Here is a 113,240-nt window from a genome sequence, read left to right as displayed (position 1 = left end):
AATATCCAATCTAAACCTCCCCTGGCACAACTTGAGGCCATTTCCTCCTGTCCTATCCCTTATTACTTGGGAGAAGAGACCAACACCCACCTTGCTACAATCTCCTTTCAGGTAGTTGTAGAGAGCAATAAGGTCTCCCCTGAGCCTCCACTTCTCCAGGCTAAACAACCTCAGTTCCCTCAGCTGTTCCTCATAAGGTTTGTTCTCCAGACCCTTCACCAGCTTCGTTGATCTTCTTTGGAAGCACTCCAGCACTTTAATGTATGTCTTGTAGTGAGAGGCCCAAAACTGAACACAGTTTTCAAGGTGCAACCTCACCAGCACTGAGTACAGGGGGACGATCACTTCCCTAGTCCTGCTGGCCACGCTGGTTCTGATACAAGCCAGGATGCTACCAGCCTTTTTGGCCACCTGAGCACACTGCCAGCTCATATTCAGCTGGTTGTCAACCAACACCCCCAGGTCCTTTTCCTCCGGGCAGCTTTCCAGCCACTCTTCCCCAAGCCTGTAGCGTTGCATATACATCCTGCATATACATTGCACACATAGATTTATTCTTAGTCAAATTTGCATTAGTCAGCAAAACAAAAATGTCTTAGATGTTTTTACCTCTTCTTGGCGTTTCTCTTAATTCCCAGTCTCTGCAAGCCTCAGACTCCCTGGGCAACTGTATGCTGAAGGCAGACGCCTTCAGCTTCAGTCAAAACTATGTTTAAAATCCAGCACTTAGCCTTTTCCATCTGAAAGCCAGCTTTAGACCAAGCAGCATTGATTTAGATGATTTATCAAGGTATGCTGCAACTTAAGAGGGCTTTTGGTGCTCCTGAGGCTAAAATTAGACATTCATTGATTGGTGGCACATGGTGTCCTCCTCTGCTCCAGCTGGCCCTGCCGGCTGTCACACTAGGGAGAGATGCTCGGCAGCGGGGTGACTCCTGGAGCCCGGTGGTGCCTTCCTGACCCAAGGGGGTCTGCCCTGCAGATCACCTGGAAAGGTGCAAAACTGACCTTCAGTGGGACATCATCAGTGCAGAGGCCTCATGCCATCTCCGGGCATGGGGCAGGATATTTAGCTGTGTTTGCAAAGGAGGTTAAAAATAAAATAAACAAAAAGCTATCGATCCATGAGTAGAAAGTGCATCCAAACGTGGCTCCAAGGCTGGCCCTGGGTGCAGACTGTGGCAGGCGATTCGGAGGTGCTGCCTCTCTTTCAGCATGAGCACAGGTGAGGTGCCAGGTCTACCTTCCCTTGGAGGCACAACAAGCTGCTGCTTTCCCAGAGAAGGATTTTGGGGCAGCAGCCACCTGCCAGAAGCATAGAAATATCAGGGAGAGAAGGTCCCTGTTACTGGCCTTGCTGAGAGCTGGGAAGCCCTCCCCTAGGAAGGGCGACCATGTACACCCAGCCGGGATGCGTCCTGTCCCTATTGATCCCGTTCCCACTATTCATGAGTGTCTTGAAACACCCGTGGGCCACAGAAAGCTCCTTTTCAGGTGTGTCTGGAAACTGAGAAGGCCCTTTCTGTTCGTTAGTGTATTTTGAATTTAAGTTTCCCCATAAACTGTACTGAGAATGGCTTGGTCGAACAAACACTTGCTTTTATGACATACTAGTGGGTGCCACCTCTGCAGGACACCTCAATGTGGGAAACGCTTTTGGGTTGCTGGTGGTAAACTGGTCAGCTGCAAATTCATAACACAGCAGCGTCCCTGTGCAGGTCCCAGTATGAAGCCTATCAAAGTGTGGGGACATTTACTCCACCACTAGCTAGCCCATGCCTTTGGCTGGTGTCCACAAAGGGATCTTTGCCACCATCCCAGGTGACTTACAAAGCTCTACTTCTTGCACTTCCCACCGTGAGGTTGCTTCCAAGTGACTTCAGCTGATGCTTTTTGCAGCTTTTCAGGAGGTTAAAACGATGCTTTGAGCTGCGTGCTGGCATTCAGCTGGAGGTGAGTGTTGCCATTTGACACCCAGATGAGAGCCTTCTGCTTTCACTGGAAATCTTGGAGCAGGAGTCTCGATGTACTTTCCATTATCAAGAGAATATCCAAAGGATTTCAGTGCAGAAAAACTCTTTGGAATAACTTCAATGCTGGAATGAAATGATGTCATATAATAACAAATTTTGCAAGCTCATTCATTGGGCTACAGCTGATACAGTCAACTGGGAAAGGGGTGTCCTCTTTGGCTCTTCACAGCAAAGAACTGTGAGCTGTGAGTACTTTGGGAAGCGAAACACTGCCATCAGTAGTCCCACTGAGGCTGAGATGGGCCATGAGGGGCAAGAGCACATGGTCTTTACCATGGTTATTAGCGACCGCTTTTGCCAGGAAGTTTTTATATTCTATTTCTATTTTTATTTTCTATCTCGTATGTAAAAAACTAATTCACAGGCCCCATGGTCTTCATCTAGCTGGTCCTCAAAAGATGACAACAAATGTCAACGCTACTGTCCTTAGGCTCGTATGTGCTCTACACACGCACGACCAGCATCCTTGCAGGACAACCTGTAAGGGCACCTCGAGGGGAAGCGAGTGATCTGCGGTCACACCAAGTTTGCAGTCAAAGACTTGAGCGGAGGCATCCTGCAGCAATGCCTCGATCGCTGCAGCTCAGCCCTCCGTGGCTCCCATCCCAGGTCACCCCTTCGGCACCGGAGCAGGAGGAGGCTCTTCGGGGTGGAAGCTCACCCTTGCTACTAAAAGGGACAGCAAGGAGCCGGGCTGTATCGCAATCTGCTCTGGAAACAATGTGACAGATGGAGCTGGCCTTGCTCTCAGAGTTTGGCTTAAAGGGGGAACGCTGGCAGGCTTTCAGTGTTTCCGTTGCTGTTATCAAAAGTGAGTATTTCTAAGCCTCGATTTCTGGAATTTAAAAATATATGTACATATTTGTTTGCATCCCACTGACACTTGGTGCCCTTCAGGACGGTGAATGCCACTTCCCTCCACCCACCACGGATTCTGAGTCCAGCTATCTCCTGCAACGACTGGGCATGGCAGGAAAACACGTGTTGCACAAAAATGCATCAGTTGTAGGTAAGGGCTTTTGAACTGAGCACATTTTGCAGGTAGCTGGTTGCAGGCACTGAGGCTGTTGAACTCAAAAGTGATTTTAAACATGCCAGAAATAACTTGAAGCCTATGAATTTTTAAACAGCGGAGCTCTGGATCAGTTAAAAATCTTTCAGTGCACCTCTCCAGTAACAACTTGTTTATGTGCCACATGCTTTTCCTCTCTCTTTAATTGGGTTGTAATCACTGTTTACAATGCTGTGTGTGGCGAGTGCACCTGCATGTCTTGCTTACTCTTCCCAAGTCAATCTGGCAGCTCGGATCTGCTTCTCCCCATCTCAGGAAGCTCATTGCTTTGCAGCCACCCAGCCCTGCACAGGTGGCTCAGCTGCATCAGCGGGGCAGGCAACTCAGTCGCATCACCTGCGTACCAGGAGGATGCTGGAGCTCCTGGGTTCTACCTTGCTTTTGCCGCTTTTGTTTTTAATTTAAACTGTGAAATACCTGGGCCTCATCTTGAGGCAGTGGGAAGCTCTGAAATGCTGGATTTTCCCCTTTTGTAGGGTGGAAGCCTGGTTCTCTCCCCCACGGGTCGCAGTACCCGACCCTCGTCTCGCCAGGGTGGGTGAGGACGTGGGGTGGGTATGGTGCTGGCCTGGAGGCAGAGGCACCACGGGTGCTGCCAATCACCTCTCCCAGTCTCACGGGATCTACTGGCAAAGGCAGCTCCCCCGGATACCGTACATTTCAGCTGGGTGCTGGTCAGGCTGGGCTGCGTGTCCTAGGAGTACCCGGGGAGCCAGAGATCTGGTCCATCATGGTCTGCAGGTCTGGTGGTGTTACAGAGGGAGGGAGAAGCTGCAGAGAGGACGGGAGGAATGGGTGCTGCTGGCTGTGCGTGGCAGCACAACCAAACGGCCGCTCCAGACCCTCCCTGTGACCGACGCAGAAGGGAGAGCGCTTCTGAAACGCTGGGTGCAACATGTCCTACAAAAACAGTTTTTTTAATTGGAAGTTTAATAATCTCTTCCCTAAGTATTTCTACTGCCTGGCCGAAAGTGTCATCTAAAATTAGCTTCCGCAGATAAAGACATTTTTGTCATATTTGATACATTCCTATCCAAACACTGAAAGCCAGCTGTTTGGGCTGGGTTACAGAGACAAATCTGTTTGTAACTGTACTGATCTGGCATTGTTAGTTCTGGAATTAATAGCTTTTTTATCTGTCTACAGCCTATGCTCATTTTTTCCATACTAAGAGAGTGCCAGAGGAAGCATTATAAGGGCTATATAATTAAAACCAGAAGTGCCTCCCAGTGAACTTAACAGTAAATGCTAATGGCGTTTCTAGCAAAAGTAATGCCCGAGGGGGACTCATTGCAAATGAACTGAGAAGGACTCAGCGCTGTTGCTTTTATGGACTTTAACTGAATCTGTACAGTTGAAAGGAATCAGGGTTGGGATTTTTTTCACATCAGTTGAAGTCATCTGTAACTGTGATCACCGACAGTTACACTGTCACCTGTAACTGTGGTAAGACCTGTGAGACCAGATTCGGAAGCCGCCCCTGATTCTGTTGTTTATCATTCTGTAACTTCCCTTACCAGGACATTACCATCATGACCCATTTTTTCTCTTTACTCTTCTGGCTCTACACTGGTGAAAGTCGTTTGACTTCAGGGAGCAATGCCGGAGTGGGAAAAGAGCTGGGCTGTGATGTGAGGAAGGGGCAGTGGGAGGCTAGTGACCTTGTGGTCCCCAATGCCCACCTCTAGGCTGATGCCTGCAAAGGGACTGAGGGCTGGCTCTGCACATCTCAGGGCTCTGCCTCCTTTAAGGCAGAAAAAAAGATGTTAAGAGAGACGAAAATAGCATATTTAAAGAATGCCCACAAAAATCCAGCGGTCTCCTAATGGCCATGCTTTGCAAATACTTCTGCGCTTGATTTTCCAGGCGTGCGTGAGAAGTTTGCACGGAGAGTTTTACACTGAGCATTTTAGGAGACTTTGCTGTAGCTGGTGAAGCCTCCCTGTGGCTGGCCCACCGAGGCGCTTGCTGCAAGGGAGGGGGCTTTGGCAGGAAGGCAAAAAAACGGGGAGCCAATAACAGCTCAAGATGAAATTCTTTTCTGCACTGAGGGTGATGAGGATGGCACCGGTGGGCTGCAGACGGGCTCTGGTGCCCGACTCACACGCTGCTGACAGCTAAGAGCCTCGAAGGGAAAGTGTCCCATCCTGGCACAGGGCCTTTCGCTGAGCTGCTTCGGCAATAACAAACTGTGCTGCTGGGGAGTGAGCTGGCCCAGGAGGTGAAACCTTCCTTTAAAAGGGCAAAGCCAGTGCTGGAGCCGGCTGGGCTGGAGGCGAGTAAGCTAATCCCCAGCTTGCCAGCTCCCAGGTCCTGCTCCATCCATCAACATCAACCCTGCCTAGAGCCCTGGAGAGCCCAGATAACCCAAAATGGACAGCTGCCTGCTAGAAGTAACCTAGACCAGTGATTGTCTGGGCAGGGAGACGTCTCAGTCACTGGAACGTGGCTGTAGGCCTGAGGGACTTGGCTTGGTGCTTGGGCAAGCTCCTGCGATGCTGAGAACTGGGGGGAGCAAACGTCGTTCCTGGCAGAGAGGTGCTGGACATCTCAGTGATGAGAGACCATGTGGGGCTACAGGGCAGAAGCTGATTCATCTAAGTCATAAGCAAGCTTTACTTGCTTCCAGCCAACACTGGTTTTGAACCAGCTGGTGGGAAGACCATACAGGAGCTTACCTCACTCTTTGCTAAGCTTCTCCTTGGTCATCTGTGCTCCTGTAGCATCACTAGTGAAACCTTAGTGACGAGGAGCTTCCCTGGGGCTGTTGTGGGATTTCCACACAGTCAGTTGAGTTGATACCACAATTCATGAGTCAACCTACAGCTTGGGTCAAGGCTGGTGGCAGAGATATTGGTACAACTTGACCAAAGATTGGGCACTCAAAATGGTTTGATGTGGAGTTTTTTCCCCCCTTCCTCAACTCCTTTCAGTGGTTTCTGAAGGAAATGCAGCCAAAAGCTGCATGAAATCCAATACACCAGATGTGCCTCAGTAAAAGCAAGCACCTGACACCTAGCTATGTTATTAAAATGTCTTGCAACCTTACATCTTCTGGCTAAGATGACAGTGTATGACTTCAGTGACAGCAAGATCATTCTCTCAGTGAGATTATAGCCAGAGAGGACAAAGCAGAGGACAAGCAATAAGCAGTACTCCATCGCTGGCAGGGCAGTGGGCCAAGAAAATCTCATCTATTGGTACTTTCGGAGTGACTTTGGCCAGGCTGTTTCTGGAGCCAGCTCAGTGTGTCTCAGACTGCCGGTCATTGGATTTGCTGAAGGGCTGAGAGGCAGTGGCACAGCCCTGGGCAGCGGCTACCGGCAGCTCAGTCTCTCCAGCAGCCTCTGGTCGCTGCCGGCACTGCTGCCAGCCTGGTGGGAGCTCCTAGGTGCCCTGAATCACCAGCAGCAGCTCGGTTTCTTCAGGATGGAGAAGTGATAAAAAAAAAGCTGTAATTACTGGCCACGAGCATTTGCAGTATTCTGTGCTCCCGAGGAAGTGAGCTGCAGCCAAACAGGGGTACAAGGCACGGGCCAGAGCAGGGTTTCTTAAACACAAGCTTATAGGCACACACCAGAAGTTTCCTTCTTGGCAGAGGTAAGCTCTGAAAAATGTGGCGAGGAGAGCAGGACAGTCAGTCAACCTGTTAATAACAAACAGCTGTAACAAAGTCCGGGCTTCGTACAAGTCAAAATAAATTTTGTCACCAAGCTAACTGGAGCCAGTGCCTCAGCTCACATAGCTGGGAAATGTCAGGGTGGAGAGGACCCACATGGTGAATTTTCTCCTCCCATTTGGATGTTGTTCCTTCTTCCATCACCTTTGTTTCTTCTCCCATCTCCGTTGCGATGCTGGATGCCTCTGTATCTTTTCATAGCAGCTGGCATTTCGCAGCAACAAAACAATCCTTCTAACGTACACATACTCTGTATCTAGCTGCAAGCAGGAAATTGAATTTCAAAGGCTGCCTTCACTCTGGTTACTGGACTTTGGAGAACAAGCCCAGGAGATGAACAGCCAGCTGAACTTCAGGGTCACCGGCACCCTTACCGCTTTTGGTAAGAAGGGAAGCTAAGGCTGAGGTCAGGACCTTGTATAAACCCCCATTTGGTCACTGAAATTGTTGAACCATCCAAGAAACACAGGACACTCTCTCTCTCCCCCATCCATTTTTCTCTTCATTCCCTGTTCGTTTTGGAGACAAGCATTATAGGAAAAGTGCAGTAAGCTATTTTCAGGGCAGCTACATGTTTTTTGACTTGTTGGCATCCCAGTAAAATCCTGACCTGCCAAGGGCATTCAGCCCTGTGTCTTGGTCCTGTACGAGGTCCAAGTTTCACAGCCATGAGGCAGGAGAGCTGATAAATGCTGTGATTAGAGGTTGCCTAATGGAATCTTTTGCCTCAGAAGATATAGAGAGTGAAATCCACAGTGATGCTTTCAGGAAAATGGTAAGCTTTAAAGGTAACATGTTGGGCTGAAGGTGAGTAGACACAGCTGCCAGGCTTCAGCCAAGCTTGGCTAAGGAGTGCCGGGTGCTTTTCCACCCCAGCAGCTGCCCTAAAAGAAGGCACCCTTACTGTGCTGAACACATGAACTCGTCCTGGCAAGAAAATCAGGCTGATGGTGAGGAGCAAGATGAGCTGTTGCCTGTCCATTGGCATCTTCATCTTGAACAGCAGGGAGGAGAACAGGAAGAAGCAATGATCCTGGAAAGAGGATCTTAGGGGACAGAGGGTCCATTGAAGGAAAGGGATGAGCTAATGGTGAGACTTCCTTCTCTGCTCCATTAGGATGGAATAAATTTGGTCTCAGCTCAGCATCCTTTGGATGCAGTTGAGTACCACTGGGGAACTGCCGGATTAGGGATGCAAACAGATCTTGTGATCATCTCCCACCTCACATTCATTGACTCTGGAGGGTGCTGTCAAAGTTCCCCAGACAGTGGGAGGTCAGATGGAGATGTAAACCCTCATTGTGAACTACTTGGTTACATTATGTTTTGAGGCATAAAGCCCACTTTTGAAAAGGGGACAATAACAGAGATTTTCAATAGAAACATAGAAAGAGTCCTCTTGAGAAGAATGAGGTGTGCCTGGCTTACCTGCTCTGAAAGGCTTTCACTGGCATTAACTCACCAACTCACAAATGTAGGACAGCCACATTATGGGTTTGTCCCCACAGTAAGAACATACTGGTTCAAGTGGGTCACCAGCAAACTTGGACAGCAAAGCCCAGGGGCCTGTCTGTGAACAATGCCTACGAAGTCGGGTTTGTATCTCAGGGACGTGACTTGTGAGCTCTTTGGGAGATGCTGTTGCTGAGCGACCAACAGGACTCTGCCTACAGGGTGCTGCTCCAGCACTCACAGCTGTGACCTCAACCTCAGCAACTATGACTGAAGTCACCAATAAATAAATTGATCGTTACCCTTCAGCAGGCAGCCCCAGCATGTTTTCTACTCTGCCTTTACAAATCTTCATTCAGTCATGAGACCTGCTGACACCACATGCCAAGACAGTGCCCAGATGCTGGGCCTTTAAAAAGTTAAGACAGAGCTTAAACAGGACTGAAGCAAACTATGTGTAGACCAGATCCTAAATATAGTAGGAATACCACCCCTTAATTGGAGTCCCTCCAAACCAAATTCTTCTTCAAATGCCTTTTTAGTTGTTGGTAGAAATTCAGCTCAAGCATAAACCAAATTGAGTTGTTTTTCAAAATACATATCTGGAAGAAGTGGATGTGAGCACGCAGAAGAAAAACTACCCTTGTAGCTGCGCCTTTGATTTTCTTACACTTTGAGAACTTGCTGCATGAGACAAAAGGCAGAAAGTGAGACTACCCAGTGGCCTCTGCTAGCATCTTTTTTTTTGTGACATGCTTTTAAAAGCCGTACGTAACCATCAGCTGACAGGAAAACTGCCTGAAAGTTTGTCACTGCCAGTTCTGGTCATCTGCACCAAACGGGGAGCTGTGAATAAGTTCCTTGTTATGCTTTGCTTGTGTGTGCAGCTTTTGCTTTACCTAATAATCTGTCTTTATCTCAACCCATGAGTTTTCTCACTTTTACCCTTCTGATTCTCTCCCTCATCCTGCCTGGGGGAAGGGAGTGAGTGGCTGCGTGGTGCTTAGTACCCAGCTGGGGTTAAGCCACAACATACAGTTTTCAAATTGCTCCTGCAGGATTGATCCAGATACTGCTTTGGATTACCTGCAGGTATTGGGGGGGGTGCGGCCAGTGTTAGGTTTAAGTCTATTACAGTGAAGTACAAATAGATTTTAGTCTTTATAAAATAAAGTCCCAAATCTCATCCTGTCCCCAGCTGTCAGACAAAATAATAAAGCAAAGACACTTCCCCAAACAGCCTCACTTAAAAGCCTGAGAAACAGCTTCAGCATATTGATTTATTTTATTTTATGATCTGCAAAATCAAGTTTCTAAATTCTAGACCAGATCATTCTTAGCTGCCTCAGGCAGATTCAAGATGCCCCAAACAACTCCAATGGCACAGAGAAAAGCAGAGTATAAAGGACAACACACAAAGCAGCACAGAAGCCTTGAATGTTCTATTTAAAGTGACTTTATTAAAACATTGTTAATATAAAATGTGACCAAGTACAATTTTTTCGTAAGAATGTTTAATAAAAACATATTTAAGAAAGAAGGAGCATCAACTCTTGTCAAAGCACAGGAAAAATCTACCAGGATAAGTAAAAAGTTCTGCAGCATGTTCTACCAGCTGGTCCCAATGTGTATTAGGGTCGAGTTAGCCGATGGAAGAGACAGGCAGACCAGGCTCTTCCCTAAGAAGCTTTAAGGTATTTAGCAGAGGTTTAAAATAACACTCCTCAACAGTAGGAGACTGCTTTCATATCTCCCCGTATCAAAGTAAGATTAGGACGTGCATCTTCACGTTGGATTTATAACTCTTCAGCAGCTGAAGGTACGGAAAATTAGATCCACTGGTAACTGTAAACCCCAGGGTTAACATTTGTCAGCTTCGAAAAGAAGGTACAAGTCAATGCTAATTACACGTGTAAAGAATTTGTGCTAGAGTTTTTCTAAGCTATATTAATGCTGGATGCTTGAAGCAAATGCTAAAAAAGGTCAGCTAAAAAAAAAAACAAAACAAAACAAAACCCAACAAGGTAAAGTCCAGGCTGTAAAGTCCAGGCTGGTAGGAACAAGTATTTTCTGAACTGCTGAATGCAGAGACAATACCCACGAATGACAGGAGTTTGTACAACTCAGGAAGCATGTAAAGAAGCTTTCAGAAGTCTACAAATAAGGCTACGCAATGACTTATACTCTGTGGCAATCTTCCCTTTAGCTAAGAAGCCTTTTAAGAAAACACTAGAAAAACTGGAGTTTTTGGGGTTGGTGGTTTTTTTTTTGCAGGGGCTGGGGAGGAAGGGAGTAGCTTACAGCATTTACCTTGATCAACAAGTAAGTTTTAATGCTCTATCAGCATCCTCTGCTTGTTCAGAGCAAGCTGCACATCAATTAGAGGCAAGGATTCTTCCAGGACATCTCCAACTCTTCCTGTAACAGGCAGAAGAAAATCCTGCAGCATCCAATTCTGCACATTAAACTGCCCCTGGCAGTGAACCAAATGTCAAGTGCTAATCCATGAGAAGCCTAGCACAATTATGGTCTAGGAGATGGTGACCTTCTTATAGCCTTGGCTGGAAACCATTAGACCCATTAGAGCCCTGCGTTTTGCCTTCTACCCCAAACAAACGCTATGGGACTATTGCTGAGGTAAAGCGAAAGGTCAAACCTTTGGCATTGGAGCAGACCAGTCACTGGCTGTGTGTAGGGGGAATTAAGGCTTCAAGGTGAGGTAAACACAGTGAGAGTCAGTGTGTAAATCATGCTGCATTTCAGAGACGACAGATTCAAACGACAGCTAGTCTTGTTCTCTACACTTTAAACACCAAACAAAGATCATTCGAAAGCAGAACTGGAGGCGAGTCTGCTGCGGGCCCCCTTGAGATGCCTCTCCGCACCTCGGGAACAAACGTAACCCAGATGTTGAATGCTGAAGAGAAAGTACTCACAAGGAGGAAAAAGCACCAAAGTTGATGAGTCCTTGAGACAATAAGCTGCTTAAAAAACAAAGAAGCCTTATACTGCTTTGACCTCCCATAAACAGTGGTTTCCTGACACACAGGTAATCTACACTCCAGCAATTCCCAGTGCTGTATTTCTAGCACTAATACGAAGAGTTATGCTCTAGTAGGGAGGCAGTGAAATCCTTAAGCTTGGGTTCCCCAAAGACAGTTTCTCTCATTCATTAGGTGTTGTCCCGTTCCCCTCCACCCACCCCCAAGTCTTTAAGCCAAAGACCAGAAACATCTGTCATTTCCCTGGGTCATACTTCTTGTGGCTCATACTTCTTTCTAGGTCATACTCTTGTGTTATTTTAGCAGATTTGTAGGGTACAAACGCAGTGCTTCTTTGGATCCATTATTTTGACGATGCTTTTGCCCTCTTCAAAGGAAAGGCGTTTTCAAATAAGTGGTACAAAAGTTACTTTCAAACTAAGTGAAATATAGAATTCAATGCAATTCTTTTGTATGCTTATTTTTCATACCGTTTTTCCCTAGTTATCTGAAGTATGGAATTATTTGCTTATTTGGAACCACTGCTATTTCCTACAAGCCATGCTAGCAAGGTTTTGTTTGAAAACAGCAATCTGGTCCTGTAGGTTCCATTTCCAGGATACGGAGACTCTCATTTGTTTTTCTGTAACATGTGTATGTTAACTTCTCCCATCCTCTCAATACAGTAGCTACTAAAAATTTTAACAGATATTAAAAAAATATCCAAACGAAACCACACTTCTATCACTGTTTAAAAAACAAAAACGCATATGGTATTACAAAAGTTTATACAAAGGCAACATTTAAGAATTTGAAAGTTACTTCTAGAAAAAGACACAAATGCTAGTAAATTAATATACAAGGAGAAAGATATTCCACTCCTTCCCCGAAATTGTTTTGATCTATTTTGAAGCATCTTTTACCAGTTGTCTAGAAAATCAAAGCCAGTCTTCAAGATAACATTGCTTGTACTAGTCTGCAAGGAAAAAAAAGAAATAAGATCTGGTTGTTAATTATGGTATTACAAGCTCAGTACTTGACTGCCTATCTACAAAAGAAAGTTTAAAATGTTGCCTGCCAATATTCCAAGTTCCTCACCTTGCTCTAGGATACCTAAGAATCTACACCAGAAAATGCCAGACATGGGCAAATACTCATAATGACCAAAAAGGCAATTCCAGATAAAAATAAAATTCTTGTAGTGGTCTGCAGGCAAAATGTTATTGTTTCCCCACGGTAAAATTCATAAAGGTCAATTTTTAGACTAGAGTAGGAATTGCAGAGAATGGAACAAACGCCGAATGTAAGCATCACTAATTCAATGGATTGCCTGTTGCAGTGACAGCCCAAAAACTAAACAGTTTAAACTTTGTTGACAAGTTATTTACTAGGCTATCACGACCATTCTGCTCCTGCAGAGCTGCACTTTTAGCCAAGACGTTTAAGGTGATTTTAGTTTGGTGTTCAGGAAAACTATTCAAGGGTCACAGCTGAGTCTCTGGACTCTCTTCCTAGAGCATGGCTCTGTCCCAGAACAGGAAAGACAATCCAGAAGAGAGGAAATGAAGAAAATTCATACTATCATACTATTTTCTCTGCTACCCTGTTCACATTTTTGATGTGTGAGGATTGTTCCTCCACAGAGAGAAAACCCAGGCTTTTCAAACTATCTCAGTTAGCTAGAAAACATTCACAAAGGAATTAAAAGTGTAACAAACCATTAATTTGTAGGAAAACATGATAAAGCCTTAAACTAAAATTAAAGGACTACTGCGGTCAAAATTTGTAGCAAAACAGCTCAAGAAGCATTATGTCTTAGCTTCAGAAAAAAGTAACTCAACAAAGGGCTCCAAATACTGAAGTAGCTTAAGTATTGTTCTCTCTGAAGTGCTGCCACTTACTTCTCTTGCAAGTATTTACCTCATACTGCATCTTTCTGACCTTATGTCATCTTGTCTGGAATTTAAACAATCACTGTTGGGAAAATATGGCAGAGAAAAAGCTATGCGACCTACTTAAGGTGCACAGTAATATGTCAAAGCTTATGCCAGAGCGATGCTACAGATCCCAAGCAGAACTGCACAGCTCTGTTTGAAGAATCACTCCTCTTCTCTATTTCAGTTTTCAGGCTTCAGATCTCTTCCTTTTCTTTCCCTCACCATGTCATAGCCTGTTGTTCCGTTTCTTTTCTCACAGACCAGCTTCAGCTTTTTAAATAGCTTCAACTGGCTGTTGAGCTGCTTAAGGTTATTTTTTATTGTTGGGTTGTTTGGGTTTTTTTATTAAAAAAAAAACATTGAGAAGGCTAATTCTGGAAGCTCATTCCATTTCCATTTTGGACTTTAAGAGAAAACACATTTGAAAGCAGCCTGGCTGCCTGGGACAAAGCAGTGGGAAGTAGCTGCTGGGCTACTGCTTAAAGCAGCTGAGAAACCAGTTTGCCATTCACTGTGATGCTGTGTGTACCAATAAAGTACCCTAGGCTCTAGTTTATCTACTTTTCGAGTTAAAAAACTTCTTTTTTACATTAAGCGTTTTGCTTTTTCAAGGGAAAAAACCAAACAAACCTATTTTACTTGATACAGCAAGCTCTTTACCCCCAACTGTTAGGTAGCTTGCTGTCAGCCACTGGATGACATGTCAGCATTTCTGGTATTATACTTAAACGATGCCCTTATCCTATGCAGTTTACAACATTAAAAAATACTTTGATTGAAACAAACAATAGCAGTTAACATGTTAGTTAAACAGACTTCTTCAAATTTTCAGGATAAAAAAAAACAGCAAGCTTAGCTATGGGGTAATGCTTTATGGAGTCCCTAATCTTCCAGAGCGGCCTTGTCAGATTTTGATGTGGTATACGGTTTTTAAATCTAAGGACAGTGAATATGGCAGTCCTTACCTGTCCAGGCATTTGTGGATCTGTAAGTATAGTACCATCAGTATCTTCCTTGTTCATCCTAGAAGATGCCAGGTCCTGTGGTGGGTCAGGAAGAAAGAAGTCATCTAGAGAACTAGCAGGGAGTTGAGTGGGTCGAGGTTTCTCCCATTCAAGAGATACAGAAGGTAGGCTGGGGGCAACAGACTTCTCTGGTTTAGTTATGCCGGGCTTCTCAGCTTTTGCCATCTCCTTTGGAGCAGACTCTTGTCTGTAAAAAGAGGGGAGGGGTTTCTCCCCTTTCTCCATGGACTTGATCTGGCTAGGGGTCAGGGACTGGAAATCAGACTTGTCTCCTTCAAACTTTGAGCGCTCTGCATTTATCTTCCAGAAAGATGACTCTTCTTCCTTTCTTGATGCTATCAACCCATCAGAGCCAGAGGTCTTATTGGCCTGAGAAGATTTAGAGACTTGGACACCAGGTGCTGCTTTAACGGGCTGCCTCTGTTCATTTTGCAACTGGGCACCACCTTGTTCTTGTATGGACAGAGATGCAACACTGAACTCCATCTGACTCTGTTCAAGGTTTAAGAAAAAAAAGCATTTCAAAGCCCTTCACAAAGACAGTTTTGAACTTCTGATCTTGATGCACACAGATAACGCCTTTGCCCACAGCTAGGCAACTCCCAGAGAGTAGATAACCACAGCAAAACTAACTTATTTTCTCTACAAACATCTTTGTAGCTACGTAAAAATAATAATTTTTAAAAGTTTGAACTGCAAGCACATAAGTCCTAGACCTGCTGCAGAGAAGCCAGAGAAAGCAACCATATTTGAGTTACTCAGTGCCATCCAAGACAGCAGTGTATATAGCAGGCACAGCACTAAAACATTGGAACAGTTGTGGATGCATTTTGAAAGCCATAGATGTTTTACATGAAAATATAAAGCAAAAAAAGCTTTACAGCATAGTTTAAAAGGCAATCTTCCATTATAGATGTAATGGGTATGCATAGATAAGTGTTTTTTACAATTCCAATGCCCCTCTGAAGGAAGAGAAACAACTCCAGCAGGACCAATTCTTCACTTATTCCAGAGTCTTGTTTTGCTTTTACTTGCAGGGCAGATAGCTGTACTTATTTCTGAGGGGTAACACTGGGTCAAGGAAACAAGTGACTACACTTAAAGCACGATCCAGATCTTGCAAAAGCCACCCAAAAGCAAAGAGTACTTCAAAATGTGCATTTTACTTACCACCACTTCAGTAATCTTGATCGACAACTAGCTGGGCACTCTTCAGGCTAACAAAAGCTAAGCTTTATTTCATTCTGAGGAACATGTAAGCTGAGCTGTATCTGGGAGCACAGCACCAAGGCAAGTGCCACAAAAGAACAAGCTAAGGACTAGACTTTCATTTGTAAAATGGAACAAACAATGCAAATATTTACTGATAGAGCTACACTGTTGTCATTATGGGCCTGATTAGTTTTGAAAAAATTCAGAGGACATTTCAAATAGTAGCTTTTGCTACAAGCCATTAATAGATACTTTTGAAGTTCGTTACAGATTTGTGATGTTTTCCCCGTTCTGCTTCATCACCTGGCCTTTTACAAATAAAACCACAATAGCATCTATGGGCCTGAGTCTAAACCAAGTCCCAGTTGCATATCATTTTCACTGGAAGTGTTTGATCTCACGTTCTACATTATTGTGCATGTTAAGTTCAAAGGGACTCTAGATCTAGCAGGTCTCACACGCCTAGTACTTAATATCCAGAAACTCCTCATCAAAGTGCAAATGTTAACTCAGCACCTGATTATTTATAATTTTTTTTTTTTTTCAAACGGTCAGCAGCTGTCTACACATAATTTGATTCATAGACTAACATCTGACCTTTCTAAAGAATTAAATTTATTAGATATTTTTCCAAGGTTATAGGCAAGGAAGCACCAAGTTCCGTGTTTTCATTCAGAATATATTGTGTTATCAAAAGATGCAGAACATAAACAAGCTGTAAGTAATTACAGCTCAGACAGAATAAGGTGAGTGCAAGGATACATGCAACTCCACCCAAACAGCTCAACACCCCACTCTGCCTGTAAAATACTAAGAGAAAAAAACCTTCATGCTCCAATTACTATTTTTTTAAGCAAAAGTTATGATGTAAAGTTAAGAGCAGGAGATTTTTCCTTAGATAAATTCTGCATAAACAAACTGTGGATGCAATGGTGTTGAGGATTATCTACAGTGACTGCCATTGCCTATATTAAAATACAGGGATTTATTTCCCTAAGCTCATTTGGCAATACTACTGAATAGAGATTTACCACCCTGAAGTTAAGATGCTTTAAGACTTCAGAAATGATAAAATCCCAGCTTAAAAAAAAAAACGTAACACAATATAAAATAGACCTGCATTTCCCCAATATCCAAGGGGGGAAAAAAAAATTGCATCTTGGAAGACTTAAGTACCTTGCCATGTAGGAATTAAAACAATGCTACTTTTTATCCTTCAACAGTCTTCCTTCTTCAGTGGCCTGTCCCAGGGCTCCCACTAGAGATGACAGTAGCTGAAGGCCACCACAGCAGCAGTCAGTTTCAGTAAAATGATTCCTTCACCCCCCAGCCCAAGAGAGGGGGAAGGTCAGTGCTAGAGGGCAGAGGGGCCATCACAGCCCCAGATCCACCAGAATACTGCTGGAAACAAAATCTAGGAAAAATACTTATGGAAGGGAAGCAGAGGTCTGTTAGAACAAAAATTAGAAAAAGGAAAACCAGTAAGATGGCTTTGCCTTTCAACAGCAGCAAGACAGACAAGCAAAGCCAGGCCTCCTGGGAAGTCCTTATGCTGTGGAGCAAAAGCCACTGCCTGTGGTTGTGTTTTATATTCTTTTGCATGGGTCCAAATATCAGCTCAGAGGTCTGTTTTGGAAGCTGCAGACTGTTTCTAGTGTAGAGAAGAGCGTGGCACTGCAGCACAACTCCAGGCAGTCACACCCTTTCCAACCCGCTCGTGGATGCATGTTCTGGACAGGATGCCCTCTTCGTCCTTTTCAAACAGAGACGGTGGGGTGTACCTTTCCAATTCAGAACACAGGACCACCCGACATTTAAGACTGCGTATTTATGTCACAGTATGCTTTGAAGATCAAACAGTTCATATCCTGACACAGAATAATCTGAATGAAAATACTTCTTAAGGAGCTTGCTTTCTCCCCCAAGGAAGGCAAAGAAGACAAGACTACCCCAACAGGTTCTGAAAGCACTGCATCTCAGCATGATGTAAATGCAGCCCCAAGAGGTCAGATGTATAATTCTGCTTCTAGCATTTAGCTCAAGAAGCCAAGAACTTCTGTGGAACAGTCACAAGTTATTCCATTTTCCTTGAAATATGTAACGCTTCTATTTGACTTTCAAGGTTACTTGAGACATCTAAACCCCTACGAAATGTCGCTGATGAAAGAAAATTAATATGCAATATCTTTCAAGTCACAAAATTGGCAATAAAGTACCATAAACACCCTCCTCCCAAAAAAACCCCAACAACAGAGCAGCAGTATAAGTAGGGAGATAATTTCACGTAGAGATGGAGAAGATCCATGTGTGAAACACCCCATGCTGACACCTAAGTCACGAGTAGTACTGTACGTTCCAACGAATCACTAGACACTAGAAACGTGAGTTGAATCAGTGTCCTGCTCCAAATTTCTTACATCAGATTGCAAATTGGCAATTGACTGGGTCAGTAGGAGAGGGAAGGAAACGACATTTTAAAAAGACAGTTACCCCTAAAAAAAACCCCATTTCCTTTTCCTTTAGGTTTGTCAGCCGTGAGAATATCTTGATGCACATCTCTCCTGGCCCCAGTCAGACTACCCCCAGGTAGCAGCTAGACCGAAAAGGGCCACGCCGCGTGTTCACTCTCCTCGGGCTGAGGCAGAGCTGCTGTGAGCTGCAGTTGCACCCTGGAGCATCCAGCAGCAGAGCTGCGATTGTGGCACTCTACCAGCTGCCACCTCAGGGAAGCAAACGCTGAACGCTGCCATAGGATTTGAGGGTCAAAAGTGAACTGTCACTTAGGCACAGTTCGGGGTTCTAGAGACAGGGATTCAGTCCCCAGCTGCTGTCATAGATTTTGTATGACTTTGAATGAGCTGCAGTTTCCGTACTTTAATTCCCCATCTAAGGAATAAAATAAAAATACTTTCTTTTTCCTACCATTTGTCCAAACTGTATTTCTGGGAACTGTTCAACCCAGAAAGTCTCAAGAGTTTACGGGCAGGCTAGTAGAGTCCCAGCCGCAATTTCTAGAAGTTGTCAGAATTCAAATAAAAGCTATTAAAACCAGTAATATTTTCAAGATAACGCAAAAGCAAGTCATTCTCAACACAATAAGAGAGAGAGGGAGAGACAGAGTGCATGCAAAAGCACACACAAAGTAGTATCTTGAGGCAGAGCAAACCGAGAAGTCCGTGTTCTTTTCAGTCTTCATCTTCTGGTCCCAAGCTACTGCACGGGTTAAAGTAACGGATGCCTAGGTCTTGGATCATCTTTCTGTCTAATAAAGACAAGTAATTCAAAAAATTGCAGTTTTCAGGAAGCTGCATGTCCATCTTACCTTAAAAAGACCATATTAAGGTATTTAGGAATTTTCTTTATTGGATTAAAAAATTTAGACCCAACTTCAGTCTCAAGGCAGGGATAATCCACCAAATCATAACACTCACTGTATATACTCATGGGAAATACACTATGAATGTAATGTATAAAATCAGGTTCGTAAGTCTATATTAAAAAGAAGATGACCACAAAGAACCCAGGAGCTTTTTTTTTTTTCCAAGCAACTTATTCACTCATCAGGAATGTGTAGTATTTTACTAAACAGTCAGGCAAACACAGCCAAAACAAATTGTTTTGCTTGGCAGCCTGAAAAATCCAAATTGTTGAGACAAAGACTGCAGAAACACTGTCAAAAGCAACTTGTTCTAAGCACAGCCTGATATATGCAGAGGTAAGAAAGCCAAGTTTAAAATAATTTAGAAGATTAATTTGCTTTGCTGAATGGACAAAACCAAAATAAACATAAGACTCAAAGTAGCTGCAGTTTTTCCTTTGTTTCCTGTGCACATCGTGGGTGTTTCAGGATCTTTTCAGAGTTAGAAAGAAATCCTTAGGTCAGCAGAGACCAATTGCAAGGGCAAAGATAGAGCAAAGCACTAAGTAATTTTAGTTCAGACGGAAGGACACCACCAAAGATATATAGCATAGAGCTTCAGATGAAATTTCACGGTCTACTCTTTGGTGATCTGAACAGCATTCTAGTCTGCCACTGTTACTGATTAGCCTGAGCAAACTCTTACTGACAGTATCTGGTATGTGCATGGTTTTAGGATCAAAACCAACTGTCTAAAGATTGATGCAGGTAATTGAACCCTTAGCTGAGAACATCTTGCCATGCAGATTAAAATAAACTTTGAATACAGCTACTACTACCACAAGTTGTTTTTTTCCTCAAGAACTAATAGTCAACAGTAGTCTTACAGCATTGTGTTTTAAACGTCTGTAGTCTAGATCCAAAAGGGAAGGGAAAACTCAAAATCTCAGACATCACTCTTCTTTCCTTCCAAGGAAACATTTATGCCAGCTTGATAAATATAATTACACCGAAGTATAGTTTGTAACAATTCTAATATCAGGCTGCTAAGGAAGTAGGGGGGGAAAAGAAAAGTATTTTCTGTCACTTTCTTCCTATGTAAAAAAACAAATCAAAACACAAAACCAACTAGGACTTGTACAAGGAAGGATATCGAAGCCTGTCTTTTAGTTTTAGATAAAGGAAACAGTTTGCAAACCACGTTTTTCAGAAGCACAACAATTTTTTTCTTTCTAAATCATCACTGGGATTAGACCACTTCTGCAGCCACGTAATTAGGGAATTCAGACAGGGAGGAAGCAACCAGATTATTGAAAGGACTGAAGTTTGACACTATCTTTTTGCTTTTTTGGTTTGTTTGTTTTTAAACACACCTTGAAGGCTTCTCTTTTCAACAAATATCTGAGGGCCTGTTGAAAGTAGAAGAGAGCTGAAGGAGGAAAATGCCAGGAGTTGAAAAGAAAAAAGTAGAAAAAGGACTCTCTAAAGCTACTGTTGGAACTATTCTACCTCTAACAAGTTTTTAGATGTGCGTGTGTCAATTTTAAGCATTTGGAATAAAACCTATTTTAGTTAAGAGCATGAATTAAAAATAGATTCCAACTTATTCCCGTGCTACTCTGTACATTCAACGTGTTAGCTGAGGTGGCAGACTGAAATCATATTTTCTGCCCACTACTAAATTAATTGAAAAAACCCAAACCAACCCACACACACCACAACCAGAAGGTTCTGAGTTCAGGAAAAGTTGCAGAGAAACTCTACTTCCAAACCCAGGCATGACTCTTGTTTTCCATTTATATCTTGGAGTCTGTGCTGAGTTTCACTGAATTTTTACTTCAAACAAACCAAGAAACCTCAAAGGCTAAACTCAGCCAAAATGTCAGCTTTCATCTCACTTAAACCTGAAGCCATAAATAGAATGCCCTAAATTCATAAACCTGGCTTTAGCTCCAGTTAAAAATGTAACCCACATTTCAAGATGTTATGTTCATGAGGACTCCACCCATGAACCAAATCACTCCCTCCAATTCAATCCCTAGTTTTAAAATGTCTGCTTATTTGCAGTGCCATGAGAACTTGTTGCTTCCTCAGTAGCTTTGCTTCTGAGAAGTGCTACAGTTTTCCACTAAAAAAAAAATAGTATTTTAAATGTTAACAGCTAACAGCAATTTACATTGTAATTCTGCTTTGTTTGCCTTGTTTGAAGGTTTAAAAATAAACAGTTCTTGTCTTGCTTAAGACAAGAACTTTAGACACCAAACAGGTGGGAATATTCATTGAAGTGTTTGCTGTGATAGGAACGACTTAAGCCATATTTCACATTTGTGTCAAAAAGTTTACTTTTGACGGAAGTGAAGTTATCAAGCCCTTCAACAATGTTCTGCCCAAAATGGCAGCAATTTAGTACACTGTTCTCCGGGTAAGTTTGACAGCCATGGAATTAGGGAATCCATTGAGCTAGCTACCGGGAGAAAAAATTGTCCATATCTAATCAACTGGAATCACCACTGGCATCATTGTAACACCTGAGAGAGGCTCCCATCTTGCAGAAAACACGTCCTCTCCTCTTCTTTAGTCTCCTCACTATCTTCTCAGTTTTCCTGAAGTTAGTACAGAAAAATATCAATTTTGCTGCTTTATTTTTCTTAGTGTCAATGTTAAAAAAAAAAAAAAAGGCTATTGGTTTTTACAGATTTACATCTCTACTTTCTCCTTCTCTGCAAAAGCTGAAAGTGAACACCACCTTCCCTTCCTTGGGTAAGCCAGGGCACACTCATGCAAAGCTGCGAAAGAAAGAAGACATTTCGTCATCACGGCAGTAACATGCCAAAAACCAAATGAAACCAAAAACTCTGCATTAAAGGGAGAGCAGGGAAAAGAATATAATGGAAAGAATGATCCATCATGGAGTAGAGCTCGTGGAATGGAAAGAGCCTGACAGCCTGAAATAACAGTGGGAACAGATCTGGCTCACAAGGCACCAAATGTGCATTACAACATGTCAACCTTATTAAACAGCTCATGCAGGTTTCTTCCCTGTTTCCCCATGCTAGATCAATTGGGCAACAATACTTCTTCAGCTGGTACCTCATGGAGAAATTGCCTTCCAGTATTATCTTATTAAAGTACTGGTTAAGGAAGAGATCAAAGAGAAAGCGCAAAGCAAGATCTCCACCTTTAGAAATGGAAGACTCAGCAGTTGAAGGATTTGGCTGAAAGACTGACAACACCACCAGGCACTGGGGAAAACCCAGAAGGGAGAACCCACACAAACCAACCAACCCACACCTCGTAAAGCTGGACAAAAGGGATTCTCTAGAGTTCTGCTAAAGGAAAAGGTGATACAACTTTTCAACCTACAGCTGAGGCGCATCTTTTATCTCTGGTCAGCAAGGGGCAGGAAAGAAGTAAGCACAGCTTGATGACCTGAGACAATTATTTCTCAAACAACCTTCTCCCCAGCTCACTTTTCTTCAGCAGTCATACATGAGTGTTCCCATATCATTCTGTGATCCTCCATTCTTTACAGAAAAGCATGAAACTTGATCATCCATCTATTGTGATCCCTCATTTTGAGACACCAGGAAGAGAGTAAAAATAGTCTTAATCATCAAGGGAAAAATCACAGGCCAGGTCAAAAAAACACTTCACTAGATACAGAGGCATTTAAAAGAAAAGACAACTATCAACTAAGGAGAAAATCCATTGAAGTGCAGATGCATCTCATCATGGGACACTAGTCTGTGCGTTACACAAAGCACTATCTCCTGGAAGTTCAAGTATTCAGAACTTACAAAATCCTATCAAGACAGAGCTTAGAAACACGATTACAGCTACCACGTTCCCAAAACGGAGTTTTAGGGTTGCAAAAAGCACCAACATGTGATTTATTTCATCTTACTGTCAATGTTCATCCTCTCTCACTACTTTTCTTTTCTTGACAGCTTCACCCCAGTACACCCATGCTAAAAAGCCTCTTTATTATTACACTAAAACCGAGTGACTGCCTCTTCTTAGGGTCCTGAAAGACAGGAGGGCTTGCCTGAGCAACCAGGCTTCCACTGCAGGAAATCCTCTGCTGGCTCCTGAACCACCACAGCTTGTAAGGGAGTTTTAAGGCAAGTGAGGACTGGCACTGGTTTCTCTTAAACTGCAGTGCTGCAGGGGCCCAGGAGTCACATCAAGTTATGGGTTAATCAGCATCTGCAAAGCACAGACAGGGTGCTAGCTACAGGCAGTGACCTTGAGCAGGGAAGGCTGACAAGTCGTATAGGGTCAACCAGATTAATTTAGTATTCACTGGCATTTCCAAATAATTACTCTGCATTAGGCTAAGATTATATTCGTAAGCTCATACATGATTATCTCCATAGTTCAAGGGCAAAAAATGGAATACCTAGGGGAGCAGCAGCTTTCTCTGGCAGACAAAGCCAGAAAACACAAAGTCTAAATTATGTGATTAAATTAACATGCCCACCATAACCAGTTGAGAAAGGCAATGTGCTGTGGTTTTGCTCCCAGATTTTCTTCAACAAGTAGAATTTAACTTGATTTCTCACCACAAATATGGCGTAACTATATTTCCTCACACTGCACGTTCAAAAAGACAAAAAACTCTGGCTCTGTGTTAGCCTTACGAAAATCTCATTGTAAATAACACTTTAACAAAATACCAGAGGTAAAGCAAGGGAAGAAAAAAACCCCAAACCCAAATCCAACCCCCCACAGAAAAATGCATTATTTTTTGAAGGAGCTGCCTTTTGGAGAGGAAATAACACCATCCTTCTAGCATAGCTCCACGTTAATAAGTTTTATGACATTCTAGTACATAAAAAAAAAAAAAGATGAAGCGTAAAACAGGCTTTAAGAAAGAATCCAGTGAAGTTATCAGATATCTGTACCTTTCTCACCCCATTTTCTAGCTACTTTACTCCTGACTTCAAAAGTGAAATGCAGTTATGTTTATACGGGATCTAAGGCACTTGCTAGGTCTTGCTAAAGATGGAAAGTTGTTTAAAAAGCTTACAATGAAAAAAACAAATAATTTGTACTGAATCAGTTTTACACCTGCACTTGATGCCAGAACATTAGTTCATGAAGTACATTTTGTGTTTCTGTTGATGTAAATCAAAGCACAGCAGTCCCGTTTCATTTGCAGGACGGTCACTTTATACAGCTCTCATAGAATAAAGACGACAATAGTCTATCACGCCTCAAAATGAAGAAAATATAAATGCACAAGGAACAGTATAAAATGACAAACCAATTCTTGTTTGGTTAAAATAAAATTGTTGCATATTTACCTTTGTTTCCCAGGAGAATGGAGCTGAATGTTCATCTTGCCAAGTTATGTCCTGAAACAAAATTCAAGAATAACTAAAAATCAGAAGAGCAGCTTTACCTGCTCAGGAGCATCATACAGATGACATTATGTTGACATATACAAAGTATAACAACCACTACCACAGAACTTGCTAAAAAGTGAGAGCACTTCTTGGAGATGACACTGATTGCATTTTAAGACTGAAATCAAGTTCTCTGAGAGGAAGATTATCAATTAATACACCAATTTAACTTACAAAATATGCTAAGTTTTAACCTGGTCTAAACCTCTGGAAATGGTTTCTCTACAAATAGCTTTAAAAGGCATTATATTTCCAGTTTTCTACCAGCCATTTTCTTTGGTAGCCACCAGCAACACACAGGGACAGAAATAACAAGAGGAGCAGAGGTCTTAGGGAAACAAAGTCCCGTTTCCTCCCCTCCGCAGACCAAAGAGCACACGTGCAACCAGGCAGTCACGTGGCAGTGAAACAGCTGTGTGCCCATCAGGCCAAGCCACAGCTGGATCCAGGCCTGACAAGACCCATCACTACGCCACTTCAGTGACAGTCAGTCTGAAATAAGTACTCAGTGCTGTTGAAAGAACCACGATGTCCAGAGTAAAATTCCAATCTGAAATCTTATTTTTCTGAAAATAAGCCAAATTTGAGAAATTTAAATCATCTCTTCACACACATATGCCCTCCAGAAATACATTCAAGACTTGCAAACAAATGATCACACTTCTATTCCTAATAGCGGAGGACGTTCACACTGGCAAATATGAGTTGCACCCTCCATACTGAGTGTACCACTGCATGGCCACCCCAGTACATCGGGGAGGAACAGGAGTCGGAACAGCGGATGGAAGGAGGGAGGCTAGGAGTAACCATGCACAGGGAAGGAGAGGACTGGACAAGACCTGAAGCACTTGTTTCACACTGCTGCTGTTCGAAGAGTAACAGAACCAGACCATGTTTTAAGCTAACATGGGAACCCCACATTTTACCATGACTGCCCTTTTCTTCTTATTTCTGACCTCTGCCTTTATAGAAATAAATTTCTCAGACATCTGATAGCATTCTCCTGATGTGCCATCTCTTATTTCACCCTAGGCAGATTTTACTGTCAAAGGGCTATTAAATCACAATTAGAATTGTGTGAAACCATCTCTGAAACATGAAAATGTGTCGTTCTCCAACTATTACTCATCTGTGAAACACTGGGTTTCCAGCAGCCAAGTATTTGTTGTATATATGAGGGTGATCCCATGCTCTTAAAAATAACTGAGCTGAGAGACCATCTGAAAGGAAAGGCCTGGGCTCTGCTGGACCACACATTCTGGCCAGAAAGCAAATTTGGTACAGGAAATTTTTGCCAAGAACACAAGCATAATACCAGGCTCTCTCATTCCAGGAAATGGATACTCATATTTGTTACATTTAAGGGAAACAAAGGGAGTAAAAGTCTGCCTTTTAGTATCTGTTCTAACTTCTGTCAGTATTTGCACTGTGGAGAGCTGCTGACTACACGTGAACACCCCACCACTTAGGTGGGGTGTCTCACAGCAGGCGAGTGTCAAATTATTTAAAAATCATTTTGGGACCGTATCCTTTGCCTCTGAAACTGGTGGAGTTGGTGCATCATTTCTGAAGCATGCATGGCAGGAATCATGGTCCGAGAGGGAAGAGAGATAGGAGAGCCCAGCCACTGGATTGAGTTTCACACACAAGGTAAGACCATAACCCTTCTGTCCGCATGGGGTCTGGACAAATCAGTACTCCACTTCAACCACAGCAGTAAAGGACAGAAATTAAGTCCAGCAAACAGCATAACACTCCTACATACTGTCACAGCACCTTAAAGCTCCAGACATGTAGGCACGGCTGTCAGTGGGTTTTACCTAAGGAGTTTAAAGGAAGCTCTGACTTCTTGCCATTTACAGGACATGCGAACCAGCCCTGGACCAGTTTTATATTTGGGAGCACACCAAGACCATCCCTGTCCTGGATCTGAGACAGCCAGTTCTTCATTTTCTTGTATTTGAGGCAAGTGTAGACAGCACTGGGAAGGACAACTCTTCACCCAACACTCCCTGCACATCCTCAACTCAGCGACGACACTGCTGCTGCGAGTGAGCCCTGCTGACAAAAGGCTGCCTGCAGAGGGATAGAAAAGCAGCAGGGGAAAGTACGAGGTTGTCGTGCACCAGGATATGTCATTCCCTACAGGCCAGAGCAAGTCAGCTTCCCACTTCATAGAATTTGATGTCTTCTCTACTGCTGTTGCACTTGTTGGCACCTCAACTTGCAACATCAACCTCCAGCTTAGGCAGACAAAAAGCTCCTGAAATGAATTAACGGTATTTTGGTACTAGTTGTTAAAAAGTTCTTGTCAGAGACAAAATCTAAGACTTTTATAGATTACTTCAAAAGACGAAAGTAGTAGTTCTTAGGCAGGAGCAGTTCCTGAAAGAAAAGGACCATAGATTTTTCTTCTTAAAAAAGGATGGCTTGTTATATCTCAGTCTGCATGGCCCAGCACACCTCAGAGCCAGTAAGTTTGAGGAGCTTTGCCCACGTTCAAGAAATCTTCTGTGGGATCTAGGAAAGGATAAAATAGGATAAGACATGGTTTGAGGATACAAAGCTTCAAGGAGGTGATGTCTGTGGTTATTTGAAGTGTACTTGAAGCTAGGATGAAGGAGACAGTTGCCACGTTCTGTCCATTGTCAGGGAAGGGAAGGCAGTTTGTGGCCTCCACCTCTTGTGCCCTCACACAGAGGATATGCAGAGGATCAAGTGAGAAGCAGCAGAACAACACAATTCAACAATTTCCTGTCTGATGAGCCTGATTCATGTTTATCACCACCAAAATCTGAGGAATAACTTTGCTTTCTGTAGAAGAAACAAGTTCTCACATGCTTGAAGAAAATGGGAGCAAAAGCATCAACTATTTCAATATTCACAAAAGTAAATTACAAGTGGAAATTCTAGACAAAAAAGCTTCAAGGCTATTTATCATCAACACAGATTAGAAGAGATTCATATCTGATCAGCTTTTGTTTTCAGCACACAACAAAGCCTTCTTCCAGAAAGAAGGCAAATAAATAAACTTTTGTTCACCAGCGTTGAAGAATCTATTTGTAAGAAATGGGGCCTCATGCAACATATTTCATAGCTAAAAAAAAAAGGAAAAAGGAGAGAGAAAAAGAGAAGCAAATATCCAGTCCTACTCTTGACTTCGACAACCAGCTGCAGAATATACATAAAAAAGAATCACAAACTATGTTTGCTGTATGTAGGCAGCTTGTTGCAAAACAGCATCTGAATTTCAAAATGGAAGACACTGGTAGGAATGTGCCAAAGTATCTGACACGAGCATTGCTCAGAGCAGCTGACAGTAACAAGGCAGTCATGAACCCACCAACAAATGCATCTTAGAAGCATTATCAGAACAGGACTTGCTGGTTGTTAGGGTTTAACTGCACTCAAAAGCTGCCCTGCATTTTTGTTTTTTAAAAGCACAAATCTGTAACAGGCCCAACATAAAAGTTATTGTTCTATTGAATATTTGTTCCTTTAAAGCATTTTTAAGTAGGAGACAAAAGGGTCGATCCTTTGGCTTGGTGTCAAAGTTCTTAAGGCTAAGCAAAATAAATATCATACCTGTCTTCAGCTGGATAAGTCAAGCTTCTCTATTAAAAGATGATGAATGAAGCTAACTGAACTCTTTTACCTGCCTTTCCGCCACATAAAATGTTTATCACTTCCTAAAGCACATGGCATTCTCTTTGATGAAAAGTTTAGTTATTTCAAGTCTAATTCTTTGAGCTGCTGAGTACTGCTAAAATACTCAATATCCCTTTAAAAAAAAAAAATCAGATCTTAAATCCGTGTGTGTCACACACTTGTGGATAAAGAGGGACAGTTTAAGAGAAGAGTGAGAACTAGAGAGTTGTGAACTGAGTATCTAAACTACCTTTCACTGAACTAAACGGGGAGTATCCAGTGGCATCAACTCACATCAAATCAGATGCTTAACAAAAGCTGACCACTACAGCGGTCAAAGGGTGGTAGCTTCTCACACACTGCTGTTTTTTCCACTTTTTTCCCTCATGACGGCTCATAATAAACAGCGTATTTTGACGTAGCCCATTTATATTACTTTTCTGTTCAATTCTGGATTCTATCTCCAGATTTTCTTCTGCTCAGGTAACCTTAATTTCTATCACTTTGAGTATTAGACACCAATGGCGAAACGCCAGCAATTGGAGGCTTGTTGGGAAAGACGAAGTTCTGCTTGAAGGCTGCAGCCTCCAAAAGCCCTCAGCCAGAAGGCCTAGGCTGTCTAGAGACAGAAAATGATGGTGAAGCAACAAATAGTCTCCTGGTGCTGGGCCCATGTGCGATGACAGTAAGTCAATCTTCAGCAAACAGGACAAAACTTCTCTCATACGTGTGTGTTAAATGACCCTACTAGACTGGAAGAGATCAAAAACATATGCATGACCCAGACCACAGAACTCCGGAAAACAGAACAAGATAGAGAAGCAAGAGATGTCAGGTTTCGCTAGGAGGAGGTGTTGGAAAATACCAAGGCCTGCAATCCCATCAAGGTTACTGAGCTGGTGTATTCTGAGGTCTGTTTCAACTAGGAAGTCTTGCCTTGACACCATGAGGTCGACGGTGGACATGTAACGGTTGGTGTTAGCAGTTGCACACATCCTCACCACGACAGCATGGTGCACACAGGTGGACGCCAAGTGAAGTGGGTGCCACCCAACCCAACTCTGTGCTTGAGAGAAAAACACTGTTTGGGGAATCAGGAAGCCCAGTTCTCTTACTTCAGCTTCTTTCATCAAGCTTTTTAAGACTTTTTTAAATACCTTTGGTTCTTTGACAGCAAGATGGAAGATTAAAAAAGCAGCTCTGGTGTACTGGCACAGATCCTCTTTGAGAACTGCATTCACAATGCACATACAGCTTCAGTTATTAACTACATGAGTGGCAATGCTGCCATGAGGATAAGATAATGGAGGAGAAGGAGCAGTGGCACTCATCTGACTCAAGGCATTTGCTAAGAGTCACACATGGTGCCGCAGTGCTCTAGCACTACGAAATGACTGGATCACGGCTACAGGACGCCACGGTCCTGTTACTGCACATCTATTTTCTGTCACAGCCTTCCCACACAGCCAGCATACTGAAAGATGTTTTGAAAATGTAAGAGATGCTTATACTTTGAGAACTGCCAGTCCTGGGCTACAAGTTCAGGAGATGAGTTTGGTGTCACAAAAGACATATGGGAAACACTGGGGGTGAGAAAGAGGGAACCAATTATCCAGAGATACAAGACCACTACATATATCCTCTGGACCTCCTAATCAAAGCAGTCACATGCATGGAAGTGGGACTGAAATGGTAAGAGTCCTGGATGAGTAAATCAGTATCTTCAGCATCCATCCTTGTTTTGCTTTCTCCCGAGTCCTCCAAAGAACATGAGGTGAAAGAGATCAACTTTCCATGCTTAAGGAAGCACAAGTAGATCACTACAGATTTCAACATCAGTTAACAGGGAAGATGAGCTGGGGCTGGAAACATGAAGCTCTTGGAGCAGGTGTCAGCAAGAACATCATCAGACCAGAACATTCACAATGAAAGCGCTGCAACACCAACAAGTGATTCTGAGGTACGCAGACTACTCTCCATTTCCTTACCGTACACCATGAGACAGGAACAGCAGCCAGGACCAATCTAATTGCCCTGAGTGAGTGCTAGGTGACCACGGCATGTGCAGCATTCACATCTCGCAAAGACGGCAGCAGTACAGCTCAGTAAGCTGTCAGACCAGAAGACAGCAAGACAATAAAGCTCTGCAGGCAAAGCATGTGCAAGCCTGGAAAGTTGAACCGAAATGGCAAGAGACTGGCCGCAGTGGCTCAGTAACAGCAGGACAAGAAGGAACAATTATCGAGCCAGGGCAAACGTCCAAGACTCAGGTCGAATACCAGCAAGGGAGCAGGAGGAGAGGAAGCTATCAGATGAGGAGCCAGGAAAGGCTCCAAGGCTCAATAGTGCAGTCGGAAGAACTAAATGGAAATGGAGGGTGCCAAAATGAGTGGAATCTCTTTTCTTCAGAAATACAATTTATACTAACTTCAGCTTGGAAGTCAAGGAGGACGGACGTCAGCAGAGGCAGATGCTTCCAAAGTTGAACACTTTGCATCAAGTATTTTGATGAACCATGCTTTCTTTAGTTAATGGCTACACAAACATTAACAACAATATTATTGTATCATAGCTGTACTTTGGAGGAAGAAGGGAAAGAAAACAACTTTCCAAATTTTACATGGACTCTGTAGCAGTTTTGTCAAGCAGGAAATGATTATTTCCATACAATGCAGCACAACCTACAACACGCTTGCTTCCCTTCCGGATCCACATAATTCAAAGCAGAAAGCACAGCAGAGCTGTCTGAGATTGAGAAAGCTGAACATATTTACTTCCCACAGTCACTAACCTAAATCCCTTCGCAACTAACTTCAAGTTTAGGTTTCCTTTCAAAGATTGCTTGCACAATCAAATCTGCTGTCTTGCATCCATTCTTCTGTACTTCTTTTTCACCAAGAGTTATGGTCTACTACTAGCAAATATTTACCCAGAATTTCTGGTATCACAGCCTAAACAAAACTGAGCTCGACCATATGTTCTCTAACTCTAGATACGACATGTGTGCAGCACATTGTCACACCTTCCTGGCAGGTGAAACACAGGCAGCAATCTTCCAGCACAAAGCTGGTTGGGAACCATGACACTGAGCATCTTATGTGCTTCAAACGCTTCTTACACATCCCATTGCAAGGAATATCGGTGAGGAGGCTAAAAGCAGCACTGTTCTCTTTAAATTAGACTGATGACTGCAAATGCAGAAGTAGATTTTTTTTTTTCTGGTAGAAGCCACAAAAATTAATTAACAATAGGTCACTTCAAGATATTATACAAACACAGTGAAAGATATCAGCTCTGTAATCATACCAAAACGTAAAAGAAAACAGAACAAAGGAAATCTCATATGCAGAATAAGAGAGATACGGTATCTGAAGAGCACCGCCAGGTCTTTGTGAGCATTGTTAGACCTTCCTCTTCAAGGGATCACACTTGGTAACATGACCCACTGCTCCGGACCAGGTACCCTTATACCTATGGATTTCTAAAAGGGCTGCCATGCTTCCCCATTAGATAACTGGCTCTCAGAAGCTTCAAAATCCATACTTTTTTTTGCCATCTATCCTTCCACACCCTTGTTTTTCCTGGCATGTGACATGGAACAGGCTGTGTTTTTTTAAGGTGTCAAAAATACCAAGAGCTGGAATGTTTTCAGTGTTGTATTTTTAACCGTGTCTAAAATTAGAAGCAAAAAGGAAGAGATTTAATTCAGTGTAAACATTCCCTACAGCGCGTTTTCAGCGAGGGACTATTTCCAGAGCTGGCCACGGCCGTGCCCCGCTGCACGGGGGGAGCCGGTACCGGCCTCTTCTGTAGGTGGACTTTGCGAAACGGGGACTTGGGAGTCATTTCTCCTTATTTCAGCCAAGCTCCGGTTTGGTGGGGCCTTTCCTGCCTGGACGCCCCGACCATGTCTCCTCGCTTACAGCGCTGACATCCCGCATGGTCACGGAGTGGGGGGGGGAAAGACCTCCATCTCATCACCAGGGCAACTCCCCCCTCCCCCGTCGCCAACGACCGGGAGCGCCCGCTCCCTCACCACAGCCGAGCGCCGGCACACGCGGGCAGCGGTAGCCGAGGAGCTGGGGCACGGCTACGGCCGCCCCGCCCGTGCGGCGGCGCTCGGCTGTGGAGAGGAGCGAGGAGCGCTCCCCAGCCCCCGCCATGGCGGACCCCCCTCAGGCAGCCGAGCCGCCGCCCTCCGGCGGTGCCAACGGCCCCAGCCCGGGCGCTGAGGCGGGCGGGGCGGGCCCCGCCGGCGCCCCTTCCCTTCCCTTCCTTTCCCTGCCCTTCCCTCCGCCCCGGCGGTACCTCGTCGCCGAAGCGCACCACCTTCTGTCCGGTGCTGAGGCGCAGGCTCGGGTAGGAGGCGGGCGGCGCGGCGGCCCGGGCGGCGCCGCGGTGCGCGGCGTAGCGGGCCTGGACGTGCGGCTCCACCAGGCACTTGTCGATGATCTCGTCCTGCTGGCGGGGCGGCAGCCGCTCCCACTCGGGCCCGTAGCGCTCGCGGATCCGCTCCTTCTCCGCCATGATCTTGCGCGCCATGGGGCTCAGCGAGGAGAAGTAGCTGAACCGCTTGCGCTCCCGCTCGTCCAGCGGCCGGTTGCCGTTCATCACGGCCGTGCGGGAGGCGGCGATCGCCGCCGCCATGGAGGCCATGGCCACCCCGCCACCGCCAGCCCCGCACGCACCGAGCCGGCCGCACTCGCACGGCGGGAATGGAAATGGGAATGGGAACCGCCTCCTCCACCCGCCTCCTCTCTTCCCTGCTCCGCTCCCTTCCCGCAAACACCGCCTCCCCTCGCTCCCTATAAAAGCCGGCCACCACCCTCCTCACCCCGCCTCTCGCACGCCCAGCGCCCGCGGCAGCCCTCGGCGGCCTCCCCCGCGGCGCCGGCCGACCGGCGCTCCCGGGAGCGGGGAGGCGGCCGTTCTCCCTCTGCCTGGCAGCTGGCGAGGGAGGGAGGCCGCCTCCCGAGGTGGCTTCGCTGTCGGTGCCGTCGATGGCTCCGACCCTACCGGCCGGGTCGGAGCCGAGGCCCAGGCTGCGGCCACGCCCGCCCAGGCCCCGCGGCCCTGTGCCCTGCCCGCAGCGATCGTCTCCCACACCCCTTCCCTTCCTTTCCAGAGGAGGCAAGCCGTAGTTTTCCCACGCTGTCGGGGCCGGGAGCACCGGGAAACGACTTGCCTCAGCTGGCAGAGCTGCCTTCCCCTACCTCTAAATAAGTCTTAATTGTTTCTTGGCGCGATAGGAAGTCCAGGGTCTCCTGCCAGAAGAGCCGTCGTGCCTAGGATGGGCCGTTTCATCCAACTCAACATGTTCAGCAGCAAGTCAGTCTAAAGCCTCTGTGTTATTGTGGCAAAGTAAAAATTCGCAGTGCAAGTATAATAAGTCCATACAGTATGCATCAGTTATACCGGTAAAATAGATTTCCTATAGGCTGAAACAACTAGTTTTTTTGGTCTTAGGTGTGCTGCAAGAGGAAAAATACATTCTTCCAAATGTTCAATAAATTAGGAGAACGGGGTAGAAAGTAATTGGTAAAGAATAATTGTGGCACAACACCAACATCTTAAAAGAATGGTTCGTTGTCAAATGGTTCCAACTTTCTCAATCAAGTTGCCAGGCATTATGACCAGCTTGTGTCAAGAGTAGGGTTCTGTTTAGCCTTAACTCTTTTTTCCAAGTCTATTTTTCTGAGTAAGGTACTTACAGGGAGATCCTGTGTTAAATCAATCTTCACTCCAATGTCCTGCTCATTCTATTGGTCCTTCTCTGTGCTTGGTGCTGTCTGAAGTCATCTTTATTGACCGCAGTGGCCAGAGTTGTCCACCAGAATTCTGTAATACACCAGTATGGCAAAGGACAGCCCAACAGTGCTGTGTAACATCTTTAAAAAAAATTCTTGACCAAGAATATATTTCCTGGCATATGCGAGGGTTTCTAGATGCCTTTTCCACAGCCACCTGATTGTAGTAAATGTTATCAGTTGCAACTTGTATTATCCGCACTTGGAACTCAGTATTTGGAAATTACAAAATACTTGGAACTAAATTGTATTCAATAAAATAATTTCAGGTAATCTCAAATATTGAGTTCTCCCTGCTTGCTATTCTGTGCCTTATTTTATCAACACACCCAAACCTTCCGTAACCTGCAAATTTCCTTGGCAAACTACACTACTAGCCTTAGCTTGCCTGGCAGCCCACCTTGCTCCTCCTTCACTGTACAAACGCTCTTTTCCCGTATCGAGTCCTAACTTTGTGCATGGGACCTCAGCAAACGCTTCACCAAACTCCCAAAAGATCCCCAAAGTCTCTGGGGAGGAAGAGCATAGTTCCTTTCCACAAAAACAAAGCATACTTATCAAAGACAGGTAAGTATGTCAGAAGATTTATCTGAGGCTAAATTTATTTTGCCTTTTGTCCTAGGCAGTTACATGGGAATTTTTATCATCTTCAAAATGTAGTACAAAGTCGCACAAATATTGAGGTTCTGATTAGTGCGCTTTCATTGCTTAGCCTATTTCCCTCCCCCTCATTCAGCTTTAATATTTTTTTTTAATAGCTAAATGGTTTGGGCTGCATACGTTTATGTTCCCATTTAAGAGTTCAAATGATATCGCCAGACCAGCTGTCTCAGATGACACAGAAGAGGATCATAGAACGATTAGGGTTGGAAGGGTCCTTAAAGATCATCTAGTTCCAACCCCCCTGCCATGGGCAGGGAAACCCTCCACTACACCAGGTTGCCCAAAGCCTCATCCAACCTGGCCTTGAACACTTCCAGGGATGGGGCATCTACAACTTCTCTGGGCAACCTAAGATGGAGAATGGAGATGGAGGATGGAGAATGATAATTAGATTTCTCCACATATCTGGTTCTGGGGAGGTAATTACAGCTCTCCAAGTCATCACATACCAGCCCAGTTACATAACCCCGTTTTGTTTGTTAAACTCGTTTGCAAGCATTTGACTTGAGCTCACTTCTTTCTTAGTCACCTGTATCACACCCAGAGAAACAAGCCTTTGAAACACACACGTACACACACACGCGCACACTCATGCAGGTGTAACACATGTCACACCTCCCCTCCCTTGGCCTCCCATTAACATCATCATTTTGTCTGTCAGCAGGGGGATGGGTGTGAAGTTGGTCACAGGAGTAAGAGAAATGAGGAGGAGGAGGAGGAAACTCAGACAGCCGTACATGGTTTGTTTGTCCAGGGAATTTTCTTCTTCCCCACCACACCTTCTCCACTCACTCTGGTCTAATCCCTAAAACAACAAGCCTCTTATTCTACACTTCCAAGAACTGTTCGGTCAGTGCCAATACAGATTTGCCCCTTTCTCAATGAATAATAAAAGGTGTAAGAAAACTTACAGGCTTGAAGCAAAGATCATACTATTAGAATACAATCAAGGCATCTCTTCTGGGCTACTGTATCTGTTTCTCCATTAGGTAGGTGGAAAAATAACAATTCCTTTCCTCCATGATGAGATCTAACAGAGGTTTCTGAACCTTCTAGACCTTTACATAGAACACGCCATAGAAGCAAATAGTGCTTATTTCTAGTGGGGTAGGGAAAGGTGCCCAAGCAGAAGAATGGTGGGAAAATACCTCCGTCACAATGGGAGAGCAACCCAGCAACCCAATGAAAACTCATAAGCCTCCTTTATCCTTACATGGAAAGAAATACCTACTTTCATACTTTATATAAATTCTCATCAAGAAAGTTTAAAGTGCATGTTCATTAGGATCAGCCAGACAGGTGGTCAAATTTGCCTTTATTATGGTTTGGTTAAGGAACCTTAGGTCTGCATGTGAAATTCTGCTTTCTTTTTTTTTCCCGATGAATTTTACTTTCTCAAAATTATACCTGTCCTTCCCAATGCTTAGCAAAGTGCATTAGCTCTCACTAATGACTAAAAACTTGGATTCCAAACAGGCTTTTCCTGTTTTCTACATTTCCTTGGGTTTTAGGCACTCATCTTATGCATCCCCTGATCATATATCTATCTATCTATCTCCGAACTTACTTAATAATTTCCCCTGCAAACAAGCAGGAGAAGAGAGAAATAGGCTTCAGGAAAAATGGGCTCAGGTATGGGCACACCATTTGCTTTCTGACATTTGCAAAACAAATGTTGATTTCTACAGTTCAAGATATTGCACTATATATTATATATATATATACACACACTATATATATTCAAGGTATTGCACTCTATATTGATCGAGATTAGATGATTCTTCCCTTGGCTGGGAGGTGGGTCACGAGTTTTTAATCAAATCTAACCTTGTTACCACTGTAGCTCCAGTACAGTCCATGCAAATTTTGAAACAGATCCTAGACCTACTCTCACGACATACCAGAATCAGGATTAAAAACACCTAACAGAAAAAAACCTGCTTCCAATTCCTCCCTCTGCCTTCACACAACATTACTTTTGCTGTGCTTACAAGCCTGGTAACAGCACCAGGAGTTAGCACGGCAAGAAGCTAATCCTGTAGCAGCGCTTGTTCTTAGGGAAGGAGAGTTACTACACAGACAGCAACGTTTGTTTCAGCAGTGGATGGTAAAAGGCTTCAGTGGAATGAAAGCATGTTCTTTCCCTCTGTCCTGGTTTCGCTGGGATAGAATCATAGAATCAATTTTCTGTTCAGAGAAGCCACGTTTCTACAGTAAGCTGCACTTTTAAGAAAATTGCAGCACTCGATTTGGTGAGAACAAAGTTGACAAGACACTTCAGTTTGTAGCCAGCTGTGGTATGCAGGTACCCATAGCGATCAAGGATTTTTCAACTTGTTTTTGCAAAAGACCCAGATGTCCAAGAACCTGGGGAAAGCATGGCCAGGGCGACTGACACCTAAATTGGCAAAAAGGTATTCCATACCATGAACATCATGCTCACTAGAAATCGGAGTTTGTTGACGATGGCCTCTCTTTCTCAATGGTCACCATCCGTGGAGGGTCCCACCTGACATGTTGCTCCTGAGGATGCTCTCTCTCTTCCAGGATTGTGGTTTTGGGATTTTCCTGCTCCAGGATTGCTAGCCAGGAATGGGCTGGACATGAGTCAAGGGACTGTGAGCAAACGCACCATACATCACTTGTCTATCATTATTATTTTTCATTTTATTTCATTTCAATTATTAAATAGTTCTTATCCCACGGGTCTTGCTTCCTTTTCCTGATTCTCCGTCTTGAGTGGGAAGGGGTCACTGGATAATAGAACAGGTGGCTATTGTTTAGCCCCACATACGGGCTAAACATACACACCTTCCCCTTGTATTTTCAACATGCAATTTTAGAATATATAGTTCATGAAAAAAAGTTCCCTTGAGTATACATGCACCACTGGTCTAACCTGAATCAGGAGCCCACTTTTGAAGCAGGTCTCATTTTCTCCACTTACCACGTTTTGGTTCACAGTGCTGAGAGGTTCCAGAGTACATGTTGTTTCATCCAAAAGATGTCCAACATGCACTCCCAATGCAACGAGCAGCCAGTTCACAAACTAGACAAGAAGACAAAAGTAAAACCTCTGCAACACATGTACTGTGGGAAGTGAGCTACTCCTACTGGGTGGGATACACTGCTTGCTAATGTAGACACAGTATGCATCCACTTTCTAGGATTTGTTTTCTATCTATGAAAAATCCTTCATACATGTAAACGCTCAGGTCTCGTAGCTACCCACAGCTGTTCTATTCTGCCATGATCAAGGTAACAGATTGCAAAATTTAACTTTAAATCAACGGGGCTTTTCTTGTAATGGATGTCATATCCACAGCAGCTTCTAACTCACCTTGTGGCACTTCCTCCCCCTCCTCTCCTGAACTTAAACACACACATACACAGAGTCCAGTTTGAATGTGATAAACGCTTGTGTGGAATAATCAAGAAAAGACCTTCCATTCAATAAATCCACCCTGTTTTCAGTCCCACTATTGAAGTAGGTCACCCATATCAACCTTCCTGATGCTTTGCGGCATTTCTTTCATCAAAGAGGGACTGAGGTTGCCCTGTGCTGCAGCCAGAGAAAAGCAACCACACCACTGCTATTGGAACGCTTGGGGTATGCAGGAGGTTTTCCCCTCTCCCTTGGTAAAAAAAACTTACTCTTTAGCACATCTCGTATTTCATGGTTAGGACAGATATTTGCAATTGCCCAACAAAGCCCTGATCTCTGGAAAACTGAAAGCATGCAAAGTAAAGGATAGAGTATTTGTGTAAAAGATGACGGCAAAAGAATCACAGTTTAAACCATCAATATCAAACAAGTTGAAAGCTGTATCTAAAACAGAACAGTTCTGTACATTTTCTGAAATGCTGAATATTCAGGCAGGAGAAAAGAGTTGATTAAAGCCACTGAGGAAGCCAGACATTTGCCCCACCATTGCTTGCTGTTTCTGAATCACTTAGCCTGATAAAGAGCTCTAAAGTCACAGAGCTCAAGCTAAAACGAGTACAATTCAGTTAGGACTCACCAGAAATATCATCATCACTACTACAATCAGAAATTGGTTCGTGGTACTGGCCATGTTATTTGGACTGAATTAGCCCTGCCCTAAAGGAAAGCCTGTCTTTCCAGAATGCTGCCAGGCCCTTCCAACAAAAACAACTCAAGGAGCCCTAGCTAACTCTCCCAATATACTGTCAATTTGTTGGTATCTTTTGCCAGCCATCACCACCAATGGGTACTTGGAAACGGAGACGGATGTACAGTTGCTGTGTTTCTGACATTTACTCACCAAAACCCTAACTCCAAATATGTCATTTGTTTGTTTCTGTTTCCAAATGATGTTTTCTTGAAACCCATTCTTTTAAGCTGATGTCTGTTCCTTCACTGGATTGCATGACATGAAATGCCTGTGTATTTACCAACTACTCTCACATGTAACAGCTCATGAAGTTTCCCATACAGAAGATAGAGGCTTTGAAATAAACAAAATGGGAACTAGTATAGTGGTATTTCCAACAGAGATTACTTTTCTCTTTTTTAAAAAATAAATTTTCATCTGCAGCATGTTCAATCATAACTGAGATGGAAGTTTCTTACTGCTCTTCAGTTTGGCCCTTGAACAGCTGTATTTCCTGTTAGCGTATGTCTCCACACAAGAAATCAGCTGTTCTACTTCTTTTTTCCTTTTTAATATTATTGGTCACAGAAAGATTCCTTTTATTCTAGTGATAACCATTCAAGCAAGTTTACCCTATAAAAAAACCAAAACCAAACCATTTTTGACTATCATTTCCCCTTCAAAATAATTTACGAAGCAGTACATCTTGGTCTTTTATTTGTATAAATTATACAACAACTATAGTTTTTTTTAGACAATGAGATGAATCTGTATTTAATACTTCAATCATCGTTCTCAGGGTTGGAAAAGTCTCTGATACTGACGGTAGGCTCTTGTAAGAAGGTGAAATACTGGAAGAGGAGAAAAAAGAAAGTTATTTATCTTTTGATGAGTTTCATGATTTACCTGGAAGTTAACACATTGGCTTATACTTCTCTTCATCCCCTTCTCCAACAAGTTTGGAACCTGAAGTCAAGAATCTGTTGCCCACAACCAGCTTTGGCTTCTCACGACTCCTCAACTCACCATACAGAATGAAGATAATGACTACATAAAAGAGCCTTCAGAAGTGGCACAAGTTGAAGTAAAATTTTATTCCTTTAAGTCTTCAAGCCTTACTTACCTTACCCACTATTATTCTTCCACCACAAACTAGCCACTCAGGTTATTTACCTTCATATTATTACTTCAAGTTCTTTGGGCTGTGGTTCTACAGATATTTTTCTCAGCACCAAGCAAAGTAAACTTCAGCATTTTCTTTGCTTTGCCTCATTCCTTGCCCATTATACATCTCTCATCTATCAGTGGGACTACACTACGAAATGGTCTCAGTTAAAAATAAATTTTGGTTTCAGCAAGGTTTTTAACACAAACCAGTTCCCTGATCTAATTTGTTATGGATTCCCACAAATTTCAACAGTACACCTGAGAGCGTCAGAAACACATAGGTAGGGTTGAAATGGCTAAAGCTGACTTTGCTCCTAAGAGAGAAGTTCCCCTTTGGTAAAAACATGTCTTAAAAAAAAAAAGACATGAACAGATGATTAAGAAAGAAGTTGAGTATATAAATTAGGAGATTTGCAGTAAAAAGTTGTGGGAACTATAAATATTTTATATTTCCAAGACAACCAAGTCACAATATTTGTGCAGACTACTTCTAATAAAATCTGCAGCTTACTACACTGTAGTTTAAAAATGTCAATCTCTAATAAATGCTGAATTTGACTGCGTTTACATGTAGATTTTTAGCCTTAGTCTGACAAAGATGTCCTTGAGTCTTCTTAAAAGCCTTCTTCATTTAGAAAGAGATTTTATATCTAGTGAAATTCACTAGGCTGAGAACCACTGACAATGAAGTTAACACTAATCAGTATGAGATATTCGGCACTAACAGCAGCTGCAGAGTTCCTCAGGCTCTCAGAATAACTCAGGTTGGAGCAGACCTCAGGAGGTCTGTGATCTACATCCTGCTCAAAGCAAGGTCAACTGCGAAGTCAGACCAGGGTGTCAAGGCCTTATCCTGTCAGATCTTGAAAGTCTCTGGGGATGGAGACTGCACAGCCTCTCCAGGCAGCCTGCTCTGCTGCTTGACAACCCTCAAGGTGAAATGATCATGCTCAGTCTGAACCTTGTTTCAACTTAGGCATGTTGCCTTTAGCTCTCCCACCAAGCACTGCCCAGCTCCATTCTCCCAATTCTCGCAGATACTGCAAAGCTGCCGTTCGGTCAAAGCCTTCCCTTCTCCAGGCTGAACAAGTCCAATTCACTCCTGTTAAGGCATGTCCTCCAGCCCCATGACCGTCTCAGTGGCTCTTTACTGAATTTGCTCCAGTTTATCAGAGTCCTTACTGGTGCTGCCCCCAAACTGGATGCAGTATTGTAAGTGTGGTCTAAAGTGCTGAATACTCCCTAAATCTGATTATCTAAACAGCTTTTTACCCATCTAGTAGTCCATTCGTCCAGACCATAACATGCTATCTTGGAATGGGAGTAATGTGGGAGTCCTTCCTGAAGTAAAAATAAACAACATCAATTGCTTTTCTCATCCCCAAATCTAGTTGCTTTATCAGAGAAAGCAATCATATTGGGTCACACAGCATTTGATAAACCCATGTTGACTGTCTCCAGTCCCTTTCTCCTGTGAGAGAGAAGCCTATAGTTTCCCTGGGTCATCCTTCTGGCCTTCTTGAAGATGGATGCAAGATTTCTTTTCCTGCAGTCACCAAGGATGTCCCCTGATGCACACAACCTTTCAAAGATTACAGATGGCCGTGTAAGGACATTGGCCAGTTCTCTCAGCACCCTTTAAGGGTCCTGATCCTGACCGGAAGGATACTAAAACTGGTTTTGTCTCTGGCCCAGTTTCTACATTTTGTATGGGGAATAACCACCAAGGGACAAATCAAACACACCAGATTTCATAGATTTCATAGATTTCTAGGTTGGAAAAGACCTTAGAGATCATCCAGCCCAACAGTCCCTAATCCCCCATTAAACCATATCCCTAAGCAGTTCATCCACCCTTTTCTTAAACACATCCAGGGATGGGGACTCAACCACCTCCCTGGGCAGCCTACTCCAGTGGCTGACAACCCCTTCAGAGAAGAAATTATTTCTAACATCCAACCTGCACCTCCCCTGACTAAGCTTATACCCATTTCCTCTTGTTCTATCACCCATCACTAATGTAAAGAGCCCTTCCCCTACCTCCCCACCATCCTTTCTCAAGTATTTACAGGCTGTAATCAGGTCTCCCCTCAGCCTCCTCTTCTCTAGGCTAAACAGCCCCAACTCCCTCAGCCACTCCTCATAAGTTTTATTTTCCAGCCCCTTGACCAGTTTAGTCGCCCTTCTTTGGACCCACTCCAGGAACTCAATATCTCTCTTAAAGCGAGGGGCCCAAAACTGGACACAATATTCCAGGTGCGGCCTCACCAGTGCCAAGTACAGGGGCAGGATCACTTCCCTATTCTTGCTGGTTACACTATTCTTGATACACGCCAGTATCCCATCGGCCTTTTTGGCCACCTGGGCACACTGCTGGCTCATATCAAGCCGGTAGTCAACCAACACCCCCAGGTCCTTCTCCGCCAGGCAGCTCTCCATCCACTCTTCCCCGAGCCTGTAGCGATGCTTGGGGTTTTTATACCCCAAGTGAAGGACTCTGCACTTGGCCTTATTAAAGCTCATGCCATTGGCCTCAGCCCAACGATCCAGTCTGTTCAAATCCCTCTGAAGGGCCTCCCTACCCTCGAGCAGATCGACACAGCCTCCCAGCTTGGTGTCGTCCGCAAATTTACTGAGGGTACATTCAATCCCCTCATCCAGGTCATTGATAAAGATGTTAAACAGAACTGGACCCAGCACTGAGCCCTGGGGAACCCCACTGGTGACCGGCCTCCAGCCAGATTTAGCCCCATTTACCACCACTCTTTGGGCCCGGCCATCCAGCCAGTTTTTAACCCAAAGGAGGGTGTGACTATCCAGGCCAGCAATTATCAGTTTCTCAACCAGAACACTATGAGAAACTGTATCAAAGGCTTTACTGAGGTCAAGGAAAACTACATCCACAGCCCTTCCCTCGTCAACCAGGCAGGTCACCCCATCATAGAAGGTGATCAGGTTTGATTGGCAAGACCTGCCTTTCATAAACCCATGTTGACTGGGCCTGATCACCCGGTTAACCTGTATGTGCTCATTAATAGCACTCAAGATAACCTGTTCCATGACTTTGCCCATCACCAAGGTCAAACTGACAGGCCTGTAGTTCCTCGGATCCTCTTTCCGCCCTTTTTTGTAAATGGGGGTAACATCCGTCAGCCTCCAGTCCAGCGGAACTTCCCCAGTGAGCCAAGACTGCCCAAAGATAATGGACAGGGGTTTGGCAATGACATCCGCCAGCTCTCTCAGGACTCTCGGGTGGATACCATCAGGCCCCATAGACTTGTGGGCATCCAGCTGGCGAAGCAGATCCTTGACCCGTTCCTCTTGGATCACAGGAGCTTTGATTTGCTCTCCCTCCCTGCTCTCAGACACCACAGGCCAGCTCACCTGGGAACTACTAACCTTATTATTAAAGACTGAGGCAAAGAAGGCATTAAGGACCTCAGCCTTGTCCTCGTACCTAGTGACTAACGTACCCCCTGTGTCCAGTAGGGGCTGGAGGTAATCTTTTGCCCTCCTTTTGTTATTAATGTATTTATAGAAGGACTTTTTGATGTCCTTTACGGAGCAGGCTAGTCTAAGTTCCAGTTGGGCTTTTGCCCCCCTGATTATCTCCCGAACTTTCTCCCTGTATTCCTCCCTGGATGCCTACCCATTCTTCCAAGACTTACAGACTTCGTTTTTCTTTTGAGGTGTTCCCAAATCTCCTTGGTCATCCAAGCTTGTTTTCTACCCCGGCGGCTCAATTTCTGGCACACAGGGACAGCTCGCTCCTGTGCCTCCAGAATTTCCTTTTTGAGTAGCAACCAGCCCTCCCGCACCCCCTTACCCTTGAGAGCTGTCTCCCACTGGACTTTATTAACCAGACTTGAAAACAGTCCAAAGTCAGCTCTCCCAAAGTCCAGCTTGGCCGTTTTAGTGTTCCCCCTCCTAACTTTCCCTAGAATTGAGAATTATATTATCTCATGGTCACTATGCCCTAGGCGTCCTTCAACCATCACATCTCCCACGAGACCTTCTCTGTTCACAAACAGCAGGTCTAGGGGAGCACCTTCTCTAGCCGGTTCACTGACCAGTTGCGATAGGAAGTTGTCCTCCACACACAGCAGGAATCACCTAGACTGTTTCCTGACTGCCGTGTTAAACTTCCAACAGACATCAGGTAGGTTAAAATAATTGATAATATTGATAGATTGATAATATCTAGATTGATAATATTGACAAGGAATTAATGTGTTCAGTATGCATTCATATGAAAATCAGAATTTTACAGCATTATACAAAAGACATGCAGTTATACTAAGTAATGTAATTCTGTATATTTAAAGCTTCCATCTACTTTGAAAATACTTATTCTCCAAATTAAAATAGCAGTAAGGGATAAGTAAATAACTTCTGATATATAGTTTGAAGAGATCCATAATAATGTAAAAACAAAGTTAAATTTTTTCCGCTGCTTTGTTTGCTCAATTGCCAGATTTACTAATGATAAAAAAATAATAAAAAGATAAATTTGACCACTGGGCAAAATGAAGAAAATACTAATCCAAGTAATTTTATCAGAGGATAACACTCACATAACTGAATGTCTAGATTACTACCTACTCTGTCAGACTACAAATAAAATACTGCGATTGTAAATGCAAATCTTGTCTTATCGATTTCTACGCAATGTTAAAAAATATACTGAGTCGTTTACTAAACTCATAATTTTTAAGTAACATTTTCTACCATAGATTTAATTTTTACATATAAAATACTTAATATTTTATTTCCCCACCCTCCATCTGAACAAAGATTTACCTTTTCAGATTCATCCAGCTCCTTGCTATTTTGCTAAAGGCTTCAGACCCTGGTGCTGTCATTGCTTCAAAATCAACCAGCTGAAAATGCAACAAAATAAAAAATATCTCAAGAAATTAGAGAAGCTTTAAGTTCTCTAATTTCAGGAAGTTAATCCTCAAATATTCTTAACATATAAATTCAATTTTAAAAACATATCCTTCCTTTTGTGACAAAATCAATTTTTTTTTAATCTCTTAAGATTTTTACACTAATGAGTCAGTGCCAGAAAATATTGACTATCTTCAGCCCTTTATTACAATCTCCTAAAATTTCCTTATTTGTACATACTATATTCTGAAAAATATTAGATCACATGATTGGTAGATTTATATTGGACTTTCCAGGCATTCTGTATTCTTTGCACAGTGAGTTTTCAGACAAGTTTGACTACATATAGCCAAGAACCCTGCGCAACTTCATATCTACAGCTGAAAATAAGTTTTCAGCAAAACAATGTTCAGTCAAAACCATTGGTTCACTAGTACTGAAACATTTAAGGTAACACATTCATGGTTCAGTGAACTTGGGCTGAATTCAAGGGAGGATTCTGAGAGCATGCTACTTACATTCTTGGTAAGACAGGAGTAAGCTTACTAACTAGTCTGTGCCCAGACTACTTTGTCCCTCATCACCAGTTTGGAAGTCAGCATGCATGCCAGGCACTAAAACTCCCTCTGAGTTTGCACACCCCACCACAACCAATACTGGAAGCTACATCAGCTGTGGCTACTGACTGACCTGCCAGGCAATAACAGGATTCTTGACTACCAGGCATTTTTGTCTTCAGAGCAGTCTGATAATGCATGCTGTCATAAGCCTGGGACCAAAAATACCCTTCTAAGGAATCTGGCAAAAAAAAAAATTCCAGTTTCATTCAACTCAGGAAAACAGTTTCTTTCGGCTGGTGAAAACTTTTCTAAAAATGGTTTTGTTCCAATTCAGGCACTCTGTTTCAGGAAAAACCCTCAAAAGTAAAAATGGTTCCAAGCTTCCTGTAAGTCAGAAAACCTGCTTTTTAGTAATCCTGAAACTCTGCTTGCCTGCATAACATCAGTCTGCAAAACACACTACCCTACTAAACTCTAAGAAGATGCATAAGAAACCCCACCTAAGTCTTTCACCTCAGCTTGAACTCCCACAGACTGAAGATACCAGCTTAATGCTGAAGTGAAAAAGAAGCTTTTGCTACTGAGCAAGTGCAGTTTGCTCTTAACAGCTACTAAGAGTTCATTGCATTGAAAGGACAAACTTCATTGTGTTCAGGGCTTTCTAGAACAAAAGGTAAAGTTGCTCTTTCTTCAGTTATCCACACAGGATATTTTCTTCAGCAACTTCAATTCTCACTGGAATTTCAATGATTTTTTTGACAATAGTTAAAGACACAGAGGTGCTCTCACTCCTTTCATGCTGAAAAGGTAACAGCTAACAAACCAACAGCTGAATAAAGACAGGGAAACCCTTTCTTGAGCAAGGTGGTATAATATCCAAACGTAGTCACTTTAAAAATTAGGACTTATTTTAAATTAAGCAGAATACAGAGGGGAGTTGCAGAACACAGAAGCTGCAAACAGACGTCTATTTACCAAGCCCTAAATTTTCTGGAATACTTTGAGAGCAAAGCCAGAAAGTTTCTGCTGTGCACCAAAAGAGTCACCAATTCTGCCCAAGTGTTCCCTGAACCCTTCTCAAAGAAAGCTGGAAAGAGCAGCAGCTCAGCAGGCTAGAAACATTTCAGTTACAAACGTATAATTACTGTGGGACACAAACTGCTAGAATTTGACTGACCGGAATTATTTCCCATACTATCCGTAAATCTCACCTGCTGTCAGAACAGCAATTAAATTTTCAAAACTCTCTCAGGCTGCAAGACACCACAGCATGCAGTGAACATGTGTGCAACTTCTGTTCATTCTTACAGCTCCTTCCTCACATTTACAAGTATTGCTTCCTTCATCAAGGTCGAACCAGTGTATTTTGATACTTGCCTTTCCTTTAGGGATTTTTCCTGATACTTCTTTTCCGCTCGCCATTAGTGCTCCCATGATCACTGAATAAGCTATCACACTGAAAAAAAAAAAAAGAAAAAACAAATGAAGTACAGTAAAAGTCTTTCCATAATGCTATTTTAGACTACAAAATAAATAGAATATAGTACTGTTTCATAGAAGCCTAGTAAAAATGACTGTGCTAGTTACTTTACTTTAGCAGTAAAAACAAGCACGAAACACTTAAAAAGTGAAATCACTGCTACTTTCCAAAACCACTGGAATGCAATTATGATCCTATGGATTTTAACTACTGAAGAGCACTGTTTCCACAGTAGTCCGAACTACAATTCCAGACTTACAAGTTAAGACTCCATAGAGCTGGGGCAAAAAAGCAAACTCCTGTACCCGAGAAGTTTAGCTGTAGCCCAGAAGAGTTTATGAACTCTACTGCAACAGAGCTAGAGGCACCATAAAGCTGTTCATTTACTTAACTTTTAACTATTTTTTTTAATTGTGCTCAGACAGAATTTATCTTAATTTTTTACACTCTGTAAGACAAAGGCAAAGTCTGATAATAAAAATTAAGTCTCCAGATTTTATTTTCTACTGAACCGTGTTTAATAGCAAGCTTAAAAGATCTTAAGTGCTTTGTAGAAGAGAGATTCCTAGTAGTCTTAGATGTAGCCAAGTTTGAATCAAACCAGAATTTCAGTTGAAGAGACCTGTGACATATGGTACTTGATTATAGGGTTTCATTTAGTGACCCTAACAGTTGTAATAAATTACTAAAATAATATTTTAGTGTATTTTATTAAAATAAGTTATCTCAAAGTATATTTAATCTTAAATACATGTTTTGGTAAGGATTCTTGAGTGAAATTACAGTGGTGAAACATAATATGGATTAGGAACCTAAGCATTACAATTTAAGAATGACACTTTTCCATCTGTGAGCTGAAGACTATAAATACAGACTACTCATTTTAAATATACATGCAGCTATGAATAGTTACCATCAGCAATTAAAAACTAGCTTTTAAAACAGTACTAAGTCAGTACCCATCATCACGGCAGCACAAAATGAAAGACTGTGCAGGACACACAGCTCAACCCAGACCCTTTTTTTAATATTAAAAAATATATTAAGATACTGCAACACATGGACATTTTACGGCATGCATCCAAAATAACAGACATGATAAAGACAATCACCAACCTAGATCCTCTTGAAAGTGGCATTAAGTTATAGAAGTAATAAACTAATGACAGGATCAAGTTGCAAACAGCATCTACTTCCTAAGCAAGAGAAAAAGTGAATTAATATTTATTATTAATAATAATTTAATAACCAGATAATACCATATAAAGGAACACAGATTGGAAAGTCTTACAGTACCTGTGATTATTTTTTTTCAAGAACCATTTCAAATGTGAAAAGTGTCAAGATGAGAAGTTGAAGTCTGATTAACAGATGTTTAAGCAAATTATTTTGTTACATCTTTAAAATTTAGGTTCACCTACATAGTTCACCTACACTGTTTAACGTTAAAGGATGAAAAATGGAAAGCACAAGCTCAAATGTAGACAGTTTCTCCTTGCAATACAAATCAATAAAAACGCAATTCTAGTGTTTCTCATGAATTTGTTTTACTTCTCATCTTATAAGTAGCCACCATGAGTCAAATCCTAAGCAGTACTTGTAAGAATGACGAAAGAGTGAACACAGACCCATGAGAAAGATTAAGGTGGGGGAAGGAGGAGAAAAAAAAGAAGGAACACACTGTGATATTGAGACCTTGTCTGGACTCTATTACTGCAGCCAAGCATAGCAAATTTTAAAGTAACAGATACAATTATGGCAACTTCTTATGTTATTTGCCATAATTGGGTTTAACCAAGTGGTCGATTTTATTTAAGCTCTCTGTCAAAAATTATTAGTGACTGTCAAACAGAAGGTATAAAGATATAGTAGAGTTTTATCAAGGAACTCATCATTTCCATTAAAATAACCTTACCCCCAGCTCTGCAGACAGAATTAGAATTTTTCCTTTAGCTGTTAGATCCTTATATAGTGCATCTATTTCTGCATGATACAGCTGTGTTCTCTCTTCTGTTGTCTGAGTTTCCACTGAAAATAGTATGTTCCCCACTCTATCAAGTAGATGAAAAAAAAGGACGTAAGAAATTTTTTGAACAGAACTTGATGCGTAATTTCATATTCAGAGTAAGTTAGAAATGCACTACAGTTAAATACCACATCATAACCTTTCTCCTGTAATTTTTCCTTGCACAAGAGATTATGTGCATTGCACCATTTCAGTTAAGAAAAAAAAATAAATCACTGAATTAAAAACGCTTTGTCATACTGTAATTTTGTCCAAAAGAATACGTAAGGATTGCTGTCTAATCACAGATAAAGTTTCCATTGAAGAATACCTGACAAGCATTAGTATTTCACTTAAAGTGTAGGTAAAAAATAATAAATACAAAATTTTAAAATATCTTCATGAGCTTGAGATTTTTATATAGAACGTGAAGTGTAGTTTTGTTAACTTTTAAACTAACAAATGGAACTGTGTTGATATAAAAGCATAGTTATAAAATACGTATAAAAAACCCACAAGATTGACAAAAGAACAGTTTGTGCAAAGTAAAACAAAGACTGTTTTACTGACATCAAAATATTTTCCCCACAACAGTGAGGCCATACATTTAATGCCATTTCACTGTATATAGGCATATGATTTAAAATACAAAATTTAAAAGCAAGATATATGTTAACATTTTAGAAGAGAAGTTTGGCTTCCAAGCCACTCATTGAAAGCACACAAGCTTTGGGAAAAATTCCAATGTATAGAATTTTAAATCCCATAAGACAAAGTTTTTAGTTAGTAGGACAGAAATTCTGAGCTTCGGATTAATACTTATTCTTCAGGAAGACAAAGAGCCAGTATCCATAAAGTGAGAAATTCACTCTCATCCAAAGAGCGGCCCAAAGCCTCCGGATTTTACCGTCACACATTCAGGTACTATCTAAACTGGCATTTGGAGATACAAGGTCTGCAAACAACTCAAAAATAAACATAAAAAAGGCCAAAATTCCAAATAGAAGAGCGTCTCTTCCATTCTTAGATCACAGAAATTTCCATTCAGGACTTTTCAGTCACCATAACAGACAATGCCTCACAACACGAAATGTATTTTGATATGGATAAAGATGGAGATTTTTTTCCCCTTCAGCCATTTTATAGTCAAAGATGAATATCAAGGCCTCTCTTCATTTTTGTGCTATATGATAGAGAATCATCTCAACTGGGCCTACTCCATCAATGTTATTCATATTCCCTCTTTGTTAGGGAACACAACAGGAATCAGAAATCCTCAAATGAACAAATTTTTTAGTTATTTACAAAAATGCCACTAGAGAAAAACAAAACCCACTTTATGCAACAAGATATGGCATTTGAGAAGATTAACTGCTAATGTTTCATCATTATTTCATGTACCTGAACCCCTGAAAATAGCAAACATACTTGTCTCCTGTTATTGTAATTGTGAATCCATCATATTCTTTCCCTTGATCCTTGAGGCTGGGGACTTTTGTGTTCACAGTAAACCCATCTCTTGTTTTACTGTTAAACTGCTTTCAAAAGAAAAAAAAAAAGTAATATTAGAGAGAACAGAGACAGACTGCCTAGTGTTTTGAAACATCGAAAATACAAAGAACAGAAATGAAAACGGACAAACTGAGGGAATAGGTCAAAGAATTACTGTCAACTACATTATCTAATTTATCCTTTATTTCCTACTGAACAGAAATCATAAATATTGAATAAGGTGTATTGACATTCAACTTTGTAACTATATAGTGAACAGAAAGCAACACTGTTTATGAAAAGCAACTGTATAAAGCAGTTCGAGTTGTACAGATTTCTCCCCAAGCTGCACGTTGATAGGAACCTTTGGTGTAACAACGTAAATGCAAAAGCAGGACTGAGAGTGTTTTATGTTTACACTATGAAGTAGTCTGCATTAGTCTAAGTGTGGATTCCAAAACACAGGTCACAGCAACAGTTTCCATTAATGTTTATCCTTATCAGAAGGAAAAATATCACTAAGTTTAAGAATTTTACAAAGCTCCATTATGTAAGTGTAATGCTGTAGCTGAAGAGTTGTATAAACCTGGCAAAACTGTATTTAAGTAAAGCCAAAAGCCCAGCTTTTGACATATAACATTCCCCAGCTACCCAAATAACCACACTACATCAATATTAGCAGACATTAATTTTATATAGGTACTATCAATGGCTATTACGCAATAGTATTGAATGAATTACTCAGGCAATTACTTATTTTAAGATAGAACTCATGATCTAGGATGTTTTGTTTAAAGAGAATCTGTATTTATTTCAAAGAAACAAATCTAAAAGCCTCTAATAAGAAACAGCATTCCTCTTTGATACAATTTGGAATTGGATACAGGAGATTCAAACCAGAGCAAAATGTACAGGTTATGAAAACCGGGAGGAATATTTGCTGCCAGTTAAGACATTTATTTTGAAATAAGTCATGTACAGTCCACTATGTTTATATATATTTTCATCATCCTCTTGGAGTAACCTATATTTTTAACTCCACTAACAGCAATTTTTCTGGCCTACAATTCAACAGGAGCTATATTAGGTGCTCTAGAGGGTCCTGTTTGCACATTTGTGTGTCAATAAGGAACACAATTATCCATCGACTCCAATATCTACTTCATTGCAAGTTTTTGTTTAGGCTCAGTTAGTACCCACTTGGCTTCATCTTTCAAGGCCAGTGGACAAGACAGTAATATAAAAAGTACCTCCAAAATTATGATATGCTCTTTGAAGACACTTATAATAGTAACACATATTAAAAAAATCCCATAGAAAATATTAGTGCTTGGGTCATGTAGCTTTTGTAAAGATATCTGTAGCGCACAAGTGAGCGAGCACTACTACTACCATGAACAAATCCAAACACAGACAGTCTTATCAGTAGTAGCAGCAATATATCTTCACAGAGCTGTGTTCTGTGGCAATCCATCAGCTTTACTTAGACATGAAATTGCAACGTGGACATGCCTGATAAGAAAACACTGAGCTTATATGCATTTAGAATGACTGTTTCTTCCCGAATTTTATTCTATTCTAAATAAAATCCTGTCCTGTCTCTTCAAAAGAAACACTTTCTAACAGTGTTTCCCCAAACCCAAATACTTGCTGCTCATCCCAGATTAATTTGGGGGAGTGGGGGAAGACCTTTTACTTAAACCCAGCTCAAGCTTTATTACTTAAGTTGACATAAGAGTAGAAATCATTTATGCACATCATATATTCAAAGCCTTTCTATGAAGACCACCACCAGCAAGAAGAAAACCTGCAGGTTTCCCCACTCATTTTCTGACAGTCTTCCAAAGCGCAAGAGCGTAAACCAAGATTTGATTTCAGTTTAGCTGTCAGTCACTAGGGGCAACTATTCCACTGTTTCTCCCTGACAGCCCCGCCATGTACTGACCTGCATCAATGAACCTAAGGTGAAAAGAGCTTCTATATTCCTAATCTTTCCGACACACATCTTCAATTTTTTCCTTCATACTGTACAGGCATACTGTGAGTCTGTTATGGTGGATCTGACTACAAACCCTCCCAGTTGATAAGGCTGGCTTCAAAGAATTACATTCAACATTTTGTTATCCCGTCATTTCTTTACCAATTCACCGCTACACCAAGCCTTCCAAATACACATCACATGCCTGCATGTATCGAAGGGAAGGTCATACCCTACATATGCGGATTTGAAATTAACTGGAAACACTAACGCAGATTTTCATTTTAAGCTTATACACAATGCTTATATTCTGAGGAATTGCATATCTTCCAGAGTACATTTTATTATTTTTATCGTATTTTGAAGTTTTTCTTTAATTTACCTTCATTATGGGAAGAAGATCTTCTACTTTATGTACCTTTTCCAAAGCTTCTCGAACCTCTAATAGTCCTTTTGGATTATTAGCACTGAAAAAAAAAACAAATGGAATCACAATGGTTGCTCATATGTTGCATTTCTGGAAATTCATCTAGCTTTAACCTAATCAGTCATAGTGTAATAAGTTATTGAAAATTATTTATTTTCTGAAAATTAGTTCCTTCATACTTGGCCACATGTTATCCTATTTTTCAAAAAATAGTTTCCTCCTATTCCTATTTCCTCGAGGATTTAAATAATTGGCTACAAAAGTGGTGTGAGGAAAACAACCTAGGCTTCTTTAACCACGGGCTGACCTTAATGCCAGATCTTCTATCTAGGGACGGGGTGGGTTTGTCTCCACGGGGGAAAAGGCTGCTCGCTACAGAACTAGCTGGGATCATCAACAGGGCTTTAAACTAGATGTGAAGGGGGTGGGGGGTATTATCAGACTTAGAGGATTAACAGCCGAGGACGGCCCTCCATTGTCTGATGAAGGGAGTGTAGGCAGGTGCCTTCGGCCTGCTGCCTCAGTGATACTAGGGGGTGATATGTGTAGTCAAGAGCAACACACAAGTTGCCTAGAGGTTAAAGAGAATCCCAAAAATACCAGCTCAGGTAATAAAACTTCCCCCCCTAGGGGTGCCGTGGGGTCGAAAGCCCAACTTACGTGCTTCTATACGAACGCACGCAGTATGGGCAATAAACAAGAAGAACTGGAAGCTCTTGCTATCCGGGGAAACTACGACATAGTTGCCATCACTGAAACATGGTGGGATGACTCGTATAACTGGAGTGCTACCATGGATGGCTACAAACTCTTCAGGAGGGATAGGAGAGGTAGAAGGGGTGGTGGGGTTGCCCTGTATGTAAGGGAAGATCTAAACTGTTTAGAGTTAAATGTTGGGGATGACCTAGTAGAATGTCTATGGGTGAAAATCAAAGAGGGGCCTATGAAGGCGGATATTGTAGTGGGTATCTGCTACAGGCCACCCTATCAGGACAGTGAGACTGATGAGCTATTCTTTAAACAACTGGGGGAAGTCTCGCGCTCACTAGCCCTTGTCCTTATGGGTGACTTTAACCTGCCTGATGTCTGTTGGAAGTATAACATGGCAGTCAGGAAACAGTCTAGGCGGTTCCTGCAGAGTGTGGAGGACAACTTCCTCTCACAACTGGTTAGTGAACCGACTAGAGAAGGAGCTCCCCTAGACCTGCTGTTTGTGAACAGAGAAGGTCTTGTGGGAGATGTGAAGGTTGGAGGACGCCTGGGGCTTAGTGACCACGAGATAATAGAATTCTCAATTCTAGGGGAAGTTAGGAGAGGGAACACTAAAACGGCCAAGCTGGACTTTGGGCGAGCTGACTTTGGGCTGTTTAGAAGTCTGGTTAACAAAGTCCAATGGGAGACAGCTCTCAAGGGTAAGGGGGCGCAGGAGGGATGGTTACTATTCAAAAAGGAAATTCTGGAGGCACAGGAGCGAGCTGTCCCTGTGTGCCGGAAGTCGAGCCGCCGGGGTAGAAAACCAGCTTGGATAACAAAGGAGATTTGGGAACATCTCAAAAGAAAAAGGGATGTCTACAAGTCTTGGAAGAATGGGCAGGCATCCAGGAATCAATACAGGGAGGAAGTTAGGGCATGTAGGGAGATAATCAGGGAGGCAGAAGCCCAATTGGAACTTAGACTAGCCTGCTCCGTAAGGGACAACAAAAAGTCTTTCTATAAATATATTAATAACAAAAGGAGGGCTAAAGATCACCTCCAGCCCCTACTGGACTAAGGGGGTACGTTAGTCACTAGGGATGAAGACAAGGCTGAAGTCCTTAATGCCTTCTTTGCCTCAGTCTTTAATAATAAGGTCAGCAGTTCCCAGGTGAGCTGGCCTTTGGTGTCTGAGTGCAGGGAGGGAGAGCAGATTGAAGCTCCTGTGATCCAAGAGGAACAGGTCAAGGATCTGCTCCTTCGGCTGGATGCCCACAAGTCTATGGGGCCTGATGGTATCCACCCGAGAGTCCTGAGAGAGCTGGCGGATGTCATTGCCAAACCCCTGTCCATTATCTTTGGGCAGTCTTGGCTCACTGGGGAAGTTCCGCTGGACTGGAGGCTGGCGGATGTTACCCCCATTTACAAAAAAGGGCGGAAGGAGGATCCGGGGAACTACAGGCCTGTCAGTCTGACCTCGGTGACGGGCAAAGTCATGGAACAGGTTATCTTGAGTGCTATTAATGAGCACATACAGGTTAACCGGGTGATCAGGCCCAGTCAACATGGGTTTATGAAAGGCAGGTCTTGCCAATCAAACCTGATCACCTTCTATGACAGGGTGACCCGCCTGGTTGACGAGGGAAGGGCTGTGGATGTAGTTTTCCTGGACCTCAGTAAAGCCTTTGATACAGTTTCTCATAGTGTTCTGGTGGAGAAACTGGTAACTGCTGGCCTGGATAGGCACACCCTCCTTTGGGTTAAAAACTGGCTGGATGGCCGGGCCCAAAGAGTGGTGGTAAATGGGGCTAAATCCGGCTGGAGGCCGGTCACCAGTGGGGTTCCCCAGGGCTCAGTGCTGGGTCCAGTTCTGTTTAACATCTTTATCAATGACCTGGATGAGGGGATTGAATGTACCCTCAGTAAATTTGCGGACGACACCAAGCTGGGAGGCTGTGTCGATCTGCTCGAGGGTAGGGAGGCCCTTCAGAGGGATTTGAACAGACTGGGTCGTTGGGCTGAGGCCAATGGCATGAGCTTTAATAAGGCCAAGTGCAGAGTCCTTCACTTGGGGTATAAAAACCCCAAGCATCGCTATAGGCTCGGGGAGGAGTGGCTGGAGAGCTGCCTGGCGGAAAAGGACCTGGGGGTGTTGGTTGACTACCGGCTTGATATGAGCCAGCAGTGTGCCCAGGTGGCCAAAAAGGCCAATGGGATACTGGCGTGTATCAAGAATAGTGTGACCAGCAGGAGCAGGGAAGTGATCCTGCCCCTGTACTCGGCACTGGTGAGGCCGCACCTGGAATATTGTGTCCAGTTTTGGGCCCCTCGCTTTAAGAGAGATATTGAGCTCCTGGAGCGAGTCCAAAGAAGGGCAACTAAACTGGTCAAGGGGCTGGAAAATAAAACTTATGAGGAGCGGCTGAGGGAGTTGGGGCTGTTTAGCCTGGAGAAGAGGAGGCTGAGGGGAGACCTGATTACGGCCTATAAATACTTGAGAAAAGATGGTGGGGAGGTAGGGGAAGGGCTCTTTACATTAGTGATGGGAGATAGAACAAGAGGAAATGGGCATAAGCTTAGTCAGGGGAGATTCAGGTTGGATGTTAGGAAGTATTTCTTCTCTGAAAGGGTTGTCAGCCACTGGAATAAGCTGCCCAGGGAAGTGGTTGAGTCCCCATCCCTGGATGTGTTTAAGAGTAGGGTGGATGAGCTACTTGAGGATATGGTTTAATGGGGATTAGGGATGGTTGGACTCGATGATCTCTAAGGTCTTTTCCAACCTAGAAATCTATGAATCTATGAATCTATATCAGCTCAGCTTATTTTTTTTCCACTTCAAAATTCAACTTCAAACTTCAGGTTTATCTTATTCATTTGCTGTTGGCCACTCTAAAGCATTCAACTGTTTGCATGAGTGTGTGTGGGCAGGGGGTTGTTGATGAGGAAAGATGGAAGAACAACAGAGTTAATATTCGAAATATTATTCTCGAAATATATGGATCTGTGTATCCTCAAAGGTATGTAAATACTACAGATGCAGGCACAGCTGGACTGTGAAGAAACCTCTTGAACTAGTGCTCTAATATTTACTAATCACTGTGCATCCAGATTTTAAGAACAGAATTATTTTAAAAGTCACTGCACAAATTGCTCTAGTTTAAGGTCAAATGCTGCTGGCTGACTCTGAACGTTCAATTTCTCCGAATAGAGGACAGACTTTCTAGGTACTACAGAATTTACATATCTTCAGCAACTATGATAAATTTTCTAAAACTTAAATGTTTTCAACTGTTATAAGGATTTTCTGCACTTTCATTTTTTGATATTTTTGAAACCCAGAACTCAATATTTAATAAAAGTTACCAGGCCAAAGGAAAATTAGAGGGTTTAAAGCTAAAAAAGTTTTTTTTAATTTTTAATGTTACCAGAACACTGTTGCCACAAATGAGCCACAGGTGGGGAAGACATTTTAGTCACAAAAAAATGATCAAAGTTTGAAATAGATGCCAACACCAATTTTCAGATTACCTTTAGTCACATTCTTTCATTCAAGATTCTACAACTGTCATCTGTTCCAGGACAAAGTCTACCAACTCATCAATTAACAGGTAGTAAAGATTCTTTGCTCCTTTAAAACTACTCATCAAACACCAGTTTCAATTAAAATTACCTTCCATATCTTCTTATGTCTTTCCTCACTCCTACTATTTAATAGATTAATCTCAATATTTAGAGAAACTGCACTCTATTCTACCAGGAGGAAATACAACATCTTTAATAAATCACATTTTTCGAAAGAATTGAGACTCACTCATGCCAAAACTGTGAGTACAAATTCAACACTTATTAGTTTCAAGGTATACTGTAATCTACTTAGGTTTCTTTACATGGTAATGAACAAGATTTTGCATTTCCAATAGTATTTATAATTGTCTTATTTCCTAAGAAAATTAGAACTTACTAAAATTAAGAAAAATATCCCTCAGACTTTCTGAAATTAATATTATGTAAATTTCAAATCAGTATTACCTCAGTGAAGCAGAGGAAAAAAAGAAAAAAATCACTAATTTACCCATGATAGACAAGGATCCTATCTTTGATAAAATGAAGAATTTTCTCAAAATATTCCAAGTACCGCATGTTAATGACTTGTCCCCTACAAAGAAAAGAAAAGGTTTTTTAAAATCTCGGTTTTCCACTCAACATGCCAGGGCTAAGACAAATGTTACTCATTAATACCTGACAGAATTTTATCCACAGATGCTTTGTAAATGAAAGGAATGAATAAGAGGTTTGTCTGAAGTGATGAACTGCCCATCCTCCATTTTGAATATAGATTCCATAGTGAACTTGCAAAAGCTCATATATGATTAGTGGTGGTGTTCTCTGATAAACTACATTTTATGCATGTTTCCCCATTTTCAGCATGCCCATACCTAGTAAATCTTATCTATATGATAATTATTTATCTGTACAAGGATATAATCTCTTATTTACACTCATAGACATTGCAGAACTAGGAGAGAATTCTCGATCTGCACATTGATTTACTTTGAGAACCAACACACTCCAGTTTATGTATTTGCCAATACATATGCCGATCTGCTCTGACAGTTCACATACATTCTTCTTTATTCACCTACATCCCTTTATATTGAAGTAATTTTGCTTTGAATCCTAACAGTTACAAGTAGTAACTGTTAAACAAAAACATCAAAAAGGTGAATTTTTTTTCCCCCTTGGACTACTAAGAAAGAAAAACTACATTAAAAACTTGGTAGAAACCTGCTAGGATAATAAACACTCTGAGAGGAAAAATTACATACCATTATTGCATTTGTAGGAGTCCTTCCTCTTCTCCCAGTCTACAAAACAAGATTTTATAAAGCAAACGTTATCGCTCTCTGAGGAAGCAAAACCACTGTCAATCACAGGAAGGTGTGTACACCTAGCTTTTTTTCCACTCCAAGAGATTTTTGGCAGCTTAAGTCCCTGTCTAGTGTCTCACACTTAGGCCTACTCTCAGAACACTGGCAAAATCAGTCTTTAAAAAACGAACACAATTAGAACACAAATACATAGCTGCGCATAGGAAAGGGAGGTAGAGAAAGCAAAAGGATGAAGACAAATGTGTACAGAATTTGCCCTTGTTGTACGTCCCATCATTTTCCATCTGTATTAAAAAAAACCACATCTGTACAACAGGCAGAAGCGTGTCAGTATAAGGATGTTCCTTTAGTGGCATCTTGGAAAATACAACCAAATCAGACCTATCATTCTGTAAGGCCACCTAGAAGCAGTAGTACCAGAAGAAAAGACTTCTGGTGGGTGGTCAGAAGTGATCTGTGTTTATCCTCACTCTTTCTCCTTGTTTAATAAATATAACCACCAAGAATTCAAAAGCAGTAGTTCTCCAGAGATCATCTTCATCTAATAAGAATATTGAGCATATCATTAATGTTTAGCTGATCCCAAATCCTTGTTTTGCCTATGAAAATAACTTAAGCTTTCAAAAATGTTTTCTCTACTTTAAATGAAACTTAGTAGCTTTGATCATTTAAGCCAGAAAGGAGATAAGCCAGTCACACTTGTCTATAGAAGGAGTAGTGACAGCCGATACCCTTGTATCTTGAGAGTGTTAAGATCTGGAAGCTTATGAAACATTGTGAAGCGCAAGACGTTTCTTATGCATCTTTAACAAAAGGTCCCCAAATTGACTCAAAATAAACAAAAAGTTTTTGTTTTTCTGGCACTCTCCAAACGTTTTGCCACTCTCGAAAAGAAATCTGTATTCAGCAGTCATTGAACGCTAGTGCCTCCATGCCAAGGCTCATTTGATAGGAATCGCTGAACAGTAACAGACTTTACATGCAAAGAATTCTGAGTAAACAAAGAGGTTATGTTGACAGATATCTAATCCAAATATTTTTGCACACAGAAATCACTGGTGTACAATTTAGACCAAAACTTAGAGACAGCTTGAGCTCAGCATGACTAGATCTGTTATGAATACCAAAAGAACACCCAGCTGTTATTGTTACACTCCTCATTTGACTGAGCGGCTTATATCTTTGTATATTTAACAACCATGAAGGCGGCCATTTGTCAACCTAAATAATCTATTGTTACACCTGTTTTCCAGGTAGCTATGCTATAGAAAGAATTCAGCCTTAGTTGTACAGTTATGAGAATAACTTTCAAATCATAAGCCAAATATAAAGCAATATATGTCTTCCTGAAAGACAGTCAAAAGACCATAAAGTGATCTCAGTTATCAACAAAAGGGTGTTAGCTGTGTAGCCTATTAATATCTCCAATCAGTAGCCACTTTACAGTTGAATAATGCAAGAAGGAGATTATACAGATCTGTATAATGGATTAAGAGTAAATTGTCACTTAGAAATCATAATAGACTAGAACATGCTTCAAAAGTAAAACAAAATAAATTAAAAAAACTATTGCCACTTAATATATTTATTTTATCCCTCATCTCATGTGGAATCATTGGGAGGGAACTCAAAAGCAGAAATAAACTACTACAGAAAGGTGACCAACGACAGTAGCTATTACTTTGGATGCAGAATGCTCAAACAAGTACAGGTTTCCAGAATCAAAAAGGATGCAATCACCATCCAGTACTAACGAATGATCAACTCCTAAGGCAGCAGTATTTACACTGCTTCAAATCTATTGTTTCTTCCAAAAAGTGCCCCAATCAATAATTTTCAGACAACCACTATCTAGCTATCAAAAAAAAAAGCACAATCAAAACGCTGGTGAGATCCCCAAAAGTCAAGGTCAAGCCAAAACCAAAAGGTTGGAATTAGATTCACCATGGGCCTATCATTCTGAATATTTGCAAAGCTTATTTCAGATTTCCATGACATCATCAGAACACCTGGAACAGTAAATCATGCATTTTGCTAGCATTCTCTGATGGGAGGAAAACAAGTAAAGTACTTTGGCCAGTGAAAAACAGAGTTCTGATACAGAGATCCTGTACAAGGACACATTTCCCCAGAATAAATGTTCAATGTTATTTTTCAGCATGGTAATCAAGTGTTGTTACACTTCTGCCAGCACAGAACACCTAGAAATTAAGCTTTTACTCTCCCACCTAAAATAAAGCCAGGAAGAAACGGATGAAGTATGGAACGCATCCTTGTCTCAAAGTACAGATGGTTGCAGTTTCTGCTGCATTGTACGGGCCAGAAGAGAGAAATGCAGCAACAGCAAGAGCTTGGACGTCAAATGTAAAACTTGGCTTGAGGGAAGACAGAAGCCTAAGCATAAGACTGTTCAAGAAGCCATACATCCTGCAAGACACTAATGATCTGCATGGAGTTTAGTGCTACATTGTAATCACTCTCTAAAGTAAAGCAGAGGCTGCTACGGTCCACTGCGTAGAGCGTGGACAGAGTCTCACTAGCCTCTGTATGTAAGCACTAGAATATCACTGTTTTTCTCTGCCTGAAATAATTCCTGAGAAGGCTTTGCTTCCTTTATCCTCCTTTTTGCACGCAGCTTCTCAAAAAAGGAAGAAATAGATATAAAAGCAGAATGACAGATCAAAGATTCAATACTTCCCATGGGACTCAGGGGAAGGGAAGGAAATAAGATGAAACCTGGCTACATATTTACTTACACAAACACACTCTGCTCCTGTGATTGACAGTGATGTTGCCACATTGAGTCTCTCACACTTCTACCACTTCATGGGAGGTAGTACCATCATGACTACAACACTGCGTCTTGCAGCATGGGAGAAGATGGAACGTACAACAATGGTTGAATCTTTTAAATTTTACCTTTGCTCGAAAGTGCAACTGTTACCTTTCACAGGTTATTTATTTTGTCATTTTTGCTTTACTTTGGCCTGCTTTAAGAACAACTAAAAGAACTATGTTTTTCCTCTCTATTGTAAATTGGTACTGAAGGTAACAGAACAACTTTGTTTCATTACTGCTGCCACTATCTTTGAGAAGCGGCATTTGCAAAAAGTACAACTGTGATGAACTTAATCTAATTTTTACATTTAAGGCAATCTGGAAATTAAAAGCAGCATGTAAAAATATGCACCTTCTAGGTCCCAGTTAGATCTTGCTATAACTCAGCTGTATAACTGAAACTCAGGAGAAAGAGGAAGTGTAATGAGAGAAAATTTGAGGTGCACAAAACTCAAATGTTGAATTAGAAAATATAAAATAGATATTAAAGCAAAATGATAAGCACATATACATTCAATACTGTAATATGTTGTTTCATGAACAGCCTTTAAGTTTTGGTACAATCCCTCAGTGTGTTGGGAAGTCTGTTTGGTAAAACTCTCATACCTGATTAAGTTAATGTGATTATTGAAACCTCTGCTAAGGCTTCGGGCAGGCATTTGGTCCAACCAAAGCACAGGCTGGTCAGGGTCAGCTATCCTACAAAGACAAAGGACATTAATATTGGCACACATTTCACTCCATGTAATGTTTTTAATTGAGCTCTGTTCACATACAGAATAATTTTAGGCAAAAGCTAAAATTCAAAGATTGCAAAAAAGAACTTTTTGCAGAAACACATGTATGATTTTCCTAAGAAAAAACCCAACTCACAAGCATTTTATATTGCTGGAGTTTGAAACTGTTAGTTTTTCTCAGCCTAAGCGGCAATGTATCATATGGTCTTTCATAGCTTTGCCTGAACCAGAAAATGCTATTCTCAACCCTCATTTTTCTTCTTTTTTTAAAAGAGGGGAGTCTTTTCAGAAATGCACTCCCTGTATCGAAACCATCCTTCTCTTAGCAGCACACTTTCTAGTTAACTGCTGGTAGCAAGTGCTCATTTTCTCCTCTGTGACTTCAGCCCTTTGGTTAACTGAAGCACGCATCATTACTACAACCAATATAAGGCTTGCTCTCTCTCTTCTTTTACCATTACCTTCGCCACTTCACAGCAATATCAAACATATCTCTCCACTGCATCAGTCTTGTTTTCCCATTCATCCGAACTTTTGAGTTTGCCCAAGTCCGCTGCACAGCTTGCATTACTTCTAGAGTGGCCAAACCCATTGCTGGGTATGGGGGAGAGGAGGAGAGAGGAACAAACAACAACAGAAACAGAAAACCAATTAGAGCCAAACATTTGGTTTTGTACAGATAGGAAAACTGAAGCAGGAAAGTGATGTATTTACAGAAAAAGTATTGTTAACGCTAATAAAATCTGGAAGATTATGATTTCCAGTCCCCAACTAGGTCAAGAAACTGCTGACATAAAGACTATTTTAATTTAAAACTTTTAATCTCATTTGAAAAGAACAGAGCATAAAACTAATTTGCAGATAGCAAAGGTATAGCATTCAGTTATTACCACACTAATTTTTTTTTCCCCACTCGAATTTACAGAGTATTTTCAGTATACCTCTATGTATTCTTTTATTTGGAAGAAATCCTGGTGTCTCATACTGCATCATGGAACCCAGATGATCAGCTACACATATGAGTTCCTGCACATCAGGCTTGTAGCTTTCAAAATTCTGAAATAACACATCTCTTACAGAGGAGAAAAACATGCATCAGACATAACTTGGCAACAAAAGCCCTGAAAGTTGTAAAACACAGATTTGTTTGTCTTACAATCAAAATAGTTTGTGCAAGAAATACTTAAAAGCAGTATAAAGAACACTCGTTCCTCCTCCCACCTCACTGAACACAGACAGTACATGGCAGTTACGCTCAATCTCTCAAACGAAATCCCGGTTTTAGTGAATTCAGTTGCAGATCTTACTGCCACAATCAGTATTTCACCTTCGGACTTGCTCGTAAGTGACACTAAAGTTCACAGATAATACATTATCCTTCAATGTTACACTCATCCTTAGGAACTTTAACACTAAGTAAGAAAAGAACACATATAGAAACCAGAAGCCTTATTCCATAACTTCTCCCATAATTCTGTAAAAGCGTCTTGTGCTAAAAAGGTGGATTCTATTCCATATACTCAAAAGCCATAAATTTTTATCACAGCAATTTTTTACATAATGTGAATACACGAAAATATATCTAGAAACTAGTTTACAGGAGGAGAAATTGCTATCTTTCTTTTAGCTAAGTATTTTTGAAGCCTGTTCTAATAAATACCCTGCTTTGTTGATTGAAATCACTCTCTTCCTAAAATACTGGTTTTCTAAATTTACTCCAGAGACTATTTTTTTCCCAGCAAAATCCAGTTGCCATTAAAAAAAAACAAAAAATCACATTAAGCATCCAGGAAGTTACATGCGTAACAAAATAAAAACTTAACACTCAACAAGAAACTGTAATAAGGGTGCTACATATCACTACACTGAGCATCTCAAACTTATCAACTGCTTAACATTAATTGCGAGAAAAAGAAGAAATAGAATAGTTAATCACTAGGGCCATAGAATATGAAACATTATGTGAATTACTATTCACATAATTGATTATGAGAATTGATTACGTGAAGACAGAAGTGAAGAAAATCATCCTAAGTTTCATTCTTCCTCTGTTATAAGCTAAACCAACTCAAATCTCTATGATTTTGAAAAGGATTTACACACTCAGTGGAATTCCACTTTCATATAGTATTAAACATTTATGCTGTATAATGCCTCGGAATAGCACTTGAAAAAGACAAACTGAAAACAACATTTGGAGCAGGCATTAAAAAAAACAACTTACTTTATATGTGGCTGTAACCCTGGCTGTTCTTCATAATTTTCTATAAGAAAAGGAAGATTTTTGGCCCAGTGGTCCTTGAAATTTCCAGGAAGATCTATATCAATATTATACTCTGTAAGAGGGGTATCCAAATGCGCATGCAAGTATCTAGAATACTCTGGAGGAAAGAAATAAAATTAAATACCGTTTGCATAATCAGCCTACTTACGTAATTACATAAAACCAAAAAACAGATTATATGTTTGTCCATTATCCAACATGACTTTAATAAGTCATTACCCTTGGAAATTAGCTAATAGCAAAATTAAATTATCTAAGACAGAAGTAAGTCTATTTCAACTAAGTATAACAACACTTAACCATTATACAGAAGCGTATATTTAATTTGTGGTCCTAGTTTTTAACTGTATGAACAAATAAGAATTGGTGTACATTTATTTAAACAGACTCAACAATGCTCATGAAAACGTTTATTTAAAATGGCCATAACTACAAACATGCTTTCACTTTTAGGGTTCTCAAAGAATTTAAGAAAATTTAAAAAAAGAAAAATTATTCCAACTTACCTCGAAGGTATTTCACTTTCAGGTACTCTGGGCTGGCCTTCTGACCTGGTAGTGGATCATTCAACATAACTTTCGTTTGAGCTTTTATACCTTCATAAAACTGTCCCATTGCAACATGGCTGAGACCTTTCATGTACTGGCATACTTCATTGTATGGTTCTAGCTGTAGACATCTCTAGAAGATTTAAGGAACAAAACATCCATAAATCAAGAGAAAGAATGAGTATCTTCAAACAAACCAACCTGTTTGGTCAGAAGACCGCATGAAAAGATTACTAAGATTCACCTCTATCATAATTTTTTTTCAAATGACGCTGAACATTTAAATTGTGAGCAAATGTAAGAAGAAAAAAAAACAGTTTCAGCTTCATAAAAGGGGGAAAAAAAAAGGAACTGCCAGTGCATATATGCTTTTGATCATGCCTTAATTGTTATGAAAATAGATCATGTTTGCTCTAACGATATTAGCACTACAGAACTTTCAACATTAGTTGAATGAAATTACACAAAACATACTCCTGACAATATTACTAACAAATATTTATTTTTGGCTAGTTCAACACATATTTCATGCCATTTCTTCCATCTGTATCTTTGCCTAGTTCCTGCATTAGTACGCTTCATTATGTTAGTCAGCTATTTACTGTATGTAAACCACAAAAATTCATATTTGTAATTCAAAAATTAATGCTCTGATTCTTCTAGCAATTACATATCTTTAGAGAAGCATCTACATCTTAAAAGTTGAAATATTTTTTCCATCACACCAGTATCTACAAATCATGTTATAGAAGGTGAATATATAATAATGCACATAAAGTGTTCTCCTTGGGATAAGCACACACTCATTCAGAAAGGGACGTAATCGTTTCCACATCTTATTTCATTCCTTGTTTTAAGAATATGGACATATGATTAACACACACCTTTATTGTTCTGTCTACAAAACGAGGCCGTTACTTAATGCCAATGGAGAGAGGCAAGATTTTTTTTAACATATGGAAACACACACATTTTTACAAGGTCAATGAATCGCACATATTTTGAGATTTTCAAAACAAATACCTCAGAAAAACTAGATAAATACTGGAACTTTGTATGCTTACTTTAAGCTTAAAATTATAAGGAAAACTACATTCCTCCTTCTGTCACATATGAAAAAAACCTTTAGGTTTCAACCCAAACTAAAATATTAGCAAGAATACAATCACAAGTTAAAAAAAAAAACATAAAACATTTCAACTAGAGCTTCGTTTCAGAAATTCATAAAACAGTTAAAGGAAACATTTTAGTTCTAGCAAAATTCCATTTTTAACTACAAACTGTAAGGTTTCATACATCTTTTAAGACAAGACCACAAAAAGTAATTTCTGTTCAAATGCACATATACATATTTACTTAGGGTCTGCTTACCTTAAAATTCTTTAGTGCTTCATCCAAGCTACCATGATGATAAAGCATCATTCCTTTGAGCTGTAACGTCTGAACATGATTTTGATTTAACAGCAAAGCCTTCTGGAAGCTCTCTGTAGCAGCATCGAAGTTGCCAAGTTCTCTAGACGATTCCATAAAGTGGAAAATGAAGAATATAGAAGGCAATAGTGACAACAAAATTATCATTAATAATTAATCATGGGGATTATCATTAAAGAGGAACATAGTACAAATGGAAAATTTCTTTCACAAAAGCAGTAATTCTGCAACTGTTCCTCAGTGGTAATAACAGAACAGCTGCACAGAGTTTTTCACTCCCAGAAGTGTGTACTCCAAAATACAACCTCGTAAGACCACAAATCTTCACAATTCTCAAGAGACAAACCATAAAAAACACATACCTATGGTATTTCTTCAGAAACTAAAAGAAACAAAACTTTCACAGAAAGCATTCTTGGAAAACACTATCTATGACAGGTTTTTTAATTTCTAAATACAAACACATTTTTAAAAATATACTAACTACTTAAATGCTTAACAAGAAAGCATACGGTGTTTGAAAGCTGAAACTCAAAATGTATTGACTGGAATTATTCCATGTGCAAGACAGCTTTTAGTAAAAATAGCCCCGGAGAAACTATCATGAAAAAAAAATTAAAATAGAAATAGTACACAACTTAATTTTTCTTCATTTTTTTTTTAAATCCAGTACAATTATTTTATAAGTTTAAGATCATTAAGTTCTTTCCACAAATTATATTAGATGAAATTAACCCAAACAACAGCAATGCCAGAAAAAAACAAACAAGATTTACTAGTTTTAAATATATTTGCCAAAAAAAATTTTTCAACAGAACAGTGATTAACTACAGCTCTTTAGTTCCAAATAAATGTACAAACACCAAAGGCACTAGATCTGAAGCAGGAATTAATAGCTAAAATGCTACAACTCATGTTGTACAGAAGGACAAATCAAACTAAGAATTGTCTACTTCCACTATAAAAAGAAGTCTTTAAAAGGTATTTTTAAGCATTGCATTTGAAACTTATTTGATGCAGGAGAACTTAGAAGACAAGATTTTAGAAAGAAAGAAGAATTTAACAGTTGATGTTAACAGTGCCCTGGAGAAATAAGATTATTATTTCTGCCTGTTTTAAGACCTGAGTATTCACAGGAAACTAATTCAGACTTATTGCTGGTCACTAGTTACAGTGTCCTCAGTTAACGAATATTCTGTTCAACTTCTGGCTTTCTCTAACTGCTGAGCATTTAGAAAAGTCAACAGCAATTGTGTTCTGTACATTAAGTTCTTAAATTAAAAAAAAAAAAATGAAAAAGGAAGAGGTAGATTTCTTTACATTCCTTCCCCTGTATTTCCTGAGGAACAGAGAACTTTTGGAGGCAGGGGACAGTGAGAGGGAATAAAAGGAACATATTCAAGCTCATTAGGAGTAAAATAATGCAGTGCAAAATGAGACATTAAGGCTTGCTTTCTTCTCCCTCCTTCAAAATAAAAATTTTTCAGACTAAGGTTTCTTGGGCACAGGACAGAACAGCTGATCAAGTAGAGAGGCAGTCCCACATTCAAATACAAAACAAAAAAGTTAAAGCACTTATTGGAAACGTAAGGCAGCAACTGCCCATCTTCCAGGCTAAATTATTGACTATTATTTAGCACCTTGAAAGTACTTACACACCACAATAACAACTACCACAGAAAAACTCATGAGGAAATTAGTGACTCTATATCGAATTTACATACTGTGGTAAATAAGGCACAAGTCCACAAAGTGAAAAAAAAAAACAACAACAAAATATTTAATTGACACTTCCTTCAGTGAATTTTGCATATTCTGTATGCTGAAGGAAGCATAAAATCTGAAGAAAAAGAGCACAAGATCATGTAATGCTTGAGCACCAACTCTACCCAACTTAACCCTTGCTACACAAAAGTGATCTATGTTGCAGCAGCATCTATGCTGTAGATCAGTGCTTGCCAAAAGCAAAAATGTAAAACAGGAAATAAAAAGCTGGCAAGACACAACAGGTTGGGAAAAGAACTACTAGGGGCAGAGATATTCAGTTGCTGACTATGCTATGTTCTTGCCTTATTATATACAAGCTATATGTACTTTTCTCCTTAGTAATTATCTGCAGACCACCTTTAAAGTAATACATATTATTCAACTCTAAATTAACTTATTTTATCTTTAAAGTAAATTTAAAAAAAGAAAAAGCTTACTAGTTACCTTACTAAATAGAGATTGCTTTTTCTTTAATTATTTAACAGGTAAGAAACTACATGTCTATATTAAAATACCCTAAACAGGAAATCAGCTGAATTCTCAGAAGTATAAATCTCTGTAGTGACAGATTAATTGATACGGGATCTCGCAGTTCTATAAAACTATACACACTGTGCAATGAGTTCGTCATAAACTTAAGTGGTACAATAATCTCAGACGGCAACTAATGCGCAATACTAATCAACAGTCCACATTAAACATTTCCCTCATGTAAAAATAATTTCTCATTCCTAAAACACATCTTACTGAAAACTGCCATTTATCTAACCTTTTGAGTCTGGGAGACTCAAAGAGCTACTGGAGACTGAATTAAAAATGCAAAGCAAACCTAGAAATTATTTATATTGAAATATTGTGACATGGCCTTATTGCCTCTAGGAGGTACAAAACCACATACGATTCTGCAGTTTTGTAACAAACGTGTAGAACTTAGAGAGTGCATTTTACAGAACACAATCAGACAGAAAATTGACTTTAAACCTATTTCTGAATGCAATTACCTGTAGGCTTGTCCCAGACTTTTATATGCATCTATGAAGTCTGCTTTCTGCTTCAGAGCTTCTTTGAATGATTCAATGGCTTCCTACAGAGACACCAATAGACAAACTTGTCACTTAACCACACTCGTTTAATTTTAGCATCCTCAGTAACAATTCAGTTATTCATCAAAACCTTCAGAAGGAAAAAATGAGGCATGGATTTATGACAAAACCTATAGAGTAATCATCATATAACAAATGAAATATTGCAACATTCTTTATGGCAATGACAGATTTAGCTGGAATTCCTTTTTCTAATGTGCTATGGGAATAAGTGATTCTTTTAGCATTTTAACAGAATTCAGAGAAGAAATCCCTTCAGAGTTTGCTTTCAAATCTCAGACTGGTCCCTAAGGCAAAGCAGTCTCTCCTTACAGTCTTCCTTCATTCATAATACACCTCTTAATTTTTGCAGTCAGAGACTCCTTCAAATTTGTACTCTGCCTTTTATTGTTTTATTGCATTCTGTGTTAGTTGCACAGTTAGAAAACACTCTTGAGAGATTACAAAGTCATCATCTTCACACAATATCATGTACGCTTCTGCGAGGAATACAACATAAGAAAACAAAATAGCTAAAAATAGTTATACGCATATGTTCCAACAAATCTTCCTCTTCAAAGGATTTGATTAAGAACACAGGTTTTAAACTGAACTGGCTATATAAATTGGCAAATGCAGTACTGAGACTTAGAACTAAGGATAGAATAATCAACTACTTCATATTATGAAGGAATGTTTGAAAAGTATCTTGAAGTCTACCGTACAAGAAATTAAATGCTGTAAGGAAAAATTTAGAGATTCAGTCAATTTAGAGATTCTTATTCAGAAAAACTATCAAATATATTCTCATCACTACAATACGCACAAAAATCTCTCTTGAACGAAAATATAAGATAATCTCCTACCATTACAGATAGGCTCATGTGCTTTAGATAAGTTTTAAATCCAAGATTACTCCCAAAAGCAACAATCTCTTTTCACTCAGAAATGAACACTCTGCTGCCCCTATCCCAAATCTCAGTTTTCAGCAAGCCTGGTAAAACCTAACAGATGACATGTATAGCCTTCCTTTAAGAGCAGTCTGAATCTGACTGGAAGCCAAGGTGTACCTGGGGATGAAAAGCCACTCAGTCACAATCTCTCAGAATTCAAATATTTGAGAGGGAAGGCACTTCCTTTGAGAAAAAAAAATTGAGGGGGAAGGAGGTGGTGGTGCAGAAATGTGTTGATCTGCATATGAGAACAAAGAAAACATTGCTTCTATTTTGCAAATTGAGACATTATTTATCATTGTCAGTTATATTTCCACCATCATTTTCTGGGCTCTCTGCTGCCTACCTCAAAAACCAGAAATTTAATCAGACTGTTATTTGCAAGTAACTCATTTAACTGCAATAAGATACAGAAAGCAAGTTCAATGACAGCCTGAAGTTCTCACAGCGTACACTGAGAGTGTGAAAAAAATACTAGCTTGGGTACTGAGAAAATGGAAGAACCTACTTCCCTGCTGATTTTAGAATCTAAGAGACTATGTTCCTTCAATCTAGATACAAGCATTTTAGAATCAACATATAACTGAAGTACACATGCACAGATGCAGCATAGTCTATCAGCAGTTTCCTTTATTACCTTCTAACTCATTACAGAAGAATTTAAAACTATTTTCCTCTTCGTCCCTTTCCCTTTCACAAAACCTAGGGTGTCTCCATTTTACGGAAAGAAATTTTGAATGTAAACATACAGATATTAGCAGAGGTTCTAAATACAAACATCTTTCAAAGCACTCCAGAAACACGTCCTTTATCACTGATTTACCAAGATCCAGAGAGACCAGCAGTATTTACATGTCATACCATGAAGTATTACAGTCAGCAATGACACCTTCTCATTTCGCTTGCACTCTTTTGCCTTAACAAGTCCTCCTTATGTGAGAGAAAACAAGTATATCAACAGCTATGATATTTCTACTATCTTATAGAAGTATTTTCAAATAGAGGGTATTGTTCTACATGAACTATTCTTTAACATGACTTTACCTTCAGAAGTCCTCTGTGAAAAAAGGTTAAGCCTTTATAAAGCATAGCTATAGGCTGATTTTTGTTCAGTTCCAATGAGTTCTGAAAATCTTCATGGGCTGTTGCATAATCCTGTGATAAAGTAGATTTTAGATGACAGAAGTAACACCACACAAATAAAGAGGAATATATACTTTTATTTTCATAAAAGTAAACTACAGAATTTTGTTTAATATATGTAGTCAGTCTCAGGGCTAAGCAGCAATGACTGTCAATTACCAGTCAAAATACACTTCCAACTTTTACAGCAAGTGCTACATAAAACATAGTAAAGTAAGTGGAACAATAGCTGGAAACAAAGTGAAATCAGAAGAATAAAATGGGAAATCGGGTTTTTTGTATTTGCACAATCTTTGAAGATAAGTTAATTGTTTTACATTAAAGTGTAAGAATAACACACAGATTACATGGCAAAATAGGATGTTAGCATTTTTGTAGGGTTTTTTTGTTTGTTTGTTGTGTGGTACGGGTTTTGGGTTTTTTTTAAGTGTATAGGGCAGTTACTGCCTTGGAAATAACTGTTTACATTTTTAGACTGGCATTTAACAATACTACTTCCATGTAGCTGTAGGTTATAAATCAAGTCAAATTCTTTATCCACATCCTACTCCCCCAAATACACAAAACAATATGAGATGTGCATGCAAGGAACTTGCCCTCTGATTCTCTGATTAAACAGATCTGCAGATGAAATACTTGAAGAATACCCCAGAACTATCAGAAAGTCAACTACAGGAAAATCAGGGCTTTTGTTATTTTGTTTTTTAATTTAAAGAGGAAATAAGCTCTTGAACAAAAGTAACAAATGGCACAAACAACAACAAATTGATCAACAATATCCACACAACCAAAACCAAACAAACCCCAAAATCCACTAACCTCAGATATGAAGTAAAGGGTACCTCTGTGCCTGTAGAGCCGTGCTGATGGTTGTAGCTGAATAGCTTTGGTGAGATCAGATAATGCTTCACTGATTCGTCCTAGTGGGGACAATATCTAAGAGTATAAAACAAAAACATAGTTCAGGCTGAATAGATTTGGTTTAGAAATATGAAGATTATTCTTTCTCATGTTCAGCTATAACAGAGTGACTGTATTTGCTAGAACAGGCTAGAAAATTCTACTGTAAATTTCAGTACTTATTGCTTTTTAACTCCTATCAAAGGAAAAATCTGAAAGCATTTTTCTCCAAAAAATATCAGCGCACAGGAACATCACTAGTAACATTTGCAGAAATGATTTGCAGAAATCCAGTATTCCAAATAAAAACAAGTCTGCCAAAGCAAAATACTCTATTTCAAGTTATTTCAACACATTCAACTGAAAATGCAATTAAAGTACTATCATAAAAGTTTTTTTTTTTTTCAAAAATATTCTCCCCAACAGAAGATGGCCTACTTTCCAATTATTTGAATGCCTTTCACATTATCAGATCAAGACTATTAACAAATCATTAAAAACATAAAAATTGTGAATTAGATTTCATATTATGGCAGTTATTACACAGTACGCTGACTTTAACAAATATTCATGCTTTTGGTTTCTCTACAAGGCTGCTTCTTGAAATCCATTTTCTGTAATTTAATTGGCAAAACAAAACACAATTTTCAAAATTTAATGATATTTAATTTATATGCATGGATATAGAATCAAAACATTTGACTAAAGACTTAGTCTTTACAAGTTTAGCATGTTACCAACTTGTCCTAACAAAAAAATTTACTGAGGTGGCACTAAATGCAAACAGTATGGTTCAAGTGATATTTTGATTCATTTTATTAAAACAAACAAAAACAAAGCCACACATGATCTTGCTATACAGTATGTCAAAAACTAAACACTTAAATAAAATATATGCTATTCTATTGGCTATAGTAACTCCATATGGTCTATGTTTCATTTTAGAATTAAACATTCCACAAATTACACTGTTTGAGAGCAAATACACTTTAAAAGAAAGGAGGAATGTTCACAGAAAAACACAGATAAGAGCTTTAGTCATTAAATCAGCGAAGAAATACTTGAAAAGACTGTATAATTGCAACTTCTCAAAAAATTTGAAAAGAGACAAAAAACACTCACTTCTGCTCGCTGTTCAAATACTTCAGGATGATCTGGTTCTAGACTAATCACCCTACTGAGCTCAAACAGAGCAAGTTCAGCATTTTTCATATCCTGAAAAGGAGAAAAATAAACAAGGTAAATAACTGTGCATACTTAGAGCAATATACTCTGAGACTGAAGGACAACTAGATTGACTAAGTTTCTGAAAGTGTATCAGTTGACACTAAAAGCCCTTCGCACCTTTGCTAATAAAATTAAGATGCAGTATTCTACAAACAGCTGAAAAAAACTCACCTAACTCCTATAAACAAGAAAAATAAACTTTGCTTGTACACAGGATGTTTGTGCTGTACATCTAGTAATTTATTACTCTAACTCTGTGAATAAACATCAGGTTTACAACTCCTTAGGTACCTTTCTTGGCAGCAAAGCTGGCTCAAGCTCTCACATGAACTCCAACACAGGCGCATACTCTGACCCACTGGTGTTTTCATCAGTACTGTCTGTAACTTAATGCAAGTAGTACTGGTGAATGGGTTGATGCCGTCACTATCTGGCCTATCTAAATTTTTATATCGTCCTAAATTATTTGTAGGATGAAAGCAGTTACTTAATTGAAAAAAAAAAAAATCCCAACTAGTTATATAGCAAGTTCTGTATTAGATTTCATTGATCTTTTTCTTCTTTTTCAAGGCAAAGAAATTTTGCATGTGCTTAACATCATCTTTGTGTCTTGAAAGTGTCACTCACAGAAACTTCTGTGAAGTGAAGCTGTCTCAACATCTAGCCAAACTGAGAAAACAAACTCATGCTGGTGTTAAAAACATGCAAATACAAGGGACTTCAAGCATCTGTCAGCATCACTAAATAAATATTCTGCACAAAGGAAATTTTCAAGGAGTTACTCAACTATTTCTTCCAGAATTCCAGCAACCATTCAATCACAATTCAACAGGCCACAAACTCAAATTACAAAGACTGTGATCTACTTTTAAACTTACTTCTGCTCAGGAAATTCTTTGAGAAGTCAGCTGTAACTAAGTAAATTAACTTTGATTTTTTTTTTAAGAAATTCAAGGCAGTATACATACCAAGAGGCATAGGCCATCAAGATGGAACACAAAGCCTACTGAATTGCAAGGGCTGACAATGTTTCAAAGTTGCAATACAAGACTTTTTTGTTTCCAAATACAGAATAGATGTGGAGACAAATTCAGTGAGACTTCATCAATCTACCTCTCAGAGGCAAGATACTGTCTGTTATCTTATTAGATAACTCACTCAAGTGGCTGTGGCTCCCAGCCTTACTACCCACCACTTAGACTTGTGTCTATATTCTCCTCTGGCACCCCTGCTTCGTGCTGCTTTACTTCCACAGTCCCACAGAGCAAACGTACCTATGGCTTGAGCAGTATGATCCACTAGATCTCTCTGTGTTATCAAGCACCCACAAAAGGATGAGCACATCATTACCACAGGACAGCACAAAGACTTTGGGATGTACCTATCACGTTCTAATCAGTCTAGCTCCTCCTGTTACAGACCTTCTTCTAGTTTGGATTCAAATAATTCAGTCAGATATTAATTTAAATGATTTGTATTGGGTTTGTATGGCAAGGTTTTGGTAGCAGGGGGGCTACAGGGCTGGCTTCTGTGAGAAGCTGCTGGAAGCTTCCCCTATGTCCAACTAAGCCAATGCCAGCTAGCTCCAAGACAGACCCACCACTGGCCAACACTGAGCCCACCAGAGACAGTGGTAGTGCCTCTGTGATAACGTATTTAAGACAGAGGTTGAGGGGGAAAAAAACTTGGAAGAGAAATTGCAATCAGAGAGAGGAGTGAGCATATGCAAGAGAAAACTCTGCAGATACCAAGGTCAGTGAAAGAGGGGCAGGAGGTGCTCCAGGTGCCAGAGCAAAGATTCCCCTGCAGCTCGTGGTGAAGATCATGGTGAGGCAGGCTGTCCCCATGCAGCCCATGGAGGTTAACAGTGGAGCAGATATCCACCTGCAGCCTGTAGAGGACCCCACGCTGGAGCAGGTGGATGCCCAAAGGAGCCTGCAACCCTGTGGAAAGCTCACACTGGAGCAGGCTCCTGGCAGGACCTGTGGACTTGTAGAAAGAGAAGCCCGTGCTGGAGCAGGTTTGTTGGCAGGACTTGTGACCTCATGAGGGACCCATGCTGGAGCAGTCTTTTCCTGAAGGACTGCACTTTGTGGAAGGGACCCACACTGGAGCAGTTCGTGAAGAACTGCAACCTGTGGGAAGCATACACTTTGGAGAAGTTCGTGGACAACTGTCTTCCATTGGAGGGACCTCACGCTGGAGCAGAAGAGAATGAGAAGTCCTCCCCATGAGAAGGAAGGAGCAGTAGAAACAAGGTGTGATGAACTGACCGCAACCACCATTCCCCATCCCCCTGTGCCATTCAGGGGGAGGAGGTAGAGAAATCAGAGGAAAGTTGAGTCTGAGAAAAAGGGAGGGATGAGGTGAAGGCATTTGGTTTTTTTTGTTTATGTTTTTTTAAATTTGGTTTTATTTCTCATTATCCTACTCTCATTTGACTGGTAATAAATTAAACTAATTTCCCCAAGTCGAGTCTGTTTTACCTGTGATAGTAATTAGTGAATGATCTCTCCCTGTACTTATCTCAACCCATGAGCCTTTTGTTATATTTTCTCTCCCCTGCCTAGCCAAGGAGGGGACTGATAGACCAGCTTTGGTGGGCACCTAGCATCCAGCCAGGGTCAACCCACCACACACTTATCTACTTACATGTAGTCCTTTTTTTCCATATGCTATCCCTCGTCCATAAATTGCACTGACCAGCTCTGGTTCTTCCTGTTAATATTAAAAATGAACACAATAATCAGTTGTGCGTTTTTTTTTATTTAAAAAAGGTATCTTTCTTCAATACATTTTTAATTCTTGCTGATCTTAAGTAGTAAGCAATGAACAATCACAGTCATCAGGCAAAGAAACTGATTGCATTACAGTCCATACTTTCATATGCTCACATCTTTCAACTCAATTTACTGGAATTGTTCTGGAGTATTTGTCTGGAAAATGAGCTAAACGGAGTGTGGTTGTAGTGTCAGTGACTACCTATCAGAAGCCGTGTATACACTGGTATAGTTTGTTGTACAAACTTCATTACTTGTAACCTTATTGGTAATTATACGACTTCTTTTGTCTAATGTCACTGAAGTGATAATAAGCTAATACAACTCAGTCACTTAAAGCTTGTTTTGTTCATAATTTAAATTTAAGATTTAAAATTAGGAAGCAGGAAATTGTGACATCCTGATGGAATTTCTATTCAGGCAGCAACTAAACCGAGAGGTATTCTGCCAAAGTATTTCTGCAAAATTCAAACAAGTCTTCCTTGTGTTAGATTTAAGTCCGTGGCTTTCCAACTCAGGCACTTATGGGGACGTGTCTTACATAGTGAATTTACTTCTTGTTCAATGTTATTTACTCCAGCCACGGTTTCCCATCCAAATTTGAAGAACTACAACAGCAAAACTGGTTTTCTTGCCCCAAGTCAGTTTCCCTGAAAACCAGTATTTTTATGGCTAAGAACCTGGGACTACCAGAAGCATGAACGTACTTTTTGACCTAAACTGGTTGTAATACACGAATGCAAGTTGAAAGTAATACTGCAAATACTAGCTTTTTTTTTTTTTTAAACTTGTACTTAAATTGAGTGAAAGTGTAGCAATTTAATGGAATTATTCCAGGTAATTTATCAGAGGATTGGAATATTTTTTGTTGTTGTTTGTTTTAGGTGTTTAGTGATCTCTTAGGGTTCTTTTTAATGTGAAGAAAATATTCTGACATCAGCTTTAATTGAAGCTTTTAAACAGTGAGGGTTGGTTTTGTTTTAAAAATGGCTACCTTCTATTTTATAGAAGAAGATTCTGAATTCTTTACCTTGGTCAGAAAAAGAATTACTGAAGCACTAGTTACATATTACTTATATATTAAACTCATCAATTGCTTACCACTGAAGGATAAACCCAGCATACAAAATCATTTATCATCATGAAAGCAATGCAATACTTGCTACTAACAATAACTGATCTCTGTCACATTTTTTCTGATATTATTGGCAACATGCTAATTGTTGCCCCCCCAAAAAAAAAAAATCCACATTAAAATATCTCAGCCTACACATCAAGAGGGCAAATAAAGGAACTTCAATTTCGCACGGGTCAAGTTTCTGAAGACCATTTTTTTTTTTTCGGTCAAAGTGCCATAAAAAGTTTATTCTACAGATGAGCAAAATAATCACCAAATCACCAAGATACTGAATCATCTGATTTTAAAAGTATGCTTATGTTTCGATGGAAAAAAAAACCACACAAAAATAATAGAATAATTACTCTCATAGAATAATTACTCTCATTTTAAAATCCTTAATTGAATCTTTGTTTCAGTAAAAGTCATATGTTGTAATGGATAATTTCATGAAGTGATTTTTTTTAGGAGTTCCAACAGAAAACTTACCTGCAGCATTGTTGAAAAGTGTCGTATGGCTTCATCATACAAGCCATTGCCAATCAACACGTAAGCAAGTGCTAACAAAAAATTACAAATATAAATAAAAGAACAAAAAACATTTGATTTTTTTAAATGCATTTTACAATTCAGTTTTAATTAATATAAGTTCTTACACTGCACAGAAGATTTAAGTAGTCAAATGATTTCTGAACTGCCACTGAAATGACTTCCTTCAACGACTACTTAGCATTCGTTAATCATCCAATTCATACTGTGTTCATCAAAATTGGTTTTGTGGTTTGTTTGTTTGGGGTTTTTTCTCTCCTTTTTGCAAGTTCAGAAAAGGGTCTATGTTTGCTTCTGAAGTACTTAGGACCAGGAAAAGTACCATGATCCCATTTAGCAGCCCTAGATGCTTTCTCAATTATAAGTGAGCCTGGCTAACACTGGCTAAATTTTTTTGGTAATTCCATTAGAGAACATCTGATTGTACTTGTTTGTACAAATTTTGCTAAACTTTACTAGCTCACAATAAGTTTTTCCTTCATTTGAATTATCTAGAAAAACAACAACTAAAGTGATCCCACTGTTTATAAAAATGAGATTGAAAAACTACAGAGTCTTTACCCATGTTAATTACAAAAAACTTTAAAGTTCTTGCATGTTCCCCTGCTTTGGAGTGGAAGCTGAGTGTTTGAAAAAGAAACAGATCACTGTTTTAGAAACATGTTCCTGTAATCTCCACAGGATACAAAAACACAGTCAAGTCACAAGACTGGAAAGCTGTGGTTGTGCTTGCATGACTGAAGTTCACTTCTAACAGCTGAATATCTCAAGATTGTTTCTCTTCACATGTTTTAATCTCACACTTTTTAACTCTGGACTAAGCTCTGTCTACACTGCCCACAAAAACCTAAGATCTTGCAGACCAGAGCTATGAAAGGTAAAGTACAACTTTCCCCACACACAGTTCACACGAATGGCTGACCGTGGAACTCAAAGCAGGGATTTACCTTTCCCCATACTTCTTATGAGTTTTAGCAGTCATCCAAACAGAATGGAAGAGGTGCCTATCAGCTTAATTATTTACTCAAACATGAGAGGAGACAAATAAGTCAGTTAGAACAAAGGTATTTTTCATAGAACACAGACACTTCTCTTTCATGCAGGCAGTCACATTGTTTTGTGAGTGCTGCTAAGCACTGTTCGTTAAAGGAGGAAAAAAGTTAAATGAAAGAGAAATAAGAAATGTATTTAGTCCAGAGCTTGCCTTGTTCTTGGAGCACTTCTATTATGCAGAAGGAAGTATTTGTGTGCAACACAAGCTTTTTCCTCAAGACATAAAAAGCTTCACTTGGTACAGATACATAGCATTGCCAAAAAAGGAAAGAAAATCGGCAGAGTGAAAGACAGATTGAAGAGCTCTTAAATTTTTCTACTTTCACTCTCCCCCGAAGACTACACAGTTCTTAGTATTATCTTTATGGTTCCAATCCCAGAACAGAGAGCAGTTGGCACGTAAAATGAAATCAACTCTACTATGCCAGTATTAAAGAAAAAAGTGGAGGAAGCAAGATAACGAAGACTCATTGTCAGCAGGACAAGGAGTTTATCTTGTTTATCCAAGACTTGTCAAAACACGGGATATTGTAGACTCTGTAAAACTATGGCGAATGATTGGCAGCTCGTAGCTGACTCAGTATCAGCTTCTTTTTAAATTCTTTGTTTCTGATTAATCTTTTCGTCTTTAATCAAATACTACAAAAATACAAGTACTTTGTTATGAAAAAACTTAAGGGTTAACAACAGTCCATTAACCTAAGTATTAGAACACCAACATTGCTTCAGAATGTCCCATACATTTCACACTGCTTTTCCTCAGAACAGTTAAAAGTAACACACACAAACAAGAAGGATTCAGGCTCCTCACAGCATAACATACTTGAAATAAAGTGGGTAGGTGCCAGCCTACAGGCCAAACATGAGGATAGAGACCTTCTGGCACAGTCTTCTGAGTCTACAGAGCAGATACTAAAAGCATCAAATATTTTCTGCTGGATGGAAGTTCAGTATTTCCTGCAGGATTCTATGAACGTAGTTAGATATGCTAGGAATATGAAAAAAGATTAAGTCCCTAAATCTTCCTGGATAAATCTGTGAAGGTGGAAATTACATCCAAAAAACTACTCAATTGTTTTAATTTTGTTAGAAAACTTACGAGTAAAGTCTCTCTTTGCTCTTATACGAAAGACAGTCTGCTGCCTTCCTTGTGACACATCCTCAACCATCTCTTTGCTGCCTCATAATACCTCTGCTTCCTATAGAGGATACCAGCTTGGAGAAGAAGTGCAGGTAACTCCTTCTTCAAGTCCTTTGAGAAAAGTATTTACTGTTACTTTATTTGAAATACCTGCATTTTCTGCACTCGGTGTGCTTTGAAAAAACACCAAGCAGCAGCCTGTATAAGGACGTAATTCAGAAAGCCTTCCTGCTGCTGTGTTGATGGGAAGAATGTGTGGAGAGGGGAAGACTGATCCAAGATCTATGCTTGACAGAAAGCATATTCCATTGATAAAATTTTCTGCATGTTTAAGTAGTTTTACTCATCAATAACGACAGAAAAAGGGAAGCAGGAAGTAGCTGAGACTATTTAAAAGGATTTGATCAAATTGCTTTCTGAACACCTGCTTAAGCAGACATGGTGAAGAATTCTAGTGAGCAAAGCAGAAGAACTTTTAGGAAGAGATATACATTTTCTTTGTAAGACCACAGAAAACACACTGTATTTTCAGGCTTACTGGGATCACTTTAGTTTCAAAACATTCAGTGCTAACAATTAGCACATAATTCACTTGCACAAACCTTATAAAAGGTATCTTACCCAATTCTTCATTTGTGTTGTCATTATCAGTAGCAAATGGAAACCGTTTTTGCTCTGCAAGCAACTTCGCTTGGCTCTGTAAAACATGATGGTTTTAAGTGTTCAGCAAACAACAGTAAAGAATTTAATAGAAAACCCGTGTCTTAAATTCTTTAAAAAAAAAATTCTTAAATCAAAAAGTTAAGATTAATGTCATTGCTTTAAGGTAACCGAAAACAAATTCATTCCTAGTGATCCACAGGGAGAAAAAATTGCTCTTCAGTCAGGTGCTGCTGTTATCCTCTCTTAACATTAGGCTTATCAAACCTTTCAAATGAAAGGACATTGCCAGCATTTTACCAGTTGCTGAAGTTTCTATATTACATCTACTTAACATGAAGTTTTGAAAGTCTTTTTAAGACACATGCTACTGCCCCTCTATTCTGCTCTCGTGAGACCCCACCTGGAACACTGCATTCAGCTCTGGAGTCCCCAACACAAGAAGGACATGGAACTGCTGGAGCGGGTACAGAGGAGGGCCACGAAGATGATTCAAGGGCTGGAGCACCTCTCCTATGAAGACAGGCCGAGAGAGTTGGGGCTGTTCAGACTGGAGAAGAGAAGGCTCCAGGGCGATCTTATTGCAGCCTTCCAGTACTTAAAGTGGGCCTACAGGAAAGCTGGAGAGGGACTTTTTACAAGGGTGTGTAGTGATAGGACAAGGGGTAATGGCTTTAAACTGAAAGAGGGGAGATTTAGATTGGATATAAGAAAGAAATTTTTCACTCTGAGGGTAGTGAGGCACTGGAACAGGTTGCCCAGAGAAGTTGTGGATGCCCCATCCCTGGAAGTGTTCAAGGCCAGGTTGGATGAGGCTTTGGGCAACCTGGTGTAGTGCAGGGTTTCACTGCCCATGGCAGGGGGTTTGGAACTAAATGATCTTTGAGGTCCCTTCCAACCCTAACCATTCTATGATTCTATTCTATGATTCGTAGGAAAGTTTATACTCTTTACCTCACTAATTATTCCTTTGTCTTCCACAAAGAGAAGGGTACTACAGAAGAATAAAATGCTGAAAATGAAACACTGAAAAGGGTATCGCTCCAGCACTAAAGAGAAGTTTAACTTAACAGTGCCACACTAAAGGAAGAAGGCCGTCCTTTTAACAATCACTTTTTATCAATTATAGACTTTGTTCAGCCAATTGCAGCCTCATCTAAGATTTCTGTTCCCCAAATAATGCACCTACAGATACCAAGACTGCCAAAGACAGCTCCTCATAAATATAGAAATACTTTACGCTGTTCAGTTTCACAAGTGTGTTCCATAGACAGCTGTAAATCTATGAGAGCAGTTGATGTTAGAAAAATACAAAACACACATTTAATTAACAGGTCTTCCAAACTGCTCTAGGAAGCAAGAAGGGAAAAACCCCCTCAAACATCTCTCACTGCTCAGTTCTCTTCTTTTGCGTCATCTAAACTACACACCTGTACATCTTTAACTTCAGGGAAGACAGTTAAACACCTTAAACTTCAAAGAACATATTTAACTCATCATTTCCTCTGCTGAGAGGACTACACTTTTTCCTCTTCCTTTCCACTTTTTTTGGTTTGTTTAATCAAAAGCAGCCTCGTTACTTGTATCCATGACACAGACATTTCAATCACAAAAGTAACTGGCCAAATCCCATTGTACAGTTTCTGGCCTGCTCATCAAATAATCTTAGGAATGAGAAAAAAGTTTAGTCTGCTCTGAAAACTTGAATATTTTGGAGGGTATGAATGATTAGCAAATCAGATTTCACAAACCTTGTTTTTACTGAAATTAGAGTTCACGTATGAGCTCCACATTACACTGTAACATTCTGAGAATTACTACTCCACCTACTGCTACACCTACAGTAACAGGATAGAAAAGTTATTTTCTCACAAAAAAAAGTCATTAAAAACAGTACAAGAATAAGCAGGGTTCAACTGACATACCAATTAGAAAACTAAGAATCTACCTTGCAGACCATATATTTACAAATCACACATCTCCAAGCACAACTTTTTTGTATCTTCCATGGCCTTCAACTCATTTCCAGAAATACTACTTAAGAAAGCTATCTTCAACGTTTAATTCTGCAAAATGTTGTTCTTCTATAATTGTCTTACAGTTACCCTTGGGGGGAGGGAGGAATCACTTTTACTAAAGTACAACCTCTTCCTTGATGGATTTACAAAAAAGGCCTACACTTCTTTGTTTGCAGATAAGAGATAAGATATAGCAAGACTCCAGATGTATACTGGTGCTGGGTATTAGAAAATAAGCTACAACTAAAAGAATCTGGCCTTCCATTAATATCCTATGAATTAGAGATGCATGTGACACTCAGCAAGAGATTACCACAGTTTTTCCCCCATCCTCATCTACATCCTCTGTTTTATTATCATAGAATAACAGAATAGTGTTTTGTTCTTGGAGTGGGGGAGGAAGGGGATTCATATTTCTTCCAAAAATTCTGAATCCACTTATAGGTTAGATACCCTGCAGCTCTATGCAAAACTTGTGAGTCATTCTGCCTTCAAGAAACAAGAGAAGAATTTTGATCACAGCACCAGCTCCCAATAGGTTGAACTGTTGCTCTGTTCAAAACAATTTTTTTTGAAACAGGAAAATTTCTAACAAGCCAACATACATTTCACTGCCTTCGAAAGAATTGCTGGTACTGCTAGACTAAACTAGACAGAAGATATGATCAGTATCTGATGAAGTAATGTCTAAGCAGAATCTTCACGTCAAAATAATTGGCTTGGTGGATTTGTAGTAGAGTAGTTTTATTTCTGAATGCCACCTTTGGAGAAGTTGCCTCAAATTAGAACACTGTTTCCATGCTTCCCCATAGCCAAAAATTTCCATACATTTCCCAAGGCTTCTTTGTATATGAATATCAGTAATATTTGAAGATTTTCAGTATCTGTGACTCTACTAGACTGAACAAGTAACATCAAACCTGTGTTCTGATGTAGATTGAATATTGTATCTGTTCAAGATCAGTAGGTTAACAATAGTGTTGCAAAAAAATCCAAATTCCAAAATAACCCTCTTGACGTCTCTCTACCAAGAGACATTCTTCTTTCATTAGAATATTCTCCACATAGTAAGTCTCTGCTATATTTAGTGAAATATGGTCTGAACCCTCTCTTATCTGTGCACGATGTTATTTCCGTAGCAATTGCAAGTTATCACTCCTACTCTTACACATATTTTGTGGTAAACCTCCTCAAGTAGTTAATCTGAGTAAAAACTATTGCACCCTTCCCTTTTTCAGCCACAGCCCCTGCAGTCCTGAAATAAATAAAAAAGAAAAAAATGGCAGAGTAATCCAGGTGAAGGTTAGCTTTCAGTGGAAACACCAGCTTCAATTAGTTGAAATTGCTGACAGCTGTAGAGACTCATGCTGGAGTACTACAAAAACATTTTGTCATGAGCAACTTGAGTTCACTCACATTTAAGCCTTTTGGGAACCTGTGTCTACTGATTAATAGATCCTACACGTAGTATTTGCCTGAACTTCATTCTAACTGGTCATGCAGTTAAAGTGATTTGTGACTTAACAATCTATTAAAAATTTTGTACATTATATTCCTGATAGCCTACCAGAATTTTTTCTGTGTTGAGAGAAAGCACAGATTCACAAGATGAAGATCCTCCTATGTCACAATCCGATTCATGGAAATGCAAAAATGATGAATCTGAGGGAAAAGAGAGAAAATATCTTTAGGAACTCAAAGAGTTACGTGTATGTTCTATTATCACATCTCACATTTCCTCATGTTCATTTGAGCAGCTTCCGCATTGGACCCTCCACAAGTTAGAACTTTCATTAAGTACTTTCTGCACACAGCACTACCACACAGCCAGGGAAGCAGTAGTTGACATGACTGCTTTTGTATAATTAGTTTTATCACCACTTCCATTTATGCTACTGGTTAAAAATACACAAGGGGAAAAAAAAAATTAAGGTGCTAAAAAAAAAAAGCCCACAACAAGGGGAGTGGAATAAAAAAGGAGGAAGCTGGAAACAAGTAAGAAAAGTTTGAGGCAGACATCTCCCCATTTGGCATTATGGCATTATTATTGCCATGTGGCATTATTTTTCTCTGGCCCAAGAAACTAAAGACCAAATTATCATTCTAATTCCAGAGAGGAAAACAAATGGAATGGACCATATGGAGACAGGGAAAGAGCTACTGCTGGAAGTCCAGGAAACAGAGGTATAAAGACTATAAAAGGAGACAGGAGAGTAAACTGTAATTGACTGAATATATACAAAGGTCCTCACAGATATATTACCAAGAAGGCCATTACAAAAAGCATGAGATTGAATCAAATCTATGAAAACTGAAACACAGCTTGTTGGCATAGCAGAGAAAAAGTTTAACAAAGGAAATGAGTAACAACAGTAATCAACAACCCCCCCCAGACTGATAGAAGTCACTACTTCACCTACATGGTGCTTTGCTTTAACTGCTATCCCAACAGAACTGTTAGCTCTTAAATTTTCAGATCTTAAAGCTTTTATTAACTTGAAATATTTCAAGAGAAAACAAGAAAAAGCAAAGAAACAGTGTTATCTCTTTGATATCATGTCACATATACCAAATTTTATCATCTTCCCTAGTGTTTGCAAATATAAGCTTGGCGTTAAGTTTGAAAGGCTGGGGGGCAGCGTGTGTTTCTAATTCCCTTTTACAGGCAGTGTTATTCTTATATTTTGATTACATAAGAGTTGCAGTTAATTAACCCCCCATTTCTCACAAATACAGTGCTGAAAGAGGAAAAAAAAAAGTCTTCTTACAAAGAGAAGCCAAAATAGTATTTAAAATCATTCCCTGTAAACAGAAACTTGGACCTAAGTTGACACATAAACGATGACTGGTGGGAGAAGATTTACAACAGAAGCAAGAGTGGTGAAAAGCAGAAGGTCAAAGTTTAAAGTCAGAAAGTCCTGTAAGAAGAGTGGCTCACCACCCATAGTTTCAGAAAAAGCATTGCCAGTAGAAAGTTTCAACATTGCCCTTTGTTCTTCACGTTGGCCAAGCCCTCCTGTGCTATGGCAGCATTATTAACACATTATTTGTTCTGTGTTGTTGCTTGTAAGTCAGTGACAGTTAAGAGTCATTGCTGTAGACTCACTGAGCAATTTTTGCTTCACAAACATAAAAAAGAGATGCAGGCACAGCCTATCTACAGAATGATTTTCTGCATAATAGCAAGAATTTAGTGAAGGGATTTTTCAGCAAGGTGACAGAGAATAAGAACAGCCTATCTGTTACAAGCTATAGGGGAAAAAGACTCTTCAAATCTTGTAATTCTTGGGGCAACAAATTGCTTTACTCATAGGGAAGAATGGATTTGCCTTTGTCCGCGAGTTAGATACAGTCAAACCTGTATCACACGGCCTCATTAACAACTTTACTGAAAAAGTAAACACCAACCAGAGAAATTACCCCGGATCTTGTAGTAGGCTCCAAAAGAAACTATCTGAGATAAAAAGATTCTCAGCTTCTGGGAAAGTTGTACTAAAACAAAGACTGAGAGCTTAAGGGAATTTTCAACTGGCAATTTATTTAGCCACAGGAGTTAAACAGCAAGGAGTGGACTGGTATACAGCTATTTCAGGCTAAGTATGCTGTTTTGTAACTAAGGGCTATCTTATTGTCAAAGCATGCAAAGCACCCGAGGTACCTGATGATTTAAGCAGAATTCCTTATACCAATCCCAGTCTCTTTAAAAGAACATCCACCACTAAATCAAAATCTAATCTTCCAAACGCACCTCTGAAGGAGTATCCTGAGTCAATCATTCATTTTTTAGTAACAGAAGAGATGTAATCCAATGTTTTGCCATTTATTAACTCCTATGGTATACAGATTTTTATCTCAAGACTGGGTGAAAGTCTTTTCAGTTTTATGCTTAAGCTTGAATGATTTGGAGCAATGGCCACCTGAGATAACTTTCACAATCTGATTTAGTGTTTACATACTATGGCTCTCAGCCACTGTAGCCACTCCAAAGAAGAGAAAAAAAAAAAATCAGCTGATGTAAAATACTTACTTAACACAGATGATATAGATAAAAACTAACCAAAGAACTTAAAAGCTGTGACAACAAAAGCACACATAGAGAGGGGGGGGGAAAGCAGATATAGGAAACTCAGAACTAGATATTTCTAAAAAGTGTGATTTTGAGTGGATTACATCAGCTGTATATTGCCCTTAGGGACCACAGCAATTGTTGATAAGTGCACAGACTTTATGAAATAAGGGGCAAAAATAAATCAAACAATGCTGCAGACAGCTAAGCAGTCATGACACCTCACTGGTTATTCTCATCTGAATAACTGAGTGTCTACATCGCATTGAATTGATAAAATCTTTTTTCTTCATCTGTATTACAGGTACATTGTGATTCAGACTGGCATTTTTGTATAGTACATTCACACTATGCTCATGATGAAAGATCATAACAGATTACTTAAGTCACTTGATCCTGATACAACAGATATTTAAGCACATAAAAATAGTTTTAACTGCGCCTGTAATACGAGCTATCAACTAACTTGAACAGGATCAGACCTGAACGTGGCACTCCTTAAAGAAAAGCATCCAGTTCACCAGCAAAATATATGTAACTGTAGCTGAGAACGAATCAGGCCATATTCAATTCAGTAATAGCAGCACAAGGGGTTGGCATGTCTGCGTACTACTGGGCGCCGGGACTAAAAAGTACACAGAGCCCAACAGTCAGACTTGGCAGGTCGGCGAGTGGGACAACAGGAATGCTCGTGGCTGACACTACCGGCCCTGCAGTTCGCCCGCTCAAGGGGCGAGAGCTTTTCCTCCGCTCAGCGCCGCGGCGGTGCTCCCTGCTCCGCACCACACAACGGCACGACGCTACTCGGGGGCGCAACTTACACGGAACACGCCTCAGTGTGAGTCAGCCGAACAGCAGCAGCGCGCACAGACCAGCCGTCCGCCCTCCCGCCGCCGGGACCCCGCACCGCCCCGGGACGGCAGCCCCTCAGCCACCCGCGGCGCCTCAGTGCGAGGCAAGGCCCCGCCGCGCTTTCCCCTTCTGCCCCCGCCGCAGCGAGGGGAGAGGGCGCCCGCACCGGCGCGCCCCACCGCCGCCCCCGGCCTCAGGGCTCCTCCGCAGGGCCGGTCGGGCGCCGCAGTGCCGCCGGGCCGGGCGCCGCCGGCCGAACGGCGCCCTCACGCCCGCCCCGGGGCTGGGGGCGGCCACCGCGGCAGCGCCCCCCGACTCACCGCACTCGGCCGAGTACTGCTCTGCCCACTCCCCCGCCGAGGCGCAGCCCCCCGCCGGGCCCTGGCGCTGCCGGTGCAGCTCCTGCTTGAGCAGCGACAAGGCCGGGTACTGCTCGGTCGAGGCCAGCGCGGCCAGTGCGAGGGCCAGCGTGGCCAGCGACACCCACAGCCCCCTCACTGCCCCACAGCCGCCAGCAGGTGCCATCTTTCCAGGGCGCATGCGCACCGCTCCGGCCGCGGCTGGGGACGGAGGGCGCCGCCACCGCCCCTCCCACGGGACCAGCGGGGAGGCGGGCGCCGCCGCGCTGCCCCCCGGGACACGCAGTTTCCCGCTGGCGCGGCCCGGCCGGCGGCGGCGGCAGAAAACTACAGCTCCCGGAATGCACCGCGGCGCGAGCCCGGCCCGGCCCCGCCCCCGAACGCGGAAGAGAGGCGGCTGGAAGTGCTGACAGGCCGAGGCATGCGTTCGCGTGCTATGGCGGCGCTAGGCGCCTACCGCTGCATCGAGTGCAACGGGGAGGCGGCGGAGCTGTTCCGGGACTACCAGCGCGGGGTGCTCCGCATCTCCATCTGCGTGAGTCGAGGCGGCGGCGGCGGCGAGGCGGGCGGGCAGCGGGCGAGGGAGGCCGGAGGGGAGGGGTGGGGTGGGGTGCGAGTGGGAGGCTTCGACGTCAGCCGGCGGCGGCGGCACGTGGCGGCGTTCGCGCGCGCCCGCCCCGGTCCCGCCGCGCCCCTTGGCACGGCCCGCGCGGGGGAAGCTCCCGCTGCTGCCGCGCTCGGGCCCCGGCCCACGGGGCGCGGCTCTGGCGCCCGCGGGTCAGCCGTTTTCCCTGGATCTGGGCGTAGGTTTTCCGTTTGCCGTGCTTCCCGCCGCCGCTTCCGCCGGTTCCTCGAGGGCACCTGCATGGCAGCAGTGTCCAGGGGCGCTGCGGCGGGCCTCCGTGTCTTTTACCCGCGGAGAGGCGGACCCGAGCGTGGCTCCGTGGTTAGACGGCTTCGGTGCAGCTGGGAAACAGCCGGACTTAAATGTCCGGCATTGACTGACGATTATTCCGTGTACGCGCCAGAACTTCTGTGCTACTTATCCAGCTGCAGTGGTTGTACTTTCCAAAACGGTACCAGCGTATGCTAGGCTCTTTGCTGCTCTCCTTTCCCACTCTGCCTTGCAGCGTTCGTTTTTTTCCCATAGTGTTGTCATAGTGTTAAAATAACTTTTTTCTCTTTTAGCGTCTCCTACATTTTCTTGGAGATTTCACAGCCGCAGCAAAAATACATTTACCTTTTAAGCAGTATTTTCAACTGTTTCTAAATTACTGTTTTCAATTTTTGATAGGATTTATGGAGACTTGTCTCCAGTGGTTAATTTTGACTTTTTTTTTTTGTGTAATGCGTAAAAAAATGGATCACTTAGCACTCAGTGTGGGGACAAAATAAGAATTTTGAAATGGAGAGATCTGCAAATACATCTTGACTAAGCCATTGATTTTATCTGTGATTGTATTTCGCAACATCCTGTCTGCTCCTTGTAAAATTGGGAAACCTTGTGCTTGAATCAATTGTTGAGTATTTTGTCAGGGATTAGTTGTGTATCATTCAAACTTCTTTTGTGGTTGTTTCCACCAGTTTTGTAGCCCTTGGCATTTTGAGAATGATGATAGAAGACGGGTTAATTTACTAACCATGAAGCTATACATGTAACAGATGACTAGAAAGCTTTGTATGAAACCTGTGATTAATTGCTTTGTGGCTTTATAACTTTGAGTTATTCAAACATTTCTTAGATCAAAAATAGAAGTAGTAGGCAACCAGATCACAGAGGTCTGTGGCCAGTTTGTATTTGGGGAAATAGTGGTTAGCTCAAGCTGAAAAACATACATGTTAGATCTCAGCTTCTTTTATCAACAAGAGGCTGTGAAAACAACATGCATCCAAATTACTGATGATAGTAGAAAGAGCTGATTCGCATCCTTCTCTTTTCCCAGCCCAGCAGTCAGTTAAAATGGCTGGTAGCTGTAGAGCATAAACCAACTGAAAATGTACTGAAAAATCTCTGCAGACATTTAAAAAATGGAGGAGATCAGCAGTTTTCTTAGCTAAATGACTAATAGAGATTGATTTCTGCTGGCTTTTGACATGTACACTGGGAGGAAAAATTGATTTTTAGTTGCTTTTTTGCATTAGTACAATGTGTCGTGATAGTAGTGGATATAAACAAGTCAGATCGTTGGTTGTCAAATCATGTAGTCAAAATTTGTCATTGGTACATGATAAAAATGTAAATGGTTTTCTTTGGAGCTCTTTCATGTGGAGCTTCAAACTCATCTTTGAAATCAAGGACAAGTTGAATACAAAAGGGCAAATATAAAGCTTATGCCTGCAGCCATATCACATAAGATTTAGCACATCTTGTAAACCCAGGTCATCAATTATGGTTATTCATTTGGCTATGATAATCTCTAAGGTGAACTGGGAGCCAGGAGATGTCACTCATTCCTCTCAGCATTTAACCATTTGAGGACTGAAGATCCTGGTCTTCTGGAACTGTGGCGTCTCATGTGGAATCAAAGACTTACGTCCCAGTTGCCGTTGTTCATCACAAATGCCAAACTATTACAAAAAATAGAGTAAAGAACAGAGTAAAAGAAAGAGCAAAGAATCACATGTTCCTGGCAAATTGGAATTGTGTCCACCTTTCTTTATGCAGGGCCAGATCAGTACCATTTTTCACTTACTTCTATCAGCTTCTTTCCTCTGTCTATGTTGTGGGTTGTCAGGGTTCAGTTTGTCTTGGTCCTAGCGGGTCTTACATGGTGCGTGTCATATCACCTCTAAGCCTTTTTCTCCATTTCTGGCTGCCCGTGAAATGCTGAGAGTAGGAGCAGTCCATATACACAACAGGCCATACGGAGCACGTTAGTAAGAAACATGTTAACTCACAGTTTATAAAGTGGAAATGAGAATGTTAGAAGACTGCCAAGATCAAAAGATTCTTTCAATGGAACTGATCTGAATTCAGCTTTATCTGCGTATTGCAGGAAAGCATTGCTGTCGTTTCCAGCTACCAAGAGCTCCTGCTTTCTAAGAGGGCAATTCTTGGTTTACTTTTTCCTTTTAATCTTGAAGAATGGTTTTGTCACTGCACTAACCCTCTCCAGGCATGCTGCTCCAACAGGCGATGCTGTGCCTGTATGCCAGAGACCTAAAAAGTCAGTCAGCATTGGGCTACTGACAACAAAAACTAGTCAAGCACAGAATGTCGTTTGACACCCTTGTCAAACTTTCCCGAGCAGTGTTATGCTGAGTTTGTCAGAGTTACGAATCATCTTAACCTGAAAATAATCACAGCTTAGAAGTTTTCTCCACTTTAGAAAATACGAAGATCTCACTTCCCAGTGTGAAACATCATTTATATCAGATATTTATAAAACTTGGAGCGTAGGCTTCTAAAAACTTAAGAAAAGCTGAAGGTATTTAAGAAAAATTGGAGGTCTGAGGTGAGATTAGGAGGTGTAATCACTCAGCCTGAGAACAGTTTTCATCTGTGTGTGGAATTAGAGCATTGAGTACTCTACTCCATTGTAGCTTAAGGGAGAAAAAGTAAAAATAACATAGAAAGATTGTATAGTGATACTCAAAGTGAGGGTGATGGACATTGTCTAGATAAGTTTTTTGTTAAAAAACTTTAGCATACTTGTGTTTCATTCCAAGTAGTACATGAAAATACTGACACAATAAGGAAACAAAAACAAACAACAAACAACCCAACATTTGTTCCATATGATATGTAACATTAAAGGGTTTCTTTCCTTATTTTGGCCCCAGAAAATTACGAACAAGCAGAACATTGCCAAGACCATCACAGTTTTATACTGACCTACAGACTTACCCCATCCTAGTTTAAAGTTATTCTTGATAAACTAATAAATCTGCATCTAGAAGGTTTTTGCCGTTTGCAGGATGTTTCTGTCATTCAGCACCTTTCAGAACATCATCTTGAGGTTGAAGAAGCTAAGTTCTCCCAACAGCATCTTCTTTGTAGTCCTACAATTATTTTTAGGATATGTTTAACCTGATCTGGGCCTGATTTTCAGGTGAAAGATCTAAATTTTAATCCCTAAGCAAAATACCATGATTTTGTATTCTGTTATCAATCTGTTGAAGAGAACATCTGTTTCCAGTCCACAATATTGGAGTACAGTTTTGGAAATTCAGCCTAATATTCATGGTGCTGCTTCAGTTTAGTTCCTTCAGCTTTTGTTGTTGCTCTTAAGATAATTAAAAGTTTCTTTGAGGTCCACATTTTAATGTTAATGTGGACAAGCATTAAAGACCTCACAAGTGTCAATATCCACTCTGGAAATGAATTTGCAACGGATACTGAAGATGCTAAAGGAACTTTCGTCTATCAAACGTAGAAGTTCATTCAGTACCATGAAACTCAGGATGGAAAGGTCTTTTGTTAAGAGCTGTGCAAGGTGGCTCCTGCAAGGTGCCCCAAATTCTTCAAGCTCTGCAACTTTTTTTTTTAATCTGTTTTGTTTAATCAAGGCCAGTTTCAGCAGAAGCCTAGCCCAGACCTCTGGAATTGTACGTTCCTTCTTGCTTGAGATTCACATTTAGTGAAGGAACCTTTTTCTCATCCTGCATATATTTTGCTATGGAAATGCCATTGCAAGAGTCAGGTGGATTATTGCTCCTTAAAAAGAATTTAAAGGTACTTAAAAATGGATAATAATATTCTGAGGAAATTCACTTCTCAGGGAGACCTGTTCAATGTGTTTTTTTCTTCGTTGTGGTAACTGTGGGGTGGCAGGGCGTGGGGGGGTGGGTGCAGGCGTGTTAAGATTGTCACCAACAACGGTGACTTCTAGTGGTCGCTTTGCAACTCATGGGTCTGCTGTGAACGTGCTGACATTATCCCTGTTCCGAACCAGATGCGATGGTAAAAGTAACCCTAGGTGGCTCTTTATAGAGGAGATTTGCGTTAATTATTTTGAGAGCCTTAAAACTTAAATGATCTGTAAGTAGTACAGTGTATCTTCACTAACTATATCATGAACCAACCATTAACAACAGTTACAAAGAATACTGTTCAAGTAACATTGCCACTATAGTATTAATGCTATATGGAAAAAAACCACATTTGGCTAACCTGGAATAAATTCTGCAGTCAAAGTGCAATGAATGTAAAAGGAGATTAGCAAACTTGACTTACTCAAAAATAGAAGGAAAAACATGTAATTTTAAAAAAATTTGGTTTTAAATTACATGTATTTTGTTGTATTTAAAAATAAAATGTTAATCATTCCAGACCCTAACAAAAGGAAAGAAATTATTCATTACAATATGTAGAGCTCAGTTAGGATCCTCCCTTGTGTTTTGTAATAAGAAATCCAAATTGCCTGAGCAGTGCACGCTTCATTTAGCTTTTCTGCAATTAAAAAATAATTGAAAAGCTCTTTTACTGCAGCAAGGCAAAGAGACTAAAGGCTTTGGATGCAAAGCATTTATGTGGTAAGGTAAAGATTCTGTCAAGAGGACAAAGGTCATCTTGGAAAATAAAGTACATTATTTTTCTTACTTACATAACTCAATCTACAGACCAACCCACTACTGGAAAACATATCAGATAGAAGAAATTATAAAACATTATTTTTATTTTCAGTTTTCTGAAATGGAATGCATCTGGAACAGGGCTGTTTTGTTTTTCAGCTTACTATGACACTCAGCTGCATCTCTAATTAATAATCCATTCCTGAGAGCAGCAGAGCTAATTACATTTTATTGTTTGTCGTGGTTTTAGGCTGATCCAGCAACTAAAACTCACACAGTCTCTCCTTCTCCAATAAAGTAGAGAGGAGAGAAAAAAAACAAAAGGACTGAGGGTTGAGGCAAGAACAGAGGGAGCACCCACCAACCATGGTCCTGGGCAAAACAGGCAGCGCTTTTCTCAAAGCAAAACAGTTTATTAATGATTACTTAGAAGGACAAAGGGAAATAAAAACCGATTACTTGAGAGGACAGAAAGAAACAAAACCAGATCTTAAAACCGACACCTTCCCCCCCCCACCTTCCTTTTCCTCCCGGCTCTACCTCCTCCCCCCAGCAGCACAGGGGGCAGGGACTGGGGGAGTGCAGGTCAGTTCATTCCGTGCTGTTACTGCTGCTTCTTTCTTAAAGGAGAAGGAGTCCTTACACCCTTTTCCCCTGCTCCAATGGATCCCCTACCCACGAGGAAAAAATCCACAAATTTCTCCAACGTGAGTCCAGCCCACTGGAAACAATCCTTCCCCACAGATTGCTCCGGTGTGGGCTATACCACAGTCTCGGGTACTTAGGGAGCTGCAGCCACTCGCTCCGGCGTGGGTCGTCACGAAGACTCCAGATGCCTCTCTGCCTTGCCGTGCCCCCAACACGACCATCCTCGGGCTCAGGCATCTTCTCCCCACGGGCTGCGAGTGGGTCGCTGCTCCACCGAGGCCGTCCTGGTTGCAGGGGGGCAGCCTGCTATCTCACCATCAGCCGCAGGGGAAACTCGGCTCCGGCACACCTCCTCCCGCTCCATCCTCACTGACCTGCTGTCGATGCAGCTGTTTCTCTCAGATCTCAGTCCTCTCCAGGTGAACTCAGCCCAGTGGGCACCCTGGGAGTGGGGTGCCCCCGAGTTCCCCAGCTGGCTCCGCCGCCGCCATTCTCCGTGGGCGGCGCCGGCCCGACGCAGGCAGCCGCCCGGCCGGGAGCCAGGGAGCGGGGGCAGTGCCCTCCTCCCTTCTCTGCTCGATCCTGGGCGAAGCACCTTTTCCGGTTCCCTTGTCCTGACTTAAATAGGGCAATTCGCAGAGGCGCCCTATTGGCTCAACCCCGAGGGGGATGGCAGTCTGATCTGGTGGCCAGAACTAAGCCTAACCCGGATCCAAAACCGGGGAGGTCGCAGGGAGCAAAATCCCTCTCCTGCCACCAGAACCACCCCCCCCTCCACATCAAACCATGACATTCCACCCCTCGCCTCTGCGAATTCCATATTTAGGCACAACTTTAGTTACAGAAAGAGAACACAGAGTTACAGAAAAAGAACACAGTATCAACAACAACATCGAAGAAGAAGAAGAACACACATTTTACAAACAATCCACCCCTTGTCCCTTCACCAGTCACAACAACCAAAGTTTCCCAAGGTCCTTCTGTTTTTCAGCACTGTGAAGTCCATGTTTTGCCCGTTACCTCTCCCAGTCACTATTCTTATCTCAAATTCCTCGAGCCCCACGTTGGGCGCCAAAAGGACTGTCGTGGTTTTAGGCTGATCCAGCAACTAAAACTCACACAGTCTCTCCTTCTCCAATAAAGTAGAGAGGAGAGAAAAAAAACAAAAGGACTGAGGGTTGAGGCAAGAACAGAGGGAGCACCCACCAACCATGGTCCTGGGCAAAACAGGCAGCGCTTTTCTCAAAGCAAAACAGTTTATTAATGATTACTTAGAAGGACAAAGGGAAATAAAAACCGATTACTTGAGAGGACAGAAAGAAACAAAACCAGATCTTAAAACCGACACCTTCCCCCCCCCACCTTCCTTTTCCTCCCGGCTCTACCTCCTCCCCCCAGCAGCACAGGGGGCAGGGACTGGGGGAGTGCAGGTCAGTTCATTCCGTGCTGTTACTGCTGCTTCTTTCTTAAAGGAGAAGGAGTCCTTACACCCTTTTCCCCTGCTCCAATGGATCCCCTACCCACGAGGAAAAAATCCACAAATTTCTCCAACGTGAGTCCAGCCCACTGGAAACAATCCTTCCCCACAGATTGCTCCGGTGTGGGCTATACCACAGTCTCGGGTACTTAGGGAGCTGCAGCCACTCGCTCCGGCGTGGGTCGTCACGAAGACTCCAGATGCCTCTCTGCCTTGCCGTGCCCCCAACACGACCATCCTCGGGCTCAGGCATCTTCTCCCCACGGGCTGCGAGTGGGTCGCTGCTCCACCGAGGCCGTCCTGGTTGCAGGGGGGCAGCCTGCTATCTCACCATCAGCCGCAGGGGAAACTCGGCTCCGGCACACCTCCTCCCGCTCCATCCTCACTGACCTGCTGTCGATGCAGCTGTTTCTCTCAGATCTCAGTCCTCTCCAGGTGAACTCAGCCCAGTGGGCACCCTGGGAGTGGGGTGCCCCCGAGTTCCCCAGCTGGCTCCGCCGCCGCCATTCTCCGTGGGCGGCGCCGGCCCGACGCAGGCAGCCGCCCGGCCGGGAGCCAGGGAGCGGGGGCAGTGCCCTCCTCAAAAAAAATGGCACAGTCACCCCAGGTATAAAAAACGCCGGGCCGTGCGCTCTGGCTCCTGCCGCCGCGGCTGCCCCCAACACGACCATCCTCGGGCTCAGGCATCTTCTCCCCACGGGCTGCGAGTGGGTCGCTGCTCCACCGAGGCCGTCCTGGTTGCAGGGGGGCAGCCTGCTATCTCACCATCAGCCGCAGGGGAAACTCGGCTCCGGCACACCTCCTCCCGCTCCATCCTCACTGACCTGCTGTCGATGCAGCTGTTTCTCTCAGATCTCAGTCCTCTCCAGGTGAACTCAGCCCAGTGGGCACCCTGGGAGTGGGGTGCCCCCGAGTTCCCCAGCTGGCTCCGCCGCCGCCATTCTCCGTGGGCGGCGCCGGCCCGACGCAGGCAGCCGCCCGGCCGGGAGCCAGGGAGCGGGGGCAGTGCCCTCCTCCCTTCTCTGCTCGATCCTGGGCGAAGCACCTTTTCCGGTTCCCTTGTCCTGACTTAAATAGGGCAATTCGCAGAGGCGCCCTATTGGCTCAACCCCGAGGGGGATGGCAGTCTGATCTGGTGGCCAGAACTAAGCCTAACCCGGATCCAAAACCGGGGAGGTCGCAGGGAGCAAAATCCCTCTCCTGCCACCAGAACCACCCCCCCCTCCACATCAAACCATGACATTGTTTAAGGCTGCAACTGGGATTAAGGGCATTCTCACAAGATGATGAGTCCGTGTTAGTTTGCCCTGTGAACCTATGTAAACAAACCTATGTTCATGTTGGAGTTATGTAAATGTTGTTAAAATTTGCTGTATATGTAGTCCAGCGAAAAATTGTAGCTTAATTTTGCCAAACTCCGAACCCTGGAGAAAGGAATACTAAAATAAGACTGTTTCACTAGTGTTTCTTATATCCAGAGATTTGCAAACATATTCTTGGTGTGGTTTTCATGTTATTTTTAGTTCAGGATGAAGCCTGGTTGTTCAATGTATGTTAATATTTTCTATAGTGTCCTATGCTTTTCTCTTCAAGAACATTTTTCCCCCCCATTTTACTTTACTTAAAAATTCAGTTATGTTTTAATGTCTGTCATGGGTTAGGCCGCTCTGGCAACCAAACCCTACACAGTCGCTCACTCACCCTCCCCCAGCCCCAGGGATGAGGGAGAGAATTAGAGGATAAACGGGAAACCCGTGGGTTGAGGTAAGAACAATTTAATACAGATGATTTAATACACAGTGTAGATGCTCACCACCCCCTCGTATGCGAAGCCCGTCTTGTCCCGAAGCTGCAATCCCAGATGAACACGAGGCCCTGAAATAGAGAGGGGGGGGAGAGGGAGATAGTACTGTGAGAGTGGGAGTACTGGGAGAGAGAGGAAAAAAAGACAATAGAGCGAAAGCGCAAAAAGCCTTTCCTTCCGGCTGTCCCTCACCTTTATACTGGGCATGACGCTGCATGATAGGGAATACTAATTGGCCAGTTTGGCCCTCAATCTTAAGTTCCACCACAAATTGCAACGGGAATTGTGGCCCCCTTGTCCCGGCTATGCTCCCCGCTTTTCCCGCCATACTTCTGGACTCCGGCCAGAACACGGCACACTGAAAAGTCCTTGGAGTTTCACTTTCAACCACAAACATCAGCTTGCCATCAGCATTCTTCTCAGAGCGAGCCTCTCAGTAAAACCAAAACACAGAGCTCTTCTAGCTGCTAAAAAGAAGAGCTATCCCTGTCCCAGCGAAAACCAGGACAATGTCGGAGAGAGCACTCTAAAATAGTCATGTTCGTATACCTTAGGAACTTTGCCCTTCAGTGACAGTGGGTTTTTCCTCAAATATTTGTACACTATATTGTATTTGGCGTACGCTTGTGAACTGTGTTCGCAGCTGAGTGTCTTTGATGAACAAAGAAGAGGTATATCTTTTGAGTAGTGTTTTACAAAAGGTTGATAAACATACAGTCAAAGTTAACAGTTCAGTACTTCTTATGCTTTATTTAATACAACCGAGGTGTTGAAACATGTTAATTTCTTAACTGTTTTGGATTGCTTTGATCAGGAAGAATCTGATACATACACTGTGAAGAATGTGGTTGTACTAGCTTTTGAAGATTTCTTTTTTTCTTAAAGGTGCCTTTGCTCTTTTTTTTCTTTAGATAACTGAGCAAATTTCTAAGTTATGAAAATGGAAGCTTTTTTTTTTTGAAACAACCAACAAGCACAGTCAAATATTCCAAAATCAGTATGTCAAATATTCCTAAATATTTGACTAGTCAAACAATTCCTAAACTAATATTCATTTAAATTCATTAGAATATTGAAATGCACTCAACACCCTTTTCAGAAGAGCACAGCAGCTATGGGACTTCCATGTGTCAGTACCAAACATTTATATTTTCCTTAAATTTACCAATTTAGAAGAAGATGTGTAAACAGAATTTATGTGTCAAGCTTGACGTTTCCCTTCTGCAACATAATCTGAAAGTACCTTTTAATCAAAGTAAGGTCTATTTTTTCAAGGCAAGATACCAGTTACTTCCTGTTTCTGATATCAGTTACATGTTTAAGGAATCATAGAATGGTTAGGGCTGGAAGGGACCTTCAAAGGTCATCTAGTCCAACCCCCCTGCAAGGAACAGGGATATCTCCAACTAGATCAGGTTGCTCAGGGCCTCGTCCAACCTGGCCTTGAACGTCTCCAGGGATGGAGCATCCACCACCTCTCTGGGCAACCTGTTCCAGTGTTCTACAACTCTCATGGTAAAAAATTTTTTCCTAATATCCAATCTGAATCTGCCTCCCTCTATTTTAAAACCATTACTCCTTGTCCTATCACAACAGGCCCTCCTGAACAGCCTCTCCCCATCTTTCTTGTAGGCCCCCTTGAGGTACTGGAAGACCGCTATAAGGTCACCCCGGAGCCTCCTCTTCTCCAGGCTGAACAGCCCCAACTCTTTCAGCCTGTCCTCATAGGAAAGGTGCTCCAGCCCTCTTATCATCTTCGTGGACCTCCTCTGGACCCTCTCCAACTGGTCCATGTCCTTCTTATGTTGGGGGCTCCAGAACTGGACGCAGTACTCCAGGTGAGGTCTCACAAGGGCAGAGTAGAGGGGGAGAATCACCTCTCTCGACCTGCTGGCCATGCTTCTTTGGATGCAGCCCAGGATGCGGTTGGCCTTCTGGGCCGCAAGAGCACATTGCCGGCTCATATTGAGCTTCTCATCCACCAGTACTCCCAAGTCCTTCTCCTCAGGGCTGCTCTCGATCCATTCACCACCCAGTCTGTATTTGTGCCTGGGATTGCCACGACCCAGATGTAGGACCTTGCATTTGGCCTGGTTGAACTTCATGAGGTTGACACAGGCCCACCTCTCCAGCCTGTCGAGGTCCCTCTGGATGGCATCCCTCCCTTCCAGCGTGTCATCGGCGAACTTGCTGAGGGTGAATCATAGAATGGTTAGGGTTGGAAGGGACCTCAAAGATCGTCTGGTTCCAACCTCCAACTGGTTAAAAAGACAGAGAAATCCTTTTACTTCTTTCTGTCATTTTAGAACTGGTTATGATAACGGAGACGTTTCTTTGCGAAAACCTGAAGAAGATGGAAAAAGCTTCATTTTGTTAAAGATGTGCCTTCCTCAATGGGGCATTGACTACAGCTGTGCAGAACTGCAATCGGAAATGAGACATGAGCAGCAGTGTTTTCGTTCACGCTAAACTGCCTGACCAAAATCTTAAAAGTATGCACGCAAGCAGTTCTCTATAGCTGAGCTGCCCGTACTGGTCTTCTCTGAAAGTGTTAGTGATCTTCGACGTCTGTAAAGTAACATCCCTTTAACTAGATAAAGCTATCTAGTTAAACCTATGTGTCCTTAAACTGCATTAACCCTTGCTTGCCTTGATTTTGTGGAAGTCAGGCTCTAGTCGCAAGTTTCCTTCCTAGGCATTTAAAGTTAATGATATGTTTTAGTAGTACAGCTGGAAAAAAATAACAAAAAAAAACCACCAACAGCTATGGAGAAAATTTCATCCTAAAGGGTCTATTAAAATATTCTGTAATGTTCTCATGGTATAGCAAGTGTCAACTTCTTTTTGTCCTATTAGTCTATGGCTGCTCACACACCAGTCTTTTGCAGTAAAGTGGTTTGTATTCATGGACTCATTCAAGTCCCTGAATGAGGTCGCACTGGCTAGGTCACTGGCTGGATAGGCACGAAGGACTTTCCCTTCATACAGTTGAGACTCAAACGGAAATAAAGTGTGTTAAGAAGAGGGCTCTCCTCTAGCTCTAGAAGACAGGCAGACATGAGTGTGTGTCTGTGTGTGAAAAGTCCTTGAAGATGGCTGCCTTTTTGTGATACAGCAGATTTTCTTTTCCTACTGAAGTAGAATCATAGAATCATAGAATGGTTAGGGTTGGAAGGGACCTCAAAGATCATCTAGTTCCAACCCCCCTGCCATGGGCAGGGAAATCCCCCACTACACCAGGTTGCCCAAAGCCTCATCCAACCTGGCCTTGAACACCTCCAGGGATGGGGCATCCACAGCTTCTCTGGGCAACCTGTACCAGTACCTCACCAGCCTCAATGTAAAGAATTTCTTTCTTATATCTAACCTAAATCTGCCCCCTTTCAGTTTAAATCCGTTGCCCCTTGTCCTATCACTACACACCCTTGTAAAAAGTCCCTCTCCAGCTTTCCTGTAGGCCCCCTTTAAGTACTGGAAAGCTGCTATAAGATCACAAGAGAAATAGGATTCTTAAATGTTTGGTGGTGGTATGCTGAAATAGTGGATGAAAGATCATTCTCATGCTGCATAAGATTTGATTGTGGCTGCGAGAAGCTGTGGAGCGGAAGACTGATTTTTATGGGTAACACCACTATTTGTGAATTCATTTGTAGCGGTCTTTTTATATAACTGCAGCAGAATTTCTGTATCATTGGTTTTGCCTGGAGGGTTGGTCTGATACATTTTAATTATCTAAAATTTATGTCAGCTGTCAATGAAAATTTTTCAGTACCTCTTAACTGCACATTTTTTAATGGGTGTTTGGTTGGGACCTTCCACTTGAAAAGATCATTCTTTACTCTTCTCAAAGATTTTTGACCCTGGTCAAAAAATGTTCTGTTGTAGGAAAATTTGAGAGCATAATAAATCCTGCGGTATGTAGGGTATCATTCATCTAACCTTTATGACACTTACTGCATTCAAGAATAATTTTTTGTTTGTGCTTGGCTGGTGCTGGTGTAAATAAGCCTATAAAAAAAATTAACTTTTTCCTGTGCTACATCAACCCAGAGATTTGACATATGTAAATCGCCACCTATAAGAATATCTGTTCATGATTTCCCTGTAGAAAGCAATGAAGCAGGACACTGCCTTTAATCATAGTTGCAATTTCTTTTTCACTCTATTAAAGGCTGTAGCTGTGGTCTTCTGTTAATGATGTCCTTTCTTTCATCTCTCTCACTTTAATTTTAGATCTATCAAACTGTTGGTTAATTGAGTCAATTTTTTAATGCGTTACTTCTAACTTGTGTACTGTCATACACCATATTTTCTTTTCTAAGCCAAATGAGTTTGCTGTGTTTTTTTCTTTAGCTGAACTAAGAAACACTGATTAGTGGTAGAAGCATTCCTTAGACACTCTGTTCAACTTATGCATTTGTTTGGATGTTTTTCTTGATATGGATCTTGGACTTTTAGTTTACTAGTGAAATTTTGCATTCTCAGTTTTTCCATTAATAGTTCTGGTAAATGGTAAATAGCGAGGCAAAGTTAACTTTGGACACAAGGAATCCCTATAAATGTCAAGAAAACTTTCTGATCTTTCCTGGGAGTTTGTCTGTAGGCGTATGTTGTCTAATGCTACGTTTTTCACTGTCATGGAATGTCAGAAAGCTGTGTGCATAGATTTCTCTTCTGGCAGTGCACTTTAGTGCTGTGGTGCACTCACTAAAATGGAAACAGAGATCATTTCTAGGACTGTTGTACTCTGAGCATGGGGGAGCAGGAGTAGCTGAGGACAGGTTGGAGAAAACAAGTAGCTGCACTGGAGGGTGGGCAGCCGGAGCAAGCTGACCTGCAGGTGAGTCCCCTTCTGCAAGGGCTCTTGTTTGAGCCAAAGTGGTTGCTGTGATCAACTTCTGCTGCTCCTCAGCTCTCTGCTAGAAGTTATTTCCCTCTCAAATCTGCTAGATGAGCCTTTTGTAAGACTGTTATTTAACTGTCCTCCTTGCAGTTAGTATAGTAGCCTTTTGTTAGCCCTTCTCCTTTATCGCAAGCCAAGGAGTGACCACCCATGCAGTTAAGTCAATAAATCTGAAGGGAGTTGATGACAAGCGGTTGCCAGTGGTCTAGGTGAGATAACTGCTCGAGCCAGCAGATGTATTTGAGAAGTCGTGGTCTGGTGTCTTACCACCATTCAGTAGCAACTTCCAACTCTTTGGCTGTATCCGCGTGTGAAAACTACAGTATCAGTATGCTAAATATATTGCTGTTTGTTCAGTAATGGAAAACGAATTGAAATATCTGGACTACTTACCAGTACGGAAGACCAATGCAACAGGAAAAACATTTACTTTTTTTCTTGAAAGGAGGAAAAAAGTAGCATAGGCGGGTAAAGCGTCTCTTTTAAAAGAAGGAAGTGATAAAATAAACTAATTTTCTTTCTAGAAAATGCCGAAAAAAATACTCAAATACCCAGTAGACAGGCCATGGTCAGATAACCTTTAACAAGATACTGGTGCATTTCTTCAGAATTGGAAAGGCAGTTTGGGTTTTTTGTCTGTATAGGACACAATGATAACTAAGTGCATCCTTGCATAGTTTATCATCTGTGTTAATCTGAAGCCTATAAAAATTGATAATTTATTTTATATTTTGTAAGGGAAATCCATGTGTCAATTGTAGTGTCAAGAGAGGGAAGCAATTTTTCTGGATGGATTAAAAACCTATTGAAAATTAAGATTATATTAAGGAAGAACTAATAAGAATTGAATAGCTGCTTTGAATTTATGCAATTCTGCTAAGTGTGGAGGAACATCTAATAAACACTTTCTTTCTTTTTTTTTTTTTTTCCCTAATTCTTGTTATTTTTTGGCTTTCAGAAGTCCTGCCAGAAACCTGTGGACAAATATATTGAGTATGATCCTGTTATCATCTTGATTAATGCTATTTTATGTAAAGCACAAGCATACAGGCACATTCTTTTCAATACAAAGATAAATGTAAGTTGCTACAGTTCTTTTTGAAACAAGTTATAGTGGTATAGCGTAATGTATTAACAATACTATGCCAGTTAAACCTACTGTGTTTCTCATGAGTTTCCTCCTGAGTAGTTAACCATGTCCTCAAAACTATAGTGAAAGATAGTGGCTTTCACACAAACTATTTTTGATGCACAGTAACGTAGTCAACTTAGTTGTGCCTGGCCAGGCTGGAGCGTAGAGGTGTAGCATTTTTGACAGAATTGCATATTTTTACTTTAAGGATTGATTTCCCAGGAGAGGGAAGCTAATCCAGAGCAAACAATCCAAGCATAAGTGTGTGCTGTGTTCATGTTGATACCTCTTGGCCAGTCCAGCATTAAGCAGTGTAGTATAAAATACACTCACCTCGTCTTTCAAGCATGAATCTGACTAAACATTTTTAATGAATTCAGTGCTTCTGGAGACCAGTAATGATGTTTTCCATGAGGCTTCTGGAAGAATTATTCCATCTGTGGAAATTTCATCTATTCAGATAAACTGTGTTGAGTTTTAAACTGACTTAGCCTTGCACGTATGCACAATTGACATAACTAGTCACTAATGGAAAAAGTATAATCCATGCACAGAAATTGTATTGGTTTATTTAAATCTGTATAAAATCAGAATTCAGCCTGCATACATACTGGCTTACAGACTGTTTAATATGCAATCATACTAACTGTAGGCCCTCACGACATCATTTCTGCAGTCACTTCAGAGGATGTTCTCAGGTTTTGTTTGGTGATATTGCTCCATTTATTTTTGGTGCCTCACCCTAACCTGACCTAAGAAATGTTTTTGGTATAACTACACTACTGGTTTCTTGTAATGGAGATTGTCCCAGGGAGAAAGAGAAACAAGGCTATTTAAACCAGTTCACTGAATGGTAGTTGCCCTTAAACTGAGATTTTTGATAATATAATTCTAGTAGCTACAGTTTTGGTTTTGTATTCCTAACTGAAACAGACTTCCCAATTTTAAAAAAGTATAGAGCAGACTTTAGAAACCACAATCATGTACCTTCTTCTGTATGGAGCTGTTCATGCAGTTTTCTACACCCTCTAATTTGCCTATCATGTTAATTGCTGTTAAAAGGATGATGTGCTGAACTAGTGGCTCAGCAGATGTAATTTGCTTATATTTGTAAACAAAAATAATAAACCTACAGAGCTTATTTGTGTAGAGATGTTGAAATGTGTTTTAAGTACCAGTTTCATACTAATGCTTTAATTTATGCTGATTTAATACTAGTGCTTTTATTATTCTTTCTTTTACCAGATTCATGGGAAGCTCTGCATATTTTGTTTGCTCTGTGAAGCTTATCTCAGGTGGTTGCAACTACAGGATTCAAGCCAAAATACGGATCCTGATGACTTAATCAGATATGCCAAGGAATGGGATTTTTATAGAATGTTTGGTATAGCTTCTTTAGGTAAGACCAAGGATTAGTAATGTAACTATCTACTCTTTAAGCATTGGATAACTTCATGAGTCTTTCAACAAGCCTGTATTGCAAAAATTAATACAGAATGGATGTCATGTCCAACCCAGTATGGTTAAATGATTATACACATACTCTCTAATTTGCCTTCATTTAAGGCAAATGCGTATTTTGATCCTGATTACACTTCAGACTAACATGATCAGCATTAGATATCAAAACACTGAAAAGTGGCAATATTCAGAAATCTTCATCTGAATCCATTTACATAGTTTGAAGACCAATGTTGAGCTCAGCCTTATTCCATTTCATGTTGACTTAGAGATTTATTATTCATTAAGACCATACAACATTAAGGATGATCCTTACAGAACTAAGCAATATTGGGAAAAGCTGTATCTGTTTTGTTGGGGTTTTTTTAATGAATACACAAAAATACAAAGCAGTGTCATCACTGGTAAAAAGTAAATACTTCTGTGCTGTGAGTTTGATTTTTTTTTTTTTGGTTAATACTTTTATTCTCATACTTTTTCTGGTGATAGCATTTAAATCAAGCCCACAGGCTAAAACTAGTATTTCCCTTAGACGTTCAGAGTTTAACTTCAGTCGTTTATTGTCTACAGTTGCTCTAAGTAGACTTTCATAACATGTCAGTAAAAATGTTGGAACTCATTTTTCAGTAGTAAATCATCTATTAAGTTGTCATGAGAGTTGCTTTGACATCTGCATTAATTCCAGTGTTACACAGGGACGCGCTGTCAAAAAAAGTCTGATAGCTCAATGATACTTTCACCTTACTGTTCTTTCTCATGCTGGATGGAAAGGGTTCATTGCTCGTGACCTTTTCAAAAATGACACGTATTGATTTTGTTTTACAGGCTAACAGACAGCTAAAAAAACCCCTCTTTTTGTTAAAAAGAAAAAAGAGGTTCTTAACGCTAAACTTGCTGTGCTATATGGTGTCAGAAATTACAAGTATGACAATCCTACAGATAGAATTCTGTGATAGAATTATTTTGAATGTCGTGATACCAAATTAGTTTGAGTAATAGTAATATTTGCCTAGTAAAATGAATATAGGAGATAGAAGACGTTAATATTTGTGTATGTCTTTTAAATAGCAGTGGCTCAGTTGCATTTGGTACATGTAATTTGATTGAAATTCATCCGAAAAAGGACTTGATTTTGACACGTCATTCTCTCTTTCCAACTCCTCTTATTTCCTCGTAGAACAAACTTCATTTTTGGTTGGCATTTTCATTACCTTATGGTGGGTGAAACCTGAGATGCTGAAAACAAAGTCTGACTTCATTTTACTTCTCAAAGCACTGCTGTTGTCCAGCTATGGAAAGCTTTTACTAATTCCAGCTGTTATTTGGGAACATGACTACACGCCTTTATGCCTTGCGTTTATAAAAGTGTTTGTTTTGATATCAAACTCTCAGGCAATTAGAGGTACGTTTTTGCTTTTTTATTACTACATTGTTTGTATAGAATGCATGTGAGAGAATACAGCCATTGTAGAACTCATTATTATTTTTAATAGGTATCAGATATGCGATTGAAATAACTCTAGCTTAAAACTGTGTTATTTAGACTGTAATAGAAAGTGAATGAAACAAAACACTTTATTAGTAAAAGAAGCAGCAAATCTTATCTCACCACTATCTCTTTGTATTTGCTGTATTATATCCATCAGTTAGAATTTGAGACCACTTATCATGGATCATTGAAACATAAAGTAGAATTCTTTGTGTGTCTAGAAGATGAAAATTTCATGTGACTTTTATGCATGGCTTTGGAATGCAGACTTTTAACTGATTTGTGTGATTTCTTATACCTATAAATTAATATTAATTCTCACGTGATTTCTGTGATCTTCTTAAGTAAAGAAGTAAGTGATAAATTTGTTCTGTTTTCTTTTGCAGTTACATTGAACTTCAACCGAATGCTCCCTTGGTTGGCCATCTTCTTTGGATTAATTTTGGAAAATGGCGTGGTCTGCTTGTTTCAGAAAATGGGATGGGGTGTTTGAAACGTCAGCCCGGGTCTGAAGAAATATCAGCAACATGATGATCATTTTCTAAGAATGATCTCTGCCAGCAGGCTCCAAAGACACTATTTTCATGGTGATAAAGAAGGCGATAGGTGACACAAAAACTTGTGTTAGTGGTGAGTGTAGACAGTTTTAGGATGAGTTAAAATGAGAAATTTCAGAAGTTTGGCTGTTTAATGTGGTGAGCCGTAAAACTTGAGCTTTAGCTTGTTTATTTTCCCACTTAAAAATATGAATGTGTCATTATCCTAATAGCTTTATAAATCTGGCTGCATAACTATGGCTGTAACAAAAAAGGTACACTAAAAGAAACGAGCGCTGCTACTGATCACTGCATTTTGACAGAAAGAGGAGGATGAATTGTTCCCTTCAGAGGAAGGAAGAGAGTTGGCAGAAAAATGTAAAAGCCAAAATTGATATTTCCACAAAAACAGATTTTCAAAGAGAGAAGTGAACATGTGCAAATAAATTATTAGAGAAAAGGCAAGTCTTGCAGAATAAAACTACAGTGGGAAGACTAAGTTGCATTCTCTGGAATGCTTCTGTTAACAATCCACAATAATAAAACACCTAGTTCTAGAGTAATCTCTAGGAACTATAGTTTTAACTGGCTTGAAATTTTATGTGATCTCATAAATGCTGCTGCTTTGTTATGAAAGCTGAAAAGAGACTGGAAGGACTATGATCCCCATTATATAAGGTTGTTTGGGATACCACTTCTTCTGCATTTAATATTAAGCAATATTCTCTGCACGCAGCCCTTATCTGGCAGCAGATATAGTGGAAGCAAAAAGTGAAGTATAAGGCTGCTCAGCAATAGAGTAATACTTGTTTAAGAAAAAAAACAAACCACAAAAACTAAAACGTGTTTAAGCCTAAATTAGTGAAGTGACATTTATAGAAGTTTTGCACCTTTTTCCCCAGCAGGCAAAGAGAGGGCTAGTTGGCGCACAAAGGAACTGGCAGAAGCAGTCTTGACAAGTCAGTAATTAGAACATGAACGTACTACTTCTTTTGTGCAGACCAGTTTCCATTATGTTCTATCCAATATTTAATTCTCCTGCTTCAGTTCTGGAAGGCTGTATGGTCTACAGATACTACTTCCATTCTTCATTTTCCTCAGGTGCTGCCTCCTATCTGTGTTTTGCAAAATGCCTCAAATAACGTTTTGCAACATCTTCAAGTTGATTCCGAACAGGTTTAGAGTAAGTCTAGATTATGACCACAGAAGACATCAGACATGTTTGTCTGATGCAGCTGCCATGCCATGGTGAGTTATCCGTTCAGAAAAGCAAATGGTTGTTGATTCTGTTTTAGGAGGTCAGAGGCTGACACCACTCGTGTGCCATTTGTGTTAAATTCGGTACCTTTCTGAGCATGTGATGGTATGACTAGGGAAGGCAAAAAACACCCTAAACTGCAACCTCTGCTAAGTACACCAGACAGTTTAACTCTGCAACTGCCCCAGCAAGCACATAGTTGTGGAGGTGTATGAGGGATTGTCATGGTTTAGCTCAGCCGGCGGCTGAGCTACCACGCTGCCGCTCGCTCAACTCCTCCCTCCGGCGGGATGGGAGGAGAAAAATCAGAACGAGAGGGGCGAGACCAGTAGGTTGGGATAAGGATGATTTAATAGAACAATATCAGGAAAAGGAAAAAAAAAACCAGGGTAAACAACTCTGAACGTATAAACGCGAAAACAATATGAATCGACTGCACGCAAAACGCGATGCACCACCCGCTCACCGAAGCCAACCCCTCCCCCGGCTGCTCCCCCAATATATACCCTGAGCATGACGCCACATGGTATAGAATAGCCATTGGCCAGGCTGGGTCAGATGCCTGAACCATGTCCCTTTCAGCTTCCCACGAAAAAGAAAAAAAAAAAAAGAAAAAGAAGAAAAAAAAAAAAAAAATTAACCCTTTCCCGGCCCAACCCAGAACAGGGATCCACCTTGCTGCTGGTGTGTGTCTGTAGCCAGACAATTGAGTGTAGGTGTGCAGTTTCTCACTGGCTGAGCAGCAGCTTTGGCAATACAGTACTTGGAACATGCTTTGCTTTACATAATTAGATTCAGGGAGATACTCCACCCCCAAAAGCTTTTTTAAAAACAGTATGTTGGCCAAAGGTGCTTTGAGTAGCACTCATCTTCCTTCCACAACACCAGCACACAGCGTTGCAACAGAGGCTGCAGGTTGAGAAGGTGCAAAGGGAAGGAGCAGTAGATCTTTTAGAAAAGCTTAGGGGATGCTGGTCTGGCCCACTTTCATTTTCCTTCTTCACCTTCTGCCTCGAGTTTAAGAGAGGATGAAGTTGTGCTGCAGCAGAGAGGCTTACAGAAGAACATGGACTAGGAAAATGCGGGTGCCCACTGGGTCAGACCCTGTTTGGTATTGTAGCTGTCACCTGGCTTACACCCAGCTCTGTTCATCTTAAGACGTCCTTAACATCGCAGCTGATAGTGTTTCTGACCACTCTGTATGTCTCTTCAGGAAACATATGTTCTTTCTACTGCTAATTTTGTTTTTCTAATGATGTAACAACAGTGCTTTGGTTTGTTCCTCTTAGGTTACTTTTTTTTTTTTTTTATAATGAATCTTATGTGTCATGGTTATAAACAAAAGATTTTTTCTCAGAAATTTCTTCCTTGTCTGCTCTAGCACTGGTTTCAGTCTAAAGGCTGAGTGAAGCACATTTAAGTGTGACTAATGCAAGGGGAAGGTTTTTGCATTACATGTACTGTAAGTATTACCTACTCAGCAGCAAAACTGTAAATACAATGTATATAAATTTTGTTTGGGAGCAGTTTTGTTAAAGTTTATTTTGAATTAAAAAATTATTTTTGGGACGTTTTCTGAGTTTTATTCAGAAGACATAGAATGGACACGAAAACATTCTGAAAGAAGAAATGCTTGTCTATTGTGTCACAAATGCCAGTAACATATCAGTTATACACTCTGTAATCCTATCAGGAGCCACCACTGTCCTTATGCAACTTTGAGGATGGAGAAGAAATCTAAGAGCTACAGAGCTGTGGAACGAAAACAGATGTTGTACAGATTTACAGTCTTCAAATGCATCATTATTGTCTAGTAATGTAGGACATTCTGCCTTGTGTGGTTTTATGGCTACTCATTTACCAGAACTAACATGACAAATACACTAATATTTCATAAGTCTAGGGGGCACTTGAGGATACCCTCTGTGTGGGCAGGCGTGTGTGCATTTTTGATGCTTTTGGAAAAGAGTTCCATATGGTGCTTCAGAGATAACCTAGACTATTTTAAGGTCCTGCCTGTTTAAAACAGTCATGTCTCTCTCACTTTTATTCCTTTTTGTCTTTTGAGCTCTTCTTTCATAAACTCTTTGTAATGAAATAGTCATCTGTGCTGGAAGATGTGTGACAAATAGCTTGCCCTTCCTATATATCTTTCATTACTTCATTAACTTGTGGAGAAGGATTTACTTGCGTTAAAAATGTAATAGCCTGCAAATGAACCCATGGAAACTCTTTTGAGTTTTGTTTGGAATCGAAAGGGATATTGTGGACTATAGGAAATACGTAGGCCTATGAAGCAAATTCCAGAATTCTGTTGTATTAAACAGACCAGTGGTGTTATTTCAGAGTTGGGTTGAGCAACGTTTTAGTGATTGCGCGGTGGGAGCTGCGAACTTTAACTGGGTCCATACGTCAGGTAACCAGTATTTAGAAATTATACAAAATTGGAGAATTACAATATAAGCTAGGAAGGGTTAAAAGAGTGTAGGTGTGAGGCAGACTTATACACAATTAAGAGTTGAGAAGACTATAAAAAGTAAGTGGATAGAATCTCAATAAAAATTAATATGTAAGGAAAGATGCAGTATAGATGAATACGAGAATTAGGCAAATATATGAGCATCCTACTCCTAAGTTTTTAAAGGATGAACAGGAAGGAAGAATATTATTTGTTGTAGACATTTTTGTAATAGTGTAAGTGATAACATGAAATGGTAGAGGATGTCTTCCAAACAGTGAAGTGTATGGGTTTCCCTAGAAAAGTTACTGATAAGGTCATTACTTCAGTAGTTTGCACTTCATCCATGAAAACAGACTTTATAAGCAGAATTACCAATTGTAAAGATAGAATTAGTCACTGTGAATAGGAAGAGCTGTGCAACAGCAAAGCTTCTCGTTTCTGCAGTTCTGCAGTAGTGTGTTACATTAGGTTTTGCTGGTGAAGGCAAAGGCTACTACCCTGGTGACCTCATGCAAGTACAGACAAGCGAGTCCTTTCTTCCAGGACAAGTCATCTCTCAGCCATATAGACTGCCATTTGTTAGCCCAGTCTTCACCGAACTGAAAGTAAAGTAGGACATCTGCACTGGAAAACTATTAGCAGCTGATTTCTCATAAAACAAGAAAGCCATTGTATTTCAGGAGCTTTCGTGCTTTTGCAATCCATCAGCTCGCCCTCAGTTGGGTAGCGTCAAGCACCACAGTGCCATCTGGAGTTGAAAAGTAAAGCACTATTGTTTCCAAAACTGGAAGGAACATATAAACACTGTAAGTACCTATTCTTTGATTAATTTTTATTTTGTAAAATCAGAAATTCAAGCTTTTAAAATGAACATTTATTTTCTGTTTGGAAAACTACAGAGTGAAGTTAGTGATGAAAAACAGGTCACAAAATACTTCTTTTGGTGTCTTGGTATCAAGGTCAATTTAGTATATGCACCATAAAAGCTAAAAAATGCAAATTATCTTAGCACGACATCTCTTTGTTTAAGACATAAATAGTCCTGCAAGCTGGGGTTATTCTGAGTAGCGTCACTGAGCTCAGAGAAAATCCACGTGGCAAAAGACATAGTGAATGCATTCTTCCACTGCTAAAAATCAATCGGAATTTTGTTGCAGCATTAATTTGAAACCCAGGTTACTGCAGTTAGAATTTGCAGGAAGGTGTATATAATGAGATTCCTGTTTTCCTTCCTGCCTCTTATAATGCTGTTCTGACCTTCTTAGTCTTTCCAATAATGCTTACTACATTACTGAGGTGGCTAGAAAGAAGATCTGAACATGAGGAGCTTTGTAAGATCTTTTTGCTAAACATCATCTGCTGTCGTAAATTTGTAAAGCTCTTTTGAGCCCTGTATAAATAAATGGCAGGTCAGCAAAGCAGCTAGGAAATACTGCCAACGATGTTTTAATTGCTGTTCATTGGGATAATAGATATTGTTTGTGTTTGTTTGTTGTGGGTTTTTATTCGCTGTGTAAAAATGTGGTTTAAATTCCTTTACATAGCAGCGTAAGAGTGTAAACTCATACAGTTAGTACATGTGCTGGCTGCTGCAGAAATAAATCCAGATGACCTCCATAATTTCTTATAGGCTCTAACTGTAATTCTAAGTACATTTTTAGGCAAAAGAACTGTTGTCCATTGAGCTGCACAGAAGGGCCTGCCATAGCTATCTGAGCAGAGTGGGGATCTGAATTAAGACCTGAATCCTAACCCTGCCTATAAAACTGTTGCAATCTTGAGCAAGTCATATACGTTGCTCCATAAAATTATTGTACCTCTACCATCACAGGATTTGAGAGAGGATTAATTTGTTCATATCTGCTTAAAAAGATGACAGTCATTAAGTCCGCTCAGCTGCAGTTTGTTGTTGTGAGACAGTGGACACCATGCATGTCAGGTAGTGAAACAGACATGCCAGGCGCAAGAGAATGTGAATATTGAAGGTGACATGTTTAAAGAAGTCATCTTTGTTGTGTTAAGGGAAGCTTGTATTCTGACCCTTGCTGGCATGCAGTTCTGTGACTTACATATCTGAAGACTTTTAGGAGTATATACAGCAAATCATTAATCCCTTACCATGAATTTTAAGTTACTGCAACTGCTGTGTGCCAAAATAAATCTGAAATTAGTTAAAAAACTTGGAGGGGAGGGAGCTAGCACATTAACTGATCTTACTTCAGCTATCTGAAAGGAAAATTCAAGTACTTTATTTGACAGTTTGAGGCTGTGAGGTAGAAAGCGCAGCTAGGTCTTATGTAAAAATTATTTAAAAAAAAAATTACAAACCATCGGTATCTTTTCAGTAAATGAATCCAATGACATTGCACAAATTTAAACAGAAGCCAAAAGCTCAACACCACAGCAGCACTCCTACTCACCTTGCATTCTCTTCTCAGAACTGCTAATTCACTCTGTAAGCATCCGTTGGTGTTACGTGTGTAGTGATTCCCTGCCATGCATGCTGTAGGCCATCCGATGCTGTCATACATGCATCACTCCTAAACTTTGATCCCTTCTTTGGTCTCTCACTTCACTTACAGTATAAAGCTTTGGTTCTAACCTTCAAAGCCACTGATATATCATGTCTTGGCTACAGCAGAGATAGCATCTCTTTCTCTCAGTAGGACTACAGCGTTCTTTTGATCACCAGAAATCAAAAGCCAACAAAAGTGTAGTAACAACTAGGAAGAAAACATTCTCCATCGACAGCATCCACTGCATAATAAACTACCAAATACTAGCACCAGGAAAAATGGCTTGGACTTTGCAGGATAGGGAGCAGAAGTTAATGTATCGCTTTGAGCATACTCCTTATCAATTTTTTCAGCAAAAGGAATCTCTGTTTCCCTGTAAGGATGTTTCTTCTACTTAGCAGTGTGGAAAAGGCAGGTGGGTTGCATAGCAAGGAAAACAACCTCTCTTTTACTCATTCTGTCCTGGGAGAAAGCAAAACGAAAGTAAGTGCTGATTAGTGAAGAATTTTTTCAGTGAGGGTGGGCAGATTATTCAAAACCTTTCTTTTGGAAAAGCAAATTAACTT

At 41.0% G+C, this 113,240-nt stretch overlaps 3 protein-coding genes across 5 annotated transcripts; 1 reads left to right on the top strand and 2 right to left on the bottom strand.

Annotated features, from left to right (window-relative positions):
- Nucleotides 1-12,136: 12,136 nt before the first annotated feature.
- C2H1orf198 (chromosome 2 C1orf198 homolog) lies at nucleotides 12,137-32,461 on the bottom strand. Its single transcript, XM_086627239.1, has 4 exons — nucleotides 32,114-32,461; nucleotides 24,056-24,106; nucleotides 14,120-14,671; nucleotides 12,137-12,193 (listed from the first exon to the last, which is right to left on the bottom strand). Exons 1-4 carry the CDS (start codon nucleotides 32,459-32,461, stop codon nucleotides 12,137-12,139), a joined length of 1,008 nt encoding a protein of 335 aa, XP_086483365.1.
- A 6,647-nt stretch (nucleotides 32,462-39,108) lies between these two features.
- On the bottom strand, nucleotides 39,109-87,659 carry TTC13 (tetratricopeptide repeat domain 13). Of its 2 annotated transcripts, XM_086627230.1 has the most exons (23): nucleotides 87,437-87,659; nucleotides 83,766-83,860; nucleotides 80,142-80,217; nucleotides 77,267-77,337; nucleotides 75,533-75,598; nucleotides 72,776-72,868; nucleotides 71,573-71,689; nucleotides 70,655-70,765; nucleotides 68,577-68,659; nucleotides 65,749-65,890; nucleotides 64,336-64,510; nucleotides 63,770-63,926; nucleotides 62,487-62,617; nucleotides 62,007-62,139; nucleotides 61,415-61,507; nucleotides 57,154-57,237; nucleotides 52,344-52,428; nucleotides 49,921-50,030; nucleotides 48,403-48,538; nucleotides 47,604-47,683; nucleotides 46,385-46,463; nucleotides 44,358-44,437; nucleotides 39,109-39,241 (listed from the first exon to the last, which is right to left on the bottom strand). In XM_086627230.1, the coding sequence occupies exons 1-23, from the start codon at nucleotides 87,654-87,656 to the stop codon at nucleotides 39,118-39,120; spliced, it is 2,541 nt and encodes an 846-aa protein (XP_086483356.1). In that variant the 5' UTR covers nucleotides 87,657-87,659; the 3' UTR covers nucleotides 39,109-39,117. The 2 variants fall into 2 exon arrangements, with proteins under 2 accessions (XP_086483356.1, XP_086483349.1); XM_086627223.1 differs by lacking the exons at nucleotides 80,142-80,217; nucleotides 83,766-83,860; nucleotides 87,437-87,659 and having other exon boundaries at nucleotides 49,921-50,027; nucleotides 77,267-77,298.
- Nucleotides 87,660-87,886: 227 nt separating this feature from the next.
- ARV1 (ARV1 fatty acid homeostasis modulator) lies at nucleotides 87,887-107,911 on the top strand. Of its 2 annotated transcripts, XM_086627204.1 has the most exons (5): nucleotides 87,887-88,010; nucleotides 102,780-102,899; nucleotides 104,199-104,352; nucleotides 105,592-105,816; nucleotides 106,290-107,911. In XM_086627204.1, exons 1-5 carry the CDS (start codon nucleotides 87,897-87,899, stop codon nucleotides 106,394-106,396), a joined length of 720 nt encoding a protein of 239 aa, XP_086483330.1. In that variant the 5' UTR covers nucleotides 87,887-87,896; the 3' UTR covers nucleotides 106,397-107,911. The 2 variants fall into 2 exon arrangements, with proteins under 2 accessions (XP_086483330.1, XP_086483336.1); XM_086627210.1 differs by lacking the exon at nucleotides 102,780-102,899.
- The last annotated feature ends 5,329 nt before the right edge of the window (nucleotides 107,912-113,240 follow it).

Source organism: Tauraco erythrolophus, chromosome 2 (assembly GCF_009769465.1).
Source record: "Tauraco erythrolophus isolate bTauEry1 chromosome 2, bTauEry1.pri, whole genome shotgun sequence".
NCBI classification, from domain to species: Eukaryota; Metazoa; Chordata; class Aves; order Musophagiformes; family Musophagidae; genus Tauraco; species Tauraco erythrolophus.
Note: the sequence above shows the minus strand (reverse complement) of the source record. Positions and strands in the feature narration are given on the sequence as shown.

Coding starts and splice junctions, on each gene's coding strand:
- C2H1orf198 (XM_086627239.1), bottom strand. CDS start 32,461: ATGGCCTCCATGGCGGCGGCGATCGCCGCCTCCCGCACGGCCGTGATG. Junction 14,672..24,055: donor CATTCTCCTGGGAAACAAAG/GTAAATATGCAA, acceptor AACCTTGAACAG/AGTCAGATGGAGTTCAGTGT. Junction 12,194..14,119: donor ATCCACAAATGCCTGGACAG/GTAAGGACTGCC, acceptor TTTTCCTTGCAG/ACTAGTACAAGCAATGTTAT.
- TTC13 (XM_086627230.1), bottom strand. CDS start 87,656: ATGCGCCCTGGAAAGATGGCACCTGCTGGCGGCTGTGGGGCAGTGAGG. Junction 83,861..87,436: donor GCAGTACTCGGCCGAGTGCG/GTGAGTCGGGGG, acceptor CTTTTCCCTCAG/ATTCATCATTTTTGCATTTC. Junction 39,242..44,357: donor AGCTGGATGAATCTGAAAAG/GTAAATCTTTGT, acceptor CTCCTCTTCCAG/TATTTCACCTTCTTACAAGA.
- ARV1 (XM_086627204.1), top strand. CDS start 87,897: ATGCGTTCGCGTGCTATGGCGGCGCTAGGCGCCTACCGCTGCATCGAG. Junction 88,011..102,779: donor TGCTCCGCATCTCCATCTGC/GTGAGTCGAGGC, acceptor TTTGGCTTTCAG/AAGTCCTGCCAGAAACCTGT. Junction 105,817..106,289: donor AAACTCTCAGGCAATTAGAG/GTACGTTTTTGC, acceptor TTTCTTTTGCAG/TTACATTGAACTTCAACCGA.